The sequence below is a fragment of the Coregonus lavaretus genome (assembly GCF_964263955.1).
Source record: "Coregonus lavaretus genome assembly, chromosome: 4".
In the NCBI taxonomy this organism is placed as follows: Eukaryota; Metazoa; Chordata; class Actinopteri; order Salmoniformes; family Salmonidae; genus Coregonus; species Coregonus lavaretus.
The window spans coordinates 54,736,814-54,880,992 of record NC_139991.1 but is presented as its reverse complement, the minus strand read 5'-3'; the positions used below and the strand labels follow the sequence as shown (position 1 = coordinate 54,880,992).

Here is a 144,179-nt window from a genome sequence, read left to right as displayed (position 1 = left end):
CAACTACAGGAAGACAAACCAGGAAAACAGATGCTGATGACCAGCACGTCCCAGCAAGCCCAACCTAATCAAACTACAGATGCCACTGGAGCAGTGACTGCAGTGATGCAGGCAATGACAGGAATGATGGCGCCACAGCGACAGGCATATGGTGGATTTGTTCAGGAAGGGCAATACCAGCAGTCCACGCCACGCCCATACTTCCAGCCCTTCCAGGGGTGTTTCAATTGCGGATTGTTAGGTCACATGGCTAGGAACTGCAGGCAGGCCCCTAGAGCGGGCCCACCTCGAGGGAGAGGATACGCTGGACCACCCAGAGGAAGGGGCCAGTGGAACGCAAGAGGAAGAGGGACATGGAACGGGGGAAGAGGCAACCCACAGCAACTGCAACAGTATTATCAACAGACTGGTCCACAAGGGGGAGCCCAAGGGCAGGATGTCCCAAACACAAATTTGGTTCCAAACATGGCCTGGCTAGGGCATGAAGAAGGACCAAACTATCAATGAAGATGCCCAGAGGCCCCGACTAACACCGATGCTACAATTTTCATTTTCCCACCTGACGTAGAACCAGTAGTAAAGTGTCTGATTGGGGGAAGAGAACAGAGTATGTTGATTGACACAGGATGCACATGGTCTTCTGTGCAAGCATCATACCAGCTTACGGATAGAACACAGGCTTTCTCGGGGGTCTCAGGGACAATTATGAGAAAGCCGTATACTGTACCTCTGGAGGTGTTTTGGGATGATCACAAAGTTACCCATCAGTTCTTGTACAACCCAGAGTGCTCTGTGGGACTGATGGGGAGAGACCTCTTGACCAAATTGAATTGTAGTATTTACTGCAACCAAGCAGGAATGCACGTCACCACCATGCCTCCAAATGAATTGATGCCCATAATCATGAAGAAATACTCAGAGCCTGTCAGAATGCTGTACATGGGAGAGGCTCAGGACAGGGAGGAGGAAGAGACATATGTTTACTGGTTGAAACTGGCAGACACAGATCCCGACACGCCAAGGGTGTGTAGGGTTTTCCAGCAGTGGAAGGCTTGGCTACAGACACTGAATGCGTACTACCTGCCCGAGGACCCACCCCATGTTACCATGAACTACACCAGAGAGCTAGATGAGATCTATGAGGAAGGATGGGAGACGGAGATGATGGATAGACGTCCAGCAGTGACTAGCAACTACATGTATGTACTCAAGAAAGGAGTGGCAACCAGATGTATGGTAATGGATAGAGAAATAGATCTTACGGAAAACTGGTTCACCATGACAAGCGACTCAGTTCCCCATGTGACGTTGATGGTTGGTTTCGGATATGAAGCCCGTTCTCTGGGTCCAGCAGTACGAATGGCAGAAAATCTACACTGGAAGAACACCAGCATACCCCAAGTACAGACCTCACTGATGAATGAAGAACAGGTGTGGAGAGTGAAGCTAAACGTTGATGACACATCCATACCTGAGGTGGTGAGAAGAGCCCGGTTCCATGGTAGGGAAATGACAGACCACCCTGACACTGAAAACTTACTCACACAAATTCCTAATCACCTATGGACAACCAGTCCAGAAGATGTGGGTTTGGTAAATGTGCCAACTGTGCAGATTCTGGTACGGCCAGATAGCAGGTTGAAGTTCCCTGTTTGGAGGTCTCAATACCCATTGAGTGAGGAGAAGACTAGGGGAATTGAACCAACTCTGAAGGGTTTGCACAGTGGAAAAGTCATCCACTTGACCAATTCAAATTGGAACACGCCTATTCTTCCTGTGAAAAAGGGAGATACTGGGAAGTGGAGAATGGTCCAGGATTTCAGACCAATCAATGAAGTTACTGTTCCCGACGTGAGACCTGTCCCTGACCCGTTTCTGGCTCTGCAAAACATCTCACCGACCTAGGACTGGTTTTCAGTGATAGATTTGGCAAATGCATTATTTTGCATCCCTCTCCATGCTGACTCACAACAACTGTTTGCATTTACTTATGAGGGTCAACAGTTCACATACTCTAGACTTCCACAAGTATCGTGACTCACCGGGAATCTTCAATTCCATCCTGAAGGAGCATCTGGAAGAGCTAACCCTACCAGAGGGAGTGACCCTGCTGCAATATGTGGATGATCTTTTGCTGGCTGCTCCAACGGCGGAATCCTGTCTACAAGCTACTAAAGCACTGTTGAACCATGTTGCTGCTAAGGGGTACAAGGTCAAGAGGGAGAAAGTCCAGTGCTGCAGAAGAACAGTGCAGTTTCTTGGCAGGGTTTTGTCAGGAAAAGGCCAAGCTGTGTCAACAGCACAGAGAACATCCATATTGGAACATCCAAAGCCAACCACTGTCCAACATCTATTGTCCTTCCTTGGACTCACGGGATACAGTAGGACACATGTCCCAGAATACTGTATCAAGGTTGAGCCTTTGAGGGAGATCCTTAGAGAAGCTGGTAACAGGAACCTTACCGCTGTTTTGAAATGGACCACTGAGGCGGAAGACGCTTTCATTCAACTAAAACAAACACTGGCTCAAGCAGAAGCACTCTCACTACCAGACTATACGGTTCCATTTCGTTTGGATGTTTCTGAGAAGGATGGGGATGTGCATTCCATCCTTTATCAGAAACAAAAGGGGGATAGAAGGGTCCTGCACTACTACAGCTCCAAATTGGACAACATTGAAATAGGACAAACAGACTGTGCAAGGCATATGGCCGCGTTGGCAAAAGCAATTGGAAAAACAGCGCACATTGTAATGAGACACCCATTAGAAATCAACACGGACCATGGGGTAACCGCATTCATTGGCTCCAAACTTTTTACACTATCCAGCAAAAGAAAGTCAAACATCACCAAAGTAATCACGGCAAAACACATCACGTATGTGACAGAGGTAACCAACATGACGGATGGAATGGGTGAAGGAGAACCACACGTTTGTGAAGACAGAGCAGCAAAGCAGATCAAGGTTCAGATGGACCTTGAGAATACACCCCTAGAGGGGACGAAGGAAACCTTTTTCACAGATGGGTGCTGCTACAGGTCAAAGGACCCAAAAGAAGGAAACATCGCAGCATATGCAGTGGTACGACAGAACGGAGCAGGACAGCATGAAATAATGGAAGCAAGAAAACTGGAACCATCAGAAGCCTCTGCCCAGCTTGCCGAGTTAAGAGCGCTCAGGAGAGCATTGGAACTTAGCCAGGGGAAAGATGTCAACATATACACCGACTCTGCATACGCCCATGGGATTGCACACATACAGTGAGGGAAAAAAGTATTTGATCCCCTGCTGATTTTGTACGTTTGCCCACTGACAAAGAAATGATCACTCTATAATTTTAATGGTAGGTTTATTTGAACAGTGAGAGACAGAATAACAACAAAACAATCCAGAAAAATGTATGTCAAAAATGTTATAAATTGATTTGCATTTTAATGAGGGATATAAGTATTTCACCCCCTCTCAATCAGAAAGATTTCTGGATCCCAGGTGTCTTTTATACAGGTAACGAGCTGAGATTAGGAGCACACTCTTAAAGGGAGTGCTCCTAATCTCAGCTTGTTACCTGTATAAAAGACACCTGTCCACAGAAGCAATCAATCAATCAGATTCCAAACTCTCCACCATGGCCAAGACCAAAGAGCTCTCCAAGGATGTCAGGGACAAGATTGTAGACCTACAGAAGGCTGGAATGGGCTACAAGACCATCACCAAGCAGCTTGGTGAGAAGGTGACAACAGTTGGTGCGATTATTTGCATATGGAAGAAACACAAAATAACTGTCAATCTCCCTCGGCCTGGGGCTCCATGCAAGATCTCACCTCGTGGAGTTGCAATGATCATGAGAACGGTGAGGAATCAGCCCAGAACTACACGGGAGGATCTTGTCAATGATCTCAAGGCAGCTGGGACCATAGTCACCAAGAAAACAATTGGTAACACTATGCTGTGAAGGACTGAAATCCTGCAGCGCCCGCAAGGTCCCCCTGCTCAAGAAAGCACATATACAGGCCCGTCTGAAGTTTGCCAATGAACATCTGAATGATTCAGAGGAGAACTGGGTGAAAGTGTTGTGGTCAGATGCGACCAAAATTGAGCTCTTTGGCATCAACTCAACTCGCCGTCTTTGGAGGAGGAGGAATGCTGCCTATGACCCCAAGAACACCATCCCCACCGTCAAACATGGAGGTGGAAACATTATGCTTTGGGGGTGTTTTTCTGCTAAGGGGACAGGACAACTTCACCGCATCAAAGGGACGATGGACGGGGCCATGTACCGTCAAATCTTGGGTGAGAACCTCCTTCCCTCAGCCAGGGCATTGAAAATGGGTCGTGGATGGGTATTCCAGCATGACAATGACCCAAAACACACAGCCAAGGCAACAAAGGAGTGGCTCAAGAAGAAGCACATTAAGGTCCTGGAGTGGCTTAGCCAGTCTCCAGACCTTAATCCCATAGAAAATCTGTGGAGGGAGCTGAAGGTTCGAGTTGCCAAACGTCAGCCTCGAAAACCTAATGACTTGGAGAAGATCTGCAAAGAGGAGTGGGACAAAATCCCTCCTGAGATGTGTGCAAACCTGGTGGCCAACTACAAGAAACGTCTGACCTCTGTGATTGCCAACAAGGGTTTTGCCACCAAGTACTAAGTCATGTTTTGCAGAGGGATCAAATACTTATTTCCCTCATTAAAATGCAAATCAATTTATAACATTTTTGACATGTGTTTTTCTGGATTTTTTTGTTGTTATTCTGTCTCTCACTGTTCAAATAAACCTACCATTAAAATTATAGACTTATCATTTCTTTGTCAGTGGGCAAACATATAAAATCAGCAGGGGATCAAATACTTTCTTCCCTCACTGTAGATGGCCCTCAATGGATGAGAAGGGGGTACCTAACAAGTTCTAACGAACCCATAAAACACAAGCAGGAAGTGCAACAACTGATTGATGCAATCAAGTTGCCAAGAAGAGTGGCAATCATGAAATGCAAGGAACATAGCAAAGAAACCACCAAAGTAACGGAGGGAAATGATAAGGCGGACCAAGCGGCAAAAGAAGCAGGAGGATATACTGCTCAACAGATGGTGCTACGGGCCAGGCGGACACAGGAAGAACTGACGGCAGACACAGTAAGGCAACTCCAAGAGGCAGCAGACGTCTATGAACATACCGTCTGGAACAGACATGGAGCTAGGAGAGATCATCAAGGCATCTGGAGGTCACACATTGGAAAGACTGTGGCACCCATCAAGCTGCTCAGATCACTGATACGGGAAGAACACAACAAGGCACATGGAGGATGGAGAAGTGTAGCAAAAATGATAGAACTGGCCTGGTGGCATCCACACATGTTAGACATGGCTAGGGAAGTCTCAGAAAGCTGCGAGGTGTGTAAAAGTTACAACAACAAGGTTTCACTGGGAGCTGTCATTGGCAGCTTTCCAGTACCGGATGCACCATTTCAAGATATCTGCATAGACTTCACAGACATGGGACAGGATAACCGAGTGGAAGGCAAAAGGTACCTACTGGTAATGGTGGACAGATTCACCAGATGGGTGGAAGCCATCCCTACAGCAAGAGAAGCTGCTCAAGCAGTAATAAAATGGCTGAGAAGAGAACTCATACCGAGGTTTGGGGTTCCTAGAATGATCCGTTCCGACAATGGGTCCCATTTCAAGAATGAGCATCTGAGAGAGGTAGAACAGGCACTGGGAATAACGTATAAGTATGGGTCAGTGTATCATCCCCAGTCACAAGGGTTAACGGAAAGAGCTAACCAAACGATCAAACGGAAAATGGCTAAGATAATGGCAGGGACAAAATTGAAGTGGATAGATGCGTTGCCGTTAGCGCTAATGTCCATGAGGAACTCACCAGGGTCAGACACATCTTACTCCCCACGAGCTATTGACAGGACGCAGAATGCCAGGGCCGCCAGCAGATAATCTAAGTATGGGGGTAATCCTGGTTATTGTTGGTCAGGGGAAAGGAGCACCAGCTGACCCTCAGCCCCTAGTAATACAGTTGACAGAGGGTGACTCAAGCTTTGTAATCTTGAAGGCATGTGAAATTTGGACTCAGAAGGGAAGAAATCTGTGGGAGGGTGAAGAATAGGCCAGGATGTTGGAGTTTGGTTCCTGTGTATAGAAAGGTACCAGTGTATTTGTGTAATGGGAAATGGTGCCCCTATTGGGACTACATGATAACTAACATAGGGGAACTGTGGGAGTGGCGAAGAGGTTATCCTTACAGTATAGGGGATGTTTCAAAGGTGGACAGAATGTCTCTTTTGTGGGGTAGGCCTGGGAATTCAATGTAACCATGTAAAGGTGATGAAATCCTACTAACCATACAGAATGTTAAACTCTCTGATGCAGGTATCTATACTCTGGGATTGGAGAGGAATGAGGCCGATTCGATGGGTGTGTTCACCATTAAGGTATTGCCAAAACCACCACCAGCCCCAACCGGACAGGGACAGGTCCGGTCGAACCTCTCAACCACTCCAGGCCCAGCTCGGACTCCATCTGCAAAGGTATTAAACCCCGTCCAGGTAATTAATGTTAGGGATTTACGGACAGCGATCAATTGGATACTGAGACGGGATATGATGGGAGGGAGAACTTGTGGTTGGCATATATGAGATATACTGCTAGGACACTGGGTAAAAAGGACTGTGTGATCTGTGGACATGCTAGGCCTATTTTGGCTACTCATCCGTTTGCCCTGAGGGAAGGTGAAGGGTGGATGTGCATTGTTATGGCATTTTACCATGGTAACTCAAATTCGACTCTGTGCATGGCACTGGGTGTTGTGTTCCCAGAAGTGCTGCCACAAAAAGCACCATGGGGGGGGGGTTAAAGCATATGGAGGGAATTATAGCTGTATAACTGGGATGGGTAACGGGAAAAACTATGGGAGCCTGCCACAAACCGATTGTTGGAGCAACATCACTATTAATGCTACCTGGCCGGTTACAGGGTTTAACCAGACTAGAGGGGTCGCAGATGTATGGTGGATGTGTGGTCCTAATCGAATGTTAACCCCTATTCTGAAAGGACACTGGCAGGGTACCTGCGCTCTTGTTAGCCTGATAATACCAATAACCATTATTGATGTTACTGCTAACCAACTTTTAGGTGGAACGGATCAGGATGAGCAGGCCCAGGGTCATGCTTTTAGGAGAACGAGGCGCAGTGCACCATGGGTAGGGGATGAGATGGATATCCATACCAATCTGCTGGGGGTACCAGTAGGGATACCACAGGAGTTTCGGGCTCTAAACAGGAATGATGGCCTATGGCATTTAATTCCCATTATTGGTCCGGCAATAGATGCTGCAAAACAAAGATCATGGATTAATTATGTATACTATAACCAACAGAGGTTTGTTAACTATACACGCACTGCCCTTACAGGCATGGCTGAACAGCTTGAGGCTACCACTAGAACTGCTAAACAAAATAGATTGGCATTGGACATGATGTTGGCTAGCAATGGAGGGGTATGTAAAATGTTTGGAGAACAATGCTGCACGTTTATCCCTAACAATACCAGTCCTGACGGAAGTATCTCTAAAGCCCTAATTGGTTTAGATAAACTATCAGCTGAAATGAAGAGCATGGCTGGTTGGGTGAGTGGTTTGGTAAGTATGCTGCACTGGTGGTTACTGGATTTCTGACCCTAATCGTAATGTTTTTAATTTTGATGTGCTGTGCTGCCTGTATTATCCCTTGTCTGAGAAAGTCTGTTGCAGATGTCGTGCACGCTGCTGGTATGATGCCCTTGCTGGAGGCACAAGAAGGAGATGCAGACACTGAGTCTAACTTTCGGAGGAAACTGGGGTTGACAAAAGATGAGCCTTGGTTTGCTATTGGTGAGGTGGTGGAGTGACACCCTAGTGGGTGTCTAAAGGGGGAATCAAAATTCCCTGTTTGTGTTTTTATGTTTTATAAATCCATTTTAACTATTGTGAATGTTTGTCTTTCCTTATGTGAAGGTTTGAAGTTCCTGGGTGGCTGGTAGCCAACCTAGTACAAGTTAGGTGTAGATGGAAGGACTGAAGGCCTTTTTATTATCATTATTGCCTATTAATAAAAGTGTGATTATTTTTGTTTGTATTGTATTTTAATGAGTGACACCCTAGTGGGTGTCAAAAGGGGGAATCCTAAATTTCCCTGAAATTTCTTATTTTGGGTTCACACCCAGCGGGTGTGAAAAGGGGGATTGTTGGGATCTATTTTCTTATAATTAGATGTTATGCCTAGCTTCAAAATATTACATCAATGATTAAACATAATAGGTTTGTGCTGTACTGATATAGATTGTTTAACATAACAAGCTGTGACTAATGTGTGGAACCATTAGGGGGGAGGCTGAGATAGACTTGTGACACACACACACACACACTCTGCCTCTTTGTTAAACCGCTCAAGGACATGTGTACTGCAACAATGAAGAAGAGGAAACTATGTCTGAGGGTTGCTGACTCTCGAGACAAGTTGCAAAAAACAACTAATGCCCGGTAACAGTGAAGCGCCAAGGGGCTGGGACCAGCCTGTGCGCCAACGATAGGCTGAGTAAGTTTAAACCATGCTCAGCCTCTACTCTGACAGGCCCGCTTTGAACGGGAACTATCTCTGTCAGACTATTTAAAGAATAACTTTGGGTTGGGACAGTTAGTTCTATGTTTTGCCCTGCGAGGTGTTACAGTGAACCCCTATATACGAAGATTGCATTTACCATTTATTCGCTTGACTAATTATATTAATAAAAAAGCTGAGAATATATACAGTGACTTAGTGTTAAATGCTGTTCTGATACCAGATTTGAATTACGCAACTTAACACATGCTTCATCTGACTCTTCAACTACTACTACACATTTATTCCTTCGACAAACACTTGCCACGTGTCCAAAGTTTTACAATTGTACCACTGCTGTGATTTCTGTACATAGGGTCTCACCGCATATTTCACATACCCAAGTTTTACATAAGTCGCGAGAACCACTTCATCAAACAACAGTAATAGGCTTTGTTCCTTCTTTCCGTCTATCATTCGATTCAAGCGACGTGAGGCTACGCTACCACTCCTGGAATGTTATCCCCAAACCACACAGCCTTTATATCCAACGTGACACCAAAGATGACACCTTTACCGGTGCTCTATTCTGAAACGCCAAGAAGAAAGAGCGAGAGAGGTGCAGTAGTTTTATTCCCGTCCCTGTTTCGGTAGAAAATTGAGGGATGTGTAAACCACTCAAAGACAAAGTTATGGTTGCAAAAACTACAAGCCAAGTTACCGGTAACTACCAAGCTTTTTACCGTTAACGTTAGCTAGCTAACTTAACCTTAGTGTAGCAATCTATTTTACCTGCCAGTTGTTTTCGAAGCAGCAGTGAGGATTGCTCAGTCATTTTATGTGGATTAGTTTAGCTAACTATATAGACAACGACTTAACCTTGATATCAAAATGATAGTTTTAACCATGTTTTGAGGCCATATAGTGTTTGTTTACATTTACTTTGTTTACAAACATTGGAGTAAAACAAGCTTATATTTTGGGTTCTGATGGGGTACAACAGTTGAACTAAGCTCATGAGACAGAAGTTATATTCTTCCAGGATAAATGAATGGTTACATATAATTAATTTATAAGTCAAAAAATGGATGTAGCAAGATAAAACATTTTAAACTTCTTCCACTACTGCAAAAATACTTTTAAACCTCTGAAACAAAGCCACACAATGTTTCTTCATGGAATATTACATTCTTTACATCTTTAAATTGCAACATGCCAAAATGGATACAATTATACTGAACAAAAATATTTGTATTTCTCTCAAATTTTGTGCACAAATTTGTTTACATCCCTGTCATTGAGCATTTCTCATTTGCCAAGATAATCCATCCACCTGACAGGTGTGGCATATCAAGAAGCTGGCATATTATTAAACAGTATGGTCATTACAGGTGCACCTTGTGCTAGGAAGTTGAAGACCCAATCAAATTAACCACGTGCACTAGTAAAGAAAAATAAGAATACACAACTTATTTCTTGCACAGTTTTATTTCTGTAGCGCCTTTTAAACCAAAAAATATACATCACACACATACATTGAAATAATGTGTATAGTTCTTTACCTTTTTACAGCCTTAAATGTACAACAGTCAGAGATATACAGTGAACTCAAATGTATTGGGACAGTGACACATTTTTTGTTGTTTTGGCTCTGTACTCCAGCACTTTGGATTTGAAATGATACAATGACTATGAGGTTAATGTGCAGACTGTCAGCTTTCATTTGAGGGTATTTTCATCCATATCGGGTGAACCATTTAGTCCCCCCATTTTAGGGACAAATTCACTTATATGTGTATTAAAGTAGTCAAAAGTGTAGTATTTGGTCCCATATTCCTAGCACACAATGATTACATCAAGCTTGTGACTCTACAAACATAGTTGTATGCATTTGTTGTTTGTTTTGGTTGTTTCAGATTATTTTGTGCCCAATGGAAATGAATGGTAAATTATGTAGTGTGTAATTTTGGAGTCACTTGTATTTGATATTTCCCACTCATCATTATTCACGACTCATTCAGGACTATCCGTAACCATGGTAGCATCCACATTCATGTAGAAGTGTTTAGAGACATATTATATTCTTTTTTAGAATAAAAGTGACTCCAAAATGACACAATACATCATTTACCATTTCTATCGGGCACAAAATAATCTGAAACACAACCAAAACAAACAGCAAATGCATCAAACAAGTTTGTAGTCACACGCTTGATGTAATCACTGCATGCTAGGAATATGGGACCAAATAATAAACATTTGACTACTTTAATACACATAAGTGAATTTGTCCCACAGGAGGTTGGTGGCACCTTAATTGGGGAGAACGGGCCCATGGTAATGGCTGGAGCGGAATTAGTGGAATGGTATCAAATACATCAAACACATGGTTTCCATGTGTTTGATGCCATTCCATTAGCTCCGTTCTGGCTATTATGAGCCGTTCTCCCCTCAGCAGCCTCCTGTGAATTTTGTCCCAAAACCTTTTGTCCTATAAAATGGGGGGACTATGAAAATACCCTCAAATTAAAGCTGACGGTCAGCACTTTAACCTTGTAGTCATTGTATCATTTCAAATCCAAAGAGCTGGAGCGCAGAGCCCCCAAAAAATAAAGTGTGTCACTGTCCCAATACTTTTGGAGCTCACTGTGGCTTCGACTAAAATCTAGAATTGATAGTAGGCAAATTTAGTATTTCTTCTAATACTATTCTTTGGAAAGATGTGGGGAAAATCCTGTCCATGCTTTGTAATATAAACACATTCAGAGCAATAACTTACTTTATAATCGTTATTTACAAGTGATACCGAGTCTGAGATAGTAAGGTAAATATGCAAATCAGCAGTGTGGAACAAACTTGCAGGTATACTGCATTTATAAAGCATAGAAGCAAAACTGCAAAACTCTCAAGTTGTATGGAAAACCTTGTTTTCAGTGGTATCCATTATGGAAGTGGATGTGTATTGGAGTGCAGATCAAGCTTTTACTTCATGGGCCTTTTCAATTAACCACCTTATAAGTCGTAATTCTTCTACAGAGTGATTTATTTGACATTTATGTTGCTTTAGATTCTTACACAACATTAGGATGTCTGGTAGGCTACTATTCGTAAGAAACAAAACCAAAAAAAGTGACATGCATAAAAATATTAAAGGTCTACAATTGCCTTGCTACCAGCCACTCATTGAATATTTCCCACTTTATACTGGCTGATCAGTAGGAATCACACTGGGTGACAAGAAGCATATGAGTCACTAGACATGACATAATAATCTGAATGTGTATAATATTAACTAGACATGAATGCACTGACATACGATGAAACATTTCAGAGTAATTTAAAAAAAAACATTTTTGCTGACTGGTGAAAGGAAAAGGCAATACAGCATCTATGGGCAAACCAAAATATTCTGACAATCTTCACAGGGGAAAATGCTCCTTTCCTCACTCAAAACAAGGCGATCAGGTAGGATCCATAGCTCGATATGCAACAGTGTTGCAGGACTGCTCTCGTTTCTGTTAGTTCCTGTAGTGGGGAAATATAAAAGCCATTCACGCTTTCACAAACACCATTTCACACAAACACGAAACACACAAGCTTTTTGGAGTGGGTAGAAGTTGCCTCTAACCACTGGTCCATTGCATATGTTGGCTATATTCTATCTATCCCAAATGGTTAATGTTGGGGGTACAATGATGTGGTCCTAGAGCTGTGGTTAGGGAAACATCCACCCACCTCAAGCAAAACTCTTTCCAGCAAATATACATTCAACAACCGATACACTACAATTCGATAAACTCTACTGCTTTTCAAAATCCAAGCATCAGTCCTCATTTTGCCTACTGTGAAAGGAAACAAACACACTCAATACAACCATTTTTTTTTCAGTATACAAATGTTGCGTATTTTTAAAGGGGGGGGGGGCTTCTTCTCAAAAGGCACCTTTCAAAGTTTAATAGCTTATGACATTTCCCTGTCAAGATTCAGACATCCATCACACTTCAACATTTGACAATGAATAAACCTAAAACGACAATAGAAACCATAGAAATGACTCTATATAAACTGAAATCTCTCCTAGTATGTACATGAAAAACGGAACATATAATGTTTCATGTACATCTTTTAAGTCACCCTCACTCTTCTTTCTGTACAGTACTGATAAACCTCAACACAGTGCAATAACACCAGTAATCAATCACTGGTGTAGTGCAGTCCGGTAACATGGGCTGCTACTCTACTGCTAACAAGTCTTACAAACTGATTGTGATTGCTGTACTCCAATAAGAAGTTTGAATGGGAAAATATGCAATAAATAAAGCTCAACTAAATCTCAAGTGTTTGGTCAGAGATCAGTGCAAATTGGTTTATTTTTCAATTTGGGCAATATCCATTTGTCTGATTGGTCTACAAAGTGCTATTCCTGGCCTTTACTGGTTAAAATAACATATTTTCTACAAACTTCAGGAAATATTAATAAGATGATGATGATGCATCTGAAGCACTCAGACTAAAAAGCTGAATGGGGTGTATGCAGTTCCAGCTGTTCTTCCACCATGGCAGCCATATCAAACACTTTGGTCAAAGGGAAATGCTCAGCGAGGTCCATTTCCTGTCAAAGGCCCAGTGGCACATACAGCAATCCTCTCTACATTCTCCTGTTTATGGTCAAACAAATCTATCTACTGGGTCCAAAGGGCAATATTCTCATTCTTAATATGGCAAACTTAGCGTCAACAAAGTGTCACAGACAGGGATAAATAAAGTACAATACTTCTGTAACAGTACCTTTATATGGTTCTATCACAGGAATTTACATTAAGCTGGGTCAATAACAACACACAACAATTATTTTCCACACAGGCCTGTGGGCTGTGACAGGCCATGCAATTGTCTTAACGCTCTTAAACTCTTCTGGTTTCCTTGAAAACTAAAAAAAAAATAGAATCAATTTAAACCATCATGGAAACCAAAAGGAGGCAAACAGATGGTTGATAAGTTCAGCCCCTCACTGTAATATCACACTATACTACTGTCCACACATCACCATTACCTCCAAGCCAAACAAAAAAATAGCACAACTATTCTCGCGTAGGGGTTGAGATTAACATTTTTACACTGAGTGGCTTCTTATAGAGTGAGACCTCATGTCTTAAGAGGAGTGAGGGTCTATTTGTGATTGCTTAGCGCTGAATTAATGACAGGATCAAATGGAGCATGTCTGTGACTGCAGTAGAATCCTCCTGCCCGACTGCTTGGCTGTGATTGCTCAGGGCAGCGTTACTGACGGTAAGAGGCTGTGTGTATGGGACTCTGCACAGAACTGAATAGCTAACACACTCAGTCCGTGAGTGTGTAGTTGCCTTCTCACAAGCCCTTCATCTCCAACATCAATCGGGCAGTCACAGGCACCACTGTGAGAGTGAGAGACCGTCACCAGTCCCGAGCCTACCCAGTCCCTTTATAACACACACACACACCCCCCACCGGCTGACATCGCCATGGAAACTAGAGGGTGGAGGGAGGATACTGAGTTGGTAGGGAGGGGGTCAGGTTGAATGGGCATGGTGGTGTCTGTCCAGAATGACTGACATAATAGCATAGCAGCATCCATGGGTGCTGAGCAGAGTCCTCAGACGCAGAGCCCTGACTGGAGTGCTGTGAGGCGACGCTCGATGCACTCCTTACCTGCAGAGAGAAACGGGGGATGGGGGTTTAGAAGTAGTAGTCATCAAGTCACTGAGCTAAGTAAACACAACAGTATTCTTCCAACACTATTTAGTGTGAAATTGCATTCCTGTAGTCATGGAAATAAAATTGTGTTCTATGAAGATGTATTTTCCTTCATTATTTTCCCCTAACCCTATCACCCCTCCCCTAATTGGAGTAAACTAATAGACAACAACACTATACATACTATATACAGTAACAGTCAAAAGTTTGGACACACCTACTCATTCAAGGGTTTTTCTTTATTTTTTTACTATTTTCTACATTGTAGAATAATAGTGAAGACATCAAAACAATGAAATAACACATATGGAATCATGTAGTAACCAAAAAAGTGTTAAATAAATCAAAATTAATGTCCATTACTCATGTTTCTTGGCCCAAGCAGGTCTGTTCTTCTTATTGGTGTCCTTTAGTAGTGGTTTCTTTGCAGCAATTCAACCATGAAGGCCTGATTCACAGTCCCTTCTGAACAGTTGATGTTGAGATGTGTCTGTGACTTGAACTCTGGGAAGCATTTATTTGGGCTGCAATATCTGAGGTTGGTAACTCTAATGAACTTCTCCTCTGCAGCAGAGGTAACTCTGGGTCTTCCATTCCTGTGGCTGTCCTCATGAGAGCCAGTTTCATCATAGCACATGATGGTTTTTGTGACTGCACTTGAAGAAACTTTTAAAGTTCTTGAAATGTTCTGTATTGACTGACCTTCATATCTTAAAGTAATGATGGACTGTCGTTTCTCTTTGCTTATTTGAGCTGTTCTTGCCATAATATGGACTTGGTCTTTTACCAAATAGGGCTATCTTCTGTATACCTTGTCACAACACAACTGATTGTCTCAAACGCATTAAGAAGGAAAGAAATTCCACAAATTAACTTTTAAGAAGGCACACCTGTTAATTGAAATGCATTCCAGGTGACTACCTCATGAAGCTGGTTGAGAGAATGCCAAGAATGTGCAAAAATGTAATCAAGGCAAAGTGTGGCTATTTGAAGAATCTCAAATATAAAATATATTTTGATTGGTTTAACACTTTCATGGTCGAATTGCTGCAAAGAAAACCACTACTAAAGGACACCAATAAGAAGAACAGACCTGCTTGGGCCAAGAAACACGAGAACTTTAAACGTTTCTTCAAGTGCAGTCGCAAAAACCATCATGCGCTATGATGAAACTGGCTCTCATGAGGAGAGCCACAGGAATGGAAGACCCAGAGTTACCTCTGCTGCAGAGGAGAAGTTCATTAGAGTTACCAACCTCAGATATTGCAGCCCAAATAAATGCTTCACAGAGTTCAAGTCACAGACACATCTCAACATCAACTGTTCAGAGGGGACTGTGAATCAGGCCTTCATGGTTGAATTGCTGCAAAGAAACCACTACTAAAGGACACCAATAAGAAGAACAGACCTGCTTGGGCCAAGAAACACGAGTAATGGACATTAGACCAGTGGACATTTATTTTGATTTATTTAACACTTTTTTGGTTACTACATGATTCCATATGTGTTATTTCATAGTTTTGATGTCTTCACAATTATTCTACAATGTAAAAAATAGTAAAAATAAAGAAAAACACTTGAATGAGTAGGTGTATCCAAACTTTTGACTGGTAGTTTACATTTTACATTCGTTCTCTTTTGTTTGTTTTAGTCCCATCCTTCAGCTGCCATCAACCCCCTCCCATCTATCTCTGAAGACCATCCAGTTGCCATATTTTTCACACTGTGCTGTGATGTTTCACAAAACTTCGGAACTTTTCTATTCTAATAGTTTCTACAGATTGTAAATTAAAGATAAACATTTTTGCTAACAATATTTTGCTACCCCAGTTCTAGGTAAGGAGTTGTGGTGAGAGATGAGAGGTGACTTGCATTTGTTAACGCTGAGGATGTCGTCGTGCTTGGTGAGGAGCAGGGACAGGCCCTCCATCAGCAGCAGGGCCTTGTGGTAGCGCAGCACCGACGCCTCTCCCTGGTGGAACATCTCATCCAGAGCAGCAGCCTGCACCTGGGGTGGGGAGGAGGGAGAGAGACAGAGGTGGAGAGGAAGTTAGTGGGCAAAGTCAGAGAGGAGAGAGGAATACTGCCACGATAAAGGTTTGTATTTGGGTTTGAATACAAGGGATTCCATTTGGAAGTATGGGTGAACAATAGCAAAGACCGCCATCATACTCCTTGCAATCAGGTTAATCCAAATATCACCATATTACAGCTACACACTATATGCACGTGGCTGATGAAAACAGTGATCTTAAACATGTAGCTGTATAAATGGTGAAACGAGTCAACCACAAGCCCAGTAGAGAGGGTGAAGAGGAGATCAGATTAAATGCTGAGATGACAGAAATGGTGTTGAGCTGAACAGTCCCCCTGAACACAGTGTCTCCCTCACCATCTGAACGGTGATGAGCTGAACACAGTCTCCCTCACCATCTGAACGGTGTTGAGCTGAACACAGTGTCTCCCTCACCATCTGAACGGTGTTGAGCTGAACACAGTGACTCCCTCACCATCTGAACGGTGTTGAGCTGAACACAGTGTCTCCCTCACCATTTGAACGGTGTTGAGCTGAACACAGTGTCTCCCTCACCATCTGAACGGTGTGGCTGAACAGCAGCCTCTCGGCGGTGATGGTGTTAATGTGGTCCATGAGACGGTGCTTCCGGGAGAAGAAGCGCTGCAGCCGGGTGTTGAGGGAGAGACAGGATGACACGCTGGACTTGTACAGCTCATTCAGTCTCTTGACCACTGAAAACACAGTCACAGAGAACAGGGTTAAGAGAGGAACAGTGTTGGAAATACAGACAGAGAGCCTACCTACTCCAAGTAGGCTTGGGCTCAATAATAAATACTGATATCATCTACTACTTTAGTTTCATGTTATATCCTCCTGTAAATGTTGGCTTTTCATTTTGGCTGCTCTAATCAGCCATATTCTAAGGTTGTTGTATCTTACCTTGTTTGACAGTAGCAGAGGGGTACAGTTTGCCCTGTTTGATGCGCTCCATGGCTGTGTGTAAGGCAGATGACAGGAGCTCTGCAGTCTTCATGTACAACACCAGCTGCTCCGCATAGCTGAGACACAAACACATACAGATCAGACTCATGGCAAGTTTTTTAGCTAGTGCTACAGTCATCGCAAAGTGTCTGACTTGCTTTTATCATCAATTTGTAAAGAGCTCCTCTTCCATAAAAAGGAAATACTGGACAAAGTCATTTCAGTAACAGTGGTAGAATTGGTTGAGCTTTATTGGCTGGTGGCTCTCACCTCCACTCCCGGCTGAGGGAGCTGATCTGGTCTGCCACCAGGCTCTGCTGCTGCAGGAGGGAGGGTGGGGTGGTGTCCCCCTGCTCCGCCCAGGCCCCAGTCCCAGTCCCCCTGACTCCCGCCACCTCCATCAGACAGCAGGCAAAGTCCAGGGTGAAGCGCAGGCTCCTCAGGGTCTCTGTGTGCTCCTGCTGCACTCAGACAGACAGAGGGAGAGAGAGAGACAAGGTCACTCACATTGACCACTACAAAGTTCACTATTACAAATCTGATTAACTTAACATGCCACGTTAATTCCCCTAACCTGCTACAAAAAGTCACTTCTGCTATTCAAAACCGGCAGATATGCCCTGAGAACAGTCTTGGTTTCCACTAATGCTATACAGCCGCTCTGCATGTGAGTAGCCATATTAACTTTTCTATAGACAGCCCTTGTACTTACCCAGAGTTGGATGAACTCATGGATATGGACATGTGTAATTGTGTAAGTCTCCGCATGCATCTGAGGTAAAGTATTGACTGGTTACAACTGGAGCGCGGCGCGAGAGTGAGCCGACAGAAGGGGGGAAATTACCATTTACTTTTTAATGATTTTTAATAAGTAAACTATATTAGGCCTACACACAGTCTCTTTCTGAAATGATCCACACATTACATATTAAACCCCCCCCCCCAACAAACTCTGTTTATAACTATTCCTGTACTGCCCGTTCCTGTGGACTGTCGATTCTGTCCTGTCCCAAACTTGACTGCCGGAATACCACTGGACCCGCAAGACCCGCGGGAGTCCTGTTCCCGTGTCAACCTCTAATGGGAATTCCTTAATACAGACACAGAGATGAAATGACAGAAAGAAACATGCAGAGACAGACAAACACAGAGTGACAGACAGCAACAACCCCACATCCCACCCCATGCCCACTCTCATCCTCTCACCTCCATCAGTGTCTCCTCTGGCAGCTCAGGGGCCAGGAAGGTGACCGGTCCCCCCATGTTGGCCGTGATGGGGTCCGTGAAGCTGTAGCGTGGACTGGAGGGACCCTCGAAGCCGTCTAGATAGGTGCCTGTCTGATATCGGCTGGTAAAGGACCCCACTGGGCTGATAGAGCTGGAGGAGCCTGCTATAGAAAGTAGAGGTTAGAGCATGGCAAGAAGCTCAGAACAGGCACTAGGTCATGACTGACATAGGGAAATGTATTGTGTACATCGTTGCCACTGAGATAGCCATAGCCGGTTGCATTCTAATTTTCCCGAGGGTGGGTGGTGGGACAGCTAGGAGGGGTCTCACTATCTTCCTGGCAGGTGGGAGCTGGGGAGGGGGGATGGGATGGGAGGGTGAGCTGTATGGGGACCTGGGATTGTGGGAGGAGGGAAAAGGGTTCTTAAGGTCTACCACAACCTTTTTAATTTTTCATACTGTCATATCCAAACGGTACCATTTGTAACCTTAAAAAATTTACCAAACTGTGCCATTCTATACTCTACGGCTGTTTCTCATGATTGGTATCAATACATTTTTTAACATATTACATAGTGGTGCTGTTCTGAGTAAAGGATGACATCACCAGGCTGCTGAGAACTTACCTGAGTACTGCCTGGTCCTGGAGGTCTGTGGTGGGGTGCTGCTGCTGGGCGGGGAGCCCACAGTGAACACCACCTGGGCTGGGCTGGCTGAGCCTGCAGCCACGGCACCACCACCAGAGGGTTCTGACGGACAGAAACACAGCACTCATCATCAGAAACACATAGGCCAGAGAGTATGAACAGTGGTAACTAATGACCTAGCTACGTGCAGTGGAGCAAGTAGCGATTTACCCTGGTAGTTAGATGCATGCTTTTAACATCTAGTTTGCCCATATTATTAGCAGAGCAGTAGAAATAAAACCTGACGTCCTCCATTCTAAACCTACGACAGCAGGGGTTTAACAACAGTTAATGTTTTAGAATGTTGAAACAATGTTCCACTAAGGAAACCTCCATCTTATCAGAATCCCACTGGACAACTTTCACTGACCCACTTAGACAGACAATCTCTAAATGATTGGCTCTTTGTGTGGTTTTGCACGCCAAATGTGCTACCATAACGCCACACTGAAAGCCTCTATCTTGACCAAACTGACTAGTATGATATTCCACCTTATCGAATCTAGAAAAAAATGGGATCCTTGTCCCTTTTTCAAAGGTTTAAGTGTTGAAATTGACTCCTGTGGAACTTCACCCAATTGATACCGTGATCCCAGTTGAAAATGTGAGTGAGGAAATCTGTTCTGTCCTGCTGAACATCCATACAAATAGTGAACCAAGTAAGTTGCTTAACTTTGAACAAGGATCTCCAGTCTGTCACTGTCATATAGACTATCTAGTCAAGCTCAGTTGGTGAACATAACAGCTCTCTCTTTAGTCATTCAGGTAGTCATCTACTGAAGCGTAAAACTTGGTAAACAGACCTACTAAGCCCACCTGTTATGTCTATGGCTCCTCTGTTAGATCCGAGGTTCTCACTGCTGCCCCGCTCCCCCAGCGGCCCTCCAAACGCAGCCATCAGCAACATGTCAGACAGACGACCTGCACTCTGAGACCTGCCAAAGCTCTTGTTGTCCTCTGCGGTCCTGTGGCTGTATTGACCAAGCTGGCCAGTAGGAGGCTGTCCTGTGTCCCTGTGGTCTGAGGCAGTCCTGCTGCCAGGCGGGGCAAGAACCAGGCCCTGCTGGGCCAGGAAGGTCACCAGGTTGGGGGAGCTGGGAGGTTTGGGAAACTCAAAGGGTGGGATGGCCTGTGGACAGGACGTCAGTGTCAGAGGCAAGACTCAGCCAAAGTAGAGAGTATAGAGACTATTGACAGTGGGATTGATTGATTAAAGCCAATTGCTGGATAGCTCAGTTTCCTGTAAAACACAAGCATAGGTCTTATACTTGTTGCTGTGTCCAAAACATGTACTCACTCTAGAGGGGGATCCCAGGATAGTGGGAAGGGGGCTGCGCTGCATGAGTTCACTCAGCCTGGGGGAGGAGTGCAGGGGCCGCATAGCCATCATGCCTGCCTTGTGGTTGGCCACCACTGGGTCCGAGTGCTGCTTCCTGATCTTTTGCCTGCCGCCTCTGCTAGCAGCCTCCAGGAGACAGGGGGCGCTGTGGAGCCGGGTTCCAAGGCCCTGCTGCTGAGCGGGAGGCCGCGTGTCGAGGAACTGGAGAGCTGGAGAGGGACAGGGGTTAGAAGCTAGAGGAGGAATAATAGTGCAACACTCCAGCACAATGTGAATAATGAAATGTAAATGTACATTATAAAGATGAGGGACTAACTATATAAGATGACAAGCTGAGGGAAAGACACATGGAAGTAAAACATCAAAAGGTTCCTTTAAGTCAGTTTTAAACCCCACTGATCAAGCCAACAGGAAGTGAATAACCTTGGGATACCACAGAGCAAGAGTCTCCAGTGCCCCTGACCAGTTTAACCATGACACCCACCACTAACAAAACACTAAAACAGTCAACATAGAAGTTGGGGGGACGGACAGGGAAAGAGGGAGGGGAACTCCGGGTTCTCACCTCCACCCTGCGACCCCTCGTTGCCTGTGTCTGTGCCCAGCGGGCGCGCCTGCCCTGGCAGCTCAGGGATGGTGCCCACTTCAGACACAGAGGCAGATGAGAGCGGGGAGGACGAGAAAGAAGAAGAAGAAGAATGAGAGGAGAGAAAGAAGAGCGAGGGGACATTTTGACACATCAGTGCACTCTGGCAGACATACCTTGAGGTGAAAGCTGGAAGGGTCTGGCCCCTCCTACAGACAGCCTGCGGAGGCCAGACAAGGCCCCGTGGCCTCCTGGGTAAGGCGGAGATGGGCCAGTCCTTCCGAATCCCAGTGAACTATTGCTGCTGCAGCGGTGCACTGGGGTGGACAGCCTGTGGTGGGGAGAGAAACAGAGTAGTCACAAAATAAGACAATATTCCCTATTATCTCCAAGCTAGAAATGATACTAATGTGCCATAGAGGAGACTATAGGTTTATGTAAGCATGTGTGTGTAAATAATGCATGTATATCTACAGTGCCTTCAGAAAGTATTCATACCCCTTGACTTATTCCACATTTTGTTGTGTTAAAGCATGAATTCAAAATGTATTAAATACATGTTAGAATCACTTTTGGCAGTGATTACAGCCGTAAGTCCTTCTGGGTAAGTCTCTAAGAACTTTGAACACCTGGATTGTACAATATTTGAACATTCTTTTTTAAATTCTTCAAGCTCTGTCAAGTTGGTTGTTGATCACTGCTAGACATTTAAGTCAAAATTTTAACTAGGCCACTCAGGAATATTCAATGTCATCTTGGTAAGCAACTCCAGTGTATATTTGGCCTTGTGTTTTAGGTTTATGTCCTGCTGAAAGCTGAATTTGTCTCCCAGTGTCTGTTGGAAAGCAGACAACCAGGTTTTCCTCCAGGATTTTGCCTGTGCTTAGCTCTTTTCAGTTTATTTTTTATCCTAAACAACTCCCTAGTCCTTGCCGATGACAAGCATACCCATAACATGATGCAGCCACCACAATGCTTGAAACTATGAATCGTGATACTCAGTGATGTGTTGTATTTTCCCCAAACATAACACTTGTTTTGTTATTCAGGACATAAAGATCATTTCTTTGCCACATTTTTTGCAGTTTTCCTTCAGTGCCTTATTGCAAACAGGATGCATGTTTTTTACCCATCTACCAATAGGTGCCCTTCTTTGCGAGGCATTGGAAAACCTCCCTGGTCTTTGTGGTTGAATCAGTGTTTGAAATACACTGCTCGACTGAGGGACCTTACAGATAATTGTATGTGTGGGGTACAGAGATGAGGTAGTCATTCAAAAATCATGTTAAACACTATTATTGCACACAGTGAGTCCATGCAACTTATTATGTGACTTGTTAAGGAAATGTTAACTCCTGAACTTGTTCAGGCTTGCCATAACAAAGGGGTTGAACACTTATTGACTCCAGAAAAAAAATCTAAAAACATAATTCCACTGACATTATGGGGTATTGTTTGTAGGCCAGTGACACACAATCTCAATTTCATCCATTTTAAATTCAGGCTGTAATACAACAAAATGTGGAAAAAGTCAAGGGGTGTGAATACTTTCTGAAGGCACTGTATGTGTATACTGACCGTGGGGAGCCCTCCTGGCTGGGGGAATGTAGGTTCTGCTCCATGCGCTGGTAGTTGTGGACCTGAGTGGGAACCGGAATGGGCAAAGACTGACCATAGTTACCATAGCTACCACAGTTACTGCCAGAGAACTCGATAGGCCGACTGAAAGAAGAGAGAAAGGGGGAGTTGGTTACGTTTAACCATTCCGTCTGTTTAATGCATTAACAAAGAGAGTGAAACTGCAAAAATACTGGGGAAAAAATCTATGTAATAGTGAGTGAGAAAGCGAGAGAAAGTGAAAGAGAGAGAGAGAGAGAATGAGAGCTGTGTGAGCCCTTGCTTTGGGATTGACTTACTGGCCGACCCCATCTCCCTGTCATCGAACCTTACACAATAATCCTCTTACTCTAGAAGGGTATATCATTGCCCCTGGCTTCCAGTGCACAATACACACCGACTCACCCACCCAGCTGCCAGGGTGACCTGACTAGCATGTCTAGATGGTTTCATCTGTCTGAACACTGAGAATGAATTCCTTTCCAGTAGGAGTGTTCTGCTCTTACCTGATGGGGCTGGGGGAGCCGCTGTAGGAGGGGGAGTGGGGTGGGCTCTTGCCCTGACTGCCCAGGCCACCAAAGGCCAGCAGAGAGCTAAAGAAGAGTTGAGAACACAAGAGTTTTGTGATTATAATATGTATATTATACTACTATGAAGAAGTGGTATTGGGTGTATTTCCCATCAGCATTGTGTATAGGTGCCCAGGTACGACCCTGACCACTAAACTCACCCGCTGTTCATCAGACTGTCGTGGAACACCTTTCCAGTAGGCCCCTCACAGGTGAGCTCAGCTGCTGAGAAACCATGGCAACACATCAAACCAAACTGATGAAACCTCAGAATAGAAACCTATTATATCCTTAAATCCATACTCAGTAACGTCATTTGTGATTATGAAATATCAAACTGTCGGGGAGACAAAACAAACCCAGACAAGACGTCATAACGTGCTCTATCAGAGTTCTCAAGCGGCCGCTGGGCCAGCCACCCTTCCATCAATCAGTATCAGACAGCTGGTGTTCTCGTTTGCTTGTAGCCTACAACAAGCATGTAGGTTACTCTACTGGATAAAAAATGACAATTTACAAGTGAGTCAGCTATGAACATCACAGCAGTAAAATGTTTTTCTAATTGACATAGACAAGTTCAACAATATAGGCCGCTTATTGCGGTGCAATGGTAGCGCCGTTATCTGCTTGATCTCTTGCAGTGCAAACACTTCCCTGGAAAAGTCGACCCTCAGCAACTATAGGGTTGAATAAATTCGCCATCAAAAAGGTTGCAATAGTAAACTCCACATCCAAGAGGAAAACAATTAGCCAGCTAGCAACTCCAGCAAAGTTTACAACTGCATAAACGTTTATTTGGCTGTAGGCTAATCACCCACCGGTAGGCTATGCACATTTGCAAGCAATGCGTGTGTGGTCGGATCTATCTGTTTGCTAGCTAGATGCTTCACTTACCAGTAGACAGAACTGGCTTTGTTGATTATTATCCATAGTGTCCAGCATGTTGCTGGCAGAGGTCGTGCTGAGAAGTCTGAAATATGGTCCAACTTGCAAGTGTTGCACTAGGAAAATAATCTCAATCCCTTGCTGAATCAAAATCGCCCACAATTCATTCAGAAGCTGAATCTACCAACATCAAAGCAACTCTGTAACGACAGACTCACCAGTGTTTTCAAATCTGCACTCCTGAGCATCATCAGCTGTCGCACAGACAGATGGGCTGACAGCCAGGAGCCAATATTATTAACCGTTACGACATGCATTTGTCAGCTAAATTACATGTTTATTCTGTATCACTCTCATTTATGAGTCTCATTTGTATTGAGAGGGATATAGCTAGATTGTGTTGCTGTAGTCGTGGATGGATCAGAGGGACAGGTAGAATCAGAGGGACAGGTAGAATCAGAGGGACAGGTAGAATCAGAGGGACAGGTAGAACGTGACCTAGGCCTATGCATCATAATTACCTGGATAAATCTGACCTGCAATTTGTAAACAACGCTGCTGGACTTATAATTCGTAAAACCTTAATTTGTGTCACTTTGAAGTGAATTCCTCTTTCATCTATACATTTCGAGATACACTAAACCACAAAAAAAAGTTACATTATATTTGGGACTGAGTCTGGCTTTAAACCTTTATTTTCTTATTTCAGAGAGAATGTGATCTATTCTAAAACAACTTCACTCACAATTTCTGGATTCTATACATCACTGATTGAGCCCTATGAGAGTACATTGGTATAGGAAAGAGTGCACTTACTGGGAAAGTGGGCGGGCACCATGACAAAGTCGTCTGTGTCACAGGAGGAGTTCTTGCTGCTGCAGACCCCTCCAGACGAGTCCTTGAGGAGGAAGCCAGGGGCATCCTGGGTAGGAGAGGCGAGGGTCTTGGCACGGAGCTGTTGGACCTCAGCCAGGGACTGCTGCAGAGAGAGAAAGAAGGAGAGAGCGAGAGAGAGGTAGGGAGGAACGATGACCACAGCACTGACCCTGAGCTACCCACTATCTCTCAACATCTGTGTTCCAAACGACCAACCGCTCACCATATACAGTGCATTTGGAAAGTATTCAGACCCTTTCACTTTTTCTACATTTTGTTACGTTACAGCCTTATTTTAAATTGGAATAAATTGTTTTTTCCCCTCATGAATCTACACACAATACCCCATAATGACAAAGCAAAAACAGGTTTTTATAAATTTTTGCAAATATATATCACATTTACATAAGTATTCAAACCCTTTACTGAGTACTTTGTTGAAGCACCTTTGTCAGCCAACCTTTGTCAGCGATTATGCCTAGAGTCTTCTTGGGTATGATGCTACAAGCTTGGCACACCTGTATTTGGGGAGTTTCTCCAATTCTTCTCTGCAGATCCTCTCAAGCTCTGTCAGGTTCAGTGGGAAGCGTCGCTGCACAGCTATTTTCAGGTCTCGCCAGAGATGTTCGATTAGGTTCAAGTCCGGGCTCTGGCTGGGCCACTCAAGGACATTCAGAGACTTGTCCCGAAGCCACTCCTTCGTTGTCTTGGCTGTGTGCTTAGGGTCGTTGTCCTGTTGGAAGGTGAACCTTCGCCCCAGTCTGAGGTCCTGAGCACTCTCCAACAGGTTATCATCAAGAATCATCTTTCCCTCGATCCTGACTAGTCTCCCAGTCCCTGCCACTGAAAAATATCCCCACAGCATGATGCTGCCACCATCATGCTTCACCGTAGGGATGGTGCCAGGTTTCCTCCAGACGTGACGCTTGGCATTCAGGCCAAAGAGTTCAATCTTGGTTTCATCAGACCAGAGAATCTTGTTTCTCATGGTCTGAGAGTCTTTAGGTGCCTTTTGGCAAATTCCAAGCGGGCTGTCATGTGCCTTTTACTGAGGAGTGGGCCTGATTGGTGGAGTGCTGCAGAGATGGTTGTCATCCTGGAAGGTTATCCCATCTCCACAGAATAACTCTGGAGCTCTGTCAGAGTGACCATTGGGTTCATGGTCACCTCCCTGACCAAGGCCCTTCTCCCCCGATTGCTCAGTTTGGCCAGGCGGCTAGCTCTAGGAAGAGTGTTGGTGGTTCCAAACTTCTTCCATTTAAGAATGATAGAGGCCACTGTGTTCTTGAGGGCCTTCAATGCTGCAGTAAGTTTTTGGTACCCTTCCCCAGATCTGTGCCTCGACACAATACTACGGACAATTCCTTCAACCTCATGGCTTGGTTTTTGCTCTGACATGCACTGTCAACTGTGGGACCTTATATAGACAGGTGTGTGCCTTTACAAATCATGTCCAATCAATTGAATTTACCACTAGTGTACAAGTGTACAGTCGTGGTCAAAAGTTTTGAGAATGACACAAGTATTGGTCTTCAAAGTTTGCTGCTTCAGTGTTTTTAGATATTTTCGTCAGATGTTACTATGGTATACTGAAGTATAATTACAAGCATTCCATAAGTGTCAAAGGCTTTTATTGACAATTACATTAAGTTTATGCAAAGAGTCAATATTTGCAGTGTTGACCCTTCTTTTTCAAGACCTCTGCAATCCGCCCTGGCATGCTGTCAATTAACTTCTGGGCCACATCCTGACTGATGGCAGCCCATTCTTGCATAATCAATGCTTGGAGTTTGTCAGAATTTGTGGGTTTTTGTTTGTCCACCCGCCTCTTGAGGATTGACCATAAGTTCTCAATGGGATTAAGGTCTGGGGAATTTCCTGGCCATGGACCCAAAATGTCGATGTTTTGTTCCCCGAGCCACTTAGTTATCACTTTTGCCTTATGGCAAGGTGCTCCATCATGCTGGAAAAGGCTTTTTTTGTCACCAAACTGTTCTTGGATGGTTGGGAGAAGTTGCTCTCGGAGGATGTGTTGGTACCATTCTTCATTCATGGCTGTGTTCTTAGGCAAAATTGTGAGTGAGCCCACTCCCTTGGCTGAGAAGCAACCCCACACATGAATGGTCTTAGGATTCTTTACTGTTGGCATGACACAGGACTGATGGTAGCGCTCACCTTGTCTTCTCCGGACAAGCTTTTTTCCAAATGCCCCAAACAATCGGAAAGGGGATTCATCAGAGAAAATGACTTTACCCCAGTCCTCAGCAGTCCAATCCCTGTACCTTTTGCAGAATATCAGTCTGTCCCTGATGTTTTTCCTGGAGAGAAGTGGCTTCCTCGCTGCCCTTCTTGACACCAGGCCATCCTCCAAAAGTATTCGCCTCACTGTGCGTACAGATGCACTCACACCTGCCTGCTGCCATTCCTGAGCAAGCTCTGCACTGGTGGTGCCCCGATCCCGCAGCTGAATCAACTTTAGGAGACGGTCCTGGTGCTTGCTGGACTTTCAAGGGCGCCCTGAAGCCTTCTTCACAACAATTGAACCTCTCTCCTTGAAGTTCTTGATGATCAGATAAAAGGTTGATTTAGGTGCAATCTTACTAGCAGCAATATCCTTGCCTGTGAAGCCCTTTTTGTGCAAAGCAATGATGACGGCACGTGTTTCCTTGCAGGTAACCATGGTTAACAGAGGAAGAACAATGATTTCAAGCACCCTCCTTTTAAAGCTTCCAGTCTGTTATTCTAACTCAATCAGCATGACAGAGTGATCTCCAGCCTTGTCCTCGTCAACACTCTCACCTGTGTTAACGATAGAATCACTGACATGATGTCAGCTGGTCATTTTGTGGCAGGGCTGAAATACAGTGGAAATGTTTTTTGGGGATTAAGTTGTAGTAACATCTCAAGGATGATCAATGGAAACAGGATGCACCTGAGTTTAATTTAGAGTCTCATAGCAAAGGGTCTGAATACATATGGAAATAAGGTATCTGTTGTTTTTTTTCAATACATTTGCAAACATTTCTAAAAAACTGTTTTCGCTTTGTCATTATGGGGTATTGTGTGTAGATTGAAGAGGATTCTTTAAAATTTCATCCATTTTAGAATAAGGCTGTAACGTAAACAAAATGTGGAAAAAGTCAAGGGGTCTGAATACTTTCCGAATGCACTGTACAGTATCACTGATAACAGACAATAATCACACGTGTGTCATCACAAATTTCACAGGCAGCAGCACATTACACTACAGATTAGACAAAAAGCACTATACCACCCAACAAACCCAAGACTGAACACACTCTTTGGTAGTGGACACATCAACAGTAGCTCTAACCTAGTATGTTTCAGTTAACAACTGTTGGGCAATAACAGTCCAATCTGCCTGTGGGTCATTAAGTCAGACAGCTGGTCCTTATCACACAGGGTTTAACACATCATCAGTGTTAAGACTGAGGCCCCACGGATGACTTACTACGGTCACCTCTGAATCACGCTGTATACAAGATGCTTTAAACAAACACACACAAGTGTGTATATATTGACGCACGCACACTCACTGGTGGGGAGGCCAGGTGTGAGGTGGAAGAGCTGCTACAAGAGCTGGCTGAAGTGGAGCTGGGAAAGCACGTCATGGTCACAGCAGGAGTTGCTGTATGAAAGAAAAAGATCAATATCAATTCTAAAAGTAATAACAAATGAATGCATTCATTTCTCAGACTGTCCTCTTGATATTTAACTGTAAGTCGCTCTGGATAAGAGCGTCTGCTAAATGACAAAAATGTAAATGTAAATGATATGATAGAAATCACCATCAAGAAAATAAGTGAAAATCAATATTGGCGTGGTTTGGATGTTTCAATTAGGGATGGGTAGATGGATGAATAAGGAGTTACTCACTTTTCTTCATGGACGAGCTCGCCTCCAGGAAGGGATGACGGAAGAACTCCTCTACAATGAGAAGAAGAGAAAAAGATTGAAAGTGAGGAACATGCTACCATATCAATTTGAAACATCTCTTAAATAATGAGTGTGGCCCCACTGACCAAAGTCCATGCGTTCCTTGTGGTTGCGCTGCAGAAGACCCAGCAGCAGATGCCTCAGGGGACAGGAGGTCTCTCTGGGGATACTGTGAGGGGAATACACAAGTCACCATGAATGCATGATGGTACTTTACACTTCATTCCTGCTGTAACAACTGATCAGGGGCCTGTTTTGCAATTCACCACAAATGGTTAACGTTACGATTGTGGTAGGGAAAGATGCTAAAAGCAGTGTGTGAGAGTATGATAATCAAAAGTCGTTTGTAACATATCCAGAACACAGGCAATGATGAAATGTGATCTACCACAACATGAATTAATTAAAATGGAAGCAACATTCAACAAACAAACTCCTGTGAAAGGCTAAGAAATCTGAACCCTCTGTCTCTAAAAACAGACAGTCTCCAGCTGCTACTGGAGTTGGTGAACACTTACTTGGGGCTGAGGTTCTTGTTTTTCTCATAAAATAGCCGGAGGTCCTGGGGACTGCTAGCCTATGGGTAGCACACACACATCAAATCAACGTTTATTGGTCATGTACACAGATTTGCAGGTGTTATAGCAGGTGCAGCAGAATGCTTATGTTACTAGCTTCAAAAGTGCAGTAGAATGTCTCGCAAATACAATACAAATACTTTATATTTTTTTTAATTACAGACAGAACAAATCACTTGAATGTTTGCATGCACACAAATGAGTTTCAAAGGGAGTGTTAAGATCTGAAGAGGAAACACAGTCAGTTGACCTTTAGAAATCATGTCTGGCTAGTTTGGGTCAGTTAGGCCAAGTGATCTACCATCATCAGCTGATCCAGGAAATATTTTTCTGAATGACAGTCAAGTGGCAAACAGCTGTTGTGATATAGCATATGGTGCAAAAACAGCCAGGGTGGAAAACGGTGTCCAGAACATGTTGATGTCTCATTCGCTGCGCCAGTGAAGTTGTGAGCCACATTGGATCCAATCCAACACTCCTACATTTATGTTGATTATCTGCTATTGTCTACTTGATTTACAGTGGGGTCTAAAAGATTTAACAGAAAGCACCAGGGTCTAAAAGATTTAACAGAGAAAGCATCAAGGTAATGAGGTAAAGTTTTCATATGTTTCTGTGCATGGGATTGGACACCGAGGTATGTTACTTTGCGTAATTGTGTAGGATAGCCTATTGGTATTTTCCTTTCTATTATTCAGGACATTTCATGTCAACAAATGAGTAGCCTAGTGGGCTTATAAACAAAATGATTTGGTGAATTTGAATGATGTAAATAATGATATTGTTGAGATCCCAGTAACAGATGGACTCTGGTCCCTTTAATCATAGAGGCTATTGTTACTTTGTGTCTCTGAAATGACGTTTCCATTTCAAATTTTTTTTTAACTGAAAGGACCAAATGTGGGCCTTTTACCCACTCTGAATATTTTCGCATGAACTGTTTATTTTCATAAATACGGTAGCCTATGCTACAAAGTATAATATTCTGACCGTATTAATGATTTTATTTTAGGCCATAGCCTAAAGAACAGCTACATGATTTAATGAAAAGCAGCAAATAGACAACATTGTTTCAGATTCTTCAATAAAATACTCAAACAGAAACAGGCAATATGCTACAGCTCGCTTCCCAGCCAAATAGGCCTACACGGAAATGTATCTCAATGACGTTGAGTGCGCAGGGGGGTGGGGTGGGGGGGGGGGGGTGTACCTTCCACCAAAATGTTAGCTCGACAAAAAGACATGCAAGCATTGCAGTCCAAGTCAAATACAAACTCTTGGAATGTCTGTTTCTCTCTCGCTCTCTCTCTCTCTGAATGACCCCTTCCTGCATTGAGTGGATTAATTTTAACCATTTAAACACCCTCCCTTTGAGTTGGGTATATCTGCGTATGATTGAGTCTTATATCGTTGGGACTATGGTGCTCACCTGAAATGGGGCTTTCCCAGTCAGACACTGGAACAAAATGGTTCCGATGCTCCACAGGTCAGCTTTGGCATCATAGTTTTGAGACATGATGACTTCAGGTGCCTGGTGGATACAGGAAAACGTTTCAGAGTTGCACACATGACACATGTCAAACATGGTACCTAATGGCAGATACAGCATGACCATAGGCAGTTTGAGGGTGTGTAAGGAACTAGAGGTGCTCACCATGTACATAGGGGACCCACACAGAGTAGCAGCCATCATGTTGTTCTGAAGGTACCGGGCAAACCCAAAGTCAGCTGGAGAGAGGAATAGAAGGAGGAGAGAGAGAGAGCGAGAGGGGGGGGGAAAATATGATTTAGTTATAGACGGGTTGGTTGTTTAGCAATAAAACCGACGCGTGCGCAACTATGGGGTAAAACAGACGAGGTTGGCTTAGATTGTTGATAACATGTCAACTATATGTCTTCTCCAAATGTTTATTGAAAACAAATACATTTGCACAATGAGCATTTTGTCTCTCAAATACATTGTTACAGTTGTTAGTTAGCGAATGTTTGTAATATTAGCATAGACAAGAAATCAGGCAAAACACCTCAAAACATGGTATCAAGAACAAGATAAAACTAGCAGAAACGAGCCACCACATGGCAGCTTCTTGTCATGGTTGTTAGCGATCTGTAATAACAAAGCACGGCATCCGGCAGCATCGATGCACGCGCATCATTTTTGTGACATTGTTAGCCAACCCGTCTATGTAGGAGTGGAGAAGACAGCTGTGCACTCAGAGATACTCAGCAGAACCTGGGGGCAATCACAAAATGTTTGCACTGAGCGGAACATTTTTATAACCAGCTGGGAACGACTAGAGGTTACTGTGGAGAGAGGTCTCAATTGACTTTCCACTGAGCCACTAAGAGGACTGGTGACTACATTTTTTGTCACAGAGCTTTTTGAAACCTGCCATCTTACTCTTAGCATGCACTGAAACACCTTTAAATGATACTAGATAAACTGTCTGTCATAATACTTCTGAATCACCACCAGTAGTTAACCCATAAGAGTCTAAGCCCTGTCTAAGTCGGGGGGGGGGGTTCTACTAAGCTATATGGAATTGTTTTAAGAAGGTCATACCAATGATCATTTAGCTATTTGATTAAAAATTTTAAGACCCCTTGAAGTATATAAAAAAAAATATATATATATATATATATTTTTTTTTTAGGCCTTAGTGCTATTAGCCCATACAAACATTGAATAACAGATTTAATGAGTGAGGTGTAAAGACATATAAAATGCTGCTCTTCAGCCCTGCATTCATTCATTCATTCTTCACAGCTATAAGATTGAACACGTCTCTATAATTTATATGATGCATTACTGTGCATGTGCACAAACACACCCCTACCTATCTTGATGCAGGTGTTGGTGGAGTGGGACTTGCGTCCTGCGGGGTTGGAGAGCAGGATGTTCTGTGGTTTGAGGTCTCTGTGAATGATCCCCTTGGCCTGCAGCACCCTCATGGCCCCGGCTATCTGCTGCAGGAACACCCGGATAGTGTCCTCACTCAGGGTGCCCTTGGCTAGGGGTGGAGGGGTGAGACAGGACAGACTGCCATTAAGGGAAAATAAAATACTCATCTTTATTTGACTATCAAAACTATGTAAATTATGTTCTTTTTCAATACTGACCTTTCTTTTTGGTGCCATTTGACTGTCATATGTGGTTAGCCTTGCTTCACAGAACATAACAAGCAGGTTCATTTCACTTCCAAATGTAATTCCAAAAACAGACCCAGACGAGGCAGGAGGGGTAGGATCGTCTCTCATTCCACCTTCCTCTGGCTCTCACCATTCATCACTCCACTGGCCTCTCTCTCCAATCACTTCCCTGGCCCAGAGATGGTGTCAGAATCCCTCCCTCCCCCTCAGTCGTCTATGGGAGTCAGAGAGCGTGCCCCCCTTGCATCCTAACAGAAACACCAGACCTGTTCCTGTTCCCCAGCAGCGTATGAAAACCCAGCTTCCCTGTAGCCTGGGACTGGAGTCTAAATAGGGAGGGCCTAAACTTCCTGTGCTAAATTCAGAGGCCTGGTTGGTTCAGCCCACACCCTCATTATCCACCATTCCATCATCCCAGCTTTCATCTTCACCTTGCCAAAATACTCTAATTCTGATACTCTGCCTTGATCCTCTAGGTGACTTTCAATTTACCCAGCTTTTTCCCCACTCAACCTGGCTCCAGTCATTGTGTGCTCTGAAAACTTCCCCATTTCATTGTGTGCTCTGAAACCTTCCCCCATTGAATTTGCCACACTATGTGCTACAGCCCAAATGAGGGAAAGCAAGCAATTCTAATGAGAGCTTCCCTGGGCTTTTGACAGATGAAACAGTCCACTTACAGTGGAGATAGTCTGCCAGGTCCCCACCATTGCAGTACTAGAGAAAGATAGAGAGATGAAAGGGAATTACATTAGGAGACATACAATCAGTAGAGAGCAACACACACAGAGGTTGAATTACTGAAGAAACAAAGACTTTAAATGTCTGACATCACCCTCACTCAGATTAAAGTTTTTTTTTTGGGGGGGGGGGGGGGGGGGGGGGGACAGGACAGCCCTAATAGGGACAGATACATAATACTCCTCACTAAGGAGGTGTGTGAGTGTGAGAGAGAGAGGGGTAGCGTGTAACTGAATGACACTGATGGTGTAGCATTAATATGAATGAAGCCTGGTCATTGGGTGGGGTAAGTTTGGACAACAGGAGGTCTTTTGACTCCTTTGTGTAACCCTGAAAGGTTTCGTCTTGTGTCATTTCCCTCTGTAAGACATACAAGTTCCCTTTTAACAAAAAAGCGAGAAAATAAATAGTAAAGTTGAGTTCAGAAGGAAATGGGTCTCTTAATTTTTTGGGGCTCCCGAGTGGCGCAGCGGTCTAAGGCACTGCATCTCAGTGCTTGAGGTGTCACTACAGACCACCTGGTTCGATTCCAGGCTGTATCACAACCGGCCGTGATTGGTTGTCCCATAGGGCGGAGCATAATTGGCCCAGTGTCGTCTGGGTTTGGCCGGTGTAGGCCGTCATTATAAATAATAATTTGTTCTTAACTGACTTGCCTAGTTAAATAAAGGTAAAATAAAATAACTACAGAGGTGTTTAGTCAGAATCCTCATAGATGGAGAGTGGTTAAGTTGACATGACCCAAAGGAACCCATGAAACCTACTAGCCTAAATAGGGTTGCAAATTTCCCAGAACTTTCAATAAATTCCCTTTTTTTCCAGAAATCCTGGTTGGAGGATTCTGGATTTCCTGCATATACCCACCCTCCTGATTTTACATTTACATTTTAGTCATTTAGCAGACGCTCTTATCCAGAGCGACTTACAGTTAGTGAGTGCATACATTTTCATACTGATTCTCTGGAATCCTCCAACCGAGATTTAAGGAAACCAGGGAATTTATTGAAAGTTCCCGGAATTGTACAACCCTAAGCCTAACTGAACACAATAGCAGTCCTGAGGACCGGTTGTAATTTGATCGGGCACAACTGAGGATCTGTTGCAAATTTTTTTTTTACAGCAGTTCATTCTCTCCCCAGTGCTCATGTTTCCTGTAAGCCTAAGACCCTAGCTAATTACAGTCTCAGTGAGGGTCGAGTTAGAGCAGGAGTGTGTGTGTCGAACCTCAGACCAAAACAAAGGCCAAAGACAAACATGACAACAGCAGAAACTTACCTCCATGACCAGGTACACAGAACTGGCCGTTTCCTAGAGAGAGAAACAAACACAAGTCAGGGTGGGTGCAGAGGACAAAAAGGAAAGAGAAAAACAACAATACCTCCAGGTATCGGCGGTTTTAGCATGTCAACACTTTGGCCCCTTGGAACAATAGGATCTGTGTGACAGTGTGTTATGGAGCAGGAGTTGTTGAAGGCACATACCTATTTGTGCTCGGTGACATAACTAAAAAGTAATTGCTTCACTGGAGTAGGTAGGGTAAATTAAAAAGGATGACTTCTGGAACAGGGACATTTGTAGAGAAGAATATTCAATCAAAAATGTATATTTGTCAAATTAAAGTCTACCTCATTGGAACTTATGTTACATCTTCTTTGACATAATTCACTACAATGACAACTGGTTTTTCAAGTTGTTTGAGCTCAAACCACAGATAAAGAGGCAACGACACACCACTACGCTAAGTCCCTGGGTCATCCATGCTGAGTTAACAGTATGGGCCGTGTTTGCCTGGGGGTCAGAGGTTAATGCAGACCAGGAGTGGGCAAGAGTTCAGAGGGACACACAAAACCTCCCACTGTTGTGACAGCTAAAGTGTGAACCATGCTAAAGCTAAAGGGATTGTCTGAGTCATCACGCTCATTCAGCTAAAGGTGAAGAGGATCAACATCTAGCTAGCTAACCTCTACAGGGTTCTCCAGTACTGCTGCCTTCAGCACAAGTAGCACAACAATAGAACTGAGCTCATCATAGAATATATTGGGAGCAAGGCTTAACCTGACTAATTACAATTCAGAAGTATCATGAATGTGCCACAGAGCCATATGAATATGGGGGCTGCCTGCATGACACACAAACAGGAAATTTCAATTTAGAAACTGATAGGCTAGTCTTCCCCCATAGCAACAGTTGGCATGTCAAGAGTATAATGGATTATAAAGCAGTTTAATAAAAAATTACTGTATGCAGTCTCTGAGCGTTCATTTCAGAGAGGCATCTGCATTAAAGCTAATTGGGTTTTTGTGGGGGGACAGCTTGACTTGGCTGACAAAGGCAACATTGGGACCACCAGGGAGGTTCACTGTTAAAAGTATGTTGTTTGAAACCAAAACAAATTATATTCCAGAGCACAAACAAACAATTGGAGTCATAAGCAATATTACGCCCACCTCAGTAGCTTGTAGGGCTGTGACGATACCAGTATCGGAATATTCTTTCCATGGCAAAAATTAAAACAAGAAGCAGACCAAACTCTTTGGTCCTTTAAAAACCTGCTGTATGTAAAATATTGTGTGCTACATAGCTTGAAAAAATATATAAATGTGACTCTGGATGACAACATAATGATGTTTGTTTCCAACATTAGGGCTGTTTTCCTAAAGAAGTTAAATCAGCTTGTTTTGTTTCCTTGCCACGATACTAACAAGTACCTGGCCCTAGTAGCTTGGCTGCTTTTTGACACTGAAAACAGACGGGCATTACTGAGCCCCAGCAACCCTTTTTTTCTCTCGCCATTTTACCAACAGCTTGTCAGCCATGGCACAGACCTTACAAAAACAAGACAGTGCAGCCCACTTCAAAAAGCCCTCTTATCACATAGAAACAGATGACCCTGCTCTTTCTCCCTGTCTAGGTCTCTTTCGACAGCAAATTAGAGCTGGACTACTGGCTGATCTCAGAGTTAACTACAGCGGAGTCAAAGGGGGTGATAAGAGTGCCCTGCTCTAGGATCCTGCAGGGGGTGAGATACACATGATAACACAACATATGAGTGGCGCAGTGGTCTAAGGCACTGCATCGCAGTGCTAACTGTGCCACTAGAGATCCTGGTTCGAATCCAGGCTCTGTTGCAGCCGGCCGCGACCGTGAGACTCATGGGCGGCGCACAATTGGCCCAGCGTCGTCCAGGGTAGGGGAGGGAATGGCCGGCAGGGATGTAGCTCAGTTGATAGAGCATGGCGTTTGCAACGCTAGGGTTGTGGGTTCGATTCCCACGGGGGGCCAGTATAAAAAAATATGTATTCACTAACTGTAAGTCGCTCTGGATAAGAGCGTCTGCTAAATGACTAAAATGTAAATTTACACTTAAGTTATTGACAGAGCTCACCAGGTAACTGCCAAAATAATAACACTTGAGTAAATGAGGGTTCTGGATGCTCAGTTATGGTGTGGGGTGCTTTTTCCTGGCATGGTTTAGGTCCACTCAACCCCTTAGAGGGCAAGGTAAACAAAAGTAAATACACAGCCATTCTGAGTAATCACCTTCAACCTATGGTGAATCATTTATATCCTGATGGGAGTGGCTGACAATGCCCCCACCCACAGGGCACGAGTGGTCACTGATTGGTTTGATGAGCATGAAAATGATGTAAACCATATGCCACAGCCGTCTCAGTCACCAGATCTCAACCCAATTGAACACATGGGAGATTCTGGAGCCAAAACGCCCTATTAAGACACTTTATGTTGGTGTTTCCATTATTTTGGCAGTTACCTGTACAGTTGAAGTCGGAAGTTTACATTTTAGTCATTTAGCAGATGCTCTTATCCAGAGCGACTTACAGTTAGTGAGTGCATACATAATTATTTATTTTTTCATACTGGCCCCCCCGTGGGAATCGAACCCACAACCCTGGCATTGCAAACGTCGCCTATGGGCACAAACCCACCGTCGCTGGACTAGACAGGACTGGCAAAAAGTGCTCTTCACTGACGAGTCGCGGTTCTGTCTCACCAGGGGTGATGGTCGGATTGGAATGATCGTTACACCGAGGCCTGTACTCTGGAGCGGGATCGATTTGGAGGTGGAGCGTCCGTAATGGTCTGGGGCGGTGTGTCACAGCATCATCGGACTGAGCTTGTTGTCATTGCAGGCAATCTCAACGCTGTGCGTTACAGGGAATACATCCTCCTCCCTCTTGTGGTACCCTTCCTGGAGGCTCTTCCTGACATGACCCCCCAGCATGACAATGCCACCAGCCATACTGCTCGTTCTGTGCGTGATTTCCTGCAAGACAGGAATGTCAGTGTTCTGCCATGGCCAGCGAAGAGCCCGGACCTCAATCCCATTGAGCACGTCTGAGACCTGTTGGATCAGAGGGTGAGGGCTAGGGCCATTCCCCCCAGAAATGTCAGTGAACTTGCAGGTGCCTTGGTGGAAGAGTGGTGTAACATCGCACAGCAAGAACTGGCAAATATGGTGCAGTCCATGAGGAGGAGATGCACTGCAGTACTTAATGCAGCTTGTGGCCACACCAGATACTGACTGTTACTTTCGATTCATTTTTACCGCCCTTTGTTCAGGGACACATTATTCAATTTCTGTTAGTCACATGTCTGTGGAACTTGTTCAGTTTATGTCTCAGTTGTTGAATCTTGTTATGTTCATAGAAATATTTACACATGTTAAGTTTGCTGAAAATAAACGCAGTTGACAGTGAGAGGACATTTCTTTTTTTGCTGAGTTTATTAGCCATTTCTGAGACTCACTTCGATAATTCATTTGATGATACAGCAGTAGCAATACTAGGATATAACATTTATAGAATAGACAGGAATGCTTATGGGGGAGGTGTTGATGTATATATTAAGAGCCATTACCCTGTAATGATTAGAGAAGATCTTAGGTCAAGTGTTTTTGAAGTGCTGTGGTTGCAGGTTAACCTGGCACATATAAAGCCTTTTCTTTTGGGGTGTTGCTATAGGCCACCAAGTGCTAACAGTCAGTATCTAAATAATGTGTGTGAGATGCTTGACAGTGTATGTGATGTAAACAGATTATGTCTACTTTCTTGGGGACCTGAATTATTGACTGGTTTTCATCAAGCTGTCCACTCAAGAGGAAGCTTCTCACCGTAACCAGTGCCTGTAATCTGGTTCATGTTATTAATCAACCTACCAGGGTGTTTACAAACACTGCAGGAACAAGATCATCCACATGTATAGATCAATTTTTTTTCTAATACTGTAGAACTTTGTTCTAAAGCTGTATCCGTAACCATTGGATGCAGTGATCACATTACAGGGGCTATATCCAGGAAAGCTGGCGTTCCAAAAGCTGGGCCTAAAATAGTGTATAAGAGATCATATAAAAGATTTTGCTTCGACTCCTATATGGATGATGTTAAAGATATTTGTTGGTCTGATGTGATTAATAAGGAGCATCCAGACGCTGCACTTGATGCATTTATGAAATTGCTTCTTCCAATTATTGACAAACATGCACCTGTTAAGAAACTGACTGTTAGAACTGTTAAGGCTCCATGGATTGATGAGGAATTGAAAAACTGTATGGTTGAAAGAGATGGGGCGAAAGGAGCAGCTAATAAGTCTGGCTACACATCTGACTGGCTGACTTACTGCAAATTGAGAAATTATGTGACTAAACTCAACAAAAAGAATAAGAAACTGTATTATGAAGCCAAGATCAATGATATAAAAAATGATGGAAAAACTTGAGTAATTTAAATGAAATTATGGGCAGAAAGACAAATTCAACTTTCATCAAATCAGATGGCTTATTCATCACAAACCATTGGATGTTGCCAATTACTTTAATGATTACTTAATTGGCAAAGTGGGCAAACTTAGGCAGGAAATGCCAACAACGAACAGTGAGCCATCATATTCATGCATAAAAAAACAAATAATAAAAGAAAAGCATTGCAAGTTAGAATTGTGTAAAGTTAGTGTGGGAGAGGTGTAAAAATTATTGTTAGCAATCAATAATGGCAAACCTCCTGGCATTGACAACTTAATGTAAATGGAAGCTACGGAGGATGGTAGCTGACTCTATAGCTTCTCCTATCTGTCATATCTTGAACATCCTCATATCTTGTTCTTTAAAAGTAATTTCCTCTCAATCTTAAATAGACATGCCCCATTCAAAAAATACAGAACTAAGAACAGATATAGCCCCTGGTTCTCCTCAGACTTGACTGCCCTTGACCAGCACAAAAACATCCTGTGGCGTACTGCATTAGCATCAAATAGCCCCCGCGATATGCAACTTTTCAGGGAAGTTAGGAACCAATATACACAAGCAGTTAGGAAAGCAAAGGCTAACTTTTTCAAACAGAAATTTGCATCCTGTAGCACTAACTCCAAAAAGTTTTGGGACACTGTAAAGTCCATGGAAAATAAGAGCACTTCCTCCCAGCTGCCCACTGCACTGAGGCTAGGAAACACTATCACCACCGATAAATCTACATTAATCGAGAATTTCAACAAGCATTTTGCTACGGCTGGCCATGCTTTCCACCTGGCTACCACTACCCCGGCCACCAGCTCTGCACCCTCCGCTGCAACTTGCCCATGCCCCCCCCGCTTCTCCTTCACACAAATCCAGACAGCTGATGTTCTAAAAGAGCTGCAAAATCTGGACCCCTACAAATCATCTGGGCTAGACAATCTGGACCCTTTCTTTCTAAAACTAGCCGCCGAAATTGTCGCAACCCCTATTACTAGCCTGTTCAACCTCTCTTTCGTAACGTCTGAGATCCCCAGAGATTGGAAAGCTGCCGCGGTCATCCCCCTCTTCAAAGGGGGTGACACTCTAGATCCAAACTGTTACAGACCCATATCCATCCTGCCCTGCCTTTCAAAAGTTTTTGAAAGCCAAGTCAACAAACAGATCACCGACCATTTCGAATCCCACCGTACCTTCTCCGCTATGCAATCCTGTTTCCGAGCTGGTCATGGGTGCACTTCAGCCACGCTCAAGGTCCTAAACGATATTATAACCGCGATCGATAATAGACAGTACTGTGCAGCCGTTTTCATTGACCTGGCCAAGGCTTTCGACTCTGTCAACCACCGCATTCTTATTGGCAGACTAAATAGCCTTGGTTTCTCAAATGACTGCCTCGCTTGGTTCACCAACTACTTCTCAGATAGAGTTCAATGTGTCAAATCGGAGGGCCTGTTGTCTGGACCTATGGCAGTCTCTATGGGGGTGCCACAGGGTTCAATTCTTGGGCCGACTCTTTTCTCTGTGTATATCAATGACGTCGCTCTTGCTGCTGGTGACTCTCAGATCCACCTCTACGCAGACGACACCATTTTGTATACATCTGGCCCTTCATTGGACACTGTGTTAACAAACCTCCAAACGAGCTTCAATTCCATACAACACTCCTTCAGTAGCCTCCAACTGCTCTTAAACACTAGTAAAACTAAATGCATGCTCTTCAACCGAACGCTGCTTGCACCCGCCCACCCGACTAGAATCACTACTCTCGACGGGTCTGACCTAGAGAATGTGGACAACTACAAATATCTAGGTGTCTGGTTAGACTGTAAACTATCCTTCCAGACTCACATTAAGAATCTCCAATCCAAAGTTAAATCTAGAATCGGTTTCCTATTTCGCAACAAAGCCTCCTTCACTCATGCTGCCAAACATGCCCTCGTAAAACTGACTATCCTACCGATCCTTCACTTCGGCGATGTCATTTACAAAATAGCCTCCAACACTCTACTCAGCAAATTGGATGTAGTCTATCACAGTGCCATCCGTTTTGTCTCCAAAGCCCCATATAATACCCACCACTGTGACCTGTACGCTCTTGTTGGCTGGTCCTCACTACATATTCGTCGCCAAACCCACTGGCTCCAGGCCATCTATAAATCACTGCTAGGCAAATCCCCGCCTTATCTTAGCTCATTGGTCACCATAGCAACACCCACCCGTAGTCTGCGCTCCAGCGGGTATATCTCACTGGTCATCCCCAAAGCCAACACCTCCTTTGGCCGCAATTCCTTCCAGTTCTCTGCTGCCAATGACTGGAACAAATTGCAAAAATCTCTGAAGCTGGAGACACTTATCTCCCTCACTAACTTTAAGCATCAGTTGTCAGAGCACCTTACCGATCACTGCACCTGTACACAGCCCATCTGAAATTAGCCCGCCCAACTACCTCATCCCTATATTGTTATTTATTTTGCTCATTTGTACCCCAGTATCTCTATTTGCACATCATCTCTTGCACATCTATCATTCCAGTGTTAATACTAATTGTAATTACCGTATTTTGCACTATAGCCTATTTTATTGCCTTACCTCCATAACTTGCTAAATTTGCACACACTGTATATTATATGTATTTCTGTTGTATTTTTGACTTTGTTTTGTTTTACCCCATATGTAACTCTGTGTTGTTGTTTTTATCGCACTGCTTTGCTTTATCTTGGCCAGGTCGCAGTTGTAAATGAGAACTTGTTCTCAACTGGTTTACCTGGTTAAATAAAGGTGAAATAAAAAATAAAAATAAAAACCTGGTTTAAAAAAACAAATAAAGCAACACTTCATGGCACAATGCCTCTCCCCCATGTGACCTACTTGTTGTGTCCCCAGGTGACCTACTTGTTGTGTGCATGTACTGACATGTATATGTAACTGATAGATGCACACACACTACATGTTAATGTTTTTAAATGTATGTCAATTGTAAAGTATTTTGTCTGTAATGTCTTTTTCGTTATGTGTCAGACCCCAGTAAAACTAGCGGTCACCATTGGCGTCGGCTAATGGGATCCACATTTTTTAAATCAGAGGGCCTTCAAAAGAACGGCCCACGGTTATCCATCCCCAAACTAGATTAAAGGTTAGACCTGTGTGCCACATGGATGTAAAGAAAAATAACCAGTTCCATGCTGTTCCCTTCATTCACTATTGTGACTCATTTTGGGGAAGTGTAGGCCACCAGTCCTCCAGGTTGTGCTGCTGATCCAGTTTCTGCTGTTTTGTCTGTGGCTATTGAACCCTGTTCACCAGACGCGCTACCTTGTCCCAGACCTGCTGTTTTCCTCTCTCCCTCTCTCCCTCTGAATGCTCAGCTTTGAAAAGCCAACTGACATTTACTCCTGAGGTGCTGACCTGTTGCACCCTCTACAACCACTGATTATTAATTGACCCTGCTGGTCATCTATGAACAGCTTGAAGAACGATCTGGCCTTAATGGCCATGTACTCCTATAATCTCCACCCGGCACAGCCAGAAGAGGACTGGCAACCCCTCAGAGCCTGGTTACTCACTAGGTTTCTTCCTAGATTCCTGCCTTTCGAGGGAGTTTTTCCTAGCCACTGTGCTTCTACATCTGCATTGCTTGCTGTTTGGGGTTTTAGGCTGGGTTTCTGTATAAGCACTTTGTGACATCTGCGGATGTAAAAAGGGCTTTATAAATAAATTTGATTTAGGCAGCAGTGGTTTAATTATAATCCTTACCATCCCTAGTTTTATGTGACTCCATAAGAAAACAAATAAAACGCATCATGTACCTGAGAACACATACAGTGTTTGCATGACTGTCTAGGCTGAGGCTCAGAGGACAGGTGTAAACATGGCAGGCTGCTGTATTGGCTTAGCACTGTGACAACCCAAACAAGCCTGTATGAGATCATCTTCAATCAACGCCACTCATATGGTTTCATAGTGGGACCACAGAAACATGGCTACCAACACTCTTCAGGGGGGTGTGACATACCAGTTTCTGGAACCGTTTTCCACCTGACCGTGACCTTGTTATTGCTTGAGGCTGAGAGGATCGTCAAAGGAACTAATAATGTGTCCTGAAATTAGCACAGATCAAGCTACACTGGGTTGGGCCTATTTATGTTGTAAGATGTGTATCTTTTGAAGCTGCTCCAGTATTCATGATTGTCAATGTTTTCATGTGTAGGAAGACCATGAATAACAGCAAGAATGTAGATCATTGGCTAAATGTTTAAGAGATGCACAAAAATAAACAGGCCTATGATAAGTATATAGCCCAGAGCCCAGTATAGAAACAGCAAACTTTTGTCACAACCAGCAAGTGATGTAACAAAAATGTAATGAACAGAAGTGGGTCAAAATTTGCATTTCATCCAACACGCACAAATGCTCTACTTGGCTGATATGAAAACTGGGACAGGGAAGAAAAACATGACACGCTGTAAAATTGGTGTAAACAGCAGTTCAAACAACATAGTAGAAATCTAGCACTGTCCACACATTTCTTGCAAATGTATTTGACTTAATAATACATACCTGAAAGTCATGTAATGCAACAATGTTTTCATGTTTTAGTTCCTGGGGAAAAGAAACAGGAAATGTTAGTTCTTTGCAAATAAAAACTCAATGTGAGTAAACATATGGAAATTATTAAATATACTACATCAAAATAAAACTGGTTGCCTTACCTTGAGAATTTTGATCTCTTTCCCCAACAGGGTCTGAGATTTTGCCAAGTTCTTCTTGTTTATGCATTTCACAGCCACCTCCCAGTCGTGTTTCTAAACAGACAAACAAGAATTATAATGCACAGTTAGACTATAGTTTTCTGGGTGCCTGTAAGGCCGTTTAATGAATGTTTATAGGTGAAATGCATGGAACATAAGGAAGTGGTAAGGTACCCTACTATATAGTGAAGGAATTAACTATGGACACAGGACACTGGAGTTAAATCCTTAGTTACCTACTAGCTATAAAGGCTCATGGAGCAGAATCCTCCCTCCTCAGCATGAAGTGTGTTGCTGTTGGACAGACATGTCTCAGCATGGCTTTTGTGGTCAATACTTAAGTTTGGACTTTTGGAATAGCAATTTTTTCCCCTCTTCATCATTTTAAATCTTAATCTCGATTTGGACACCCTCCCCACCCACTTCAACATAAATTCTAATTCTAGCCTAGATGTTAGACCATCCACATCACAAACCCATCCACCAAACTGTTAAAGGAAAATACTGTAATTTAGGTTCATAATACACTTGTAATAAATTAACATTATGAGACTCAAAAGATCACATTTCATCTGCAAATGGCTGTTCGTATTTTTCCTCAACCCAGACGATAACATCCTTCAGCTGCCAGGCCTCTCGATTTAAGGTCGTACTACAACAACGTAGAACTAATACTACAAACGTAGGAGAAACATGATAAACAATTCATACGGAAATACTTAATTTGCATAATAGCTAAATTGACACAATCTTGTTAGATTTCGATAAAAATAAAGAAAAACATGTTTAAAAAAACAATGCCGCATCGTCCCCTCACCTCTCTATTCCTGCCTTTGAACACCACCGCAAATGCACCGTGTCCTATCAAATCCTTCCTGCTGAACTCGAATTTCCCCACGGCCTCCATCGCTCCAGAACCTCGGGGTTTTATTTTAAGGTAAAATGACAAGCGTTGCAGGGTTGCAGATCTCCTCTCTCAGATGTCCCTTTCTCCTCCGTAAAGTCGGCGCAGCAGGAAAGTTCACCTCGTCTTTCGATTGCCATGGGCTGCCTTCCTGAGAAAGAACGATTTTCTTCTCTCATGTTTAGCTAACGAATGGAAAGGAGTCAGCCTCCTTTCAACAATATACGAGTCCCATGTTTTTATGTTATGGTAGTTAGCTATCTAGCACAACTGACGCAATGTTTACAAAGAGACAATAACCCCAATGTAGGCTAGCTAGCTGCTAGCTAAAATGTCCACCTTAAAAACAGAAGCCTCGGTTTTGTTTGCATACGGAGGAAATCGTTGGCTCCATTGCAACCCGTTCAATAATGTGTTGTCATTTGTTCCAACGCAAGTCCACGACAATTATGCAAGCGGCATCTCGTAATATTTTCAATGGGCTTGAGTAATAGTTTTTTTTTTTCTTTACAGAGCAATCCTCGTATCGATGATGGTCTCAACAAAGCCTTCAGTTACTCTCCAAGCCACGAAATGTTGCGCAGGCGCACGAACCTACAGCTGTATTTTAAAGAGAGGTGTCACATCAGTGTGCTGTTGTTGGCCTACTCTACTGCATGTAACCACCTAGAGTACCGCCTAGTCCTAGACCATTAAACCTAGCGGTCAACAGGTAAATGGTTCCAATCGTTTTCCACCATTCATTTTTCCCATAGGGGATTTTAGAAACAATTTAAAATAAGGGCTGTGTTTCGTGTTTATTTTTGGTTCCAACTGCTGTGTCTTTGTGAGAGGCAGAGTAGGTGAACAGATTATCTCCGCATGTGTGGTTCCCACCATAAAGCATGGAGGAGGAGGTGTGATGGTGTGGGGGTGCTTTGCTGGTGACACTGTCTGTGATTTATTTAGAATTCAAGGCACACTTAACCAGCATGGCTACCACAGCATTCTGCAGCAATACGCCATCCCATCTTTTCGCTTAGTGGGACTATCATTTGTTTTTCCAACAGGACAATGACCCAACACACCTCCAGGATGTGTAAGGGCTATTTGACCAAGAAGGAGAGTGATGGAGTGCTGCATCAGATGACCTGGCCTCCACAATCACCCGACCTAAACCCAATTGAGATGGTTTGGGATGAGTTAGACCGCAGAGTGAAGGAAAGGCAGCCAACAAGTGCTCAGCATATGTGGGAACTCCTTCAAGTCTGTTGGAAAAGCATTCCAGGTGAAGCTGGTTGAGAGAATGCTAAGAGTTTGCAAAGCTGTCATCAAGGCGAAGGGTGGCTACTTTGAAGAATCTCAAATATAAAATATATTTTGATTTGTTTAACACTTTTTTGGTTACTACATGATTCCATGTGTGTTATTTCATAGTTTTGAGGTCTTCACTGTTATTCTACAATGGTACTGTATATATATACAGTGAGGGGAAAACTGTATTTGATCCCTTGCTGATTGTGTACGTTTACCCACTGACAAAGAAATGATCAGTCTATAATTTTAATGGTAGGTTTATTTGAACAGTGAGAGACAGAAAACAAAACAAAAATCCAGAAAAACGCATGTCAAAAATGTTATAAATTGATTTGCATTTTAATGAGGGAAATAAGTATTTGACCCCTCTGCAAAACATTACTTAGTACTTGGTGGCAAAACCCTTGTTGGCAATCACAGAGGTCAGATGTTTCTTGTAGTTGGCCACCAGGTTTGCACACAACTCAGGAGGGATTTTGTCCCACTCCTCTTTGCAGATCTTCTCCAAGTCATTAAGGTTTCAAGGCTGACGTTTGGCAACTCAAACCTTCAGCTCCCTCCACAGATTTTCTATGGGATTAAGGTCTGGAGACTGGCTAGGCCACTCCAGGACCTTAATGTGCTTCTTCTTGAGCCACTCCTTTGTTGCCTTGGCCGTGTGTTTTGGGTCATTGTCATGCTGGAATACCCATCCACGACCCATTTTCAATGCCCTGGCTGAGGGAAGGAGGTTCTCACCCAAGATTTGACGGTACATGGCCTCGTCCATCGTCCCTTTGATGCGGTGAAGTTGTCCTGTCCCCTTAGCAGAAAAACACCCCCAAAGCATAATGTTTCCACCTCCATGTTTGACGGTGGGGATGGTGTTCTTGGGGTCATAGGCAGCATTCTTCCTCCTCCAAATACGGCGAGTTGAGTTGATGCCAAAGAGCTCAATTTTGGTCTCATCTGACCACAACACTTTCACCCAGTTCTACTCTGAATCATTCAGATGTTCATTGGCAAACTTCAGACGGCCCTGTATATGTGCTTTCTTGAGCAGGGTTCCTTGCGGGCGCTGCAGGATTTCAGTCCTTCACGGCATAGTGTGTTACCAATTGTTTTCTTGGTGACTATGGTCCCAGCTGCCTTGAGATCATTGACAAGATCCTCCCGTGTAGTTCTGGGCTGATTCCTCACCGTTCTCATGATCATTGCAACTCCACGAGGTGAGATCTTGCATGGAGCCCCAGGCCAAGGCAGATTGACAGTTCTTTTGTGTTTCTTCCATTTGCGAATAATCGCACCAACTGTTGTCACCTTCTCACCAAGCTGCTTGGCGATGGTCTTGTAGCCCATTCCAGCCTTGTGTAGGTCTACAATCTTGTCCCTGACATCCTTGGAGAGCTCTTTGGTCTTGGCCATGGTGGAGAGTTTGGAGTCTGATTGATTGATTGCTTCTGTGGACAGGTGTCTTTTATACAGGTAACAAGCTGAGATTTGGAGCACTCCCTTTAGGAGTGTGCTCCTAATCTCAGCTCGTTACCTGTATAAAAGACACCTGGGAGCCAGAAATCTTTCTGATTGAGAGGGGGTCAAATACTTATTTCCCTAATTAAAATGCAAATCAATTTATAACATTTTTGACATGAGTTTTTCTGGATTTTTTTGTTGTTATTCTGTCTCTCACTGTTCAAATAAACCTACCATTAAAATTATAGACTGATCATTTCTTTGTCAGTGGGCAAACGTACAAAATCAGCAGGGGATCAACATTTTTTTCCCTCACTGTGTGTGTATACAGTGGGGAAAAAAAGTATTTAGTCAGCCACCAATTGTGCAAGTTCTCCCACTTAAAAAGATGAGAGAGGCCTGTAATTTTCATCATAGGTACATGTCAACTATGACAGACAAATTGAGAAAAAAAAATCCAGATAGTCACATTGTTGGATTTTTTATGAATTTATTTGCAAATTATGGTGGAAAATAAGCATTTGGTCACCTACAAACAAGCAAGATCTCTGGCTCTCACAGACCTGTAACTTCTTCTTTAAGAGGCTCCTCTGTCCTCCACTCATTACCTGTATTAATGGCACCTGTTTGAACTTGTTATCAGTATAAAAGACACCTGTCTACAACCTCAAACAGTCACACTCCAAACTCCACTATGGCCAAGACCAAAGAGCTGTCAAAGGACACCAGAAACAAAATTGTAGACCTGCACCAGGCTGGGAAGACTGAATCTGCAATAGGTAAGCAGCTTGGTTTGAAGAAATCAACTGTGGGAGCAATTATGAGGAAATGGAAGACATACAAGACCACTGATAATCTCCCTCGATCTGGGGCTCCACGCAAGATCTCACCCCGTGGGGTCAAAATGATCACAAGAACGGTGAGCAAAAATCCCAGAACCACACGGGGGGACCTAGTGAATGACCTGCAGAGAGCTGGGACCAAAGTAACAAAGCCTACCATCAGTAACACACTACGCCGCCAGGGACTCAAATCCTGCAGTGCCAGACGTGTCCCCCTGCTTAAGCCAGTACATGTCCAGGCCCGTCTGAAGTTTGATAGAGTGCATTTGGATGATCCAGAAGAGGATTGGGAGAATGTCATATGGTCAGATGAAACCAAAATATAACTTTTTGGTAAAAACTCAACTCGTCGTGTTTGGAGGACAAAGAATGCTGAGTTGCATCCAAAGAACACCATAACTACTGTGAAGCATGGGGGTGGAAACATCATGCTTTGGGGCTGTTTTTCTGCAAAAGGACCAGGACGACTGATCTGTGTAAAGGAAAGAATGAATGGGGCCATGTATCGTGAGATTTTGAGTGAAAACCTCCTTCCATCAGCAAGGGCATTGAAGATGAAACGTGGCTGGGTCTTTCAGCATGACAATGATCCCAAACACACCGCCCGGGCAACGAAGGAGTGGCTTCGTAAGAAGCATTTCAAGGTCCTGGAGTGGCCTAGCCAGTCTCCAGATCTCAACCCCATAGAAAATCTTTGGAGGGAGTTGAAAGTCCGTGTTGCCCAGCGACAGCCCCAAAACATCACTGCTCTAGAGGAGATGTGCATGGAGGAATGGGCCAAAATACCAGCAACAGTGTGTGAAAACCTTGTGAAGACTTACAGAAAACGTTTGACCTGTGTCATTGCCAACAAAGGGAATATAACAAAGTATTGAGAAACTTTTGTTATTGACCAAATACTTATTTTCCACCATCATTTGCAAATAAATTCATAAAAAATCCTACAATGTGATTTTCTGGAGATTTTTTTTTCTCATTTTGTCTGTCATAGTTGACGTGTACCTATGATGAAAATTACAGCTCTCTCTCATCTTTTTAAGTGGGAGAACTTGCACAATTGGTGGCTGACTAAATACTTTTTTTCCCCCACTGTATGTATATATATATATATATATATATATATATATATATATATATAGTTGAAGTCGGAAGTTTAGCCAAATACATTTAAACTCAGTTTTTCACAATTCCTGACATTTAATCCTAGTAAAAATTCCCTGTCTTAGGTCAGTTAGGATCACCACTTTATTTTAAGAATGTGAAATGTCAGAATAATAGTAGAGAGAATTATTCTTCCATCACATTCCCAGTGGATCAGAAGTTTACATACACTCAATTAGTATTTGGTAGAATTGCCTTTAAATTGCTTAACTTGGGTCAAACGTTTCGGGTAGCCTTCTACAAGCTTCCCACAATAAACTGGGTGACTTTTGGCCCATTCCTCCTGACAGAGCTGGTGTAACTGAGTCAGGTTTGTAGGCCTCCTTGCTCGCACATGCTTTTTCAGTTCTGCCCACAAATTTTCTATAGCATTGAGGTCAGGGCTTTGTGATGGCCACTCCAATACCCTGACTTTGTTGTCCTTAAGCAATTTTGCCACACCTTTGGAAGTATGCTTGGGGTCATTGTCCATTTGGAAGACCCATTTGCGACCAAGCTTTAACTTCCTGACTGATGTCTTGAGATGTTGCTTCAATATATCCACATCATTTTCCTTCCTCATGATGCCATCTATTTTGTGAAGTGCATCAGTCCCTCCTGCAGCAAAGCACCCCCACAGCATGATGCTGCCACCCCCGTGCTTCACGGTTGGGATGGTGTTCTTCGGCTTGCAAGCGACCCCCTTTTTCCTCCAAACATAACGATGGTCATTATGGCCAAACAGTTCTATTTTTGTTTCATCAGACCAGAGTACATTTCTCCAAAAAGTACCATCTTTGTCCCCATGTGCAGTTGCAAACCATAGTCTGCCTTTTTTATGGTGGTTTTGGAGTGGTGGCTTCTTCCTTGCTGAGCGGCCTTTCAGGTTTTGTCAATATAGGACTCGTTTTACTGTCGATATAGATACTTTTGTACCTGTTTCCCCAGCATCTTCACAAGGTCCTTTGCTGTTGTTCTGGGATTGATTTGCACTTTTCGCACCAAAGTACGTTCATCTCTAGGAGATAGAATGCGTCTCCTTCCTGAGCGGTATGACAGCTGCGTGGTCCCATGGTGTTTATACTTGCGTACTATTGTTTGTACAGATGAACGTGGTACCTTCAGGCGTTTGGAAATTGCTCCCAAGGATGAACCAGACATGTGGAGGTCTACACATTTTTTTCTGAGGTCTTGGCTGATTTCTTTTGATTTTCCCATGATGTCAAGCAAAGAGGCACTAAGTTTGAAGGTAGGCCTTGAAATACATCCACAGGTACAACTCCAATTGACACAAATGATGTCAATTAGCCTATCAGAAGCTTCTAAAGCCATGACATCATTTCTGGAATTTTCCAAGCTGTTTAAAGGCACAGTCAACTTAGTGTATGTAAACTACTGACCCACTGGAATTGTGATACAGTGAATTATAAGTGAAATAATCTGTCTGTATACAATTGTTGGAAAGATTACTTGTGTCATGCACAAAGTAGATGTCCTAACCGACTTGCCAAAACTATAGTTTGTTAACAATACATTTGTGGAGTGGTTGAAAAAACGAGTTTTAATGACTCCAACCTAAGTGTATGTAAACTTCCGACTTCAACTGTTCCATTGACTCCAATTCGAGAAATTACAATGAGCACGTCCTCCTATAGCTCCTTCCACCAGCCTCCACTGCCGCAATAATATCCATCTGCTAAATATGTGTATGCGAGCAATACAATTTGATTTGATGTAATTAGCCAATCTTGTCGTTATTAATTCGTATCATAGGCTAATTTGTGTTTTATAATTTGACCAATCATCAAAAGTATCAATATGGTCAGTGAAGCAAGTTCGAGCTCTCTTGTTTGGTCACATTAGGCCTACTCAGATTTTGCCCTCCTACTAAGACTTAGGTAGCCTCTTGCGAACCTTGCATTCTGTTGTTTCTCTACAGACTTTGGCCACAGAGTGCTGGCTATGCTTTAGCCTCCTACTCAGTCTTTGCCCCCCTAGTCTGACTTTGCCCTCCTACTCAGACACAGTCTCTTTCCTGTCTTCTCCACCTACATTCTACCTTCATTCCTTGGATTGGATTATCATCCATCCACCTTTCTTTTCCTAATATCGGAGTGCTAAAAACGTCCTTTATCACGACGATAAAAAATTGTTTTTGCACGTTTTCAGAAGAGTATTTGATTTATTTCCACAACTAGGGGGCAGTGCAGGTCTTCCAAAGTGAGGACACGGGAGCTAGAGGTGATGTGCTGCAGATGAGCGACACCTACAAGTTGTCGCCTAATAGTAGTCGGTAGCCTTCCCCCAGGGGAGTAGTTGGGTCGCCATACCCTACCTAGCTCAAGACCAAAAAGTAGACATTTAAAGTTGGCAACAACAACAAAAAGTAGAGCAGTCAGCCTGTGCGCCTTTTCTGTCACTTTTAGAAAGCAGAGGGCAGAGACAGTGCCATTTGCTTTGCAGGTCAGCCTTTTAGGCAGTGCCCCGATTGCTTTGAATTTGATGTTGGCATTTGAACTCGCCTTGTAAACCTTATTGTAATCTGATATCCAGGGGTTAATTTAATTGGGAATTGAGATGCGGGGACCATTCGAAACTAAAAGCTGCTTTATTGCTATTGGTTGTGATAGCTGTAAGCCTAATTTTATTTTATTTGCCCAATAGGCTAGTGCAATTTTGGTTTCATCTAGGCCTATAGGTATGAAAATAAACACAACTTAACAACTTGCTTTCCCCTAAATACATGTCTTGTTTTTGGCTTCAAATAAAATAACAATTGTCTTTGACAGAATGATAATTGAAATAATGCAAATCATTAAGGATTTAGTTGGGCTAACTTTTTAACTTCTTTCTATAGGCCTACTTCATCATTATCCTCTGCCTGCATCCCTCATCCCTACCTGTAGCCTACCTGCCTCTGGTATAATGCATTTCCACCTTTCACTCTATCAGTCTTGCTTGCCCATCTTCCTGAATTAAAATGAGATATTCTAACAGATCAATCTTGCTGGCAAACGTAATTAAATATTGCTAAGTAAATATAATGAGCACCCAGATAGTGCAAATGCTATGTAGGCACCACAATAATCAGACAGAGACAAGCTGGCCCGGGGAAAAATTTGCGAGGGCCGCCTCCTTGTTTGCAACTATGTTGCAATATTAATATTCTCGCCGCTTTGTTAATACAAAATGTTTCAATATTCTCAGAGCCACCTCGTTCCTTGATACAATCAGTGGCAATTTTAGCATGTCAATCTTGTTGGGGCAACTCCCCATTTTTTTGGGATGCATGCCAGCAAAGCCACTACACAACACAACACAACACTAAACAATACATTAATTGCACTATATCGGTGATAAACGGTGCCCACAAAATGTTAGGGCCTACATAAAGCTGTCCCAACAGCAGAGTCCCAACAGCAGTCCCAACGCCTTACCACTGCTACACCTGGCTATCAGTGGAGCCTTGTCTGGCAGCAAAACAGTTCATTCAGCCTCATTTGCTGCCTTTAAAAAAAAAACATAGCTGATATGGCTGACTTGCTTAAACAAATGTGGTTTCTACTGACAATTGAGATGTACAAACTATGGCATAAGGGGACGACGAGCGGATAAGAGGCAATCTGTAATTTCGATTAAGACATAATGAGCGAGCTAGGATGGACGTAGTCAATATAACTATTTGTTCAGCACCTTTGAAATGTACAGCGACATAATTCAGAACATGGGCTGTTCTTACAGTATTCTCCCTGTATAAAGGGGGCATATAAGTAGACAATGAAAGCTCTTACAATATTCGATGATGACATTTCTCTAATACAGGCTATAGGCTAAATGTGCACCACCAAGTCAGAACAGGAGGCTAAGTTATTAGGGAAAAGGGAGCAAATTATTAGGGTGAGGCACATGGGCTACTAACAGCTTACTACACAACATACACTTAGTATTTCTTTCTTAGCTACAGTATACAGTGGGGAGAACAAGTATTTGATACACTGCCGATTTTGCAGGTTTTCCTACTTACAAAGCATGAAGAGGTCTGTAATTTTTATCATAGGTACACTTCAACTGTGAGAGACAGAATCTAAAGCAAAAATCCAGAAAATCACATTGTATGATTTTTAAGTAATTCATTTGCATTTTATTGCATGACATAAGTATTTGATACATCAGAAAAGCAGAACTTAATATTTGGTACAGAAACCTTTGTTTGCAATTACAGAGATCATACGTTTCCTGTAGGTCTTGACCAGGTTTGCACACACTGCAGCAGGGATTTTGGCCCACTCCTCCATACAGACCTTCTCCAGATCCTTCAGGTTTCGGGGCTGTCGCTGGGCAATACGGACTTTCAGCTCCCTCCAAAGATTTGGCCACTCCAGGACCTTGAGATGCTTCTTACGGAGCCACTCCTTAGTTGCCCTGGCTGTGTGTTTCGGGTCGTTGTCATGCTGGAAAACCCATCCACAACCCATTTTCAATTCTCTTACTGAGGAAAGGAGGTTGTTGGCCAAGATCTCATGGCCCCATCCATCCTCCCCTCAATATGGTGCAGTCGTCCTGTCCCCTTTGCAGAAAAGCATCCCCAAAGAATGATGTTTCCACCTCCATTCTTCACGGTTGGGATGGTGTTCTTGGGGTTGTACTCATCCTTCTTCTTCCTCCAAACACGACGAGTGGAGTTTAGACCAAAAAGCTCTATTTTTGTTTCATCAGACCACATGACCTTCTCCCATTCCTCCTCTGGATCATCCAGATGGTCATTGACAAACTTCAGACGGGCCTGGACATGCACTGGCTTGAGCAGGGGGACCTTGCGTGCGCTGCAGGATTTTAATCCATGACGGCGTAGTGTGTTACTAATGGTTTTCTTTGAGACTGTGGTCCCAGCTCTCTTCGGGTCATTGACCAGGTCCTGCCGTGTAGTTCTGGGCTGATCCCTCACCTTCCTCATGATCATTGATGCCCCACGAGGTGAGATCTTGCATGGAGCCCCAGACCGAGGGTGATTGACCGTCATCTTGAACTTCTTCCATTTTCTAATAATTGCGCCAACAGTCGTTGCCTTCTCACCAAGCTGCTTGCCTATTGTCCTGTAACCCATCCCAGCCTTGTGAAGGTCCACAATTTTATCCCTGATGTCCTTACACAGCTCTCTGGTCTTGGCCATTGTGGAGAGGTTGGAGTCTGTTTGATTGAGTGTGTGGACAGGTGTCTTTTATACAGTTAACGAGTTCAAACAGGTGCAGTTAATACAGGTAATGAGTGGAGAAGAGGAGGGCTTCTTAAAGAAAAACTAACATGTCTGTGAGAGACGGAATTCTTATTGGTTGGTAGGTGATCAAATACTTATGTCATGCAATAAAATGCAAATTAATTACTTAAAAATCATACAATGTGATTTTCTGGATTTTTGTTTTAGATTCCGTCTCTCACCGTTGAAGTGTATCTATGATAAAAATTACAGACCTCTACATGCTTTGTAAGTAGGAAAACCTGCAAAATCGGCAGTGTATCAAATACTTGTTCTCCCCACTGTACATATCTCCCTGGCATATTACATCATTTATGCAGCAGGCAATCCTTTGTCGCACATTTTGTCATCAAAGTCTGGCATTCTCTGGATTTATGGTGCTTTCAAGACAACTGGGAATTCAAAAAAAAATTAACTATGTCGAATCATGAAGTCAGTGATCTTCAGTTCGGAGCTCTAGAAAGAGGCCCGAGTTCCCGACTTGGAATTCCGAGTTGGATGACCATTCAAAACGTATTTTCCCAGTCCGAGCTCGTTTTTTTCAGAGTTCCCAGTTGTCTTGAACTCACTGAAGTCTGAGATTTCCCAGTTCCGATTTTCCAGTTGTTTCGAATTCAGCAGAAGTCATGCTGGATTGACAGCATGGCCAATGTTGAATGTTTATCCTTTTAAGCTGGGAAAAGAGACCCTTAAACCCAGACTTGGACCACACACCCACTCCACTGAATAGCAGGCTAGTGATTGCTTTGCAATGCTTGCTGTTAGCCACTGATACCTTCCAAACCACTCATTGTTGAATTTGCGATTTCCAACTTGTTGTGTAATGTTCATGTCCAATGGCCGATGAGCACCGATACGTTTTATCTTTCATTTCTCTTCAGAATTTCTCTTCATATGACAAGAATTGAAAGGGATTTGCCAGTAGATTTTCGACTTGATTCATGATGATGACTGCTAGCTTGCTAGCTAAGATTTTGAAAGTAGGATGTTGACATTATCAGTCCCATTTTAGCTATGGTACATATAACATGATTTGACTTTATCTGTGGCCTTCTTGGATGGGCACTTCTAATGTAACTCTATGGCAGCACCCAAGGGGCTTGAATTATCAAGCTCTACCCGTAGATTTTGCGGTGACATAGTGTCCCCATGAGTGACAGAACACTGAGCCAATCACGGTGCAACAAGAGAACATTACCAACCCCTACGCTCCATATTTTCCGCTGGCTGCCCCACCACCAAAGAAAGCACTGAGCTAGGCTGAAACACCTGCATTTTGGAGCTGCCTTACTCAAGAAAGCAAAAAATAGATAATGTTTGTATAAGGCTTTATTAACAATGATATTACTTTTTTTTACATTGTTTGCAAACTGATATGTGACACGTATTAATGCCAAAATAACATGCAAAACATACAAATAATAATAATAATATTTATATATATATATATATATATATATATATATATATATATATATATATATATATATACATGAATCCCAGAACATATTCCAGTCTCTGCTAGCAAAACAGTCTTGTAGCTTAGCATCCACTTCATCAGACCACTTCCGAATTGAGCATGTCACTGGTACTTCCTGTTTGAGTTTTTGCTTGTAAGCAGGAGTCAGGAGGATAGAGTTATGTTCAGATTTGCCAAATGGAGGGCGAGGAGGAGCTTTATATGCGTCTCTGTGGAGTGAAGGTGATCTAGAGTTTTTTCCCCTCTAGTTGCACAGGTGACATGCTGGTAGAAATGAGGTAAAACGGATTTCAGTTTTCCTGCATTAAAATCACCGGCCACTAGGAGCGCTGTCTCTGGATGAGCGTTTTCTTGTTGGCTTATGGCCCTATAATAGCTTGTTGAGTGCGGCCTTAGTGGCAACTCCTGTACTCCCTGTTCACTCATGACTGCATGGCCAGGCACGACTCCAACACCATCATTAAGTTTGTAGATGACACAACAGTGGTAGGCCTGATCACCGACAATGACGAGACAGCCAATAGGGAGGAGGTCAGAGACCTGGCCGTGTGGTACCAGAACAACACCCTCTCCCCCAACGTGATCAAGACAAAGGAGATGATTGTGGAATATAGGAAAAAGAAGAGGACCGAGCACGCCCTCATTCTCATCGACAGGGCTGTAGTGGAGCAAGTTGAGAGCTTCAAGTTCCTTGGTGTCCACATCACCAACAAACTAACATGGTCCAAGTACACCAAGACAGGCGTGAAGAGGGCACGACAAAACCTATTCCCCCTCAGGAGCCTGAAAATATTTGGCATGGGTCCTCAGATCATCAAAAGGTTCTACAGCTGCACCATTGAGAGCATCCTGACTGGTTGCATCACTGCCTGGTATGGCAACTGCTCGGCATCCGAACGTAAGGCGCTACAGAGGGTTGTGCGTACAGCCCAGTACATCACTGGGGCCAAGCTTCCTGCCATCCAGGGCTTCTATACCAGGCGGTGTCAGAGGAAGGCCCTAAAAATGGTCAAAGACTCCAGCCACCCTAGTCATAGACTGTTCTCTCTGCTACTGCACGGCAAGCTGTACCGGAGCGCCAAGTCTAGGTCCAAGAGGTCCCAGACTATTTGCGTTGCCCCCCCCCCCCTCTTTTACGCTGCTGCTACTCTCTGTTTATTATCTATGCATAGTCACTTTAATAACTCTACCTTCGTGTACATATTACCTCAATTACCCCGACTAACCGGTGCCCCCGCACACTGACTCTGTGCTGGTAACCCCTGTATATAGCCTCGCTATTGTTATTTTACTATTGTTATTTTACTGCTGCTCTTTAATTATTCGTAACTTTTTTTTTTTTTTTTTTTTTAGGTATTCTTTCTTAAAACCGCATTGTTGGTTAAGGGCTTGTAAGTAAGCATGTGACAAATAACATTTGATTTCATTTGATTCGAGCATCGGTTTGTGGTTGTAATTAGACAGCTACGGAAAATAATAGTATGCTAAATACAGTGCCTTGCAAAAGTATTCATCCCCCTTGGCATTTTTCCTATAATTTAAATGGATTTTTATTTGGATTTCATGTAATGGACATACACAAAATAGTCCAAATTGGTGAAGTGAAATGAAAAACTTGTTTCAAAAAATTTGAATAAATTACGGAAAAGTGGTGCGTGCATATATACATTTACATTTTAGTCATTTAGCAGACACTCTTATCCAGAGTGACTTACATGAGCAATTAGGGTTAAGTGCCTTGCTCAAGGGCACATCGACAGATTTTTCACCTAGTCGGCTCGGGGATTAGAACCTTTCGGTTACTGGCACAATGCTCTTAACCACTAAGCTACCTGCCACCCATGTATTCACCCCCTTTGCTATGAAGCCCCTAAACAAGATCTGGTGTAACCAATTACAGTGAGGGAAAAAAGTATTTGATCCCCTGCTGATTTTGTACGTTTACCCACTGACAAAGACATGATCAGTCTATAATTTTAATGGTAGGTTTATTTGAACAGTGAGAGACAGAATAACAAACAAAAAAAATCCAGAAAATGCATGTCAAAAATGTTATAAATTGATTTGCATTTTAATGAGGGAAATAAGTATTTGACCCCTCTGCAAAACATGACTTAGTACTTGGTGGCAAAACCCTTGTTGGCAATCACAGAGGTCAGACGTTTCTTGTAGTTGGCCACCAGGTTTGCAAACATCCCAGGAGGGATTTTGTCCCACTCCTCTTTGCAGATCTTCTCCAAGTCATTAAGGTTTTGAACCTGATGTTTGGCAACTCGAACCTTCAGCTCCCTCCACAGATTTTCTATGGGATTAAGGTCTGGAGACTGGCTAGGCCACTCCAGGACCTTAATGTGCTTCTTCTTGAGCCACTCCTTTGTTGCCTTGGCCGTGTGTTTTGGGTCATTGTCATGCTGGAATACCCATCCACGACCCATTTTCAATGCCCTGGCTGAGGGAAGGAGGTTCTCACCCAAGATTTGACGGTACATGGCCCCGTCCATCGTCCCTTTGATGCGGTGAAGTTGTCCTGTCCCCTTAGCAGAAAAACACCCCCAAAGCATAATGTTTCCACCTCCATGTTTGACGGTGGGGATGGTGTTCTTGGGGTCATAGGCAGCATTCCTCCTCCTCCAAACACGGCGAGTTGAGTTGATGCCAAAGAGCTTGATTTTGGTCTCATCTGACCACAACACTTTCACCCAGTTCTCCTCTGAATCATTCAGATGTTAATTGGCAAACTTCAGACGGGCCTGTACATGTGCTTTCTTGAGCAGGGGGACCTTGCAGGCGCTGCAGGATTTCAGTCCTTCACGGCGTAGTGTGTTACCAATTGTTTTCTTGGTGACTATGGTCCCAGCTGCCTTGAGATCATTGACAAGATCCTCCCGTGTAGTTCTGGGCTGATTCCTCACCATTCTCATGATCATTGCAACTCCACGAGGTGAGATAATGCATGGAGCCCCAGGCCGAGGGAGATTGACAGTTATTTTGTGTTTCTTCCATTTGCGAATAATCACACCAACTGTCGTCACCTTCTCACCAAGCTGATTGGCAATGGTCTTGTAGCCCATTCCATCCTTGTGTAGGTCTACAATCTTGTCCCTGACATCCTTGGAGAGCTCTTTGGTCTTTGCTATGGTGGAGAGTTTGGAATCTGATTGATTGATTGCTTCTGTGGACAGGTGTCTTTTATACAGGTAACAAACTGAGATTAGGAGCAGTCCCTTTAAGAGTGTGCTCCTAATCTTAGCTCGTTACCTGTATAAAAAATAATATAATAATATAATATGCCATTTAGCAGACGCTTTTATCCAAAGCGACTTACAGTCATGCGTGCATACATTTTTGTGTATGGGTGGTCCCGGGGATCGAACCCACTACCTTGGCGTTACAAGCGCCGTGCTCTACCAGCTGAGCTACAGAGGACCACATGAAAGACACCTGGGAGCCAGAAATCTTTCTGATTGAGAGAGGGTCAAATACGTATTGCCCTCATTAAAATGCAAATCAATTTATAACATTTTTGACATGCGTTTTTTTTTTGACAACATTTTGTTGTTGTTATTCTGTCTCTCACTGTTCAAATAAACCTACCATTAAAATTATAGACTGATAATTTCTTTGTCAGTGGGCAAACGTACAAAATCAGCAGGGGATCAAATACTTTCTTCCCTCACTGTACCTTCAGAAGTCACATAATTAGTTAAATAAAGTCCACCTGTATGCAGTCTAAGTGTCACATGATCTGTCACATGATCTCAGTATATATACACCTGTTCTGAAAGGCCCCAGAGTCTGCAACACCACTAAGCAAGGGGCACCACCAAGCAAGCGGCACCATGAAAACCAAGGAGCTCTCCAATCAGGTCAGGGACAAAGTTGTGGAGAAGTACAGATCAGGGTTGGGTTATAAAAAAATATCAGAAACTTTGAACATCCCACAGAGCACCATTAAATCCATTATAAAAAAATTGAAAGAACCACAACAAACCTGCCAAGAGAGGGCCACCCACCAAAACTCACAGACCAGGCAAGGAGGGCATTAATCAGAGAGGCAACAAAGAGACCAAAGATAACCCTGAAGGAGCTGCAAAGCTCCACAGCGGAGATTGGAGTATCTGTCCATAGGACCACTTTAAGCCGTACACTCCACAGAGCTGGGCTTTACGGAAGACTGGCCAGAAAAAAGTCATTGCTTAAAGAAAAAAATAAGCAAACACGTTTGGTGTTCGCCAAAAGGCATGTGGGAGACTCCACAAACATATAGAAGAAGGTGCTCTGGTCAGATGAGACAAAAATTGAGCTTTTTGGCCATCAAGGAAAACAATATGTCTGGCGCAAACCCAACACCTCTCATCACCCCGAGAACACCATCCCCACAGTGAAGCATGGTGGTGGCAGCATCATGCTGTGGAGATGTTTTTCATCGGCAGGGACTGGGAAACTGGTCAGAATTGAATGAATGATGGATGGCGCTAAATACAGGGAAATTCTTGAGGGAAACCTGTTTCAGTCTTCCAGAGATTTGAGACTGGGACGGAGGTTCACCTTCCAGCAGGACAATGACCCTAAGCATACTGCTAAAGCAATACTCGAGTGGTTTAAGGGGAAACATTTAAATGTCTTGGAATGGCCTAGTCAAAGCCCATACCTCAATCCAATTGAGAATCTGTGGTATGACTTAACGATTGCTGTACACCAGCGGAACCCATCCAACTTGAAGGAGCTGGAGCAGTTTTGCCTTGCAGAATGGGCAAAAATCCCAGTGGCTAGATGTGCCAAGCTTATAGAGACATACCCCAAGAGACTTGCAGCTGTAATTGCTGCAAAAGGTGACTCTACAAATTTCTTATTTCTTGCAAAAAATATTTTGCATCTACAAAGTGGTAGGCATGTTGTGTAAATCAAATGATACAACCCCCCCCAAAATCAATTTTAATTCCAGGTTGTAAGGCAACAAAATAGGAAAAATGCAAAGGGGGGTGAATACTTTCGCAAGCTACTGTAGTATGGTCTACAGCTTATCATGAGGTATTCTAACTCAGGCGAGGAGAACCTTGAGACTTCCTTAATATTAGAGATCACACACCAGCTGTTGTTAACAAAGAGACACACACCCCGCCCTTGAGTTTACGAGACGCTGCCGTTCTGTCCTGCCGATGCATATAAAAACTAGCTAGATTTATATTAACCATGTCCTCGTTCAGCCATGACTCTGTGAAGCATAGGATATTACAGTTGTTCAGGTCCCGTTGATAGGATAGTCTCAAACGGCGCTCGTCTAGTTTATTCTCCAGTGATTGTACATTCACCAATAGAACAGAGAGTAATCAATCAAATTTATTTATAAAGCCCTTTTAACATCAGCAAATGTGACATTGTGCTTATACAGAAACCCAGCCTAAAACCCCAAACAGCAAGCAATGCAGATGTAGAAGCACAGTGGCTAGGGAAAACTTCCTAGAAAGGCAGGAACCTAGGAAGAAACCTAGAGAGGAACCAGGCTCTGAGGGGTGGCCAGTCCTCCTCTGGCTGTGGAGGTTATAAGAGTACATGGCCATTAAGGCCAGATCGTTCTTCAAGATGTACAAATGTTCATAGATGACCAGCAGGGTCAAATAATAATCACAGTGGTTATAGAGGGTGCAACAGGTCACCACCTCAGGAGTAAATTTCAGTTGGCTTTCATAGCTGAGCTTTCAGAGGTCGAGACAGCAGGTTTGGTAGAGAGAGAGAGGGGGCGAGAGAGAGAGGGAGAGTCGAAACAGCAGGGCCGGGACAAGGTAACACGTCCGGTGAACAGGTCAGGGTTCCATAGTCAGAACAGTTGAAACTGGAGCAGCAGCACAACCAGGTGGACTGGGGACAGCCAGGAGTCATCAGGCCAGGTAGTCCTGAGGCATGGTCCCAGCCTCAGGTCCTCCGGGAGGGGAGGGAGAGCGAGAGAGAATTAGAGGGAGCATTAAGTTAACACAGGACACCAGATAAGAGAGGAGAATTACACCAAATATAACAGACTGACCCTAGCCCCCCGTCAAATAGTCTATTGCAGCATAGATACTAGAGGCTGAGGGTGGGGTGGGGTGGGGGGGGGGGTGTCAGGTAGAGGCGGTTTATTCACTTGCCGCCGTAGTTTTATCAGATTGCCCCCACGTCGGCCTCTATTTCGTTGTCTTTTCCTCTTCTGAGTGTCAGGGATTAGGGCCTGGTCCCGGGTGTATGTTCTGCGCAACCAAGTCATTGAAGTAAAATTCTTCATTCAAGTCGAGGTTAGTGATCACTGTTCTGATGTCCAGAAGCTCAATTCGGTCATAGGAAATGATGAAACATTATGTACCAAAAAAGTTAAGATCAGCGCTAAAAAAAGCGTAATTGGTCAGGAGCCCGTAAAACTGCCACTATACATGCCAATGCCATTCTTGTCCCGATAAACTCACAGACACACTGCAGCCTCTCTAGACTCTGCCTTGAAGGGCAGGTTGGGTGTAGAGGAGCGGGCGGGTTGGGAAATTTGTTAGGCCTACTGCTGCTAGGTAGCTCTCTCTCTGCTCTCCCCCTCCCCTCTGTCTGTTCTTGATTGCAGGAGTGAAGTCTGGTGTGCGGGAGTCAGGGTTCCAGCTGCAGCTCATTCACCATAATCACCTCAGCCTTAAAGACCCGGTCAAACTTGCCACTCATCGTCAGATCATAGTCAAGACGACCATGTTAGTCTCGCTGTTGACTCAACCTGCTTGTTTTCGCTCTTTGTGTTTTTTGGCCTGTTCTATTTACTTTTCTCCTGTGCCACAGATTATTGGAACCTGACTCCTGCCTCTGCTTCACTCCTGCCACCACCATCCTGCTTTCCACTACCGGACCTCCCTTTTGGACTCACCACGGACACTAGGACGTTACGGTACCACTCCTGCTCAGAACCTGGATCTGTTACCCTCCCTGTAAACCTGGACTTGCTCTTCCCCTATTTTTGGAAACCTGGACAATTGAACCTTGTAAATAAACCTGTTAAACCTTCTCTGGCTCGGTGTAGTTGTCTGCATTTGGGTTCATATCCAGTTAAATCATGACAAAATTGAGATCAGAGAGCCAGAGCACCTCAGCCGGTGCAAGGTTTTAACTCTTACTGTTCCAGTAGTCAGTGTGGTGAACAATGTGTCATGTGTGGAATGTGTGACATGTAGTTGTTGTACAGTGCCTTTAGGAGGCACATCAGAACGGGTTATTAAAGAGGTGTGTATGTGTGTGTGTGTTTGTGTGTCAAATATAACATCAGCAGAGGAACTAAGGCCAAAAGATCCATCTAAAATCAGACTGACAAATGCAGCATGAGTGCTGGCAGTGGCACATGGCTCATCTATATAACATTATATACAATGTAGACATTACTAAGATTCAGCGGTTGTTCTGTTCTCACATCCGGTGTGTATTTTCATGTCAGAATCTCCCTGCATTGCAGGTGGTGTAACCTGCCGTAAGCATCCCAACACCACCTCCTGTCATTGCTATCAATACCAGCAGATGCTACACTCTGTAAGCGTTTTCTCTGGTCTTGGATATGGACGGCATAGTGACGCCCCTGGGGGTGATGGATTGGTTCTCCCTGGCCCATCTGGAGGATCCCCTTCTGCGGCTCGGTCCAAAGCATATGTTCCAGTTTCAACTCTTCTGCCTGCAGCTATGGAACCCTGACCTGTTCACCGGATGTGCTACCTTATCCCAGACCTACCGTTTTCAACTCTCTCTCTCTACCGCACCTGCTATTTCAACCTCTAAATGCCCGGCTATGAAAAGCCAAGTGACATTTACTCCTGATGTACTGACCTGTTGCAACCTCTACAACCACTGTGATTATTATTTGACCCTGCTGGTCATCTATGAACGTTTGAACATCTTGGAGAAAAATCTGGCTTTAATGGCCATGTACTGTTATAATCTCCACCCAGCACAGCCAGAAGGGGACTGGCCACCCCTCAGAGCCTGGTTCCTCTCTAGGTTTCTTCCTAGGTTCCTGCCTTTCTAGGGAATTTTTTCCTAGCCACAGTGCTTCTACATCTGCATTGAATGCTGTTTGGGGTTTTAGGCTGGGTTTCTGTATAGCACTTTTTGACATCTGCTGATGTAAAAAGGGCTTTATAAATACATTTGATTGATTGATTGATATGTTGAGCGTAAAGGTGATAATTTGAAACAGGTCCTATATGCTAGATTTGATACAAACCTTAGAATGTCTTAGAAATCAAAACATACAGTCCATTCAGAAAGTATTCAGACCCCTTGACTTTTTCCACATTTTGTTACGTTACAGCCTTATTCTAACATTTATGAAATAGTTTTTTCCCCCTCATCAATCTACACACAATACCCCACAATGACGAAACAAAAACAGGTTTGTAGAAATTTTTGCAACTGTACAACCCCCCCTCAAGAAAAATATTTGATTTGATGTGGATATTTTGGGTCTTTGCCCATAACTTTGCACCTTTTGATGTAAATGTTTGAGGATGGTTTTATTCTTTCTAGATTCCATTAGAATGACAATCACAGAGAAAGTGACAGGGCAACAACTCTTACAATTCAAACTATTGAATCCTGCAAGATATTGTTCTTAATTATACAACTAGTTTTTTTGCCAAAGCAGCTATGCAGAAAACTTTTTTTTGCCCGCGCTACAGATGTCTATATCGTTTTTCGAATACAGGACTAGTAAAGGCCAAGTGCACTATTCTTTGAATATTTGGTTTGATTTAAAAAAAATATATACATATCTTTTTTTTATTCCGATTTTTCAGGGGGTGCTGCAGCACCATCAGCACCCCTACTTCCCGCGGCTATGATCAAGTGATTATATCAAGTTTCACATGCACAAGTACAGTGAAATGCCTTTCTTGCAAACTCATATTTTCACCCATCACACTATTCTTTTTTTTGTGTCTTTTTCTTTTTTTACCCCTTTTCTCCCCAATTTCGTGATATCCAATTGGTAGTTACGGTCTTCTCCCATCGCTGCAACTCCCCTACGGACTCGGGAGAGGCGAAGGTCGAGAGCCATGCGTCCTCCAAAACACGACCCTGCCAAGCCGCATTGCTTCTTGACACACTGCTCGCTTAACCCGGAAGCTAGCCGCACCAATGTGTCGGAGGAAGCACCGTACAACTGGTGACCGTGTATGCGCCCGGCCCGCCACAGGAGTCGCTAGAGTGCAATGGGACAAGGACATCCCGGCCGGCCAAACCCTCCCCTAACCCGGACATTGCGGACGCCTCCGAGCCGTTGGGTAGGCTGTTTGGAATGTTCAGCCGACTGGATCTAGGACCGCGGTGACACCACAGAGCGGGCTGACAGGCTGTGTGAAGGCAAAGCTTCTGGAAGGCTGGCTGGACCAGCACGGGAGAGTTGAGCATAGTTCAGTGTGTATGTGTTGCACTCTTTCACCGAGTTGTAAAAGCAAGCAAAGCAGAGACTGGCTATTCTTTAGTTGACTGATGTAGCTGGCAAGGTAATTTCTATTTAACTTAACAGAAAAAAACTAAACAAGTGTTTATTCGCAGTGCTGAGCTAGTATTGTAACTGACATGTAACGTTAGCTAATGTTTCATCCCCTCGACTGAGGTGAATGAATAAGCTAAGGTTTCCATGGCCGAGCAGCCGCACACAAGCCTAAGTTCATCATGCGCAATGCCAAGCATCGGCTGGAGTGGTGTAAAGCTCGCTGCCATTGGACTTTGGAGCAGTGGAAACACGTTCTCTGGAGTAATGAATCACGCTTCACCATCTGGCAGTCCAAAGGATGAATCTGGATTTGGCGGATGCCAGGAGAACGCTACCTGCCCCAAAGCATAGTGCCAACTGTAAAGTTTGGTGGAGGAGGAATAATGGTCTGGGGCTGTTTTTCATGGTTCGGGCTAGGACCCTTAGTTCCAGTGAAGGGAAATCTTAATGCTACAGCATACAATGACATTCTAGAGGATTCTGTGCATCCAACTTCGTGGCAACAGTTTGGGGAAGGCCCTTTCCTGTTTCAGCATGACAATGCCCCCGTGCACAAAGTGAGATCCATACAGAAATGGTTTGTCGAGATCGGTGTGGAAGACCTTGACTGGCCTGCACAGAGCCCTGACCTCAACCCCATCAAACACCTTTGGGATGAATTGGAATGCAGTTTGCGAGCCAGGCCTAATCGCCCAACATCAGTGCCCAACCTCACTAATGCTCTTGTGACTGAATGGAAGCAAATCCCCTCAGCAATGTTCCAACATCTAGTGGAAAGCCTTCCCAGAAGAGTGGAAGCTGTTATAGCAGCAAAAGGGGGACCAACTCCATATTAATGCCCATGATTTTGGAATGAGATGTTTGACGATCAGGTGTCCACATACTTTTGTAGTGTACATCTTAAATCAGTTATGTTTTATGTTTTTCTGCCATGTATTAACCGGGCTACTGCGTTTGGAGACGCTTTCTCTCCGTTGGGACAGACGCAAACTAGCTAAATTGATTCAGTAGCTAGGTTTATACTTAACTAGCTAACAGTAACTACTAAGGATAAGTTTATAACCTACATTTATTTTATTTTTTACATACTGGTAACCAGAGTCGTTTAAAAGGAATTCAAGACATGGGTGACTAGTTAACGTTAGCTTGGCTTTCTCTGTGTGTTTCATACCGTGGGAGGAGGGGTTGGTTCGTTGACAGAGAGCAATGGCTAGATAATATGCTAACTATTCTAGCTAGCTAACTAACTGGCTGAATAAGTTGACGACATACTCACTCAAACTGTCAAAACTAACCCCAAAACTTTACACAACGTTAGACACGGACACGAATGATCTGTTTAGCATGTTAACACACTACTGGTAGTTTGTTGTAACTGAGTATTGGTGCTAAACCGTGTGTTATTGGAAGCTAGCGTGCTAGTTAGCTATGGTATCATAGGATACAGTGCCCTGGGCGGTTTTCACGGAAGAATACTGTACCAAGTTAGCTAGCTGAATAAACGAAGTTAGAGTCTATTCCTAGAAAACATTGAACCGCTGTAGTTTACAACAATTATAATTTCTAAAGTGGAAGTTGGGAGAGTTATATTTGAGTGTTTCAGTGAAAGGTAAGTGAAGGATACCCCGCTCTCTCGCTTTCCCAGATGTTTAGTTCATTTTATTCAGATCTCTTTTGCATTATTGTAGCCTTTTCTGTAGCCTGTCAACTATGTATCTGTCTATCTCTGTTCTCTCCTCTCTGCACAGGCCATACAAACGCTTCACACCGTGTGGCTGCTGCCACTCTAATCTGGTGGTCCCTGCGTGTACGACCCACATGGAGTTCCAGGTCTCCGGCAGCCTCTGGAACTGCCGTTCTGCGGCCAACAAGGCAGAGTTAATCTCAGCCTATGCTACCCTCCAATCCCTCGACTTCTTGGCGCTGACGGAAACATGAATTACCACAGAAAACACTGCTACTCCTACTGCTCTTCCCTCGTCTGATCATGTGTTTTCGCATACCCGAGAGCATCTGATCAGCGCGGCGGTGGCACAGGAATCCTCATCTCTCCCAAGTGGACATTCTCTCCTCATTTGAATTCCATGCTGTCACAGTCACTAGCCCATTCAAGCTTAACATCCTTATCATTTATCGCCCTCCAGGTTCCCTTGGAGAGTTCATCAATGAGCTTGACACCTTGATAAGTTCCTTTCCTGAGGATGGCTCACCCCTCACAGTACTGGGTGACTTTAACCTCCCTACGTCTGCCTTTCACTAATTTCTCTCTGCCTCCTTCTTTCCACTCCTTTCCTCTTTTGACCTCACCCTCTCACCCCCCCCCCCCCCCCCCCCCCCCCCCCCCCCCGCCCCCTACTCACAAGGCAGGCAATACGCTTGACCTCATCTTTACTAGATGCTGTTCTTCTACTAATCTCACTGCAACTCCCCTCCAAGTCTCCGACCACTACTTTGTATCCTTTTCTCTCTCGCTCTCCTCCAACACTACTCACTCTGCCCCTACTCAGATGGTAATGTGCCGTCGCAACCTTCGCTCTCTCTCCCCCACTACTCTCTCCTCTTCCATCCTATCATCTCTTCCCTCTGCTAAATCCTTCTCCCTCTGATCTCCTGATTCTGCCTCCTCAACCCTCCTCTCTTCCCTTTCTGCATATTTTGACTCTCTGTGTCCCCTATCCTCCCGGCCGGCTTGGTCCTCCCCTCCTGCTCCGTGTCTTGACGACTCATTGTGAGCTCACAGAACAGGGCTCCGGGCAGCCGAGTGGAAATGGAGGAAAACTAGACTCCCTGCGGACCTGTCATCTTTTCACTCCCTCCTCTCTACATTTTCTTCCTCTGTTTCTGCTGCTAAAGCCACTTTCTACCACTCTAAATTTCAAGCCTCTGCCTCTAACCCTAGGAAGCTCTTTGCCACCTTCTCCTCCCTGCTGAATCCTCCTCCTCCTCCCCCTCCCTCTCTGTGGATGACTTCGTCAACCATTTTGAAAAGAAGGTTGACGACATCCGATCCTCATTTATTAGGTCAAATGACACTGCTGGTCCTGCTCACACTGCCCTACCCTATGCTTTGACTTCTTTCTCCCCTCTCTCTCCAGATGAAATCTTGCGACTTGTGATGGCCGGCCGCCCAACAACCTGCCCGCTTGACCCTATCCCCTCCTCTCTTCTCCAGACCATTTCTGGAGACCTTCTCCCTTACCTCACCTCGCTCATCAACTCATCCTTGACCGCTGGCTATGTCCCTTCCATCTTCAAGAGAGCGAGAGTTGCACCCCTCCTCAAAAAACCTACACTCGATCCCTCCGATGTCAACAACTACAGACCAGTATCCCTTCTTTCTTTTCTCTCCAAAACTCTTGAGCGTGCCGTCTCTAGCCAACTCTCCTGCTATCTCTCTCAGAATGACCTTGATCCAAACCAGTCAGGTTTCAAGACTGGTCATTCAACTGAGACTGCTCTTCTCTGTGTCACGGAGAAAGCTAACTCCGCACTGCTAAAGCTAACTCTCTGTCCTCTGCTCTTATCCTTCTAGACCTATCTGCTGCCTTTGATACTGGGAACCATCAGATCCTCCTCTCCACCCTCTCTGAGTTGGGCATCTCCAGCGCTGCTCACCCTTGGATTGCGTCCTACCTGACAGGTCGCTCCTACCAGGTGGCGTGGCGAGAATCTGTCTCCGCACCACGTGCTCTCACCACTGGTGTCCCCCAGGGCTCAGTTCTAGGCCCTATCCTATTCTCTCTATACACCAAGTCACTTGGCTCTGTCATATCCTCACATGGTCTCTCCTATCATTGCATACGCAGACGACACACAATAAATCTTCTCCTTTCCCCCTTCTTATAACCAGGTGGCGAATCGCATCTCTGCATATCTGGCAGACATATCAGTGTGGATGTCGGATCACCACCTCAAGCTGAACCTCGGCAAGACGGAGCTGCTCTTCCTCCCGGGGAAGGACTGCCCGCTCCATGATCTCGCCATCACGGTTGACATCTCCATTGTGTCCTCCTCCCAGAGTGCAAAGAACCTTGGCGTGACCCTGGACAACACCCTGTCGTTCTCCACTAACATCAAAGCGGTGACCCGATCCTGCAGGTTCATGCTCTACAACATTCGCAGAATACGACCCTACCTTACACAGAAAGCGGCACAGGTCCTAATCCAGGCACTTGTCATCTCCCGTCTGGATTACTGCAACTCGCTGTTGGCTGGGCTCCCTGCCTGTGCCATTAAACCCCTACAACTTATCCAGAACGCTGCAGCCCGTCTGGTGTTCAACCTTCCCAAGTTCTCTCATGTCACCCCGCTCCTCCGCACACTCCACTGGCTTCCAGTTGAAGCTCGCATCTACTATAAAACCATGGTGCTTGCCTACGGAGCTCTGAGGGGAACGGCACCTCCTTACCTTCAGGCTCTGATCAGACCTTACACCCAAACGAGGGCACTACGTTAATCCACCTCTGGCCTGCTAGCCCCCCTACCTCTACTGAAGCACAGTTCCCGCTCAGCCCAGTCAAAGCTATTCGCTGCTCTGGCACCCCAATGGTGGAACAAGCTCCCCCACGACGCCAGGACAGCGGAGTCACTGACCAACTTCCGGAAGACACTTGAAACCCTACCTCTTTAAGGAATACCTGGAGTAGTATAACAGTAATCCTTCTACCCCCCCCCCCCTCCCCCACCCCCCCATAAAAAAATAATATATATATTGGGTTGTCCCACTGGCTATCCTAAGTTGAATGCACCAATTTGTAAGTCGCTCTGGATAAGAGCGTCTGCTAAATGACTTAAATGTAAAATGTAAATGTAATGCATAATATGCAATAGGCTATTGTATAATTGCACAGTCATAATTTTAGTTTCGTTTTTTTCCCCGGCTTGGGCTCATAAGCCTATGCATATGCATAAGCTCTAATATGTGTATTGGTGTTTCGAATTAATCATCACCTTAGAAAGCACTCTCCATTTCTTTGTGTTAGGCTTTGAAACAACATCCACAACAATCATGTTTTACACATTTTAAACCTGCTGTTGAACTTCTTTCTTCAAATTGTTCATCACAGTGAGGTGAGTTTTAAAAGTACTATAGGCCTTCTGTGTTTGATGTGATTTTCGATTTCATTTGCATTGATGACGGAGTGGTTAGAGGGACAATAGAGCCCTGAGTACCAGGCCATTAGGCGCTGATGGTAGTTAGCAAGTCTGTCCAGAGTGCATAAAAGGAGATTACAGTGACTCAATGGTTACATGGAATTTTACTGCGGTCATGACTCATTACATTTTTAGTCATTTAGCATACGCTCTTATCCAGAGCATCTTACAGTTACTGAGTGCATACATTTTCATACTGCCCACCCCGTGGGAAACAATCCCACAACCCTGGCGTTGCAAGCGCTATGCTCTACCAACTGAGCTACAGGGGACTACATTTACATTTACATTTACGTCATTTGGCAGACGCTCTTATCCAGAGCGACTTACAAATTGGTGCATTCACCCTATAGCCAGTGGGATAACCACTTTACCAATTTTTTTCTTCTTTTTAATATGGTTTTTTAAAATAAAATTTATATTTCATATGTTTATTTAATTTTTTAAAATTTTTATTTGTTAATTTTAATGTTTATTGTTCTTTTATTATTAATATATTTTCTACTAGATTATAATTTTTTTTTTTATATATATATATTTTTTTGGGGGGGGGGGTAGAAGGATTACTTTATCCTATCCCAGGTATTCCTTAAAGAGGTGGGGTTTCAAATGTCTCCGGAAGGTGGTGAGTGACTCCGCTGTCCTGGCGTCGTGAGGGAGCTTGTTCCACCATTGGGGTGCCAGAGCAGCGAACAGTTTTGACTGGGCTGAGCGGGAACTATGCTTCCGCAGAGGAAGGGGAGCCAGCAGGCCAGAGGTGGATGAACGCAATGCCCTCGTTTGGGTGTAGGGACTGATCAGAGCCTGAAGGTACGGAGGTGCCGTTCCCCTCACAGCTCCATAGGCAAGCACCATGGTCTTGTAACAGATGCGAGCTTCAACTGGAGAACTTGGGAAGGTTGAACACCAGACGGGCTGCGGCATTCTGGATGAGTTGTAGGGGTTTAATGGCACAGGCAGGGAGCCCAGCCAACAGCGAGTTGCAGTAATCCAGACGGGAGATGACAAGTGCCTGGATTAGGACCTGTGCCGCTTCCTGTGTAAGGCAGGGTCGTACTCTCCGAATGTTGTAGAGCATGAACCTGCAGGATCGGGTCACCGCCTTGATGTTAGCGGAGAACGACAGGGTGTTGTCCAGGGTCACGCCAAGGCTCTTCGCACTCTGGGAGGAGGACACAACGGAGTTGTCAACCGTGATGGCGAGATCATGGAACGGGCAGTCCTTCCCCGGGAGGAAGAGCAGCTCCGTCTTGCCAAGGTTCAGCTTGAGGTGGTGATCCGTCATCCATACTGATATGTCTGCCAGACATGCAGAGATGCGATTCGCCACCTGGTTATCAAAAGGGGGAAAGGAGAAGATTAGTTGTGTATCGTCAGCGTAGCAATGATAGGAGAGGCCATGTGAGGATATGACAGAGCCAAGTGACTTGGTGTATAGCGAGAATAGGAGAGGGCCTAGAACTGAGCCCTGGGGGACACCAGTGGTGAGAGCACGTGGTGCGGAGACAGCTTCTCGCCACGCCACTTGGTAGGAGCGACCGGTCAGGTAGGACGCAATCCAAGAGTGAGCCGCGCCGGAGATGCCCAGCTCGTAGAGGGTGGAGAGGAGGATCTGATGGTTCACAGTATCAAAGGCAGCAGACAGGTCTAGAAGGACAAGAGCAGAGGAGAGAGAGTTAGCTTTAGCAGTGTGGAGAGCCTCCGTGACACAGAGAAGAGCAGTCTCAGTTGAATGACCAGTCCTGAAACCTGACTGGTTTGGATCAAGAAGGTCATTCTGAGAGAGATAGCAAGAGAGTTGGCTAGAGACGGCACGCTCAATAGTTTTGGAAAGAAAAGAGAGAAGGGATACTGGTCTGTAGTTGTTGACATCAGAGGAATCGAGTGTTGGTTTTTTGAGAAGGGGTGCAACTCTCGCTCTCTTGAAGACGGAAGGGACATAGCCAGCGGTCAAGGATGAGTTGATCAGCGAGGTGAGGTAGGGGAGAAGGTCACCGGAGATGGTCTGGAGAAGAGAGGAGGGGATGGGGTCAAGCGGGCAGGTTGTTGGGCGGCCTGCAGTCACAAGTCGCGAGATTCTATCTGGAGAGAGAGGGGAGAAAGAAGTCAAAGCATAGGGTAGGGCAGTGTGAGCAGGACCAGCAGTGTCATTAGACTTAACAAACGAGGATCGGATGTCGTCAACCTTCTTTTCAAAGTGGTTGACGAAGTCATCCACAGAGAGGGAGGAGGGGGGGGGGGGGGGGTTCGAGGAGGATTCAGCAGGGAGGAGAAGGTGGCAAAGAGCTTCCTAGGGTTAGAGGCAGATGCTTGGAATTTAGAGTGGTAGAAAGTGGCCTTAGCAGCAGAAACAGATGAAGAAAATGTAGAGAGGAGGGAGTGAAAAGATGCCAGGTCCGCAGGGAGTCTAGTTTTCTTCCATTTCCGCTCAGCTGCCCGGAGCTCTGTTCTGTGAGCTCGCAATGAGTCATCAAGCCACGGAGCTGGAGGGGAGGACCGAGCCGGCCGGGAGGATAGGGGACACAGAGAGTCAAAGGATTTAGAAAGGCAGGAGAGGAGGGTTGAGGAGGCAGAATCAGGAGATTGGAGGGAGAAGGATTGAGCAGAGGGAAGAGATTATAGGATGGAAGAGGAGAGAGTAGTGGGAGAGAGAGAGCGAAGGTTGCGGCGGCGCATTACCATCTGTGTAGGGGCAGAGTGAGTAGTGTTGGAGGAGAGCGAGAGAGAAAAGGATACAAAGTAGTGGTCGGAGACATGGAGGGGAGTTGCAGTGAGATTAGTAGAAGAGCAGCATCTAGTAAAGATGAGGTCAAGCGTATTGCCTGCCTTGTGAGTAGGGGGGGACGGTGAGAGGGTGAGGTCAAAAGAGGAGAGGAGTGGAAAGAAGGAGGCAGAGAGAAATGAGTCAAATGTAGATGTAGGGAGGTTGAAATCCCCCAAAACTGTGAGGGGTGAGCCATCCTCAGGAAAGGAACTTATCAAGGCGTCAAGCTCATTGATGAACTCTCCAAGGGAACCTGGAGGGCGATAGATGACAAGGATATTAAGCTTAAATGGGCTAGTGACTGTGACAGCATGGAATTCAAATGAGGAGATAGACAGATGGGTTAGGGGAAAAATTGAGAATGTCCACTTGGGAGAGATGAGGATTCCTGTGCCACCACCCCTCTGACCAGATGCTCTCGGGGTATGCGAGAACACATGGTCAGACGAGGAGACTACTCATGACTGCTGGTAATATGGTCACCGCAACAGCCTTATTCCTTCCTCCTTGTGCTGCTTCAGTTCCCCATGAAATGGGTAAGGCAGTCTCTCCCCCACCCCAACCCCACCCCAGCTAGAATCCTCCATGCTCCTCCACAGCACAGGGTTCCATACCAGACTCATTAAGAAAGCTGGCTAAATGAAACGTGTGGTACCCAATGCAGCGTGCCCATCTCCCTACCTGGGCCTGTGGGCACTGCTGCTCTCTGGGTGGCACCACCCACCACCCCCACCTTGCCATGCCAGTTCATTAGCACCAGTGTGGCATGGAGAAAAATATTGCTGCTCTAAGCAGAAATGGACTGTAAGTCGCTCAGGATAATAGCATCTGCTAAATGACTAAAATGTAAAATAAAACGACTAACTATAAGATTTCACCTTCCTTATAAATGTAAAATACATAGTTGTACACTGAACAAAAACATGTGAAGTGTTGGTCCCATGTAAAATCCGTACACACAAAAAGCTTATTTCTCCCAAATTTGTCCCCAAATTTGTTTACATCCCTGTTAGTGATTATTTCTCCTTTGCCAAGAGATAATCCATCCACCTGACAGGTGTGGCATATGAAGAAGCTGATTAAACAGCATGATCATTACACAGGTGAACCTATTGCTGGGGACAATAAAAGGCCACTCTAAAATGTGCAGTTTTGTCACACAACACAATGCCACAGATGTCTCAAGTTTTAAGGGAGCGTGCAATTGGCATACTGACTGCAGGAATATCCATCACAGCTGTTGCCAGAGAATGTAATGTTAATTTCTCTACCATAAGCCACCTCCAACGTTGTCTTAGATAATTTGGCATTACGTCCAACCGGCCTCACAACTGATGTCAATGTTGTGAACAGAGTGCCCCATGGTGGCGGTGGGGTTACGGTATGGGCAGGCATAAGCTATGGACAACAAACACAATAGAATTCTAGCAATGGCAATTTGAATGCACAGAGATACCGTGACGAGATCCTGAGGCCCATAGAGTACCACAGTATGAGTCATAATACCCATAAAACCTAGCGGTCAAACAAGGAAATGGTTCCAATCATTTTTGCACCATACATTTTTCCCATAGAGGATTTTAGAAACACTTAAAATAAGGGCTGTGTTTCGTGTAGGCTTACCCTGGCGTGATGTTTTGATAACCGTGTAAATCTCTCTAGGACAAGATTACTTTTATCAATATATTCGCCTGTATTTACCCCCCCATTAATTAAACGCTAATTAGCTGCTAATGTGGCTATCATAAAGAACTACAAATGCCATGATGATATGGACGAGACTGCCGAATTGAGGCAAAGGTAAGAATCTCTGGATTAACTATCTAATGTTAGCTAATTTTGTAATTAATAAATTATCTATTTTCTTTAAATTGACACTTCTGTGACCTGTCTTGTGCAGCTTTTAAATTGACACAATACCTGTTAGCAAAGGTGTCAGCTAGAGATGATGTGCAGGAGCTTGCAGGGATTTGTAGTCTTACATTATGCTAATTAGCATTTACGAATCTGAGAGTAAATAAAGCCGAATATATTGATAAAAGTCACCTTGTTCGAGAGAGATTTACAATTGAAGTCGGAAGTTTACATACACTTAGGTTGGAGTCATTAAAACTCGTTTTTCAACCACTCCACAAATTTCTTGTTAACAAACTATAGTTTTGGCAAGTTGGTTAGGACATCTACTTTGTGCATGACATAAGTAATTTTTCCAACAATTGTTTACAGACAGATTATTTTTCTTATAATTCACTGTATCACCATTACAGTGGGTCAGAAGTTTACATACACTAAATTGACTGTGCCTTTAAACAGCTTGGACAATTCCAGAAAATGATGTCATGGCTTTAGAAGCTTCTGATAGGCTAATTTACATAATTTGAGTCAATTGGAGGTGTACCTGTGGATGTATTTCAAGGCCTACCTTCAAAGTCAGTGCCTCTTTGCTTGACATCATGGGAAAATGAAAAGAAATCAGCCAAGACCTCAGAAAAAAAATTGTAGACCTCCACAAGTCTGGTTCATCCTTGGGAGCAATTTCCAAACGCCTGAAGGTACCACGTTCATCTGTACAAACAATAGTACGCAAGTATAAACACCATGGGACCACGCAGCCATCATACCGCTCAGGAAGGAGACGCGTTCTGTCTCCTAGAGATGAATGTACTTTGGTGCGAAAAGTGCAAATCAATCCCAGAACAACAGCAAAGGACCTTGTGAAGATAATGGAGGAAACAGGTACAAAAGTATTGTCGTATCTGATGAATGGTGGTCATTATTGCTGTCAACAAAGAGTCCGTTTTATGCTGCATCGTGTTAGAGGCTTTTATTAAAATCACGAGGTTACAGCATAAATGACAGGTGACATGACACCCGGAGAACGGCTCCCCCGATTGCCATGGCCGTTCTGACGTCTTCCTCGCCTAACCCCCCTATTTATAAACAATGAAACTCCCTCCTCTGGCCAATCACCAGTTTACAACACACTTCCTGTCTATTATATGTGACATTATACTAAACATTGCCTTTTGATACTAACATAACCAACATTCCATTTCTTCATGAAAAACATTTAACAAAGGCATAATCTTCAGATACTATATTCCCCCCTTCGAGACGAACTAAACGTCTCGAAAACAACCAGAATAGGATTATGACTAGTAACCATTTATCTTATTGAGTATCTTTAACATTAAACTAAAAAACATTCTCCTCTAGAGTGTAAATACCTTTCTATGAAATATGAATAACTGTTTATGAAGTGTGAATACATTACTATCTTTATGAAGTGTGAATACATTACTATGAAACATGAAGAAATCTCTATGGAGTGTAAGAGCGAAAAACTGTCCGGCAGCCATCTTTTCAGATATCCATCCATCAATCAAGACAGTAAAATTCTCTCACGGTCCCTCTGCCCCAGGCAACCACCATTCGGTACTCCAGATAACCTCATAACTCATGTAAATGCATTTGAAAGTATGATGCAACTAAATACACATGTAAGCCCCTGCAAACAAAATCCTATCCAATAACATCCATTGTACGGCTGGTCAACCCATCGAATCGTACAATGAATCTCTCCCTTCCTAGCCTCTCTGTCCCTAAACATTCACCGAAATAAACAAAAACATCTAAGATCCTCACATGTATTCAATAACATCAAACATCATTCTACAAAAATTAATACCTGAGACTATTACACAATTATGTATTACACATGTCTATATTTCATTGCAGACACTGGAATGTAGTCCACTACACTTCATCTCCCTGTAGTCTTGACTTCCAATGGACTGTTGATGATGGAATCAGCCACACCCTCCTTGTTTCATCTCCTCCAGTCATATTGTCCCTTCATATTGTCTTTGTTTGAGTATTTCAATCTCCACATGTTCTCCCAAATGCTTCTGGAATGAAAAGAAAACGACCAAACAGTATCTTTTGCAAAACAAACACTTTCAAATTAAAGATGAATATCAACTAAGAATATAAACTGATATATAAATGATGCATGAATCACATAAACCTATTCCCCCCTTTGATTCATAAATCATACCAACATCACCCCAATATTGAAATTTTTTTTTTTGAAAAATAATCAACTCATAAAAAAATGATATTTATCCATCAGTAGTCCATCCATCTTCCTCCAGATCAGGAACAGTCAACACCGACATCTGAGTGTTGTCTCCAGGAATCACTCTCCAACCTATCTCAATATCATAGCTTTCTCAAAGGTCAGTAACAAATTACAAACATCACACAGTGTTATCAAAGCTGAAACTAAAATCTGACCCATCACTGCCCCTACTGGGCCTAACTGATCTTGCAACCAAGTCTTCCAAATGCATCCCTTATTTAACCCCAGTGATATTATCTGAAAGTATAACTAATATTTATCACTATGATCTTCCCAAATGTTACACCATACCATGAATAAAGTCCCCCCTTCTCCCTTAGACTTATCCTTCAATGATAGGCTTGAAGACTATGACATGTCGCCATGTCACCCTTTTAACCCTAGATTTAGCTGTGTCCGGTGCTATCCCTCTTATAATGGTAAAACCTCATATGGAAGCTTCAACGTTGACATGTAACAAAATCCTTTCCATCCATAATGTAAGAATATATATTTTATCATCACAAACCCACCAAATATCTCTAAAATTCTCCATAGTCACATTGTCAGGCAAAAGCTAATATTTTAACCCTCAAAGTCCTGCTGTTCCTACTACCTGGTACATAAAAAGTAACATATTTCTCATTACTACCCTTAAGGTCATGCTTATCCAAAGTCATCCTATAATCATCACAATCTGATATTCCCATAAACATACCCTTTACCTCATATGTTTTATTAGAACAAAAATAACTTTTAGCCCTCAATGTTTCACCTGAATACTTCAGGGTTCCGTTGTTACCTAATTTTCCTTTCCCATTTAACAATTCCCATAGGGTAATTCATTTAACCAAGAACAATTAAACCTAGGCTTAAACCACTGTTCTGACAACGACATTATTTTATCTGTCAATGACTGTTGCCAATACCACAGTCATGACAAAGCATAAGACTGACCCATACCTGATAGAGGCCGCGCGACCGTCTAACATGTTTGGTGCTGGAATTCTCAACAGACATGGACCCTCAAGATTCCTCACTGATCTTACAGAATGAGTTAATCTATCTCTAATTTCCACAACAGAAGAACAAGCGGTACTGATCAGATACCTCTCCTTGTCTGTCATCAAAATCAAAGATCTCATCCTGTCCTCCATGATGAATCTATATTCTCTCTACTACTATCTGTTCTCCTATTTTAACCCCATTCGTACTATCATTGACAGCACTCTCCATCCGTAACATAACCCATGAGTCTAAAATTCCCCATTTAATTTCAGAAAAGTTGTTGTCGATGTCATACTCCCTCCTTTGCTATTGCCATCGTATCACTAATCCCTTCCAAAGTTACCATTAAAGTAGTTGATGTATTAACCTTAATCACTTCTAGTGCAACAGTTCCCATTATCCTCTGTGTATTATCTACTGTTGGAGTGACTACTATAATCTACTCTTCCTGAACTCCCTCGGTGACTGCGGAAGCTTCGACAGACCTCAAATCTTCCATTATAAGCGTCACTTTACGAATTACATAGCCTTTTAACCAATAATTCTTAACCGAAACAACTTCTAATGCTTGCACTAGATAAGCATACATATATTCTCCCTGACCTTTCTCTGTAACATTACGCCAAATAAGTGAACAGTCACTCCTAACCTCTTCCACTTCATATCGTTGTACAAACTATCCCTCCTTTGACTAGGTGCAACAGCTTCTACTCCTGGTCCTGATAACAATACTTATTCTCCATAATTATCTCTCCATATGGGAGGAACGTCCCCATCCTAACCCTAATAAGTATTCTTTCCCCTAAAATTGGTACTGTATTGGTTCCCTTACAATCAAATGCGATATATTTATGGCTTTAATAACTATCAATGTTGAAAGAGTTAAATTGCTTCTCCCTGTTGTTCTAATAAACTGAAGTGTTAATGTCCTTAGTTACTCCTAGTTTTCCCCAAAGAAAAAAATTGTCTTTGCTTGTACTTCCATCTATCACCACTAGTGTCACTTTTTCCCCAAATCTCAGTCCTTTCTCTAAATCCCTGACTTTCAAACCTTTGATTACACAAAATACACCTATAATTACCTTGATCTTCCTGCTGGAAACTGTAAATATAGATACTCAATCACCCTCAATCTTCTCTTATCATTCAGCAACACATACTTTCTCAATGCATCTGCTCCTAACCGATCTAAACTCCTACCATATCTTCCCACTAAACTTTAAAATGTCCTTCCTCACTGTTCTCTCTCTGTCTTACTACTAACTTTGAAACTTAGCTTACTGTCTCAGAGTTCCTTCAACCCTAATCTACTCCTAACTTATTTTAATCTAATCTTTTCTCTCATAACATTTACAACTTTTCCCCCTGATTTTCCACAAAATCCCTTACCACCAAATGTTTAGAATATGTGATTGGGAAAGTTCCCCACCTGCTTCTGACTCATTACAAACAGACTTGGCAAAACGACTAAACACCTTTTAGCCTAGCCTGAAATCCCTTAGTGTAAGAATGTAACCCAGAATAATAGTCACCCCTTTTAACTTTATTTTTCCAGACAGATTGTCTAATAGACAGAACAATAGATTATCATCCTTCCTATGATATTATCTTTTTAAGCAAATGATTCCCAGATTCCCAAAAACCCAGTCGTCTAGTGTACATCTTATTGTACAATTCAATTTAAACAATGCATCTCTTCCCAACACTGCCATAACAGTTTCTTCTAATATTAGTATGTCTATTTTGATTTCTCTTTGATTTTTATAGCAGAGCTCCATTGATTCCCTAACTTCAATTGTTAGCTATTTTCTCTTCTTCTCTAATCGATTCCCTCAGCAATGCACCCCCCTTCCGGATCTTCTAGACACTAACAGGTGATCTTCACTTGCTCCTTCATCTCCCTCTGTTGTTTTCTCCCGACTCATTTTCATCACAGGTAAAGTACCAATCTGTCCACAATTATAACAGTCTTCTGAAAGTTGCTGAAAGTGTAGCTGAAATCTTCCTCCTTCTTTTTCTTCTTTGTTCTTCTCCAATTCTTGGGATCCTCTCAGCAGTTTCTCCTCTTCTGTATCTTCAGCGTCTCGAGCTGTTCCTCTAGCTCTCTTACCTCTCCCAAAGTCGTCGCTTCCTCCAGGCCTGATACGCCTCGGTCTATATCTCCTATTTCTTCTTTGCCAGTCATTGTAGGATAAAATCCTCTTGAACATAAAGCACCCTTAATCTCCAAATCTTCATCGCTTTCTTCATCAGAACTCGAATCTCTTGTCTCCTTCTTCGTTCAACTTTCATCAGAGATCAAATCTCGTGTATCCTTCTTCGTTTCTCTCTTGCCAACTTCCTTCTGATCACAGAGTCATATCCACCCATAACCTCTTCATCATCATCCTCATCTTCTTCAACCTCACTCTTCTCTTCCATACATCACATTTTCTTTCTTCTGGAGTTCTGGATTCATCTTCATCGTCGTTTCTGCTTGTCCTCTATCTATTATTCGTCTTCATCTCTGATGCCATAATCACCCTGCTGGATGATCACTGAAAGCTGAGGATAAACATCCCTAAGCTGTACTTTTTCTTCTCGTAAGGTGGGTGTCTTTTTGCTGAATCCGTATGTGAGAAAGGTGTACTAACTTCTGCCATTAGTCTTCCTAACACTACTTTCTAACACTACTTTAGTTAAAGGATTACTATTTTTCCCCTATATCAATCGGTGTAATCACCTTCATCTAGCCTTGCTGTCCTTTCTCCCCATTGTAAAAACCCTTTTATATTCCTTTATCGTGAATTATTTTATTTTAGACTGTATAGCCTATGGCTTCCCCCCTTAAATTATTAATATAACCCTAACAACCACAAAAAAAAAAAAAAAAAATTTTTTTTTTTTTTTCCCTCCCCAAAAAATCTAATTAAATAAAATATGAATATTCAAAAATTCAATTAAATGCCTTATTCAAAAACCCTTTAATTAAAAATAAAAAACCAATTAAAAAATCAATTAAAAATTATGAATAATTTAAAACCAATTCTTTATTTCTATATTCTATGTCACCAATTTATCAGTGTTGGCTATCTTACCACAACCCATCAAATGCAAGTAAGTTAGTCAACTTCAAAGCAAACCCAAAAACAAAGCCTTCTAACCTTACAACCCTTTGATTTTTATATAAATTCCATTGTTTAATATGCACCCAAGTATCTTAATTGCCAAATAATGTCAGTACCTGATTTCCAACCGAACTGTAATCCAGCCCAGTGATGCACAGAGACTCCAAAATGCACATTTTAATGAATCATTTGCCAAGCCTATGTAAAATTGTCATAACATCACATATTTTGTAAAAGATGATTTTGTGAACTAGCCTGATATCTGATCCTCTCGTCTGACTCTGCCTCGTCACACCTTGTCACGTCACGTCACGCACACGTTAGCCCCCCTCTCTCTCCTGTCGTATCGTATCGTATTGCTCCACTCATATGACAGAAAAACAAAGACACAGAATCACATTTTAGTAGTCAATGCAATCCCTGAGTTATTTCAACCATATTCAATATTCCTTCGTTCACCCATTATTCACTCTAAGACTAAAATCAGAACTAAATAGATCGCTCAAAAACATTTTTATTTTATTTTAATCCGTCATTTAATTCAATTCATTATACTTCGCCAACATATATTTAATGTATAAATTCAATAGGTCACAAAACAAGTTTCATCTTTAACCATCGCCGTTTAAACTAGAATACTCATGTTAAAATCTCTCCTCTTTTGTCTGTGTCCATTTCCCCCTTGCAGGGTAACGCCAAATGGGACCTATGACCTTAACCCACCATTTTGGTTTGTAGGCTCAGCGCGACCTCATGTCGTAGTTTTAACCCCGTAAAATCATGCACATGCGCACATCCACCTAAGCCCATGCTTACCATACCATAGCACGATAGCATTACGCTACAGCGTCACTATTTTATACCTTATACTCACACAATTACACATAACAGAGCTCACATTTGCGTAGAACTTTCAGTTCCCCCCACATACAAACAAGTTTAAGAGGCTTGAATCCATCGCAATGGCGTCTCTAAGGATACGTTAGCATGTAGCACGAAACACATTTAGCATTCAGAATTAGCCTTAGCCACGAGGTACAATGTAGCATGATTCACACTTTAGCATTGAGAATTAGCCTTAGCCTCTAGCTAACTGCGGCCTATTACACAAAGACATATCCTGCGCTTCCCTTAAAACATAAATTTCTCATTGCCTACTGTTACCAATGAAATATAAACTTATCATTGCCTATCGTTACCAATGAAATATAAACTTATCATTGCCTATCGTTACCAATGAAATATAAACTTATCATTGCCTATCGTTACCAATGAAATATAAACTTATCATTGCCTATCGTTACCAATGAAATATAAACTTATCATTGCCTATCGTTACCAATGAAATATAAACTTATCATTGCCTATTGTTACCAATGAAATATAAACTTATCATTGCCTATCGTTACCAATGAAATATAAACTTATCATTGCCTATCGTTACCAATGAAATATAAACTTATCATGTTTTTTCCTCTAAATTTCTCATTGCCACCCGTTACCAATGAAATAACATTTTAGCAGACTCCAGTCGACCGCAATAACGCCACCGAGGCAAGGTCATATGGTACATCTCTCCAGTGTACACAAGTCATATCCAATCTAACAAACTCCGAAGCGGTAAGAACACACTCACCCTTTTGGCCATGCTTCAGAGCAGGTTAGCCTGGCGATTGACTGAAACAAGGAAGAGACGCAAACCCAGCCCCACGTTGGGCGCCATTATGTCGTATCTGATGAATGGTGGTCATTATTGCTGTCAACAAAGAGTCCGTTTTATGCTGCATCGTGTTAGAGGCTTTTATTAAAATCACGAGGTTACAGCATAAATGACAGGTGACATGACACCCGGAGAACGGCTCCCCCGATTGCCATGGCCGTTCTGACGTCTTCCTCGCCTAACCCCCCTATTTATAAACAATGAAACTCCCTCCTCTGGCCAATCACCAGTTTACAACACACTTCCTGTCTATTATATGTGACATTATACTAAACATTGCCTTTTGATACTAACATAACCAACATTCCATTTCTTCATGAAAAACATTTAACAAAGGCATAATCTTCAGATACTATAGTATCTATATCCACAGTAAAACGAGTCCTATATCGACATAACCCGAAAGGCCGCTCAGCAAGGAAGAAGCCACTGCTCCAAAACCGCCATAAAAAAGCCAGACTACGGTTTGCAACTGCACATGGGGACAAAGATCGTACTTTTTGGAGAAATGTCCTCTGGTCTGATTAAACAAAAATATAACTGTTTTGCCATAATGACCATCGTTATGTTTGGAGGAAAAAGGGTGTGTCTTGCAAGACGAAGAACACCATCCCAACCATGAAGCACGGGGGTGGCAGCATCATGCTGTGGGGGTGCTTTGCTGCAGGAGGGACTGGTGCACTTCACAAAATAGATGGCATCATGAGGAAGGAAAATGATGTGGATATATTGAAGCAACATCTCAAGACATCAGTCATGAAGTTAAAGCTTGGTCGCAAATGGGTCTTCCAAATCGTCAATGACCCCAAGCATACTTTCAAAGTTGTGGCAAAATGTCTTAAGGACAACAAAGTCAAGGTATTGGAGTGGCCATCACAAAGCCCTGACCTCAATGCTACAGAAAATGTGTGGGCAGAACTGAAAAAGCGTGTGTGAGCAAGGAGGCCTACAAACCTGACTCAGTTACACCAGCTCTGTCAGGAGAAATGGGCCAAAATTCTCCCAGCTTATTGTGGGAATCTTGTGGAAGGCTACCCAAAACGTTTGACCCAAGTTAAATAATTTAAAGGCAATGCTACCAAATACTAATTGTGTGTATGTAAACTTCTGACCCACTGGGAATGTGATGAAAGAAATAAAAGCTGAAATAAATAATTCTCTCTACTATTATTCTGACATTTCACATTCTTAAAATAAAGTGGTGATCCTAACTGACCTAAAACAGGGAATGTTAACTAGGATTAAATGTCAGGAATTGTGAAAAACTGAGTTTAAATGTATTTGGCTAAGGTGTATGTAAACTTCCGACTTCAACTGTACATGGTTATCAAAACGTCATGCCAGAGTAAGCCTACATCAAACACAGCCCTTATTTTAAGCGTTTCTAAAATTCCCTTTGGGAAAAATGAATGGTGGTGAAACGACTGGAACCATTTCCCTGTTTGACCGCTAGGTTTTATGGGTATTATGACACCTCCACTGTGGGGCTCTATTGTCGTGCCATTCATCCGCCACCATCACCTCATGTTTCAGCATGTTAATGCCGGCCCCATGTCACAAGGATATGTACCCAATTCCTGGAAGCTAAAAATGTCCCAGTTCTTCCATGGCCTGCATACTCACCAGACATGTCACCCATTGAGCATTTTTGGGATGCTCTGGATCGACGTGCACGACAGCGTGTTCCAGTTCCCGCCAATATCCAGCAACTTCGCACAGTCATTGAAGAAGAGTGGGACAACATTCCACAGGCCACAATCAACAGCCTGATCAACTCTGTGAAGGAGATGTGTCGTGCTGCATGAGGAAAATTGTGGTCACACCAGATACTGACGTGTTTTCTGATACCTTTTTTCAAACTTATCTGTGACCAACAGATGCATATCTGTATTCCCAGTCATGTGAAATCCGTAGATTAGAGCCTAATTAATTTATTTTTATTGGCATATTTTCTTATATGAACTGTAACTGAGTAAAATCTTTGAAATTGTTGCATGTTGTGTTTATATTTTTGTTCAGTATATAATTAGTGTTAGAGAAAATGTGCATATTTTCTAAATGTCTCTCTTGATCAAAACGTCTGCCTCCATCGCTGTGAATTTCTCGCAGAGCTCTAGCTTTGCTTCCTGAACTCGTTAGGAACGAGCCTTTCATCTCACATTCATCTTGTCAGTCTATGACAAACAGAAAGTGTTTTTTGTTTAAAATCTATAATTATTTTAGATTACTGGCTATAAATCGATCTCTGAATGTGCTAAAGTGACGAAATCACATTCTCCTGCTGAGTTATGATGTTAGGATTCCAGGCATATCCGTTAGTGGCTGTAACGTAGGGTTCAGCCAGGAGTTGATGGACAGTTGAAAGAGCTAATTAAATGGTAGGAGGGACATCCCAGCTTCAAATTGTGTCAGATTTCACATCCTGCGTCACACAGGCAGAAGAGACATAATCCTGTGTCTGTGAGAATTAAGGCTACCGTTCAATGCAAGCCATTTCGATCTACAGTATGGTGTCCACATAACGATTTATAAGCGAAAATGTCAGTTGGAACCGGTACCAGAACCACGCAGGTCCCCAAAATAGGGGACTTTACATCTAAGAGGTTTTAATGCTGGAAAATCTGGCTACCAAGACAACGGTTTGTTTCAATCCTCATGGCATGCATTGTGTGTGTGAGTGTCTGCTTCCTGAGTGTCTGCCTCACATTTCTTTAGTCTTGAGTCAATAATATCTGGAGTTTTATAGTCACTATTCACTAAGTCAACATTGTTCAGTCTTCCTCTCAAAAGTCACTGATTCCTATGACAAAACACACATACACACGCGTAATATATTATGTATACACATAATCCTGAATAAACAGATCTGAAAAAGCATCTCAAAGCATGTAGAAGAAGATGGCTTATTGCCAGGAGGAGAGCACATCTGGATTGGCATGGTTTGTTTTGGAGTGAGGAAACAATAATCTGCCTGTACATGGGAAACATGGCTCCCAACAACCCAGACCAGAAAGTAACTGCCAGCCTGTGACTGCAGCTGTCACATGTCCTCCTCTCCCTGTTCCACCTGGGCTCCCTGTGACACAAAATCATTACACAACCCAGCACACACTCTCTGTCTTACCCCCTCTTTATTTTCCTACAAAAATATTTCACCTTAGAAAAGACGGCTTGAAATGTACATGTTTTTTTTGTTGCAACTGCCATATAACTTTTCAGCTCAAATATATCTGTATATATATAGACTGTAAGTAAATATATCTTAGCAATATTGATAAATCCAGTTGTGTAGTGAGTGGGTGCACTCCTCTCAGCAGGCAGGCCTCTGGTGGATATCCATGTCCAGCCACTGCCCTGTCCCCAGACATCCCCCCTATCCTTAGAGATAGTTAATGTTAGGAGAGATGTCCACTGGAGAAGGAGAACGGCGTCCCTGGGTGACTGTTGGTTATCATTGACCGCTGATCGCTGTGGTGACCACTGACTAGACCACTGACCAGACCAGACCAGAACAGACCAGACCAGACAAGACCAAGGCATTATGAAAACCACATCATGCACATCCCCGAGTAGGGCTCAACCACAATCCCTCTGTGTTTATTAAAAAAATATGTCCTAATAATCAATACTAACAGGTTACCCTCTCTGATAGCGGCAGGAGGTGCTACTGTTTCTGAGCTGAGAAAAAAATGATACATACAGGTGCAAAGGTCACAAAAGGGCATGTGAGTGCAGTCAAGGAAGGACAGTCAGTGTCATTACAGGAAGTAGTGTCCATTCCATCCAGATAGCCTTGACATTAAAAACTCAGTGAGAGAGCAAGCTGTCCAATGACAGCATAGTGTCTATCCGGCCAGCCCAGACATTACCAGTTGAGCGAGTGAGCAGAGACGGAAGCATTTTTCCAGCTAGCTCAGTCCGTAGAAACCGCACATGGAGTGGTCTGTGTATGTGCGAGGGTTCTTAAAGCACTTATAGTGATTGAAGGAACATGGGGACAGGGCACGCGACATCCCAGAGTACCACTCGCTAGACTGCTTAGTCACAGAGGAACTATTTTGCTGTGAACTTATCATTACTATAATCAAATTGATAAACTATTTCCATTTGTCATGTTATCACATTTCTAATTCAATCCAATATCATAATTTTAACATAAATAGTTTGAAAGCATGTTGATCCATTGAGCATAATAAATAACAAAACACACAAAAAACAAATTAACAACGAGGATCCCAATTAAGATAATAATAACAATAACAGCAAATTCCTCCAGCCATCGTTTTGATTTGATGGTGGTCTGGCAGCACCCCTTAAGCCACTTCCCCGCTCTCAGCAGATTGGCTGCTGTACTTCATGTCACAGAGTAAGGCCGCTCCCCTCTGCTTACATCATAGAGGGACGTAGGATTGTACCACCAAGAGAGTCAAGAGAGTGGCGAGCAGCCAGAGGGGGTAGGGCGAGTGCCGGGCTCCCAGGGGTAAAGCAGAGTCGGAGGTGCAGGAGCATACCTCGTAGCCATTTTCGGCGTGGTCGGCGTGGTGCTGCCCGTGTAGCCGCGGGTTTGCCGTGTTATTGGCCTCTGTGGCTGGGGAGTCTGACTGCATCTCTGTGCACACCAGCCAGTCCTTTCCTATGGGCCGTGGGTACCCAGGCTCCACCTCCATATCACTGCCAACCACGCGCCAGTACTCCTTCCCCTTGAAGAAGTATGAGGAGTCTGAAGGAGAGGAAGAAGACAGAGGCTGCATGAGGACTAGAAGGGGACTGTGGTGATGATTGCAATTGCTATGGTAATACATCAATGTCGCTTGATTCTGTCGCACTGTTTTCCTATCAGTCCCGCTCTCTCTATCCACCAGTTAGTTTTTTCCACAAAATAAACTCTCACTCGCTCTCTCGCATATGATTTTTTCCCTCCCTTATCTCTGTCATTCCCCCTCTCTCCATCCCTTCCTGCCTATGTCTCCTCTCTCCCAGCCGCTATCTCACCCTCTCTCTATCCCTCCCTCCCTAGCTCTCATCCTCCCTAGCACTATCTTGCCCTCTCTCTCCATCCCTGTCGCCACAGCTCTCTCTCTTCCTGAGGTGATGGAATAGGCCTGGAGAGAGAGCTCTCTGATGTGCTTCCAGTTCCCAGGCCCCTAGGTGTGTGTATAAGTGTGTGCTTCCACTCTGGTAGCTCAAGCTGTGTGGGGACTATCGCTTTTGCACGTGGCCTGTGCTTACACACACACATCAATCAGCTCTGAGCAGGACCTCTGGAGCTGGCAGCGGTAAAGAGCCCAGCACCTGAATGAGGGTAGCGCTCAGCCACAGGAGCCACTACAGGGGAGAATGAGGATCTAACTGGCTACTGTGGAGACTGGGCTGGTGCCGTGTTTGTGTGTGTGTAATGCCTTTGTGTATTACTGAATAATTTTGATAAGCTATTTGATATGTGTGTGTACTGTGAAGCTACAGTGAAGGCTTGACTGTTTGTTTGTGTATGTGTGGGCTTGAGTTTATGTGAGACAGATGGAGAGGTGAGGGGTGTTTAATGCATGTGTGCTTTTGTGTGATATGATTTATGTAAATATTTCCCAATCTTTAAGGTGGTGAGTGTACTTTAATTGCAGTTGGAATGGCCCTCCACGGCTAAGGGGCTGACTCTGAGATAGGCATGAATAAGGAGCTCACTGCTGAGAGTGCTGTGCATGAGCTGAGACATGATGCCCTAGCACCATCCTGCTCACACACACACACACACACAAACATATCCCAGCTGCGCGCGCACACACACACACACACACACACACACACACACACACTGTCACGACATCCGCCGAGGCTTACTAGCTACTGCCACTCCCATTCTCATCACTCCACTTGTCTCGTCTTGTCAATCACACACACCTGGTGCTCATCCCCTAATTAGTCTGTGTATAAGTGTTCCCTCTGCCCCCTTGTCTTTGTGAGTGATTGTTCTATGTGGGAGGAGAGTAGCTCGGTTGAGATACTCTCTCATTTATTTTGCCAGGGTTGATTTTCCCCTGTGTCATTACATTTATTGTATTTCCTGAGACTGTTTGGTCAGGGAGGATTGTTTCCCCTGTACCTGTTTCGATTGCCGTTGTAGGCGCATTGTATGTCTGGAAGGAATACATCTGCATCCGGTTATTTTACGTCTGCGCCTGACTCCGTCCATCATTCACCACAGAATCATTCACCCGCTGATATGGAGTCAGCAGGAGAAGACCGCATGCCTGGAGTCGTGGCAAGGGTCCAGGAGCATTCCACGATGCTGGCCAGCTTGGGGGAAGCGGTTCTTCAGGTCGTCCAACGCCTGGACGAGGACTGCACAGGACTACGCGCTGGAGTTCCGGACGCTGGCAGCGGGGTCCGGGTGGAACGAGGGGGCCCTGATCGACCATTTCCGGTGCCACCTACGGGAGGACGTCCGACGGGAGCTAGCCTGCCGGGATGCCATGCTTTCGTTCTCCCAACTGGTGGACATGGCCATCCGGCTGGACAATCTGCTGGCAGCCAGAGGACGACCTGGTAGGGGTCTGCCCGTTCCCACCCCGGACGACTCGGATCCCGATCAGATGGAGCTGGGTGGAGCCGCCGGTCGAGAGAGCGGAGGAGGACAGCGATAGTGCCACTCTGGTGGCACGAAGGGACAATACACCTCACGTTGCAGTCAACGTTCTTTTGGGTCTGGAGGTGGTAGGCAGGGCACTCACGCATCACCCCAGGTACGAACACCCACACTTGTTCAGAGCCCTTTGCGGCGCACTGTACCCTATCTATCTGCTTTCCCGATCACATGGTAGTTCCCCAGTGTAAGGCGCTAGTCGATTCAGGCGCAGCTGGGAACTTTATGGACAAGGCATTTGCACGCCGTCAAGGTATTTCATTGGTTCCCCTATCCATTCCACTCCCTATCAGAGCCCTTGATAGTCGACCATTAGGGTCCGGGTTAGTTAAGGAGGTTACTGTACCAGTCACCATGATCACCCAGGAGACTCATTTTGAGCAGATCACCTTTTTGATTATTGAATCTCCTGCTTACCCTGTAGTATTAGGTATCCCATGGTTAGCCCTTCACAACCCCAATTTCTCATGGCCGCAGAGGGTTCTTACGGGGAGGTCGCGAGAGTGTCCGGGTAGGTGTCTAGGTGTTTCCGTTGGTCCAACCACGGTGGAAAGTCCAGACGGTGCCCCCACCGTGCGCATTCCCCCCGAATACCATGATCTGGCGCTCGCATTTTCTAAGACGCAGGCGACAAAATTACCACCTCATCGGGAGGGGGATTGCATGATAAACCTTCGGGTAGACGCTGTACATCCCAGGAGTCATGTGTATCCCCTGTCGCAGGCTGAAACGGAGGCTAAGGAGACATACGTCACCGAGTCCCTGGGCCAGGGGTATATACGTCCCTCCACTTCACCTGCTTCCTCAAGTTTCTTCTTTGTGAAGAAGAAAGATGGCGGTTTACGCCCGTGCATTGATTATCGACCACTGAACAAGGTGACGATACAATTTAGTTATCCTCTTCCCCTCATTCCTTCAGTGATTGAGTCAATGCATGGGGCCCGCTTCTTCACCAAATTAGATCTCAGGAGTGCCTAAAACCTGGTGCGTATTCGGGAAGGGGATGAGTGGAAAACAGCATTCAGCACAACCTCAGGGCATTATGAATACCTGGTGATGCCCTACGGTTTGATGAATGCTCCATCCGTCTTCCAGTCCTTTGAGAACAAGGTGTTTCGGGACATGCTTGGTCGCGGTGTGGTGGTCTACATCAATGACATCCTGGTGTATTCCTCTACGCGCGCCGAGCATGTGTCCCTGGTTCACAAGGTACTGGTCCGACTGCTGGAGAATGACCTTTATGTCAAGGCAGAAAAGTGTGAGGTTTTCCAGCATTCAGTCTCCTTCCTCGGAATCCGCATTACTACCTCAGGTGTGGAGATCGCATTTCAGCCGTGCGTAATTGGCCGACTCTAACCACGGTTAAGGAGGTGCAGCGCTTCCTTGGCTTTGCCAACTACTATCGGAGGTTTATCCGGGGCTTTGTCAAGGTCGCAGCTCCCATTACCTCCTTGTTGAAGGGTGGGCCACTGCTGAGGCTGACCTGGCCTTCAGTAGTCTGCAGGGTCTGTTCACCTCAGCCCCGGTACTGGCACACCCCGATCCATCACTACCATTCGTAGTGGAGGTGGATGCGTCCAAGGTAGGGATAGGCGCTGTCCTGTCTCAACGCTCGGGCACGCCACCCAAGCTCCGCCCCTGTGCCTTCTTTTCTAAGAAGCTCAGCTCGGCGGAGCAGAACTACGGCGTTGGTGATCGGGAGCTGCTGGCTGTTGTCCGAGCTTTGACCGTGTGGAGGCATTGGCTCGAAGGGGTGAAACACCCTTTCCTCGTCTGGACAGACCACCATAACCTGGAGTACATCCGGGCAGCGAGGAGGCTGAATCCTCGCCAGGCCAGGTGGGCCCTCTTCTTCACCCGGTTTGATTTCACACTATCATACATTCCGGGTACGAAGAATGTTGAAGGCAGACGCACTGTCCCGGCTGTATGACACTGAGGAGAGGCCCAGAGACAACACCCCCATACTCCCGGCCTCCTGCATCGTGGCGCCGGTAGTGTGGGCGATGGATGCGGATATAGAGCGGGCATTACGCACAGATCCATCTCCACCTCAGTGTCCAGCTGGGCTGCGGTACGTGCCTGCTCTTATCCGTGATCGTTTGATCTACTGGGCACACACGTCACCCTCCTCTGGTCACCCAGGTATCGGTCGTACAGTGCGCTGCCTGACCGATAAATACTGGTGGCCTACCTTGGCTAAGGACGTGAGGGTGTACGTCTCCTCCTGCTCGGTGTGCACCCAGAGTAAGGCACCTAGGCACCTCCCTCTCCCAAGGTAACACCACCATCCTGGTCATTGTGGACCGCTTTTCGAAGTCCTGCCGCCTCCTTCCTCTGCCCGGTCTCCCCACGGCCCTACAAACTGCGGAGGCCCTGTTTACTCACGTCTTCCGGCACTACAGGGTACCAGAGGATATAGTGTCCGACCGAAGTCCCCAGTTCACGTCTAGGGTCTGGAAGGCGTTCATGGAACGTCTGGGGGTCTCGTTCAGCCTGACCTCTGGATTGCACCCCGAGAGTAATGGGCAGGTGGACAGGGTTTATCAAGATGTGGGTAGGTTCCTGCGGACCTACTGCCAGGACTGGCCGGGGGAGTGGTCGGTGTTCTTGCCATGGGCAGAATATGCCCAGAACTCTCTCCGCCACTCCTCCACTAACCTAACGCCCTTCCAATGTGTTTTAGGTTACCAACCGGTTCTGGCACCGTGGCACCAGAGCCAGACCGAGGCTCCTGCAGTGGATGACTGGTTTCCGCACGCAGAGGAGACTTGGGACGCTGCCCACGTTCACCTCCAGCACGCCGTGCGTCGTCAGAAGGCCACCGCTGACCACCACCGCAGGGAGGCCCCGATCTTCGTACCAGGGGATCGGGTCTGGCTCTCGACCCGGAATCTGCCCCTCCGCCTGCCCTGCCGGCAGCTGAGCCCGTGGTTTATGGGGCCGTTTAAAGTCCTGAGGAGGATAAACGAGGTCACATACAGGTTATTACTTCCCCCTGATTACCGTATTAACCCCTCGTTTCATGTGTCTCTCCTCAGACCGGTGGTGGTTGGTCCGCTCCAGGAGTCTGAGGTGCGGGAGCCCCGGCGTACTCGGTCCGTTCCATCCTGGATTCAAGGCGTCGGGTGGGGGGCCTTCAGTACCTCGTGGAGTGGGAGGGGTACGGTCCGGAGGAACGGTGCTGGGTCCCGGAGAGGGACATCCTCGATCCCTCCCTGTTGCGGGATTTCCACCGTCGGGGGGGGGGGGGGGGGGGGGGGGGGGGGGGGGGGTGGTACTGTCACGACTTCCGCCAAGGCTGCCTCCCCTCCTTGTTCTGGCAGGTTTCGTTGTTCGTCGTCACCGGCTTACTAGCTACTGCCACTCCCATTCTCATCACTCCACTTGTCTTGTCTTGTCAATCACACACACCTGGTGCTCATCCCCTAATTAGTCTGTGTATAAGTGTTCCCTCTGCCCCCTTGTCTTTGTGAGTGATTGTTCTATGTGGGAGGAGAGTAGCTCGGTTGAGATACTCTCTCATTTATTTTGCCAGGGTTGATTTTCCCCTGTGTCATTACATTTATTGTATTTCCTGAGACTGTGTTTGGTCAGGGAGGATTGTTTCCCCTGTACCTGTTTCGATTGCCGTTGTAGGCGCATTGTATGTCTGGAAGGAATACATCTGCATCCGGTTATTTTACTCCTGTGCTTGACTCCGTCCATCATTCACCACACACACACACATACACACACACACACACACACACACATTCACACATACACACACAAACAAACATATCCCAGCTGCAGGCGCTTGCTGCCATGACAACCCAACAATGAAAACACAGACTTCTCTCTCCTTCCTGGACCAGCCAGCCCCATTCCACTATGGTTGAGTCCCAAATGACACCCTGTTATACAGTGCACTACTTCTGACCAGAGCAGAGCCCTATTGGCCCTGGTCCTTCGTAGCTCAGTTGGTAGAGTATGGTGCTTGCAACGCCGGCATAATGGGTTCAATTCCACCCATACATAAAATTTATGCACACGTGACCGTAAGTCGCTCTGGATAAAAGCGTCTGCTAAATGGCATATATTATTATTCTATTATAAGCAGGAGGGAGTGGAGAGAAAAAGGACCCAGTGTGGGCTAGTCCTACTGTCAGCAGCCTAAGGGCAGGCATGAATAAAATACAGTGAGGTACTCCATTATTTGTGCGTTCTTTTTGACAACCGCTTGTTATTTTTGTGTAAGTGCAGTGTATTGTATGTGTAAGTATTTAGCTTCTATTGTGTGAGTGTTTAGAAGTGAGTGCCGTGTGTATATGGAGTGTATATGTGATAGTATATGTGTATGTTTAGCATATTGATGTGTGTGTGTGTCACAGGAGGTTGGTGGCACCTTTATTGGGGAGGATGGGCTTGTGGTAGAGATTGGAGCGGAATTTATGGAATGGTATCAAATACATCAAACACATGGTTTCCATGTGTTTGATGCCATTCCATTTACTCCGTTCCAGCCATTATTATGAGCCTTCCTCCCCTCAGCAACCTCCACTGGTGTGTTTCAAGTTGTATTAGTCACACGGGATACGCATGGTTTACATCGTCCAATGAAATTCTTACTTGCAGGTTCCTTGTCGACAATGCAACAACAATAAGAAAAAATTTAATATAAAAATAGAAAAGAATAGTAGAATAGAATACATTTTTTAGCGTAAGTATAATACAGGAAGGCACAATTTATAGTCCAATATTCACACGTGTATTGGAGAAGGGGGTGATGGGGCCCAGTGTATAAACTGAGCACTATAATAAGTCTGGTAGCAGCAGTTGTGATGTGTGTGTAGGTACACCACCCTGTTCACGAAAATTGATCACTCTTACAGACAGTGATTCACGTGGCTGTGGCTTGCTATATAAAGCAGGTAGACAGGCAGAGGCATTCAGTTACTGTTCGATTGAATGTTAGAATGGGCAAAATGAGTGACCTAAGCATCTTTGAGCGTGGTATGATCGTCGGTGCCAGGCGCGCCGGAGCCAGTATCTCAGAAACGTCGGCCCTCCAGGGCTTTTCACGCACGACAGTGTCTAGGGTTTACCAGAATGGTGTGAGAAACAAAAAACATCCATTCAGCGGCAGTCCTGTGGGCGAAAACAACTAGTTGATGAGAGAGGTCGAAGGAGAATGGCAAGAATCGTGCAAGCTAACATGCAGGCCACAAACAGACAAATAACGGTGCAGTACAACAATGGTGTGCAGAACGGCATCTTGGAACGCACAACTCGTCGATCCTTGTCACGGATGGGCTATTGCAGCAGATGATCACACTGAGTTCCACTCCTATGAGCTAAAAACAAGAAGAAGTGGCTTCAGTGGGCACGCGATCACCAACACTGGACAATTGAGGAGTGGAAAAATATTGCCTAGAACATGACAGCGAGTTCAGCTTACTTGAGTGGCCTGCACAGTCCCCAGACCTCATCCCAATAGAGCATGTTTGGTACGAGAGAACGGCTGTTCTCAGCATGAATGTATCACCTTCCAGTCTGCAGCAACTGCGTGATGCCAACGCATCAGCATGGACCAACATCCCTGTGGAAAGTTTGCGACACCTTGTAGAATGCGCAGAAGAATTCAGGCTGTTCTGAAGGCAAAGGGGGGTCCGACCCAGTACTAGATGGGTGTACCTAATAAACTGGCCAGTGAGTGTATATGTCTGTGTGGGTGTGTGCATGAATGAGTGTATGTGTGCTAAGGTGTGGAGAATCAGAGCAGGTGGTCAGTCCAGTTCAAGTGTTCAGCAGTCTGATGGCTTGTAGATAGAAACTGTCTCTGAACCTGTTGGTATCAGACCTCATGCTCCAATACCGTCTGCCCGACGGTAAGGGAGAGAACAGCTCATGGCTGGGGTGTGTGGTTCCTTGATGATGCTGCCTGCTTTCCTCACCGTTCCGAGGGTTGGAGCACATTACCAGTGATGTACTGGGCCGTCTTCACCACCCGCTGGAGTGCCTTGCGGTCGTGGACGGAGCAATTCCCGTACCAGGCCGCAATACAACCAGTCAGGACGCTCTCGATGGTGCAGCGGTAGTATTTGGAGAGGACCCGGTGCAGCATGACACATTTCTTCAGCCGCCTTAGGAAATAGAGATGCTGTTGCACGCTCTTGACAAGAGTGGTGATGTGGACGCTGATGAACTGTGTGTGTGTGTGCGTTTGTCTAATACTCACCATCCGACCATCGCATGGCATCGTCTAGTTGGGGCGGGACCCCCTTCCACAGTGTGCTGTCTTTGGGGTAGCCCAGATCCATACGCCGTAGATGGTCATCATAGCGCCAGTAGCGGTTGTCCTTGAAGAAGTAGGTCTTGTCGTTGTGGAGCCACACGAAGGCTGCGTCCACGCCCTCCATTGGCAGGCCGAAGTCACTGATTGGCCGAGGATAACCCTCCTCCACGTTGTTGTCCTTGAATATCCAATACTTTAGTCCTGAGGAGACAGGACAAAGGAACGTCAATCAACGAGAGTTAACTGGATAACTTGTTAACAGTTTTTTTCAAACACTTTGGTGCAATTTTCGTATGTGGTACATTTTCACAACTCTAAGCACAAAAATCTAAACAGGTAATCAAAATGGCTCATGTTTCAAAACTCTAAGCTCTAAATACTACATCATCATTCTCCATCAGCCAAGGTGCTTCAATAGGACAAAGTGGAAAGAGCCACTATGTGCTACCATTTGGAATTATAGTGTAGTGTACAATGCACTGCTGAAATACCTGGGTTGTATATAACAATATTCCACTCATTCTCTGAATTTCATTGTTACACTGTAAGCTGATGAATTTAAGCAGAGAGACAGGCGGTACTGTATCAGTTGACAAGTCACATAGAAAAGATGATCTTGACAATGTTCCATGGGGAAGAAATGGCATACAACACTGTGCTACGTTTTTACAATAGCCAACTGCTTTACAATACCCCTATTTCTCCTGGTTTGTCCTACGTATGTATTGTATAAGGCAGCTTGATGTACAAGTACACCCCCTGGACAGGACGCTAGTCTATCGCAGGGCCTGACATTTCTAAACATGCTCACAACCTGCCATTGGATACAAATTAAAAACAAAATTGTGCATGTCAAGTTATAGCCAAATTCTGTATGGAAATCTACTATTCAGTTTTGAAATTTGTATCTTGTATTTTTTACTATTGGATTTAATGGTAGTTAAAATGATTAAATGGTGAACCTATCATTATCTGATGTATTGGTGACTAAACAAAATGTTCTCATGGTATTTCACAGAAAACTTTTGCATGAATGACTCAGGGGTGAAAGATGTGTGAAACACCAATGAATGCCCAATCAAAGGTTCTGAACATAAGATAGGGGGCATTACAAGTGTGAAAATCCACCACATACTTGTGAAAATAGCATCAAAGCAAAGAAAAAAACTACTAATTTGATAACTAAACTAAATGAAAGTGATTGGTGATTAAATGTGTTTTGTGGGTCCTGGGTGGAGCAGTGGTCAAAAGCACTGCACTGCAGTGCAGAGGTGCCACTACAGCCTGGGGTTCAATCCCAGGCTGTGTCACAACTGCCGGTGACCGGGAGCCCCATAGGAAGTCGCACAATTGGCCATCCGGGGTAGGGGAGGGTTTGGCCGGTGGCGCTTTCCTTGGCTCATTGTGCTCTTGCGACTCCTTGTGACTGGGCCGGGCGCCTGCAAGCTGACTCTGTGTTTCCTCCGACACATTGGTGCGGCTGACATCCGGGTTAAGCGAGCAGTGTGATAAGAAGTAGGTGGGTCATGTTTCGGAGAATGGATGACTCAACCTTCGTCTCTCCCAAGCCCATTGAGGAGTTGCAGAGATGAGCCAAGGGACCAAATTCAGGGAGAAAACGGGGTAAAAAAATAAGCTTGTGGCCATACCACCCTGAACACGCCTGTTCACAGTTGGTACTGGGTCGGGAGACCGCCTGGAAATACCAGGTGCCGTAAGCTCAAAAAAGTAATACAAAATACAATAAATAAAAATAAATATATGTGTTTTGTGATGAAACTATTGAATTGACTTTGAAATACAGACAGAGAAATAAACTTTTTTTACCAAGAGGTGTAAGAGAGGTGTCCTTGTTTTTGTGCTTTTGTAATCTTAATTGAATTTTTAAACCCTCTGTCATCCATAAAACCGTTAACACAGTTCAAGGCCCATGATGACACATCACTTGATGGACCTCTTTTCATGTGCTTCTCAGAACACCTTCACATTTCATCGAACAGCCCTGACACTTCAAAATAATAGTCATAACAGTCTCCCCGACCAATTACAAACCTTCAAGTTATGTCACAACACTCCCTTTCATAGTTGATAAAACATAGTTGGTATATGGTTGACCTCCCTGCCACCACCACAACCATGACTGGGTTTCTGGGTTGGGTACCTTTGAAGAAGACTATCTTGTGGTCCCCAGGTCTCTCGTAGACAGCGTCCACACTGTCCAGGTTGGTAGGCAGGCCTCTCCAGAACCTGTGGATCTGAGCCGGACGCAGAGACACCAGGTGCTTCTCCCGCGTCAGACGCCAGAAATACTTCCCTAGGAGGAGGAAGAGAGAGAATGTAGGAAGAAAAGAAAAGTAAGAAGAAAAAATAGGCAAAGGAGGACACGGGTACAAAGTCATTCTCTCTCTGTTTAAGTGTTTGTGTGAATGTGTGTACACACTTGTGTATGTGTGGGAGTGTACTGTATGAGTGTACAGTAGTGAAAGTTGTGTGTTTGTATGCATCCTGTGTGTCAATGTTTATTTATGAGTGAGTTTGTTTATGCTGTTGTCCATATTCAAATGGTCCAAAGGGCAAACATGTGTGGATGCCGCAGAGTATATTGTACCCGGGCAGGCACTCAGCTGGCTGAACCAACCAAGCGAACACAGAGGCAGATTCAGCCTAGCTTCCAGTATCTGTGTTGGACAACACCCATGCCAATATATCCTCCAAACACTGGCTCCTCGGGCATTATCACTTCAATAATACAGAGGCTGTGACCCAACTCAGACCAACTTAGTTAGTCTAAGTTTGTTCTAAATATTCCATTGCCATACTGGCTGGCAACGTTCTTATCCCTTGCTTGCTAGCTAGCTAGCCAACTATAGTTAACTTACAGTCACGTCAAACATTGCAGCCAGAATAACAGCAAAGTAGCTGCATTTGCGTTTGTTTAAGCTGTTTTCTAGTGACCCAACACACCTCCAGACTGTGTAAGGGCTATTTTACCAAGAAGGAGAGTGATGGAGTGCTGCATCAGATGACCTGGCCTCCACAATCCCCCGACCTCAACCAAATTGAAACCAGCCAGTATGACAATGGAACATTTAGAACGTACGACTGTCCATAGTTACAGAACAAAAAGACTGAACGACTGGGTCATATATTTATATTTGTTTAACACTTTTTTGGTTACTACACGATTCCATATGTGTTGTTTCATAGTTTTGATGTTTACAATGTAGAAAATAGTAAAAATAAAGAAAATCCCTTGAATGAGTAGGTGTTCTAAAACCTTTGACCGGTAGTGTATATCCATAAAAATTATGCTGATTCATGATTTCAACTGGCTGAGAAAAGCTGCCTGCCTTTCTGTCTCGTCCCGACTCCCGACACGTTCATTACTATGGGACAGCTGGAGATCGAATTTTCATATTGAAACAATGTTGCAAATGTCGGAGACAGACAGCAAGGTTTATACGAATCTCTGCTGTTGAAAACTAAATTTTAGTCTAAAAGAAATGTGAGATAATGTCTAGTTGCTTTTTATAGTGGAGATCAAGTTTATAAATTGCCTGGCTGGGCTGATGAGACAGTGGATTGCGCAGTCAGATGGAACAGAGTAAATAGGCATTTCAACGTCATAGATTTAGCTGGTGGTAACTTGTGGAATAGACACCGGCTGGAATGCGGTTTTAACCAATCAGCATTCAGGATTAGACCCACTCGTTGTATAATACTTTTTAATCTGCAGCTCTACAGACTATTAACAGCGTCCATAACATACAGACCAAATTAAACATTTTATATTATCATGGAGGTCTCTTGAGGTTAACAGATGTTAATTAAGAATCTATTTTTCGAGAGAGACCTGGCCATGTGTCTATCCTCAATTCAAACCATATAGTTTTACAGTCAACATGGGACAATGGGCCCCTCCAGGGTCTGTCTATCTGGCTGTCTGTCCAGGGAGTGTGAAGGTGTGTGTGGAACTCTGAGAGACATGCTTGGCTGCCTTTTATATCGATTGCAGGCAGTGCCACAAACTGTTCTCTCTCCCTCTGGCCTCTCTCTGTACCTTTGAAAAAGAAGGCCTCCCCACGAATCTGGGCCACTGCATCAAAGTGACTGGTGCACCTGTCAGGGGAATCTCGTGCTGGCCTAAGAGAGGAAGAGAGAGAGGGAGGGTGGAATTAATTAAAGAAACTAAGACAGAATGTACACCAAACCACTATGCCAGTCTAAATCAGTGTCTTCTCATCTTAAACCAGTGTTTGTGTTTATGTGTGCAGAGCGTCCATGCACACTATGTTAGTGTGTTTATCTACTGTGTGTGTGTGTCAATTAAAAAACAGGCCAAACATCCAGGGAGATGTTATCATCCTGACGCAGGAGACCGAGGTCCTCGCATGCATTATCCCAGTGCTAATGACTGACTTTAAGCGCCTGACGTGTCCGGGCTGCAAATGATGAGGCAATTACCACAACAGGGCTGCTTTTGTGAGACGCTACTCGCCTAGCTCCTTATTAACAAAGATCTCTATTCAGGGACTATTAACAGAGGAGCTGGGCAGAGAGGACTATATTAGTGACCTTTGTCAGGCTAAATCTACCTTGTCCACACATCATCCTGCAAGATGGAGTGGCCGAGAAATGATAAGGGAAAGCTACAGAGAGGAGTGGGGGAAAATAACAAAAAGAGGATAAAGTATCCACTTTCTACCAGTCAAGTATGAAAATCTATTATTTTCTTGGTGCTTCTGTTCTGACACTTGCTGTTGAGTGCTGTGTGGTCTGGTGTGTGAACACAGGCGACGGGGTGTGTTATAAACAGACTCATTTTATACTCTGAGCACACTGGGAAACAAGGTGAAATAAGGACTGCTATCTCTCTCTGCGGCATTGTGACAGTGTCCAAACTCGCTGAACTGCAGGACAGTCTGAAGACTGAGGGAGGGAGAATGGGTCTGTAAGTTTCTGAGATTGAGTTTGGATGTATACGGGTGTGTGTAGATATACACTCAGTGGCCAGTTTATTAGATACACCCATCTAGTACCGGGTCAGATCCCCCTTTGCCTCCAGAACAGTTTGAATTCTTCGGGGCATGGAAACATTGCTCAATTGGTACAGTATCAAGAGACCTAAAGTGTGCCACGAAAACATTCCCCACACCAATACACCACCACCACCAGCACGAGCCTGTACAATTGACACCAGGCAGGATGGGGCCATGGACTCATGCTGCTTGCGCCAAATCCTGACTCTGCCATTAGGAACCGGGATTTGACGGACCAGGCAATATCTTTCCACTCCTCAATTGTCCAGTGTTGGTGATCGTGTGCCCACTGGAGCTGCTTCTTCTTGTTTTTAGCTGATAGGAGTGGAACCTGGTGTGGTCGTCTGCTGCAATAGCCCATCTGTGACAAGGATAGACGAGTTGTGCGTTCCGAGATGCTGTTCTGCACACCACTGTTGTACTACGACGTTATTTGTCTGCTTGTGGCCCGCCTGTTAGCTTGCACGATTCTTGCCATTCTCCTTCGACCTCTCATCATCGAGCTGTTTTCGCCCACAGGACTACCGCTAACTGGATGTTTTTTGCTTGTTGCACTATTCTTGGAACCGGCGCGCCTGGCACTGACGATCATACCACGCTCAAAATCGCTTAGGTCACTTGTTTTGCCCATTCTAACGTTCAATCGAACAGTAACTGAATGCCTCGATGATGCCGGAGCCACGTGACTCACTGTCTGTAGGAGTGAACCATTTTCGTGAACGGGGTGATGTACCTAATAAACTGGCCTCTGGGTGTATGTCAGTGGGTGAGTGTATGTGTGTCAGCAGCAGATTTATTATATTGAGTGTGAATGTGTGTGTGTGTGTGTGTGTGTGTGTGTGTGACTTACGGGACAGTAGATCTGTTCTCAGGGAGGTCCAGTAGTACAGGTGGGTCAGCGGTCTGGGAGGGGTCATCTGGCTGGGCCGTATGTGACACTGAATCGCTCACCCCTGGGAAGAACCAGAGGTCAAGGGTCAATTCAACTGTACTTAGAGACACACAACCCCACATTCACATACATACATTCCAAGCATACACCCCCTCTACAGCGCCAGCATGATTCAACATGTTTTCTCCCTTGCTCTCTCTCTCTCTCTCTCTCTCTCTCCTTTGTCCTTTGTCCTACCTTGCATGTTACCTCTCCAGTCTCTTCCCTTCTACCCCAGCCACGTATCCCCTCTCACCTATCCGTCTTCCTCTCCCCCCCTCTCTCAGTAACATGGCACACAGTGATAAGCAGAGTCTGTGCCACAGAGATGACCAATTAAAGCCTTCTCTCCGCTCCCTCCCACTCTAACCAGCACGCTAATTAAATCAATTATCACTGCATACAAACTAATCAATTCTGCTTCCTGTGCCGAGGCCTTGGGTTTCCTGCTCTGCACCGCCGCGTTGCACTGAGGGATGGGCGGACACGTCCCACTAGGAATCATGGGTAATTCTAGGAGACATTTGCAGTGAGAGGTTTGAGGGGTGGTTGTGGGTGCGAGAGTGGGGCGGTCTGTGCCTGTAGATTAGACAGCTAATGTATACAGTCCCTCTAGGATTTTCCGCACAGTATGTGTACATAGAAGGGATGGCAGGATGCCAGTCAATTGATGTATGTCAAGTATAAGTGAGGTAGGCGTGTGGGGGGGCGGGTATAAAATAATTATAGAGGAGTAGCAAGGCAAGAGGTGTTCAGATTTATGGAGAGAAGGATAAGGAAGACTGAAATAGTTTGAAGTTTTAATGTCACGTGTTTAAGTACAGTGAAATGCCTTTCTTGTATGCTCTAAACCCAACAATGCAGTAATCAATATCAATGTAGTACTATAAATAACATAGGTAATAAGAAAGAAAGGTGGAGAGGAGAATGGAGTGGCAGATGACTGGAATATGCGAGATGGAGAGAGGAGGTAGATAGATAGACACATACACACTACAGGTCAAAGGTTTGGGCTCACTTAGAAATGTCCTTGTTTTCCATGAAAACATACATGAAATTAGTTTGAATAGGAAATATAGCAAAATGCATAGGAAATGTAGTCATTGACAAGATTAGAAATAATGATTTTTAATTGAAATAATAATTGTGTCCTTCAAACTTTGCTTTTGTCAAAGAATCCTCAATTTGCAGCAATTACAGCCTTGCAGACCTTTGGCATTCTAGTTGTCAATTTGTTGAGGTAATCTGAAGAGATTTCACCCCATGCTTCCTGAAGCACCTCCCACAAGTTGGATTGGCTTGATGGGCACTCCCACAACAGCTCAATAGGGTTGAGATCCGGTGACTGTGCTGGCCACTCCATTATAGACAGAATACCAGCTGACTGCTTCTTCCCTAAATAGTTATTGCATAGTTTGGAGATGTGCTTTGGGTCATTGTCCTGTTGTAGGAGGAAATTGGCTCCAATCAAGCGCCGTCCACAGGGTATGGCATGGCGTTGCAAAATGGAGTGACAGCCTTACTTCTTCAAGATCCCTTTTACCCTGTACACCTCTCCCACTTTACCATCACCAAAGCACCCCCAGACCATCACATTGCCTCCAACATGCTTGACAGATGGCATCAAGCACTCCTCCAGCATCTTTTCATTTGGTCTGCGTCTCACAAATGTTATTCTTTGTGATACAAACGCCTCAGACTTCGATTCGTCTGTCCATAACACTTTTTTCCAATCTTCCTCTGTCCAGTGTCTGTGTTCTTTTGCCCATCTTAATCTTTTCTTTTTATTGGCCAGTCTGAGATATGGCTTTTTCTTTGTAACTCTGCCTAGAAGGTCAGCATCCCGGAGTCGCCTCTCCACTGTTGACGTTGAGACTGGTGTTTTGCGGGTACTATTTAATGAAGCTGCCAGTTGAGGACCTGTGAGGCGCCTGTTTCTCAAACTAGAAACTCTAATGTATATGTCCTCTTGCTCAGTTGTGCACCGGGGCCTCCCACTCCTCTTTCTATTCTGGTTAGAGCCAGTTTGCGCTGTTCTGTGAAGGGAGTAGTACACAGCGTTGTATGAGACCTTCAGTTTCTTGGCAATTTCCCTCATGGAATAGCCTATATTTCTCAGAACAAGAATAGACTGACGAGTTTCAGAAGAAAGTTATTTGTTTCTGGCCATTTTGAGCCTGTAATCAAACCCACAATTGCTGATGCTCCAGATACTCAACTAGTCTCAAGAAGGTCAGTTTTATTGCTTCTTTAATCAGCACAACAGTTTTCAGCTGTGCTAACATAATTGCAAAAGGGTTTTCTAATGATAAATTAGCCTTTTAAAATGATAAACTTGGATTAGCAAACACAATGTGCCATTGGAACACAGGACTGATAATGGGCCTCTGTACGCCTATGTAGATATTACATATAAAATCAGCTGTTTCCAGCTACAATAGCCATTTACAACATTAACAATGTCTACACTGTATTTCTGATCAATTTGATGTTATTTTAATGGACACATTTTTTTTATTTCGAAAACAAGGACATTTCTAAGTGACCCCAAACTTTTGAACGGTAGCGTATATACAGTGCATTCAGAAAGTATTCAGACCCCTTGACTTTTTCAACATTTTGTTACGTTACAGCCTTATTCTAAAATGGATTAAATAGGTTTTTTCCCCCTCATCAATCTACACACAATACCCCATAATGACAAAGCAAAAACCGTTTTTTAGAAGTCTTAGCAAATGTATAAAAATAAAGAAAATAAAATACACATTTTTATAAGTATTCAGACCCTTTACTCAGTACTTTGTTGAAACACCTTTGCCAGCGATTACAGCCTCGAGTCCTCTTGGGTATGACGCTACAAGCTTGGCACACCTGTATTTGGGGAGTTTCTCCCATTCTTCTCCCGCAGATCCTCTCAACCTCTGTCAGGTTGGATGGGGAGCGTCGCTGCACAGCTATTTTCAGGTCTCTCCAGAGATGTTGAATCGGGTTCAAGTCTGGCCTCTGGCTGGGCCACTCACGGACATTCATTCCTGAGCGCTCTGGAGCAGGTTTTCATCAAGGATCTCTCTGTACTTTGCTCCGTTCATCTTTCCCTCGATCCTAATTAGTCTCCCAGTCCCTGCCGCTGAAAAACATCACCACTGCATGATGCTGCCACCACCATGCTTCACCGTAGGATGGTGCCAGGTTTCCTCCAGACGTGTCGCTTGGCATTGAAGCTAAAGAGTTCAATCTTGGTTCCATCAGACCAGAGAATCTTGTTTTTTTTATGGTCTGAGAGTCCTTTTAGGTGCCTTTTAGCAAACTCCAAGCGGGCTGTCATATGCCTTTTACTGAGGAGTGGCTTCCGTCTGCCCGCTCTAACATAAAGAGCCCTTCTCCCTCGATTGCTCAGTTTGGCCGGGCGGCCAGCTCTAGGAAAGGTTTTGGTGGTTCCAAACTTCATCCATTTAAGAATGTTGGAGGCCACTGTGTTCTTGGGGACCTTCAGTGCTGCAGACATTTTTTGGTACCCTTCCCCAGATCTGTGCCTTGACACAATCCTGCTCAGAGCTCTAAGGACAATTCCTTTGACCTCACGGCTTGGTTTTTGCTCTGACATGCACTGTCAACTGTGGGACCTTATATAGACAGGTGTGTGCCTTTCCAAATCATGTCCAATCAATTGAATTGACCACAGGTGGACTCCAATCAAAAAAGCTCAGGTGCATCCTGTTTCCATTGATCATCCTTGAGATGTTTCTACACCTTGATTGGAGTCCACCTGTGTTAAATTCAATTGATAGGGCATGATTTGGAAAGGCACACACCTGTCTATATAAGGTCCCACAGTTGACAGTGCATGTCAGAGCAAAAACCAAGCCATGAGGTTGAAGGAATTGTCCGTAGAGCTCAGAGACAGGATTGTGTCAAGGCACAGATCTGGGGAAGAGTACCAAAACATTTATTTAGCAATGAAGGTCCCCAAGAACACAGAGGCCTCCATCGTTCTTAAATGGAAGAAGTTTGGAACCACCAAGACTCTTCCTAGAGCTGGCTGCCCAGCCAAACTGAGTAATCAGGAGAGAATGGCTTTGGTCAGGGAGGTGACCAAGAACCCGATGGTCACTCTGACAGAGCTCCAGCGTTCCTCTGTGGAGATGGGAGAACCTTCCAGAAGGACAACCATCTCTGCAGCACTCCACCAATCAGGCCTTTAGGTAGAGTGGCCAGACGGAAGTCACTCCTCAGTAAAAGGCACATGACAGCCCGCTTGGAGTTTGCTAAAAGGCACCTAAAGGACTCTCAGACCATGAAAAACAGGATTCTCTGGTCTGATGAAACCAAGATTGAACTCTTTAGCTTCAATGCCAAGCGACACATCTGGAGGAAACCTGGCACCATCCTACGGTGAAGCATGGTGGTGGCAGCATCATGCAGTGGGGATGTTTTTCAGCGGCAGGGACTGGGAGACCAGTCAGGATCGAGGGAAAGATGAACGGAGCAAAGTACAGAGAGATCCTTGATGAAAACCTGCTCCAGAGCTCTCAGGACCTCAGACTGGGTGCGAAGGTTCACCTTCCAACATTACAATGACCCTAAGCACACAGCCAAGACAACGCAGGAGTGGCTTCGGGACAAGTCTCTGAATGTCCTTGAGTGGCCCAGCCAGTGCCCAGACTTGAACCCGATCGAACGTCTCTGGAGAGACCTGAAAATAGCTGTGCAGCAACACTCCCCATCCAACCTGACAGAGCCTGAGAGGATCTGCAGAGATGAATGGGAGAAACTCCCCAAATACAGGTGTGCCAAGCTTGTAGCGTCATACCTAAGAAGACTCGAGGCTGTAATCGCTGCCAAAGGTGCTTCAACAAAGTACTGAGTAAAGGATCTGAATACTTATGTAAATGTGATATTTCCGTTTTTTGTTTTTGTTTACAGTTGCAAAAATGTCTAAAAACCTGTTTTTGTTTTGTCATTACATGGTATTGTGTGTAGATTGATGAGAAAAAAAAACCAATTTAATCCATTTTAGAATAAGGCTGTATAACATAACAAAATGTGGGAAAAGTGAAGAGGTTTGAATACTTTCTGAATGCACTGTATGTATTACTCACAGTGTTGGGAAACTTTGCAGGGTAAGAAGCAGCTGTGGTGTTATGTCGCTATCTACTTTATACCCTTTATCAGCCTTTTTCCCGTGATGGTGAGGCGATTTGAGGTACGTACCATAAAGCTGCCAGACGCGGACCTTGTCCTCATAGGGGAGGTTGTACTTGAGTGGGTCCCCCACAGGGCCCTGGTAGTACGGCCTCATGATGGACTCTATGGCTGAGGTGTGGGCCAGGCCAATAGCATGACCAAACTCATGCACTGCTACCGCAAACAGATCCATCCCGTGAGAGTCTGAGGAGAGAGAGAGAGAGGGAGAGGGAGAGAAAGAGAGAGGGAGGATAGACGTGAGAAAAAGAACAGTGAGATTTCTCCATCAATCAGAGCAGAGAGAAGTTTTGATACGGCTTTCATATCATGAAAACACACCTCACTGACAGACAGAAGAATGCTATTACTACCTTCTCAACTCTCCATTTTGGACAGTGTTGGACTGATCTAGTACACCTCTACTATCAAGTGTTTGGATTGCAGAGTGTGTTTCTCTTACTTCTGAACTCATCTCCATATTGTTAGAGTTAAGAGGAGAAGCAGACAGGCACAAATGCTTTTAATGCTTTTAGGCACAAAGCATAGAGAGATAGATATGGAAATACAGTCTGAGCTGCAAGCTGTCAGCTACAGAGCATGGAGGGACACCTGGAGCGACTGCAGCAGGCTAAAAACACCTCTTCCCTCCTCCTCGGCTGAATTTGCTAAAAAAAGAAAGAACCTGCTCGTCTGGCTCTGCTAAGCGAGACTAAGAGTTCAAACCTGCAGCTAAGAGATTTAGATTGCGGCTCCACCATCCACCAAACTCGTTGGTGTGGTGTGTGTGTTAGCATGACACAGCAAGCTAGGTTCCCTGCCCCTGTGTGCATAGCTAGCCTTAGATTAGCACAGGCTTGGCTGCGCCTTAGTGTCATGCTCAAACACAGACAAAGGAGAGAGGTGCTGATATATTCCCTCCTGGTTATTCACCAGGGCGATTGAAGGCCCAATACATGTCCTAATCTACAGGAGCACATTGTGCAGAAATGGAGTGGAGAAATGGACTATGTATGAGAGGAAGTGAAGGAGGGAGGGAAGTCATGGTACCATTTAATTTACAAGGAGTATGCAGCGTGGAGGAGGAAGGGAGGATAAGAGGAAGAGAGGATGGGAGAGCGGGGGATGGAAGGAGGGAGGTCATGGTACCATTTATTTTACACAGAGTCACTGTGGTGTTCATCCCTATGGGTACACAACAGACTGCCTGCCTGTGTCCAACCTTGCCACACAGAGATTTGGCCGATGTTCTAGATTCATTTAAATGCTGTATTCATTCAGTTGGACCCTTCTGGTAAAATATTCTGGTCTGGGATGGTTAGCTGCAGGGGGTGCAGAGAGAGGGAGAGAAAGAGTGCAGGCCAGATGGAGTCTGTCTGTCCCATCAGATTTGGGGATGGGTACCCTCTAAAAGCAAGCCACAGCTGGCCAGGTTCCTGCTGGGTAGGCTTTAGGAGGTCTGTGGAGGATGATAGTAAAGACTGTGTGTGTGATGAGAGGAACAGACCCTATTCCCTGTTAGAGTCCTCTATACACTGACTACAGCAGGTTCAGCCCTGTGACTGTTTACTCAGCCAAAACGCTATCAGCTTTGTCTCTCTCCATTCCTCAAGAGAGGGCTGCTGTTCCTCTGTGGTGGTGTTGGTGATGGAGTACAGCCTGTTTGGCCATGGTGTGCAGCATGGTCCCTGAGGAGCCTGTCAGCCAGAGCAGGGAGACTAAATGACTGGCTGACAGCTTGATAATGTGGATGAGCAGTGTGGAGCGATTTCTCCCTTCTACCCTATCATTTCTCTCCCCCCCCCCCCCCCCCCCCCCTCTCTCTCTCTCTTTCTTTTTCTCTGTCTGTTTCTGTCTCTGTCTCTGTCTCTGTCTCTCTCTCTCTTTCTGTCTCTCTCTCTCTCTCACTAACATAAACATGAACACACTAATACGTGCACACACGCGTTGCGAACCAAAGCCAAATTACGAAAGTCATCAAAAACACACCTGCTTAATGAACCTTTTGTTTCGGCCAGCCGAATCATTCTGCATTAGCGGAGAGATAATTAATAAAAGCAATCTGCCTGCTGTCAAAACAAAAACAGCCTTTACCTGGCTCCACTAACGTGACCCGGACCCCGAGAGTCTGCCCCGGCCACTGCATTGGATGTCTCCCCTGTCAATCAACCAGTGGAGCGCAGAATGCTTGAGAACTTAAATGGAGCATTTCGCATTCTGCTAGCTACACTGTTCTCCAAACGCCAGGTTTCAATTCAGTGCTAATTACAACACATTAGCAGGCCCTGCCAAGAACAATACACTGGGATACGTTTTCAGAAAATAGGCAAGAGGCGAGAGAAAAGAAGGGCGAGAGGGAAAGCTGATAAGGTCCATCCTTCTTAAGGAGATTAGGGCCCCGGAAATCTGCTGAACTGCCGTGTTTCACTTCTAGCTCCTGACCTTACAAGTTTACAAGTTCTCCAAAGAATATCTTCTTGTTGGAAAGTTGCAGGAACAACAACCCACTCCAATATCTAGGAGGGTATAGGGAAGAGAGCCAGGGCCTTAAATCCTGTTGCTGACTAAAACACCTTGCTGAAAGAATCACCTGTATGGCTCGCTATTATGACAGAAAACTAGGGACACCTAGTTAACGTTTAACTCCCTTTTCTTACCCAAAGCACCAACAACATTTTCAGTACGCATGTCAAAGAACACAATCCTTCAGTGTCGTAAACACAACAATAACCATACGACACATACATAACACTCACCAAGGTAAGTTTTAGTAACAGAGCTTTGAGGTTAGCACAGCCTACTGAGTGGAGAAACTAAGAGACGCGGTGTCGACCCGACGGACTGTGAAGCTGAGAAGAAATTAAGAGCTGTTTAATTAACTGTCTCCCCTCTGCCTCGGCGACTCACGTCTGCCGCCAGAGAGTTGAGGCAAACATGAAATGCAAAAAAACACTAATAAATAGAGGACTACATTCCTTGTTCAATCCAAGCGATGAAGAAGGAGGAAATTATACTAGAAATCTAGATGGTGGTTTGGGACATTCAATTGTTTCAGATAAAGGAGTCATATCATAAGCAAATACTTGAGTGATCTCATTCCTTGTGTGGGTTGAGAAGGGTAAATCATAATTTTCATCATTACCATTATCCTTCACTTCCTCCTCATCATCATCATTTATTCATGCAGTGTGCCAATGATGTGAGATGCTTGGAGAGAAGCTGGATTTTTCAATAATCACCCACCTTCTAAGTGTATTGCCCTGATCCCCGCAGTCTCTCCCCTCCCTCCCCCTGTACTCAACCTGCCAGGCCCCGTGTAAGCATCTGCCGCCTGCCTGCCTGCCTGGTCTGGCCTGGTGGGAGCCCTAATTGGAGCAGACGGAGCCGCTGTCCCGGGAGGCCTCCTGCAGGACAGGGGGAGACCAGTGCACGGCCTGGCGGCCTGGCCCCATCAACATGGCACACCAGCTGGGTCAGTCTGCATCATGCAGCCCTGCTCCTCTCCTACCCCCCACACTGAGGTCTGGTTCTGTGTGTCTTTGGGAGGGTGATGTACTGTATCTGTCCTGTCAGAGTGGTCATGGGGCCAGCATACATCACACATTACATCACATCACCTCTCCAGATGTGTTTGGTTGTCTTGCTATCGTTATCAAGGCAAGCCATGTGGAGGTATTGGGCTTAGCTAGAGTGGAATATTCATCTATAAACTAGGATATGCATCTCTGCTCTCAGCAGTTCTAGTCTCATCATAGGTGGGGAGACGAAGGGGGAGCTCGTTCTCGTTTACCCTACTTGAGAAAGAGACAAACATTTACCAACACTGTCTGTGCTCGCCTGCTATCCTCTTCCTCCTTCTGTCTCAGGAAGGAAGGAGAGGTAAGGGCATAACAGAAAAGGCATTACTTTCTCCATCAGAGATGGACAGGAAGGGAGAGATGGGGGGGTGGGGGGCACCTTGAGTCCACTCAGGCTGATGAGAATGGGAGCTGGAAGAGGGGGAGGTGTTGGGCAGTCGATCAGCCGAGCAGCAGCAGGCAGACTAAATGATTAATGAGAGCATCTGTGAGTCTGGGAGCGGCTGGTCAGAATGACTGACCCATGGCTGACCGTTCAACTGCTAGAGCCGTGAGGGCATTGCACGCACGCACGTACTCACGCACACACACACGCAAACTCCTGGAAATGTACTTCATATAAATAAATATAATGAACAAATTAACAGTATACCACATATACAATCCATGTACAATACACACTGGTCACTGAAGGCACAGTAAACCACCAACCACTCACCTGGTGATCTGAAGGTCCAGGCCTCATCATCATCAAAGTGGGTGTCCCCTGCCGTGAACCTCTCTCCGGGGAAGAAGGCGTGTGCCACAGTGCCCCCCGGCCCATCGAAGGGGTACCCGTCGTTGTGGTCGGCCTTGGTGAAGTCAATCTGGATGTCTGCATCGTTGCCCGCCACTTCGTGGAAGTTTAGGGGTGAGATGTCACTCCAGACCTTGAGGGCGTAGTACATGAGAGCCCGTACCGTATCTCGACCCAACAGAGGAGACTCCTTAGGAAAGGTACGTATCCTGGAGGTGGAGAGGAGGGAGATGGAGAGAGAAGGATAGTGGAAGCAAATGGAAGTAGGAACAGGAGTAGAGGAGAAGAGGGCGAGAGAGGAGAAAAAAGATAAGAGGAGGAGAGAGAGTGAGAGGGGGAGAGGGGGAGAGAGGGGGAGAGAGGGGGAGAGGGGGAGAGGGGGAGAGAGTGAGAGGGGGAGAGGGGGAGAGAGTGAGAGGGGGAGAGGGGGAGAGAGTGAGAGGGGGAGAGGGGGAGAGAGTGAGAGGGTGAGAGGGGGAGAGGGGGAGAGAGTGAGAGGGGGAGAGGGGGAGAGGGGGAGAGGGTGAGAGGGTGAGAGGGTGAGAGGGGGAGAGGGGGAGAGGGGGAGAGCGTGAGAGGGGTAGAGGGGGAGAGAGGGGGAGAGAGTGAGAGGGTGAGAGGGGGAGAGAGGGGGAGAGGGGGAGAGGGGAAGAGAGTGAGAGGGGGAGAGGGGGAGAAAGTGAGAGGGGGAGAGGGGGAGAGGGGGAGAGAGTGAGAGGGGAGAGGGGGAGAGGGGGAGAGAGTGAGAGGGGGAGAGGGGGAGAGGGGGAGAGAGTGAGAGGGGGAGAGAGGGAGAGGGGGAGAGGGGGAGAGAGGGGGAGAGAGTGAGAGGGGGAGAGGGGGAGAGAGGGGGAGAGAGTGAGAGGGGGAGAGGGGAGAGGGGGAGAGAGTGAGAGGGGGAGAGGGGGAGAGAGTGAGAGGGGGAGGGGGGGAGGGGGGAGAGAGTGAGAGGGGGAGAGGGGGAGAGGGGGAGAGAGTGAGAGGGGGAGAGGGGGAGAGGGGGAGAGAGGGGGATAGGGGGAGAGGGGGAGAGAGTGAGAGGGGGAGAGGGGGAGAGGAAAGGTCAAAATAAGAATACAGTACAAGTACACCGGCAGAGCTGCATTCACTGGTCAAGAAAATGTTAGCTGATGTCAACAGATTTTCAGTTCATGAATGACTATAGGGCTTGTTTGCAGATACCCACTGATTGTATCTCCTTTTCCATTTCATGGGTTGGTGAGCCCTCGCAGTGGAAAACAGATTGACCATAGCATTCGAATGCATCAAAATTCTTTGAACTGAGTTGCGGAGAGATGAGAGTGAGAGAGGAAAAAGACACAAAATGAGCTTTCAGGAATAGCTTTCGAGGCACTCTCCTCCCTTCTCTCTCTCGCTCTGTTTCTCCCTCTCTCCATCGTATCTCTGTCTCTCCCTTTGCTGCAGCAGTAATAGGATTTGAATAAACAGTGGGGAAGTTATAATCTTGCCCTCTCTCTCCCCTTCTCTTCTCTCTACTTCCTAGTAACCAGAGTCATACAACCTCCATTAGCCAACTTTGCTAGCTACTCGTTATGTGCACTGAACAGAAATATAAACGCTACATGCAACTATTTCAAAGATTTTACTGAGTTACAGTTCATATAAGGAAATCAGTCAATTTAAACAAATTCATTAGGCCCTAATCTACGGATTTCACATGATTTCACTGAGAATACAGATATGCATCTGTCGGTAACAGATACATAAAAAAAGATAGTAGCATGGATCAGAAAACCAGTCAGTACCTGGTGTGACCACCATTTGCCTCATGCATCGCAACACATCTCCTTTACATAGAGTTGGTCAGGCTGTTGATTGTGGCCTGTGTCCCACTATTCTTCAATGGCTGTGCAAAGTTGCTGGATATTGGCAGAAACTGGAACATGCTGTCGTACTCGTCGATCCAAAGCATCCCAAACATGCTCATGTCTGGTAAGTATGCAGGCCATGGAAGAACTGGGACATTTTCAGCTTCCAGGAATTGTGTACAGATCCTTGTGACATGGGGCCGTGCATTATCATGCTGAAACATGAGATGATGGTGATGGATGAATGGCTCGAAAATTGGTCTCAGGATCTCGTCACGGTATCACTGTGCATTGAAATTGCCATCGATAAAATGTAATTGTGTTCGTTGTCTGTAGCTTATGCCTGCCCAAACCATAACCCCACCGCCACCATGGGGCACTCTGTTCACAACGTTGACATCAGCAAACCGCATTCCCACACAACGCCATACACGCTGTCTGCCATCTGCCCGGTACAGTTGAAACTGGGATTCATCTGTGAAGAGCACACTTCTTCAGCGTGCCAGTGGTCATCAAAGGTGAGCATTTGCCCACTGAAGTCGGTTACGACGCCAAACTGCAATCAGGTCAAGACCCTGGTGAGGTCGACGAGCACGCAGATGAGCTTCCCTGAGACGGTTTCTGACAGTTTGTGCAGAAATTCTTCAGTTGTGCAAACCCACTGTTTCATCAGCTGTCTGGGTGGCTGGTCTCAGACGATCCCCCAGGTGAAGAAGCCGGATGTGGAGGTCCTGGACTTGCGTGGTTACACGTGGTCTGCAGTTGTGAGGCCGGTTGAACGTACTGCCAAATTCTCTAAAATGACGTTGGAGGCGGCTTATGGTAGAGAAATGAACATTCAATTCTCTGGCAACAGCTACTGTATGGTGGACATTCCTGAAGTCAGCATGCCAATTGCACGCTCCCTCAAAACTTGACACATCTGTGGCATTGTGTTGTGTGACAATATTGCACATTTTAGAGTGGCCTTTTATTGTCCCCAGCACAATGTTCAATCAGCTTCTTGATATGCCACACCTGTCAGGTGGATGGATTATCTTCGTAAAGGAGAAATGCTCACTGACGGGGATGTGAAGAAATCTGTGCACCAAATCTTAGAGAAATAAGCTTTTTGTGAGTATGGAACATTTCTGGGATCTTTTATTTCAGCTCATGAAACATGGGACCAACATTTTACATGTTGAATTTATATTTTTGTTCTGTGCGTTTGGCTACAGGAGTCCATAGGTAGTTCACATGCTCAGTAGCTTTTGATGCAGGGACGGGGAGGGCAGTGAAGTCAGGGAGTTGGGGAGAGGTGGAGTTGTGGGTAATAGCAGCCTGCTAGCCAAGGTCAGAGGCAGCCTCCCCTGCATCACAGATGAGCTCTAGAATCCCATGACATTGGCTGTGTTTACACACGCTATCTGAGCAAGTACATTAAAAATACATTGACCATCATGGCCCTGGAGCCTGTCTAGGAATAGCATTAAGTAGGAAATATGATTGCTACACTGAGAATGTATATTTCCGCCGGCGAAGTCCAATATAATATGTGTGTGATAAAAACCTTTTATTGAATAAATACTTTAGTAATATTGTGAAACTTTTATTTCACATTCACAATGCAAGTGCACAAAACAAGAGCAAACAGCACAAACAAAACATTTTCTAAATGGAATGGAATTTTGGAAGTGCAATTCTTGCAGGTGAATGATTGAAGATAGAACCTTGACAAGTTTAAACCATAGAATTACAATGACTTCTATATCTATACTTTAGAAACTTTAGACAGACATAGGTAACCTTTCGGTGTGTGACAGACTGTTGTTTCGACCACAGGCCCTGACTCTGACTTTGGATGAGTCTGGACCCATTATGGTGTCACATCATTGGTGGTGCTGACAGGGCATGGCAACTGAAGGCTATCTGTGTGTGTGTGTGCGCAACTGTTTTTGTGAGCACTGTAAATCCTTGTGGAGACATAAGGTTGAGACACAAAAAGGGATAATTGACCCTGAGCTGTAGTTTGACTGAGGGAGTTTACAGTTGTTGAATTTTGGAAGAGGGTGTACGCAACTCAATAGTGTTGTTTGACATGACAACTAATTAAAATGCCAGGGAGGAGTTATTGTGACAGGGTAGGAACCAAAGTGTTGATAAGTGTTTCCTAGGGGACCCTATAATCTTTGGCTACATTTAATGTTTTCTCTTAGCTACTTCATGTAGCTAACATATTCATGCTTCACATATTACTATTTGATTTAGAAGATACTGTTGCACAAACAACACGCTGATTTAGGTCTATGTACACCATAACTGGTATTATCAGGCTGTATAGCTAATTACGTTTGCTCTGACTGCATTTCAGACCTGCCACAAAAGGACCAGCTGACATCATGTCAGTGATTCTCTCGTTAACACAGGTGAGAGTGTTGACGAGGACAAGGCTGGAGATCACTCTGTCATGCTGATTGAGTTAGAATAACAGACTGGAAGCTTTAAAAGGGTGGTGCTTGAAATCATTGTTATTCCTTTGTTAACCATGGTTACCTGCAAGGAAACACGTGCCGTCATCATTGCTTTGCACAAAAAGGGCTTCACAGGCAAGGATATTGCTGCAAGTAAGATTGCACCTAAATCAACCATTTATCGGATCATCAAGAACTTCAAGGAGAGAGGTTCAATTGTTGTGAAGAAGGCTTCAGGGCGCCCAAGAAAGTCCAGCAAGCGCCAGGATTGTCTCCTAAAGTTGATTCAGCTGCGGGATCGGGGCACCACCAGTGCAGAGCTTGCTCAGGAATGGCAGCAGGCATGTGTGAGTGCATCTGCATGCACAGTGAGGCGAAGACTTTTGGAGGATGGCCTGGTGTCAAGAAGGGCAGCGAGGAAGCCACTTCTCTCCAGGAAAAACATCAGGGATATTCTGAAAAAGGTACAGGGATTGGACTGTTGAGGACTGGGGTAAAGTCATTTTCTCTGATGAATCCCCTTTCCGATTGTTTGGGGCATCCGGAAAAAAGCTTGTCCGGAGAAGACAAGGTGAGCGCTACCATCAGTCCTGTGTCATGCCAACAGTAAAGCATCCTGAGACCATTTATGTGTGGGGTTGCTTCTCAGCCAAGGGAGTGGGCTCCCTCACAATTTGTCCTAAGAACACAGCCATGAATAAAGAATGGTACCAACACATCCCCCAAGAGCAATTTCTCCCAACCATCCAAGAACAGTTTGGTGACGAACAATGCCTTTTCCAGCATGATGGAGCACTTTGCCATGAGGCAAAAGTGATAACTAAGTGGCTCGGGGAACAAAACATCGACATTTTGGGTCCATGGCCAGGAAACTCCTCAGACCTTAATCCCATTGAGAATTTGTGGTCAATCCTCAAGAGGCAGGTGGACAAACAAAAACCCACAAATTCTGACAAACTCCAAGCATTGATTATGCAAGAATGGGCTGCCATCAGTCAGGATGTGGCCCAGAAGTTAATAGACAGCATGCCACGGTGGATTGCAGAGGTCTTGAAAAAGAAGAGTCAACACTGCAAATATTGACTCTTTGCATAAACGTCATGTAATTGTCAATAAAAGCCTTTGACACTTATGGAATGCTTGTAATTATACTTCAGTATACCATAGTAACATCTTACAAAAATATCTAAAAACACTGAAGCAGCAAACTTTGTGAAGACCAATACTTGTGTCAGTCTCTAAACTTTTGACCACGACTGTACATTTATTAGCTAGCCAGCCAGCTAACTAGCGACTCGCATTAGCGGCTAACAAGATTTAGGCCCAACTTGCTAAGAAAAGACAAACTAGCTGTTTGCAGATGTAAGAAACACAAACGAATAGTGTAATTATAGAATGTTAGTGAATTTATATTAAGAAGCAAAGTGAAAACAGCATCGTTGTCATCAACATTGTTGCATGTGCTGTATTGACCATGCAGACCGAATGCAAGTGTCTCGTGGTCGAAGAACAGCAAATGCGCTCCTTGAATGACAGGGGGCGGGGCTACATCTGTGTGGAAAGCGGCATGGAGAGAGAGCAGAGAGAGATGACTCAAGTAGCGAAGTAAACTATAAAAATGGACTTTACACACAGCGTATACAATTTAACAAACCAAACATTCAAATACTGTTATAGAAGGTAAAGTAAAAACCCAAAACAGTCCGTGCATCAATACCGGTATATCGTAAAATACGGTATACCGCCCAGCCCTACTGCACACTAGATAGGAAACACTGCAAAAATGCTTTCAGGGTCGCCTAGGTCATCAATGATCCGGGCAGCTTATTTCCTGTGCCATTTCCCCATCCAACTCAATTTGTCCATAGCAGGATGTCTGTGCGATGAACACCTTCATTTAATGGATAACTAAGTGCAGTCTTTTTTCAGGGCTGACCATTAGGTAGTCCGTACAGGGATGAGCAGTATGTGACTCTGACCTGAGATGGATATACACTGAGCACTGGCTGCCAGCCTTTCCGAAGTCCTCCAATCGCAACTCAAATGTTGATTTATAATTTGCAAGTCCAGCCACAGCCGCATAGTCTGATGACTCAGATTAAGAGTGTGGGGGGGGGGGGGGGGGGGGAGGAGAATGCTGAAACTAAGTATCTTAAATCTGTCATCAGGATTCACCTCCCGTGGCTCCCTGGCCCCGATATGAAATGAGCTGGTTTTCTCTCTCACATGCACACACACATGCACACACACATGCACACACACATGCACACACGCACACACACACACACACACACACACACACACACACACACACACACACACACACACACACACACACACGTCAGGCTCCAAAGAGAGTTCCCTAAATTAAAAGAGAGACCTGCGTGAGTCTCTATCAGCCCTGACCGAGACAGGTCCTCTTGTCTTTGTTCCTCTGAAGAGGACTGCCACTGCCCCTCACACCTCTGTCCTGCTAGAATTATAAGAATTACCCTCACACCTTATTGACCGCTGACACAGGAACTTAACAGTGCCTTTATTCTTTAACTTTTACACTCTGGGCTGAGTAATAACTGCGTGATAAAAAAGCTAATCTCAAAGTTACAAATCTGTCAATTTATGGAACTTAAAGACACACTGTCCTTCAGTAGGAAAATAATCACGCCTAATCCATCCATCCTTTGTCAGGAGTGAGGTCCCTCTTCCTCCATCTCCCTGTCACAATGGCTATCTCAGCTGTCAATCACAGCTCTAATGATGACAGCACAAGGAGAGGGGAGGGATTGATGTGATGTCCCCTTATTATTAGTATCACTTTATGGAAACAGCCTCATCATTGGATCACCCAGCTATGGTATAATGCTGATGTGATGGGGCTTTCTTAGTTTCCTTTGGTCTGTCCTTTGGTTCACATACACCCGACTCTCTCCTCTCCTATACTGTATCCCTAACACCTATCTTGCCTGGACACTTGTGTGTGTGTAACACTGGGCACATGGGACAACCTACACTATATCTAACCTATCACTCTTATCCATGCTTATTCTCAGCTCCATTGTACTCAGTGAGTGAAAGTCGGTCCAGATAGGAATCAGAGGGTACAGTAAGGTCATGTTAACAGAGTGACTGATGCTTATCATGAGTGTCTCCTTCTTCCATGTTAACCCAGCCAGCCAGTTAGCCAGCCAGCTAGCCAGCCAGCCAGCCAGTAGGATCCTTTGGGAAGTGAATTAGAGCAGTAGACAGACAGACAGAAAGACAGACAGACAGACAGACAGACAGACAGACAGACAGACAGACAGACAGACAGACAGAGAGGGAGGGAGGGAGGGAGGGAGGGAGGCTGCTCTGCTATCCCCACCTATCTGTTTAGGTGATTAATCTAGCTGCTAACGAGCAGGAGGCAGTCTGCTGGGTGATGAACTGGGCTAACAGTGTGATTAGGAGGCTGTGTCTTCTGTCTGACTAATGCTGGGGCTGTTACGGGTACATGTCCCAACAGCTGGATCCACCAACCCCTGCTCTCACCAGCCAATCAATCTTCATCCTTACGCCATTCAGGTCTGAAATTGGCCTATCATGGTGTCCTATACATCTCTCCACTGATAGCGAGTCTCATGACATCAAGGCATTATTATTGGATTGACCATGATCATTGTTCCATACTCGATACCATGAAGTGCTGTGTCACAGGTGACTAGTTTATCTTTGACATCAAACCAAATGCAACCTGTCTCATACTTTGAATAATGCACGATACAAGGACAACAAAACAACAAAGTCAAGCCCTAGTTTGGGGGTTAGGATACAGTACTATAAAATACTATACAGTCCTAATCCTATATGCTGCACATCCACCTAAGATTTACCCTACACCAGTGTGTCGCCAGTGTTTTATGTTGTTAATGTAAACTCTATTGTAATTATGTTTCCATCAGGAGCAGTGCTTAATTTGTAAATCGGGAGGTGCCAGAAGAAAAAGTGAGCACGAGATGGGGTGACCTTGGGCGCTTTGAGGTACCGGAAAATCAGCTTTATAATAAAGCATTGCATGCATATCATCACATTGCATTTGCGTGGTGGCATACATAGAGAAGTAGAGTAGGGGTACTTACAGAAGTTGCACACATGGGGAAAATGTTTAGTACCCTAGGGTCCAGGAAGAATGTGGCCTTTTATAAATGCATTTCATGCAATTCTACATAATTTTACATGACTGGAGACTTTGGCAGAATCTTTTAATAATTTGAATACCCCACAAATTATCAAAATGACAGGCTACTTTGACACTGACAAACTGAGAATCTGATATCAATAAAAAACGACATTGTCTTGAATCCATCAATAGCCTAGGCCTAGGTGCGTGGAGACAAATATTGTAGGCTACAATCTGAGGAGGAAATTATAGTCCTATTTACTTGTAAAACAATATTTGGAAGTTGATCAAATATTTCGGTAGCCTACAGCAGACAGATTAGAGTCTTCTCTTTTCAGCAGGAGCCATTTGCTTTCCAACCTGTGCAAATTTTGCGAAAGGCCTGTTTTGTCTGCATGCTGTTTGTTCACTGACTGATTTTCTGTGCGTTCCTGACTGTAGGCTATGCCTTGTTATTGGGCTACACATTAAGCACTGTTCAGGAGCGTGACACTAAAGACTTGGGGCGAGCAGGATCAACAACCTCTGTATCATCAAGACAGTTGCTTTATGAGGTGTTAAAGTTCACAGTTAGCCGTTGTTATGTAAATGAGAGCTGAAAAGTACCAGTAGCCTGGTTTGGCCCCAAGTCAGAGCAGGTCCACCACAGCCATGACCCAGTGAGACACAGGTGCTGGCCTGCGTATATGGAAACAGAAAAGACTGAGCCTTTTGTGTAAAACAATGGGGTAAATCTCAGATGGAAACTTGACATATGTGTGAGTTACTAAAATAGAGCCTGTTTTGGACTTGCTGTGAGTTCTGACTTGATTCTGTTACTCTCTCCAGGCCAAATACCCCTTCCTTCACTATGTCGATATGGGAATCCAGCCCATTGGAGAATAACCTTCACAGAGTACACACTAGGGGTGCTAGCCCACTGACAATACTATATATACAGTTGAAGTCGGAAGTTTACATACACTTAGGTTGGAGTCAATTAAACTCGTTTTTCAACCACTCCACAAATTTCTTGTTAACAAACTATAGTTTTGGCAAGTCAGATAGGACATCTACTTTGTGCATGACACAAGTAATTTTTCCAACAATTGTTTATAGACAGATTATTTCACTTATAATTCACTGTATCACAATTCCAGTGGGTCAGAAGTTTACATACACTAAGTTGACTGTGCCTTTAAACAGCTTGGAAAATTCCAGAAAATTATGTCATGGCTTTAGAAGCTTCTGATAGGCTAATTGACATAATTTGAGTCAATTGGAGGTGTACCTGTGGATCTATTTCAAGGCCTACCTTCAAACTCAGTGCCTCTTTGCTTGACATCATGGGAAAATCAAAAGAAATCAGCCAAGACCAGTAGACCTCCACAAGTCTGGTTCATCCTTGGGAGCAATTTCCAAATGCCTGAAGGTACCACGTTCATCTGTACAAACAATAGTACGCAAGTATAAACACCATGGGACCACGCAGCCGTCATACCACTCAGGAAGGAGACGCGTTCTGTCTCCTAGAGATGAACGTACTTTGGTGCGAAAAGTGCAAATCAATCCCAGAACAACAGAAAAGGACCCTGTTAAGATGCTGGAGGAAACAGGTACAAAAGTATCTATATCCACAGTAAAACGAGTCCTATATCGACATAACCTGAAAGGCCGCTCAGCAAGGAAGAGGCCACTGCTCCAAAACCGCCATAAAAAAGCCAGACTACGGTTTGCAACTGCACATGGGGACAAAGATCGTACTTTTTGGAGAAATGTCCTCTGGTCTGATGAAACAAAAATAGAACTGTTTGGCCATAATTACCATTGTTATGTTTGGAGGAAAAAGGGGGTCCCTTGCAAGACGAAGAACACCATCCCAACCGTGAAGCACGGAGGTGGCAGCATCATGCTGTGGGGGTGCTTTGCTGCAGGAGGGACTGGTGCACTTCACAAAATAGATGGCATCATGAGGAAGGAAACGTATGTGGATATATTGAAGCAACATCTCAAGACATCAGTCAGGAAGTTAAAGCTTGGTCGCAAATGGGTCTTCCAAATGAACAATGACCCCAAGCATACTTCCAAAGTTGTGGCAAAATGGCTTAAGGACAACACAGTCAAGGTATTGGAGTGGCCATCACAAAGCCCTGACCTCAATCCTATAGAAAATGTGTGGGCAGAACTGAAAAAGCGTGTGCGAGCATGGAGTCCTACAAACCTGACTCAGTTACACCAGCTCTGTCAGGAGGAATGGGCCAAAATTCACCCAACTTATTGTGGGAAGCTTGTGGAAGGCTACCCAAAACATTTGACCCAAGTTAAACAATGTAAAGGCAATGCTACCAAATACTAATTGAGTGTATGTAAATTTCTGACCCACTGGGAATGTGATGAAAGAAATAAAGGCTGAAATAAATAATTATCTCTACTATTATTCTGACATTTCACATTCTTAAAATAAAGTGGTGATCCTAACTGACCTAAGACAGGGAATTTTTGCTAGGATTAAATGTCAGGAATTGTGAAAAACTGAGTTTAAATGTATTTGGCTAAGGTGTATGTAAACGTCTGACTTCAACTGTATATATATTGTGTGTGTCCCTCTCCACACAGCTCCTGTAGGCATGGCCCTAATGTATGTGCTCTCTGACACCTGGAGTTGCATGGCAAATAGTCCAGGAACAAAGGACAATGACCAAGGAGTCAGCCCTTCCCCTTTGAGGGGCCAAAATGTAAATCTCTCTGTTACAGTATTCAGAGTACTGAATATTAAATGTGATAGAATAATACTATACTAACCATGTTTGGTATCTATCTGAAACTTGTTCACTAAGGATAACTCTGATGCTATCTACAGTGGGGGAAAAAATTATTTAGTCAGCCACCAATTGTGCAAGTTCTCCCACTTAAAAAGATGAGAGAGGCCTGTAATTTTCATCATAGGTACACGTCAACTATGACAGACAAAATGAGAAAAAAAATCCAGAAAATCACATTGTAGGATTTTTTATGAATTTATTTGCAAATTATGGTGGAAAATAAGTATTTGGTCAATAACAAAAGTTTCTCAATACTTTGTTATATACCCTTTGTTGGCAATGACACAGGTCAAATGTTTTCTGTAAGTCTTCACAAGGTTTTCACACACTGTTGCTGGTATTTTGGCCCATTCCTCCATGCAGATCTCCTCTAGAGCAGTGATGTTTTGGGGCTGTCGCTGGGCAACACGGACTTTCAACTCCCTCCAAAGATTTTCTATGGGGTTGAGATCTGGAGACTGGCTAGGCCACTCCAGAACCTTGAAATGCTTCTTACGAAGCCACTCCTTCGTTGACCGGGCGGTGTGTTTGGGATCATTGTCATGCTGAAAGACCCAGCCACGTTTCATCTTCAATGCCCTTGCTGATGGAAGGAGGTTTTCACTCAAAATCTCACGATACATGGCCCCATTCATTCTTTCCTTTACACGGATCAGTCGTCCTGGTCCCTTTGCAGAAAAACAGCCCCAAAGCATGATGTTTCCACCGCCATGCTTCACAGTAGGTATGGTGTTCTTTGGATGCAACTCAGCATTATTTGTCCTCCAAACACAACGAGTTGAGTTTTTACCAAAAAGTTCTATTTTGGTTTCATCTGACCATATGACATTCTCCCAATCCTCTTCTGGATCATCCAAATGCACTCTAGCAAACTTCAGATGGGCCTGGACATGTACTGGCTTAAGCAGGGGGACACGTCTCGCACTGCAGGATTTGAGTCCCTGGCGGCGTAGTGTGTTACTGATGGTAGGCTTTGTTACTTTGGTCCCAGCTCTCTGCAGGTCATTCACTAGGTCCCCCCGTGTGGTTCTGGGATTTTTGCTCACCGTTCTTGTGATAATTTTGACCCCACGGGGTGAGATCTTGCGTGGAGCCCCAGATCGAGGGAGATTATCAGTGGTCTTGTATGTCTTCCATTTCCTAATAATTGCTCCCACAGTTGATTTCTTCAAACCAAGCTGCTTACCTATTGCAGATTCAGTCTTCACAGCCTGGTGCAGGTCTACAATTTTGTTTCTGGTGTCCTTTGACAGCTCTTTGGTCTTGGCCATAGTGGAGTTTGGAGTGTGACTGTTTGAGGTTGTGGACAGGTGTCTTTTATACTGATAACAAGTTCAAACAGGTGCCATTAATACAGGTAACGAGTGGAGGACAGAGGAGCCTCTTAAAGAAGAAGTTACAGGTCTGTGAGAGCCAGAAATCTTGCTTGTTTGTAGGTGACCAATACTTATTTTCCACCATAATTTGCAAATAAATTAATTTAAAATCCTACAATGTGATTTTCTGGATTTTTTTTTCTCAATTTGTCTGTCATAGTTGACGTGTACATATGATGAAAATTACAGGCCTCTCTCATCTTTTTAAGTGGGAGAACTTGCACAATTGGTGGCTGACTAAATACTTTCCCCCCCCACTTTATATGGATGTATGATCTCTGTGGTAACTTGTATCTGTAAAGTGGGAACTCTAAATTACTATCAAATCACAATTGGCCCAGTGTCGTCCAGGGTAGGGGAGGGAATGGCTGGCAGGGAGGTAGCTCAGTTGTTAGAGCATGGCGTTTGCAACGCCAGGGTTGTGGGTTCGATTCCCACGGGGGGCCAGTATAAAAAAAATAATTAAAAATAATAATAATAATGTATGCACTCACTAACTGTAAGTCGCTCTGGATAAGAGCGTCTGCTAAATGACGTAAAATGTAAAAATAGGTTTTATTGTCCTCTCAGGAATTTTGTCTAATTGACATAGGTCTCATCCCTCACACAAGCCTTTAAATGCTGTGACACCCTGTGGAGATTGGGCTTGGGAGTGTTAAGGTTACTGTAAACTTGGTATCGTTTGATTTGTCAATGGTGGTTGGTTTTGGGTTGAAAGGTTACACCTTCATAAATGTAATTAAAAGCCTTTGTTCTCTCTCTTATCCTGTATCCAGTGCATGGAGGAAGGTTGCATGATCGATTCTAATTTCCTAGGCTTCTAAGTAAGCATCTCTTTGTTCATGCTTTGTCCTGCAAGTTAACCGTAGGATCTATATGCTCAGAATAATGCCTTGTAATGCTTGTTAAATATCTAGCCTACGATATCGACAATTCTCAGAACAATTTTTGCTAGTCAAAGTCAACTTATTGCCTAATGCTTACTTGTTTATTTTAATCATCTTTATGGAGTCAGATAAACTTTTTAATCGGCTAATTGCTTAGTCTTATTACGATTTGCATGTGATGTATATATAATATACTGTATATCATACACATATCAAACATTACTGGCCACTACACTCCCAGCCAAGCCACTGCCCCATGACCCTCTGCTCTACTCCAGACCCTTATTTCCAGCGCTCTCAAACAAACCATTAAGGAACCTTGTTAAAACATTTGACTCCTGACCTTACTCCTACTGGGGCTAGTAGACCCCGAGGCTAGTCTGTGACTGAGAGAGGAGAGTAGAACTGACTTCACCTCCTGTTGTTTAAACAACTCATGTTGACTATAGATGACTGAAGGGAACATGGATTCAATATATTTTCTGGGATGCTTTCATTTGCACTCTGCAGCGAGGCCAGACTGGATTTAAGTCAACAGATAATCAATGGGTGCTACTTTTCAACGCAAAACCTGCATAGAAAAGCTCTACTTCGTCTCTGAGCTCTACAGCCCAAACCAACAAACGTGGGAAAGAAAACTCCAGCTCTCCATCCAGTGAGCACAGTGCTCTTAGGACTCTTGTACAGATCAGTACTAGTGTATCTACAAACACATTCTCCCTGGTCTCGACAGACAGACAGTAGAGGTGAGAGGAGATCAGCAGAAAGCAGACAGGAGCAAGGCATATGATTGGCACTAGAACGCAGGTGAGAGAGGGAGAGAGAGAGAGAGAGTGTGTGTGTGTGTGCGCGTGAGAGAGGATAAAGGCATGTAGCTGTCAGCAACATTACCATCCATCTCTCTCAGCTCTCTAATGCGCACACACACACATACACACACACACACACACACACACACACACACACACACACACACACACACACACACACACACACACACACACACACACACACACACACATTCTGACACAAACCAGCTTCCAGCAGCTCAAGTAAATGGGGGTCATGTTAGCAGTAACTGCATAAGGTTACTGTGAAACCAAGGTAAAAAAAAAAGGAATTTTTCTCAATTCCACGCTATGAGCAGTTACTGCCTTTTTGCTTGGTAGGGCAGAGTAGCCTAGCCATTAACTTTCAAATAATCCCCCATATGGCTCTGTCTATGACCCCTTCCATGACCCTATGACCCAACTCATTGGCTAATTAACTGTCCAGTCGTCCATTACCACAGGCAATCTAGTAATGGTATCACCCTCCCCTTCCCATGACCCTGACCTCAAAATCATGTGCATCATCAGCCATGGACTAGACTGTATTACAGATGTAGGATCTTGAGCCAGTTTGCTACAGCAGGAAAATAATCCTGCAGCAACAGGAAATGTGAATTATTATGTAGATTATAATTAATAGATTTTTTTTTGCAAATCAAATCTGACATTTTAAAGTGTAAATTACAGACTTTAGAAGCCTTTTAAAACCTTGAATACACTACAAGTTTGCATTTCCTGCTGTGCAGGGAAATTCTCAGAAACAAACGAGTGATCAAACTAAGATCCTACATCTGTATGCAAAGCAGGTATCTACGTGTTCTATACCATCCCTGGTACCATACTCTCTACCATACCATGTCCACCCTACATCTCCATCCCCAGTCAGCTTCACATTGATAGCACAGACTGATGTTGTCTCAGGTGTGTTTAGTCTATTGTAGTGGTACTGCACCTCCAGGAGAGGTGTCTCTTGCTCCACTTGTTCTGGGCGACCAGAGCTCGTCTCCTGCGGCCCACCGCAACCTCCGTCTCAGACAGGTCCGGGAGAGAACACCTTGGGGTCTTCATCAGGCCCAGGGTGGCTTGGTCTGAGCAGGGGAACAGAAACAGATGTACACATTTATATAGAGTTGTAAACTAGTGAGCATGTCCATCCATTACAATTATTATATTGTTTTAGCAGAACGAAAACAAGACAAAGGCAAAGACAGTGTGTGCAACACGCACACGCACACACTAGGGTTGGCAGAAATATCAGCCCACAGAGAGAAGCACGAGATTGAACTTCACCCAACTTTCTAGAGCAGTGGTCACCAACCGGTCGATCGTGAGATTTCAATACGTTTAAAACCATGACTAGAGAGAGACTGTCAACGAATACAGCAAGGAGATGCTGTTTTTATGAGTGAGTTCATGTTTAAGTTCTTACTCAACACTGTCAACACTTCGTATTCAACACTTTTATAAGCAATAAAATGCGTGTTCTTCCTATTTCCACTCAGCACTACAACAAGCACTGCAGCAGTAATTAATGAGTAGGTATGTGTCTATAGGCTTGCGTTGTTGTTATTATTAGCGGCTTGGGTCTTTTTTAATGTTGAGGAATATTTTATTTTCTCTGTTCATAGGAGTAACAACATGAATTTGTGCATGAGGCAGAAATAATGCGGTGCGACTCGAGTTTCGCCATCATCTGGAAGACGGTGTTCCTTTTTGGTCAGTGTCAGTGGAGGAAAGGGAGAGCGGAGGGATGTTGAGAGGCGGACCCTCAGTCTGCTGCTATCTCCCTCCGCTGAGACTGACCATCAGATGCAGGCACCATCAGCCCAGTAAAATAAAAATAAATTTTTTAATGTATGCTCACTCAGCTGTGCTTCACAAGTAATACAACAACGGATCTATTACCAGTGTGATCATATAGCCTACCTCAAATTTTGAAATATAACTTTAAAAAATGGCCTGAACAACAATGCATTGGCAGGGCAATTCAAGCAAAGCCAATATGCGGTGATAATGTATTGGGCCTATAGCTTACTGCACAAACCTCATTGCTACAGTACTGTTTTGAATTGGTTAATGTTGCATAGGCTTACGTTTTTTAAGTAATGTTAAAAAACAATCTGAGCGGTAGACTCAAAGTGATCTTGACTCAGAAAAGGTTGGTGACCACTGTTCTAGAGTTTTCCCTGTTAACACTATCAACGTTTCCCTTGACTGTGGCAATTGTGATCGAATCAACGCAATATTAGCCACTTTCAATGCAACATACCAAAACAAAACGAACTGTGCAAGAGATTTTGTTGTAGGCAGAACGCATCGGAGTAGGATTCTATTGCATTGACATGCACTACTCAGCCTGTACTCTACACAAACCGGTGCGGCATAACCAATCAGAGCTGCAGTAGGCCTATATGCAAATAGACCATTGCCATATATGGATCTGTGCCATTTACTTTGAGGCTGGACTGTGTTTACAGCATGAGTAGATGCGTTTGGTCGTGATTAGATGATTGTTTTGAGATCAAAGCGAGAACTGCATGTAGCCAAGTGTGCAATAGGGGAGTGATTTGAAAAGCGGCAATGTTGTATTTTGAGACAGGCTTGAATAAGGCAGAGGGTAGTATAAATTGTCTGATTCTCTGTAATAATGGTATGGGAATAATAATGTTTTTATTTTGTAAAGTCGTTTCCTGCATCAAACAACACAACAACATTTTCAGTCACCTCCTTGTCCACTACTTATAACTATAAGTTAAGTATAACTATAAGAAATCTAGGATGTGTCAAATAAGTTATATCCTGCTCATGTCAAGATCAAGCTTCTTGGTTACAGCAGTGACATTCATACAGCAGTGACATTCATACGCCACTGCTTATAACTATAAATACTGGTGGTATTTCAAATGATATATCGCCCAAGCCTAGCACACACACACACACACACACACACACACACACACACACACACACACACACACACACACACACACACACACACACACACACACACACACACACACACACACATATATACACACCTAGCACCCCAGTCTCCTCCAGTCCTCCAAACTTCTGCATGGCTTTGATGGCTTTGGTCAGGGCCTCCTTGGTCTGGAGCTGTCCAGTCACCGGGTCAGGGGGTGGGAGGTACCCATACTTACTCAGCCAATCCTGGAAGAGACAACAGGAAGTGTTAAAGGCCTTCCGGTCATTCCTTACTACTGTGAATGTGTGTATGAATGCAGTTGGTGTTTGTTAGAATGTGTTTATATATGTGTGTTGCCATCCACCTACGGTGCTCAGAATGACAGAAATCACATTTTAATTATGATCATTCATCTTAACAGAACATTCCACTCCTGTAATGAAGCGGCCAATAAAACATCATTTTCAAACATTTGCCAAAATGCAATTCGTGGGAAAACTGATGAGGATATTCTCTCGATATCGGTCCAGCCAGATGGGTTCTCAGGTCATCGCGCAGACAGGAATAAATGAATAAATATCTCTCCGGGAAGCAGAAGGGCGGAGGTGTGCGTTTCATGATTAACGACTCAAGGTGTAATTGTAGTAACATACAGGAACTAAAGTGCTTCTGTTCACCCGACCTAGAATACCTCACAATCAAATGCCGACAGTATTATCTCCCAAGAGAATTTTCTTCGGTTATAGTCACGGCCATGTATATCCCCCCTCAAGCCGATACCACGACGGCCCTCAAAGAACTTCACTGGACTTTATGCAAACTGGAAACCACATATCCTGAGGCTGCATTTACTGTAGCCGGGGATTTTAACAAAGCAAATTTGAGGACTAGGCTGCCGAAGTTCTATCAACATATCGACTGTTGAACACGCGCTGCTAAAATCCTCAACCATTGCTATTCGAACTTCCGGGATGGTTATAAGGCCCTCCCCGCCCTCCTTTCGGCAAATCTGACCACGACTCCATTTTGCTCCTCCCTTCCTATAGGCAGAAACTCAAACAGGAAGTACCCGTGCTAAGGACTATTCAACACTGGTCTGACCAATCGGAATCCATGCTTCAAGATTGTTTTGATCACGTGGACTGGGATATGTTCCGGGTAGCTTGCGAAAATAATTTAGACTAATATACTGAAACGGTGACTGAGGTTATCAGGAAGTGTACAGTCATGGTCAAAAGTTTTGAGAATGACACAGGTATTGGTCTTCACAAAGTTTGCTGCTTCAGTGTTTTTAGATATTTTTGTCAGATGTTACTATTGTATACTGAAGTATAATTACAACCATTCCATAAGTGTCAAAGGCTTTTAATGACAATTACATTACGATTATGCAAAGACTCAATATTTGCAGTGTTGGCCCTTCTTTCTCAAGACCTCTGCAATCCGCCCTGGCATGCTGTCAATTAACTTCTGGGCCACATCCTGACTGATGGCAGCCCATTCTTGCATGATCAATGGTTGGAGTTTGTCCGAATTTGTGGGTTTTTGTTTGTCCACCCGCCTCTTGAGGATTGACCACAAGTTCTCAATGGGTTTAAGGTCTGGGGAGTTTCCTGGCCATGGACCCAAAATGTCGATGTTTTGTTCCCCGAGCCACTTAGTTATCACTTTTGCCTTATGGCAAGGTGCTCCATCATGCTGGAAAAGGCATTGTTTGTCACCAAACTGTTCTTGGATGGTTGGGAGAAATTGCTCTTGGAGGATGTGTTGGTACCATTCTTTATTCATGGCTGTGTTCTTAGGACAAATTGTGAGGGAGCCCACTCCCTTGGCTGAGAAGCAACCCCACACATGAATGGTCTCAGGATGCTTTACTGTTGGCATGACTCAGGACTGATGGTAGCGCTCACCTTGTCTTCTCCAGACAAGCTTTTTTTCCGGATGCCGCAAACAATCGGAAAGGGGATTCATCAGAGAAAATGACTTTACCTCAGTCCTCAGAAGTCCAATCCCTGTACCTTTTGCAGAATATCAGTCTGTCCCTGATGTTTTTCCTGGAAAGAAGTGGCTTCCTCGCTGCCCTTCTTGACACCAGGCCATCCTCCAAAAGTCTTTGCCTCACTCTGCATGCAGATGCACTCACACCTGCCTGCTGCCATTCCTGAGCAAGCTCTGCACTGGTGGTGCCCCAATCCCGCAGCTGAATCAACTTTAGGAGACGGTCCTGGTGCTTGCTGGGCTTTCTTGGGTGCCCTGAAGCCTTCTTCACAACAATTGAACCTCTCTCCTTGAAGTTCTTGATGATCCGATAAATGGTTGATTTAGGTGCAATCTACCTAGCAGCAATATCCTTGCCTGTGAAGCCCTTTTTGTGCAAATCAATGATGACGGCACGTGTTTCCTTGCAGGTAACCATGGTTAACAGAGGAAGAACAATGATTCCAAGTACCACTCTCATTTTAAAGCTTCCAGTCTGTTATTCTAACTCAATCAGCAAGACAGAGTGATCTCCAGCCTTGTCCTCGTCAACACTCTCACCTGTGTTAACGAAAGAATCACTGACATGATGTCAGCTGGTCCTTTTGTGGCAGGGTTGAAATTCAGAGGAAATGTTTTTTGGGGATTAAGTTCATTTTCATGGCAAAGAGTGACTTTGCAATTAATTGCAATTCATCTGATCACTCTTCATAACATTCTGGAGTATATGCAAATTGCCATCATAAAAACTGAAGCAGCAGACTTTGTGAAAATGTATATTTGTATAAACAACTGTATAGGTGATGTTGTGCCCACTGTGACTATTAAAACCTACCCTAACCAGAAACCGTGGATAGATGGCAGCATTCGCGCAAAACTGAAAGTGCGATTCACCGCATTTAACTATGGCAAGGTGACTGGGAATATGGCAGAATACAAACAGTGTAGCTACTCACTCCGCAAGGCAATTAAACTGGTAAAACTGTCACGGTTCAGACAGACGACAAGAGGACCACAATTGCGTCACACCAGAAAGTTTATTAAACTTAAGGGAAAAGGGAAGTAGGGAGTGAGTGAAGGCTCCAGGGGTTATTCCGTCCAATGTGCTGGGTCTGTGCCCCCCCCCAGTGGCAGCGATGCGTCCGATGACGCCGGTGGTTGGTGGTCCAGAAGTCCTGGGGGGGAGGAAACACAGACACAACGGGGCGGATGAAACAAGGCAGAAGTACAGTTCAAGGGAAATCCAAACACGTTGTAGCAAGGCAGAAGGCTGGTCAGAGTTACCGGGGTCGAAGAGTAGTCAGGAGTCGTAATGGCAGAAAGCAGGTCTGGTTTTCCTGGGGCAGAAGAGTATCCAAGAATCAGGCAGGTCCGGGGTCACAAAACAAGGGTGAGCCAGAAGCGCGAGCAAACAGGTTCCGGGTGTGAGCTTTGCAGACGATCTGACAAAGGAGAGCTGAAAGACAGGACTTTAAATACTGGGAGAGGTTAGTGGGTAATGCAGCGCAGCTGGCAGAGTAATTAGAGCCGAGCAGAGCAGGGACAGGTGGAGCTAGTTAGGCTGAGTAGAGAGAGAGTGGTGAGCAAAGTGGAAGATAGTGGAAACAAATTAAGGTGGTAACCCGGTGGAGTGAGAGGGCTCATGACAGAACCCCCCCCCCAAGGGACGGCCCCAGAAGTCCCAAGAGCAACACCACGCCGGGCGGGAGGAGGGGAGCCGGAGGAGGGCTAGAACTCCTCCGAACGGTCCGAGCGAACGTCCTCATCCTCGGAGGAAGCCGGAGGGCCGTGGTCGGGAGATGGGACAGGTCCCGAGACAGGATCAGGCACAGGACAGGAAGCCGAGCGGGCAGGACGGTTAGGGATCCCTCTGGGGCGGCCCCTACGGATTGCAGGTTGATCAGGATGCCGTTGGTGGAAGGCGGTGATGAGAGTCCTATCCACAATCCGACTAGCTGGCACCCAGGTCCTTTCCTCAGGTCCATAGCCCTCCCAGTCAATGAGGTACTGGAGACCCCTACCCCTCCGTCTGGACCGAAGCAGGCGGCGGACGGTGTAAACCAGACCACCATCGACGAGCTGTGGAGGAGGAGGACAAGGCGCAGCAGGGACCAGCGGACTCTCATGAATGGGCTTAATCTTAGACACATGGAAAGTGGGGTGCACCCTCATGGAATTAGGCAGTTGGAGCCGGACAGCAGTTGGGCTAATCACTCTTATGATAGGGAATGGGCCAATGAACCGAGGTGCCAGCTTTTGCGACTCCACCCTGAGTGGCAGGTTCCTTGACGACAACCACACCCTTTGACCAACATGGTAGGTGGGAGCAGGGATTCTCCGACGGTTGGCCCCGGTAGTGTAGCTGGCAACGGATCTGAGAAGTGTGGCTCGGGCTTGTGACCAGGTGCGGCGACATCGACGGGCAAAAGCAAGTGCAGATGGGCAAGTAACCTCCCCTTCCTGGCTGGCAAATAGAGGAGGCTGGTAACCATAAACACATTGGAAAGGGGACATACCGATGGCAGAGCAGGTCAGAGAATTGTGTGCGTACTCCACCCATGTCAATTGCTGCGACCAGGAGTGGGGGTTGCGTGAAGTCATGCATCGCAGTGCCTTCTCGAGCTCCTGATTTGCCCGCTCTGACTGCCCATTGGATTGGGGATGGAATCCGGAAGTCAGACTGACTGTGGCTCCCAGCAGGTGACAGAACTCCTTCCAAAAAGCGGAGGAGAATTGTGGACCACGGTCAGAAACTACATCCTTTGGCAGTCCGTGGATCCGGAAGACGTGTTCCAGGACCACCTGGGCGGTCTCCTTGGCGGTTGGGAGCTTGGGGAGGGGAATGAAGTGTGCCATCTTGCTGAATCGGTCAACTATGGTGAGAATGACGGTCATGCCACTTGAAGGGGGCAGCCCCGTGACAAAGTCAAGGGCGATGTGAGACCAGGGACGTCTGGGCACAGGCAGGGGCTGCAGCAATCCGGCTGGGGGCTGGCAGGACGACTTGTGTTGGTTGCAGATGGGGCAGGCTTGGACGAATTCCCGTACATCCTTTCTCAGAGAGGGCCACCAGAACCTCTGGGCGAGCAGGTTGTAAGTGCGGGTGGAGCCAGGGTGACAAGCTAGGCGGGAGTCATGTCCCCACTGAACGACCTGGGACCTCAGGTTTTCGGGGACAAAAAGGCGGTCAGCTGGGCAAGTGCTGGGACCGGGCTGGTTACGGAGAGCTTCCAGCACCTGTTCCTCAACAGCCCAGGTCAGAGCTGCTACGATGCAGGGACTTGGCAGAATCGACACAGGATCCTTGGAGGGGTTGTCATCCTTCTGGAATTGACGGGAGAGGGCGTCTGGCTTGGTGTTGCGTGATCCAGGCCGGTATGACAGAGTGAAATTAAACCTGGTGAAGAACAGGGCCCAGCGGGACTGCCTGGAGTTCAACCGTTTGGCCGTGCGGATGTACTCCAAGTTCTTATGATCGGTCCAAACGAGAAATGGAATGGTGGACCCCTCCAGCCAGTGACGCCACTCCTCCAAGGCAAGCTTCACAGCCAGCAGCTCTCGGTTCCCTATGTCGTAATTGCACTCAGAGGGGGACAACCGACGTGAGAAAAAGGCACAGGGATGGAGCTTCCTATCCTCCGCAGCCCACTGAGAAATCACAGCACCAACTCCCACATCCGAGGCGTCCACCTCCACAATGAATTGCCGGTCCACATCAGGCATCTGGAGGATGGGAGCGGAGGTGAACCTTACCTTGAGGGTACTGAAGGCCTTGTCGGCTGCTGGGGTCCAGGTGAAGGGTTGCTTGGTGCTGGTTAGAGCAGTGAGAGGGGCAGCAACGGTACTGTAGTTCCGGATAAACTTTCTATAGAAGTTAGCAAACCCCAGAAACTGTTGCAGCTTCTTTCTGTTCTCCGGAACTGGCCATGAAGTGACTGCTGATACTTTGGCAGGATCCATTTGGATACTTCCCTCTGCCACTATGTACCCCAGGAAGGCCACTGTCTTGACGTGAAACTCACATTTCTCTGCCTTGGCGTAGAGGGAATTCTCCAGAAGACGATGAAGGACTTGCTGGACATGGCGGGTGTGTTCAGACAGGTTTCTGGAGTAGATTAAGATGTCATCCAGGTAAACGAAGACAAACTTGTTTAACATGTCCCGCAGTACATCATTCACTAGAGCCTGGAACACAGCAGGAGCATTGGTGAGGCCAAAAGGCATAACCAGATACTCGTAGTGGCCTGTTGGTGTATTGAATGCGGTCTTCCATTCATCTCCCTCCCGGATCCGCACTAGGTGGTAAGCGTTTCTGAGATCCAACTTGGTAAAAACAGTGGCTCCCTGGAGCAACTCAAAAGCAGAGGTGAGCAGAGGGAGAGGGTAACGGTTTTTCACTGTGATGTCGTTGAGTCCCCTGTAGTCGATGCAGGGGCGAAGAGATCCGTCCCTCTTCCCCACAAAGAAGAAGCCAGCACCAGCCGGAGATGAAGATGAACGGATCAATCCTGTGGACAGAGAGTCATTGATGTAATCCTCCATGGACTTTCTTTCAGGAGCAGACAACGAATAAAGACGACCCCTTGGAGGGGCTGTTCCAGGGAGGAGGTCGATGGCACAGTCGTACGGTCGGTGAGGGGGCAGAGATGTGGCTCTTGCTTTGTTAAACACTTCTCTGAGACCATGGTAGCATTCTGGGACATGGGAGAGGTCAGGAGCGGAGTTAGTAGGTACTGGCCGAGGGGGTAGTGCGGCAGCAAGCAGGCAGGTTCGGTGGCAGTCCTCTCCCCACTCCCTGATCACCCCGGTCACCCAGTCGAGCTGAGGGTTGTGCCGGCGGAGCCATGGGTAACCCAGGATGAGGGGTTGGCCTGGAGAGGGAAGCAGGTGAAACTGGATAGTTTCTTGATGGTTTCCGGACAGACCCATCAAGACCGGGGCCGTGACATGAGTGACCGATCCGAGTAAGTGTCCGTCCAGTGCCCGGGCAGGAATAGGAGGTGTCAAACGGAGGTTCTCCAGTCCCAGTTGGCGTGCCAGCTTGATGTCCATTATGTTGGCTTCGGCGCCAGAATCCACCAGAGCAGCCAGGGTGTGAGTTGAGTCAGAGAGGCGGAGGTGAACTTGCAGCAGGGGTTTGCGGTCGGAGGACTGGATGGTCATTGAGCTCAACCGGACTCCCCCTATGCCCGGTGAGCTTCGGCTTTTAAAGGGCAGGTTACCACACGATGTCCATCACCTCCACAATAGAGGCAGAGGTTTGAGGTGAAGCGGCGCTGGCGCTCTGCAGGAGTGAGAGAGGCTCGCCCAATCTCCATAGGCTCAGACTGATCAAGCTGACTTGGGTGAGTGGCAGTAGCTGACAGGAGCCCAGTCGGATCTCTCCGAATGCCGGTAGTTGGTGGACCTTGGCGCCCCCTCTCACGACGACGGGTCTGTATCCTTCTGTCGATCCGGACAGTCAGTGCGATGGCTTCATCAAGAGTGGAAGGCAGTTCATGGGAGACCAACTCGTCCTTGATATAGTCAGCCAAGCTATGGAAGAACGCGTCCACCAACGATGGTGTGTTCCAAGAACTTCGTCTTGCCAGGGTTCGGAAGTCGATGGAATGGTCTGCGACTGTACGTCTGCCTTGTCGAATACTGAACAGTTCACGAGACGCCTCTGCGGTTGGTGAATCCAGGTCAAACACCTTCAGCATCTCCTCAGCAAACAGGTCGAAGGTTGCACATGCGGGGGTTTGACGTTCGAACTCTGCTGTTCCCCAGAGTCGAGCTCGGCCCGTCAGGTGAGTGATGGCATACCCGACCTTAGCCCCCTCCGTGGCGAAGGTCCTTGGCTGCAAGGAGAACTGAAGTCGGCAGCTAGTCAGGAATGGCCGGACCTGGGTAGAATCGCCGTTGAACCGCTCGGGGTTTCCAATCTTGGGTTCCGGGGCAGCGGCTGCAATGACCGGGGCAGGTAACTCGGAGGCAGGGCTGGTGGGCAGACTGGCTGGGGTAAGGTTGGTGAGGAGTTGGATGATCATGGCGAGTTGTTGTTGCTGCTGCTGGGACTGCTGCTGGTGCTGCTGGAACTGCTGATGCTGTTGGTGGCCGACCTGAAGCAGAGAGGTGATGTCGCCGCTCATGCGGCCTAGCTCTCTCTCAGTGTGTTCCAGGCGTAGCATGGCGGTGGGTTGCTCAGGTTCTTCGGTTTCCATGTCGGGGGAAGTGTGCGCTGAGTCCATAATGGTCAGATCGTACTGTCACGGTTCAGACAGACGACAAGAGGACCACAATTGCGTCACACCAGAAAGTTTATTAAACTTAAGGGAAAAGGGAAGTAGGGAGTGAGTGAAGGCTCCAGGGGTTATTCCGTCCAATGTGCTGGGTCTGTGCCCCCCCCCAGTGGCAGCGATGCGTCCGATGACGCCGGTGGTTGGTGGTCCAGAAGTCCTGGGGGGGAGGAAACACAGACACAACGGGGCGGATGAAACAAGGCAGAAGTACAGTTCAAGGGAAATCCAAACACGTTGTAGCAAGGCAGAAGGCTGGTCAGAGTTACCGGGGTCGAAGAGTAGTCAGGAGTCGTAATGGCAGAAAGCAGGTCTGGTTTTCCTGGGGCAGAAGAGTATCCAAGAATCAGGCAGGTCCGGGGTCACAAAACAAGGGTGAGCCAGAAGCGCGAGCAAACAGGTTCCGGGTGTGAGCTTTGCAGACGATCTGACAAAGGAGAGCTGAAAGACAGGACTTTAAATACTGGGAGAGGTTAGTGGGTAATGCAGCGCAGCTGGCAGAGTAATTAGAGCCGAGCAGAGCAGGGACAGGTGGAGCTAGTTAGGCTGAGTAGAGAGAGAGTGGTGAGCAAAGTGGAAGATAGTGGAAACAAATTAAGGTGGTAACCCGGTGGAGTGAGAGGGCTCATGACAAAAACATCAGTATAGAGACAAAGTGGAGTCGCAATTCAACGGCTCAGACATGAGACATCTGTGGCAGGGTCTACAGACAATCACTGACTACAAAAGGAAAACCAGCCACGTCGCCGACACCGACGTCTCACTTCCAGACAAGCTAAACACCTTCTTCGTCCGCTTTGAGGATAACAGAGTGCCACCGACGAGGCCCACTACCCACGACTGTGGCCTCTCCTTCTCCGTGGCCGACGTGAGTAAGACATTTAAGCATGTTAACCCCCGCAAGGCTGCCGGCCCAGACAGCATCCCTAGCCGCGTCCTCAGAGCATGCGCAGACCAGCTGGCTGGTATGTTTACGGACATATTCAATCTCTCCCTTTCCCAGTCTGCTGTTCCCACATGCTTCAAGATGGCCACCATTGTTCCTGTACCCAAGAAAGAAAAGGTAACTGAACTAAATGACTATCGCCCTGTAGCACTCACCTCTGTCATCATGAAGTGCTTTGAGAGACTAGTCAAGGATCATATCAGCTCTACCTTACCTGTCACCCTAGACCCACTTCAATTTGCTTACCGCCCCAATAGATCCAAAGACGATGCAATCGCCATCACACTGCACACTGCCCTATCCAATCTGGACAAGAGAATACCTATGTAAGAATGCTGTTCATTGACTATAGCTCAACTCCATAGTACCCTCCAAGCTCATCATTAAGCATGAGGCCCTGGGTCTGAACCCTGCCCTGTGCAACTGGGTCCTGGACTTCCTGACGGGCCGCCCCCACGTGGTGAAGGTAGGAAACAACATCTCCACTTCGCTGATCCTCAAAACTGGGGCCCCACAAGGGTGCGTGCTCAGCCCCCTCCTGTACTCCCTGTTCACCCATGACTGCGTGGCCAAGCACGCCTCCAACTCAATCATCAAGTTTGAAGACGACACAACAGTAGTAGGCTTGATTACCAACAATGACGAGACCACCTACAGGGAGGAGGTGAGGGCTCTGGGAGTGTGGTGCCAGGAAAATAACCTCTCACTCAACGTCAACAAAACAAATGAGATGATCGTGGACTTCAGGAAACAGCAGAGTGCACCCCCCTATCCACATCGACGGGACCACAGTGGAGAAGGTGGAAAGCTTCAAGTTCCTTGGTGTACACATCATTGACAAACTGAAATCGTCCACCCACGCAGATAGTGTGGTGAAGAAGGCGCAACAGAGCCTCTTCAACCTCAGGAGGCTGAAGAAATTTGGCTTGGCACCTAAAACCCTCACCAACTTTTACAAATGCACAATTTAGAGCATCCTGTCGGGCTGTATCACCACCTGGTAGGGCAACTGCACCACCCGCAACCGCAGGGCTCTCCAGAGAGTAGTGCGGTCTGCCGAACGCATTACCGGGGGCAAACTACCCGCCCTCCAAGACACCTACAGCACCCGATGTCACAGGAAGGCCAAAAAGATCATCAAGGACATCAACCACCCGAGCCACTGCCTGCTCACCCCGCTTTCATCCAGAAGGCGAGATCAGTACAGGTGCATCAAAGGTGGGACCGAGAGAATGAAAAACAGCGTCTATCTCAAGGCCATCAGACTGTTAAATAGCCATCACTAGCACATTAGAGGCTGCTGCTGCCTATTGAAATCACTGGCCACTTTAAGAAATGGAACACTAGTCACTTTAATAATGTTTACATATCTTGCACTACTCATCTCATATGTATATACTGTATTCTATTCTATTACATTGTACTGTATCTTAGTCCATGACGCTCTGTCATTGCTTGTCCATATATGTCATGCCCTGGCTCTGGGGACTCTTAAATGTTGAGCCAGGGTGTGGATTTTCTATGTTTAGTTTTCTTTGTTTTTGGTTCTAGATCGTTTAGATCTATGTTGGCCAGGGTGGGTCCCAATCAGAGACAGCTGTAGCTCGTTGTCTCTGATTGGGGACCATACTTAGGCAGCCTGTTTGGCACTAGTATTTTGTGGGATCTTGTTCCGAAAGGTTTGTGTTGTAAACTAGGACTTCACGTATCGTTTGCTGCGCCTTGGTCCGCTTCATCTGTCAACGATCGTGACAATATATGTACAGTGAGGGAAAAAAGTATTTGATCCCCTGCTGATTTTGTACGTTTGCTCACTGACAAAGAAATTATCAGTCTATAATTTTAATGGTAGGTTTATTTGAACAGTGAGAGACAGAATAACAACAACAAAATCCAGAAAAACGTATGTAAAAAATGTTATAAATCGATTTGCATTTTAATGAGGGAAATAAGTATTTTATTTGACCCCCTCTCAATCAGAAAGATTTCTGGCTCCCAGGTGTCTTTTATACAGGTAACGAGCTGAGATTAGGAGCACACACTTAAAGGGAGTGCTCCTAATCTCAGTTTGTTACCTGTATAAAAGACACCTGTCCACAGAAGCAATCAATCAATCAGATTCCAAACTCTCCACCATGGCCAAGACCAAAGAGCTCTCCAAGGATGTCAGGGACAAGATTGTAGACCTACACAAGGCAGGAATGGGATACAAGACCATCGCAAAGCAGTTTGGTGAGAAGGTGACAACAGTTGGTGCGATTATTCGCAAACGGAAGAAACACAAAAGAACTGTCAATCTCCCTCTGCCTGGGACTCCATGCAAGATCTCACCTCGTGGAGTTGCAATCATCATGAGAACGGTGAGGAATCAGCCCAGAACTACACGGGAGGATCTTGTCAATGATCTCAAGGCAGCTGGGACCATAGTCACCAAGAAAACAATTGGTAACACACTACGCCGTGAAGGACTGAAATCCTGCAGCGCCTGCAAGGTCCCCCTGCTCAAGAAAGCAAATATACAGGCCCGTCTGAAGTTTGCCAATTAACATCTGAATGATTCAGAGGAGAACTGGGTGAAAGTGTTGTGGTCAGATGAGACCAAAATCGAGCTCTTTGGCATCAACTCAACTCAACGTGTTTGGAGGAGGAATGCTGCCTATGACCCCAAGAACTTTACTGCCTCCAGCTCACATTGTAAAGTGGTGGTGATGCACTGATAGCCTGTTGCCTGCACTTAAATGGTGAATGGGAGGCGTGCTTCAGTTACCAGTTGAGAAATAAAAATAGTAGGCCTAGCTCTTTTTAATCGTGCACCAAAACAGGTTTTAACACGTGATTGCATTTAGAATTGTTGCGCAACGAATGGGCTTATACAAGCACATGTTTTACTCCAGCAGCAATCAGCTGAGGAGCTGCAGGAGAAATCCTGCTCAAAATAGGCTCTCTATGCTGTGCATGTGTGATAGTTGTGTTGGATAAATAAGATAGGATACATGATGACTAATGAAAATACACACAGGCCAATTTAATTCCACTTTATTATGCAAATTAACCTATAGACCGATAAGCAAGACGATCAAATGTATTTCCATTGACTGGTATTTCCATCAATGAATAAAAAGCATTATTTTGCAATGGGATTTTTTTTCTCCCTGTCATTTTGGCAGCAACAGTTGTATTTATTGGCTAACGGAAACCCTGGTGTGTAGGTGTATGTGTGGTGGAAAAGGTGGCTATGAACAGGTAACCAAAGTATAAACCCAGTTTGATCTCTTTGTATCTGTGGCCCACAATGAGTGTGTGTGTGTTTGTGCGTCCCTGTGTTTGTGCATGCATATGTGTGTGTGTTTCCAGTAAATGCACACTACTCACACCTAACACTGATGACTAGAGAGAAATCTCCAGAGAGTTAATCATGTCTGGCTCTAATGAGAGTTCTGACCTCCTCTCTTACACAGTCATATCCACTCAAGCATTTTCTCCTCCGTCTCTGAGCATGCAGTCAGAGCTGGTTTTGGTTTAAATGGGCTTTTGATCAGCGTTGAGTGATAAATGACTTGGATCGATAGCCAAGACCCCCCCACCACCCCTTCTATTGACAACACTCCACAAATTCCATTAGCCAAATTGCTTTGTGCTTACACCACAATCCTACCATTGATATGAGCCTCCCTGTCCATGGAATTCTTAGAGTTCAGTGCTCCAAAATGTTTTAGGGACTCTAACTTACACTAGGAAACACATCAAGTTACGTTTTTTTATCAAAATGTACAACTTCTCCTACCTCATAAAATAACAACATTATTGTCATTATTATCAGATTCCAACCAACTCCCCCTAACTGTAACAATGACGCTGTGAGTCGAGAAGTAGGTGCAGGTGAAACGTTAAATAAAATAACAAACATGAAACGAGACAGCATAAACACAGGAACACTACCGACTGAGGACTAAACGTAAGGGAGGGACATATAAAGGGGAGGTAATGAGGAAGTTAATGGAGTCCAGGTGTGAATCATAATGATCTGCATGTGCGTGTAATGATGGATGCCAGGTGTGTGTAATGATGAATCCCAGGACCAGTGGTTAGTATTCCGGCGACGTCGCACACCAGAGGGGAGGAGCAGGAGTAGACGTGACACTAACGAACAAAACTATAAAGTGAGTCACCATGACTACACTAATCAGTGTGTGTGTGTCTGTGAGTGTGCGTGTGTGTGTCTGTGTGTGCACACGCTTAAGTAAGTGTGTGTTTGACATCTCAAATCCTGGAGTGTGAAAGAGAAAAGTGACACATCTGAAAGCGTTAATTCTGCAATTGAGGCAGCTGTGAGCAGTGTGTTTGCACCTTAGTAGTGCTGTCAAACCAAACCAAAGCACTCTGACTTCCTGCTTGCTTAACTCAGCAGCTAGCTGACAACTCACCACACGTGTGGTGGACACTCACACACAGCCACTGGCCCAGAGACTCTGTTTACTGCCTGACTTATAGGAGCCAATCTAACACATCTGATAGCTGCAAAAGCTACTTGAGAAAGAACTGAAATTGAAAAAGTTGACATCTATAGCAGCTGATTTAGAAGAATGAAGACATCAGCATTTCAGTCGTCTGCTGACTGGAGAGTGGAGAGAATGGAAGATTGTGGGTCAAGGGGTTTTGCTCTGATTCGGGGTGGTTCTGCTGAGCTGGTAGGTTCTGTGTCGCCTAATAGTCCAACTGCCACCACACTCCCCAGTTTTTAATGGATTGGATTCAGCAGAATAACACATTTGGTGAACTATGAGTCTAAGCCTACTCATACTGTACACTGGCTTGGGCATTCATCAAGCTGCCTCTAAGAGACTCCTAATACCCAGAGAGAGAGATGGCGAGATGGAGAGAGAGGGAGAGAGAATACAGAGGACAGTGCTCAGTACTGAGAGAACAGACCCTAAAGGAGGACAACACATCATCAGAGAGAAAACAGTGTGGGATTAAGGAAAGAGAGGATAAGAGAAAGGGAATGACAGAGTGAGGGGGCGAGATAAAAAGGAAAGAGAAAGCACAGTGAGAGAGACAGATGCAACAGTATGTGTGTGTGTGTATTTTGTATTTTGTATTCTATGTAGTACTGTGCGCCTCCCATAGTCTCTTCTTGACTATGGGTGGCATGTCTTGTGGGGTATGCATGGGTGTCCGAGCTGTGTGCTAGTAGTTTAAACAGACACCTCAGTAATTTCACCATGTCAACACTTCTTACAAAAACAAGTAGTGATGAAGTCAATCTCTCTTCAAATTTGAGCCATGAAAGATTTACATGCAAATTATTAATGTTAGCTCTCGGTGTACATTTAAGGGCCAGCCGTGCTGCCCTGTTCTGAGCCAATTGTAATTTTCCGAAGTCCCTCTTTGTGGCACCTGACCACACGACTGAATAGTAGTTCAGGTGCGACAAAACTAGGGCCTGTAGGACCTGCCTTGTTGATAGTGTTGCTAAAAAGGCAGAGTAGCACTTTATCAACAAGGCAGGTCCTACAGGCCCTAGTTGT

At 44.9% G+C, this 144,179-nt stretch overlaps 2 protein-coding genes across 14 annotated transcripts; both read right to left on the bottom strand.

Annotated features, from left to right (window-relative positions):
• Positions 1-11,613: 11,613 nt before the first annotated feature.
• LOC311128315 (serine/threonine-protein kinase ULK1-like) lies at positions 11,614-45,540 on the bottom strand. Of its 13 annotated transcripts, none has more exons than XM_084160405.1 (27): positions 44,846-45,534; positions 43,990-44,082; positions 43,838-43,879; positions 34,807-34,839; positions 33,471-33,507; positions 32,478-32,651; positions 31,295-31,368; positions 31,070-31,171; positions 29,581-29,639; positions 29,149-29,231; positions 29,003-29,053; positions 28,657-28,754; positions 25,046-25,208; positions 23,506-23,569; positions 23,282-23,368; positions 22,737-22,880; positions 21,335-21,489; positions 21,138-21,215; positions 20,531-20,781; positions 20,050-20,362; positions 19,174-19,296; positions 18,526-18,710; positions 17,590-17,780; positions 17,278-17,396; positions 16,912-17,069; positions 16,194-16,329; positions 11,614-14,276 (listed from the first exon to the last, which is right to left on the bottom strand). In XM_084160405.1, the coding sequence occupies exons 1-27, from the start codon at positions 44,933-44,935 to the stop codon at positions 14,221-14,223; spliced, it is 3,159 nt and encodes a 1,052-aa protein (XP_084016531.1). In that variant the 5' UTR covers positions 44,936-45,534; the 3' UTR covers positions 11,614-14,220. The 13 variants fall into 13 exon arrangements, with proteins under 13 accessions (XP_084016531.1, XP_084016536.1, XP_084016540.1 ...); XM_084160410.1 differs by having other exon boundaries at positions 23,506-23,566; XM_084160414.1 differs by having other exon boundaries at positions 25,046-25,205; positions 28,663-28,754.
• A 42,607-nt stretch (positions 45,541-88,147) lies between these two features.
• LOC311128429 (matrix metalloproteinase-17-like) lies at positions 88,148-129,617 on the bottom strand (the record flags this gene model as incomplete). Its single annotated transcript, XM_084160563.1, has 9 exons — positions 129,563-129,617; positions 127,477-127,612; positions 112,118-112,404; positions 107,852-108,028; positions 102,560-102,662; positions 100,731-100,813; positions 98,832-98,984; positions 96,614-96,871; positions 88,148-88,476 (listed from the first exon to the last, which is right to left on the bottom strand). The coding sequence occupies exons 1-9, from the start codon at positions 129,600-129,602 to the stop codon at positions 88,148-88,150; spliced, it is 1,566 nt and encodes a 521-aa protein (XP_084016689.1). The 5' UTR covers positions 129,603-129,617.
• Positions 129,618-144,179: the final 14,562 nt, after the last annotated feature.

What these genes read in the sequence shown, in the direction of transcription:
- LOC311128315 (XM_084160405.1), bottom strand. Translation starts at nt 44,935, where the DNA reads ATGGAGGCCGTGGGGAAATTCGAGTTCAGCAGGAAGGATTTGATAGGA. An exon ending in CGAGGGGTCGCAGGGTGGAG is followed by an intron (nt 20,782 to 21,137) that starts GTGAGAACCCGG and finishes GTCCCTCTCCAG; the next exon opens with CTCTCCAGTTCCTCGACACG. An exon ending in CAGAGGAGACACTGATGGAG is followed by an intron (nt 17,781 to 18,525) that starts GTGAGAGGATGA and finishes GTCTGAGTGCAG; the next exon opens with CAGGAGCACACAGAGACCCT.